This window comes from Patiria miniata, unplaced genomic scaffold (assembly GCF_015706575.1).
Source record: "Patiria miniata isolate m_02_andy unplaced genomic scaffold, ASM1570657v1 HiC_scaffold_3, whole genome shotgun sequence".
Classification (NCBI taxonomy): Eukaryota; Metazoa; Echinodermata; class Asteroidea; order Valvatida; family Asterinidae; genus Patiria; species Patiria miniata.
This window is the reverse complement of record NW_024037069.1, coordinates 12,655,195-12,795,627: the sequence shown is the minus strand read 5'-3', so window position 1 is coordinate 12,795,627 and position 140,433 is coordinate 12,655,195. Positions and strand designations below refer to the sequence as shown.

The window sequence follows — 140,433 nt, the reverse complement described above, 5'->3', positions numbered from 1 at the left end:
CCCTCATGTGTGGTGTCACTGTGAACCCTGGCTATGCCGCTGAGCATTCACACAGTGTTATGCTTGATGATCTCGATGGCTTCTCTGATGCGTCAGGGGTACCAGCGGTCGATGCTAGTGAGTAGTTCTGCTTGGCTCCATTTGATCTGGTTGTCCTCGGTGTGGGAGTGTTTGACGAAGGAAGATTTGTTCATTGAGTCTGGTGGGGAGGTCCCTGCCAGTCTCGCCGATATACACTTTGCTACAATGACATGGAATCTTTCATCCAAGACCTCAGCCTCCAGCCGGACGACATCGTGTCACTGTGAACCCTGGCTATGCCGCTGAGCATTCACACAGTGTTATGCTTGATGATCTCGATGGCTTCTCTGATGCGTCGGGGGTACCAGCGGTCGATGCTAGTGAGTAGTTCTGCTTGGCTCAAGTTGATCTGGTGGTCCTCGGTGTGGGAGTGTTTGACGATGAAAGATTTCTCGAAGTCTTCCTTCCTGCCATGGCTTTGTGTTCATTGAGTCTGGTGGGGAGGTCCCTGCCAGTCTCGCCGGTATACACTTTGCCACATTGACTTGGAATCTTGTACACCCCTGTCTGCATTCTGGATCACACCGATCTTTGTGTGAAGTCAGCAGGTCCTGCATCTTCAGAGGGGCTGTGTGGAAGACTCCAATGCCATGCTTTTTGAGGATCAGATGCGTTGGATGTGATGAGAAGTGGTGCCTAAGTAGTGCAGGGTGATGGAACTATATAGGGGCCGTAAATAGTTGGCTTTGGGTATAGGAGACCCTATGGCCGGAAATGGTTCTTGGGTCTTGTGTCTTGACTTGGCTGGGCTGGTATCCGTTGCACTGCAGTGCTGTGGTGATGTGATGGAGTTCTTGAGGTAGGTGTTTATCGTCGCAGATGTTGTACGCTCTGCGGACGAGGGCTCGGTTAACGGAGGACTTGAAGGGTGGTGGAAAGAGTTGCTGAGCAGGTAACTGTCCGTGTGGGTGGGCTTGCAGTAGACACTGCGAGCAAGACTTCCATCTGGCTTTCTGGACACCTCAACGTCAAGAAATGAGATGTTGCCATCTCTTTCTTGTTCCATGTTGAACTGGATGCTGCCGTGAAACTTGTTGAGGTGTTCCAAGAAGAGCTGGAGGTTGTCTTGCCCGTGTTGCCAGACGACAAAGGTGTCATCCACGTACCGGAGCCAAACCTTGCGTTGGTCTGTTCAAATTCTTCCATGAACAAGTCCGCCGGAACCGGGGATATAGGAGATCCCATGGAGGTTCCAGCCAACTGTTCGAAGAATTTGTCCCGCCATCTGAAGCTGGATGAGTTGGCACATGTGAGGAGCAGTTCTCGAAGCTGGTCAGGGTGAGGTCGGTGCGGTCTTGGAGAGTAGTGTCAGCTTGAAGTCTGTCCTTGGCGATGGTGCAGGCGTCTGAGGTGGGAATGCTGGTGAAGAGGGAGACGACATCAAAGCTGACCATGACGTCGTCCGGCTGGAGGTTGAGGTCTTGGATGAAAGATTCCATGTCAATGTGGCAAAGTGTAGGGGTCTATATCGGCGAGACTGGCAGGGACCTCCCCACCAGACTCATGAACAAAAAGCCCATGGCAGGAAGGGAGACATCGAGAAATCTTCCATCGTCAAACACTCCCACACCGAGGACCACCAGATCAACTTGAGCCAAGCAGAACTACTCACTAGCATCGACTACTGGTACCCCCGGCGCATCAGAGAAGCCATCGAGATCATCAAGCATAAAACTGTTCCCCAAGACATCGGTTTCTACATCAGCATGAGCGACATCTGGCACCCCATCCTCAGGTCCAAGTCCGATGGGTCTCCTACACCCTAGGACAACTTAGGTTCAGTTCTCGCCTATGGTCACCTATACCCTTAGCCCCTTCCCCTTTGCCACCTTACTGTGGACTGACACGCTCCAGTGATCATCCAGCATCCCTCAGTCAACTTTCATCCTTCTCAGCTTCACCGTTTTCGAGCTTCACCATTTTGCATCCTTCTCACGCCTCACCGCACCCATCCTTATTACATCGCATCATCGTTAGAATCCCTCATTCTCCTGACAACGCGACGGGCAGAGCATACTGTTCAAAACATTGAGTCCCTCCGGTTCATTTCAGAACCACACACACTCATAAAAGAGATTTATTCACATGGTGCTACCGCAAACTAGTGTCTTAACATCAAAAAAAGGAAATGATCTAATTATCACGAAATACCTTACTGGATTGTTTGGGAATAGCAATCTCAAGCATCCTGTAAAATCATGGGCCCTGGTGTGCTGACATTCATTTTCAAGTGAAATTGTATTTTTTCTAACGCTGGTCGGCCGACCAGCGTTGGAGAAATCTGGCATTTTCAAATCCTGCTTGTATTTTTTCATATTTAGTTATTCCGCACTTTCTTTGCAATTGATTACACACCTGTGTAGGGGTACAAGCCTGCTAGACTGATTCTCTGACCTTACAATCCTCAAAGTCTTTAAATTGCTCCGTTTCATTTTACGTGGGGTCAGGGAACCGGACTATACAAGAACACGATTGGTTTTGTTGGTTTCTCCAGCATCTACAAACCCAAAACAAGTCAGTATAACAATATTTTCTACAACATACTCATCCTCCAAATCCATTTAATTCTGAAAATTGAAGCAACAGCAAATGTTGTTCATTCCCTTTTAACGTGAATATCGTGTACCGTGAAATCGGAGTGCTGCCCCGATATTTTGTATTACACAACTATCTGGGGTACCTGTGCGCTTTCCTATGGGGCATTTTGTTGATTTTTGTAGATTGTATACGCCGCTCTACAATCCTATTACCTTGATTCAAGTCGCCTGAAAAATGGGTACCCTGTACTATTGTGTAAATAAAATATTCCCAGGCGCCCACTGCCGTAAAAATACAAAAATACGCTTATACGGCTTTTGCCGTTGGGGACCAATTGCTCGCCAAGGGCCCCCTCCCCCCTTGACGACGGGAAATCCCCCCCCCCCACACACACACACACCCACACACACTTGCGCACCCAATATGAGTCGGTTACAATCGAGTGTTTATAGTTGGTAAAACTAACTGCCTACAAGAAACCAATACCCGAAAACAAAGAACACTTACCAGCCATAAACAGAAAAGACGACACAAATAAAACCAACCGCCAGGCACCAATTTAGCCACGGAACACTAGTGACTTTGTAACGCTTTGTTCAACGCGAGAACGAAATCTGTGAACCAACTTTACGTCCTTGGCGATACATCCTTGTTGCACTTTCACTTGCATCGTTCAACATTGTGAAATTAAAACTCGCTTTTTATATTATTTCGAAAGCGTGAACAACTCAATCACGCGACCACTACTCCCATATACAAGGATACACTTGTTGTACGAAACATCATTGTGAAGGACTCTGCTTGTATTGTTATCGTTCAGATGAACGAAACCAGGAAATGATTGGTACAATAATGAAGAACACAGATTTATGGTGGCTTTAAAGGGACATCGCACATATATATTGACGCCAATATTGACGCCAATATTCACGACATGGTCTCCATGTCGCAAATATTGACGCCAATATTGACGCCAATATTCACGACATGGAGCCAAGTCGCAAATATTGACGCCAATATTGACGCCAATATTCACGACATGGACCCAAGTCGCAAATATTGACGCCAATATTGACGCCAATATTCACGACATGGACCCAAGTCGCAAATTTTGACGCCAATATTGACGCCAATATTCACGACATGAACCAAAGTCGCAAATATTGACGCCAATATTGACGCCAATATTCACGACATGGTCTCCGAGGCGCAAATATTGACGCCAATATTGACGCCAATATTCACGACATGGTCTCCGAGGCGCAAATATTGACGCCAATATTGACGCCAATATTCACGACATGAACCAAAGTCGCAAATATTGACGCCAATATTGACGCCAATATTCACGACATGGTCTCCAAGTCGCAAATATTGACGCCAATATTGGCGTCAATATATATGTGCGATTTCCCTTTAAAGCCACCATACTGATTCTATCATGGGCATTCATAGGTAGCAGACCAGTAAATAAACTTCCATAGACCCCAATGGTAAATGCTCCCACTTCAAAAATTCGGGAAAAATACTCACAACTCTCCAAGGTGTTCGAGACACACACCAAATCAAAGCTTATTTCATCATCTTTCATTTTCTTTTCATTTTCGGGGGTCAACTGATGACTTTTAGGAGAAATTTCCATCTGAAGATGATCACCCCTGAAAATGGTCCTGAAGCCCATCGCCATTTTGAAAAACGATGCCTACACTCCATTGCAAAATAGAGCGCATTTAGGGTCCAAATTACATCGAAATTACACAGAACTGCAAGCTCCCAGTCCTGTGTACGGCTTCCACCCATAGTTTCTACAAACCCTCAAGTTCATGGCCCACAGCATGCTCAAATACCGAAGATTTTGAGGGCATGCAAATCGTGATTTGGCCGGCGCAGGCAATTTCGGACCGATTTACTGGTCTGCACCCTTTAATGCAACAATGCAAAAAAAGTAGTTGCGTTGACGTATCACAGGGGCGGATCTATAGCTTTCGGGAAACGATATGAGGTGGTGAGTGCTAGGTGGTCCGGGGCACCCCCGCCCCCGAAAAAAATGAAATATTCGATTCTTGCTCCTGCACTCTAAGGCAATTTGACATTCCCCCCCCCTCCCCCGTTCAGCCGTGAATTTATATCACACATGATGCGACACGAGGTATACATGTCCTTTTTGGGGAGTGGGGGTGATGTTTCCCTCTAAATGAAAAACAACATAGTCGGGGAGTTTACTTCAAAAGACCAAGAATTCGTTGATGACGTGTCGAGTTTAAATATTGTTCACAGAAGTGCAATCAATCGTGTATAAGCTGACGATAGTACTAGCAAAGTAATGAATATTAGTATAAAACGCAAGCTATCCCGCTTGCGTTCTTCCAGGGAAAAAAGCATGGAAAAGACCATTCGGTTTTGAACCTTACAACTTTTCACCACCCTCAAGACTGTCTTTTTATTCTCCGATTGTGTTGGCCATTATAAGGACATGTAAGGTAATTATTTTAATGCAGTCTAGATAATGCACCTTTGTGTCCCATCTAACCTTATGTGTGCCCTTTTGTTTATGTTCATGAGAATTTTCACATTCATGAGAATAACTGTGATGTCATTCTGGGCAGAAACCTCAATGTTACAGCTATTTTGTCTTTTCTTTGACGATTCGTCGTTGTGTAAGTACATGGCAGGAAGCTAATGAGCAAACCTTTCTCACAAAAGCTTTCAATGAGCAAATTTGGGTTCCCAATTTGAACAGAAAACCCTTGAACTGAACAGTGTCTGCACTTGAAATGACATAACGGCAACAACGCCCTCAGTGTTGTCCGGAAAACTATGGAAGATTTTAAATGTTCAAAATGCTCAATGTTTTTAAATTTGGATTTTTTCCCAAATTGTTTTTTACTCAACCACCCACCCCTATTTTCGATTTTTAAAAATGATTTGTCATTAAAGATTAAATACACATGCACATGAAGGCCTAGCATTGCAGGTAAATAAAGCCTATTTATACTCGGAAATACCCGGTCGCTATCCAAGATTGTCGACGAAATGAATTCGGCAAACTTCGGAAATTTTCGGAAAAAGGAGGCATTCCTCCCATTTTAGTTAGGTGACTTTTGTGTTCCTGTGGATGTTATGATGTTGGCTTATTTTTACTTCCTCCCTCCGGATCGCTTCAAATCCGCATTACCTCGGAAACATAGTTTTGCACTACATTCCCTCAAATCATGTTATATTTGCATACTTAAATTGCTTCTAGGAAAGTCTATACTAGTTAGTGGCTGTGTTATGTCAAAATTATGTTCTTGTTGCAGGTTTGGGTTAACTGCGGTATCCTGAAGGGCTGATTTAAGTTGTTGCCAGCATCTTGCTGCATCCTCCGTGTTCCACTCCAAGCATGTGATCTTGTCTAGGAGGACCCTCAGTGTGGTCGGCAAGGCGTCCACAGGTAGAGCGTCGAGCAGCACGAGTAGAAGACCAGTCGTGCCTCCAGGAAGGAGGTGGTGGGACTCGGCACTAGCGACTGGAACTCCGCCTAATGAGCCTTCCTCTAGCGTCCGTGTACACGTCATGTTTAACTCCAACATGCAGTGGCCACAGGTGATAAAGTCAGCGTCAAGGAGCACGATGACGACCCGGCTCGCATCAATGGCGGTAGCCACGTTGTCGAGCTGGTCCGCTCCGACCAGGAAATCTCTGAAGGACAGACACAGGCGGAAACCATCTTGCTCCCCTTCCATCTCCGGTATCATCTCATTGACGACAAACTCAGTCGCACTTTCGTGGTGGCAGACGTACGCGTCGTATCTGTATTCGGTCTCTTGGTGAGTGGCATGACGGGAAAGATTTCTGGAATCAAAACGTCTAAACAAACCCACCCATCTCCTCTTTAGTTTCTTATACATTATCCAGGTGCTTATCACACCAACTATGCTCAACACGACCGACACGGTGACAACGGGTACGACGATACGATATGGCGAAAAGGCATCCACGATATCGCCTCCCCCGTTTTTCTTGGTTGTATTGACGAGCGGCAATTCAGTAGGGATAGTTGTCGTATCTCCACTACAGTTTGACTCCAGGTAGGAGACAAGATCTGGTGACAACAGTTCAGCTCCTAAGAGATGTGGTGGGTTTTTACACGAATAGGTAGCGAAGTTGCTCCTGCTGCCGATGACTATCGACGATTGGTGCAGCCAGCGAACGAAGGGTAGCAGCTGGCACGTGCATAAGAAGGGGCTATCACTTCCAAGACTAAACACCTCAAGGGATGGCATGTTTCTCAGGGCCTCCACCCCCGCTGAATCAACCATCTCGATTCGATTACCTTGCAGATTCAGCTCAGTTAACCCTTGAAGGTCTCTCAGAACCCTGGCATCCAAAGTCTTAATTTCGTTGTGAGAGAGGTCCAAGTGTTTCAGACTCGGAAGATCAGTCAGTGCGGCGGGTATCTCTGTGAAACCGTTGTGGCTGAGTTGTAAATTTTCCAGGCGGGGAACGTCGTGGAGGACCAATCGAGGGAAGTCTTCGTCTTCCAGAAGCGCATGGGAGATTTGTAAGTGAACAAGAGCAGTCAAGTGGGAGAAGGAACAGTTCGGGAGGTGCTTAAGTGGTGTGTTGGTGATAGTGATTGTCTGGAGTGCCTCAAAAGAGTGAAAACGAGGAGGCAAAATAGCACCCCCCTTATTAGTCAATACATCAAAGATGTCTATTTTGATCAGTGACGTGCTTTGCTCACGTATCGCCTCAACGGGAAAACTTTCCAGACCCAATCCAGCAAAGTTTACACGCTGTAGTCGAAGTCCTCGAAATACGTCATTTGAAATCGGTGCCAGATTGTAAAATCTGTACAGTCCAAGGCAGCAGGGGGTCGAATTTGAGAAAGACGCGAATGTGCCTTCTGGTATGGAGACCAGCTGGTTGACAGGCACGTTGCTCCCTAGTTCCAGCTCGTAGTCCTCGGAAGGAAATTCTGTCACATTGGGGAAGTACGAGAAGAAGACGGGGCTGCTTATCTCGCAAGACGCAGAGAGGTAAGGTGGACCTAAGAAGTTGTGCACACATTTACAAACATGACACAGGTGAGTGGTTTGAGTACTCTGGATCACAAGACACTAGGTGGCGATTATAACCAAAGCTCGCAGAGGGAGAACACGGGTAAGGAGGAAGCATGCCATCTTTACGACTGAAACTTCTTGGAGTCTATCCTGTCTCAGGCTCTTGGCAAAGCGGTGGCATTTACGACGGAGTCAGCACTGAATTAAAGGTGCAATATACTCCACAGGTATGCAGACGATGAATGCCAGCGTTGAAAGCTTACTATCAATGGAATCCGTTTTCTCCTTGAAATCCAAGTGAAGTCACCAGATGAAATGTCTACAAATTGCTTACTATACTAATGAAGCCATGGCGAAACTTGCCGCGGATAAAATATGTCCAGTCACTTGTTTATCTCATGCAGCAACCTACCCACACAATCATGTGCTCATCACCTCAAAAATCTATATCGTTTAAGAACAGGCAAAATCAAAGCACACGATAAAGTGATGTTCATAATGAATCCTACACTGTTTTGTTTTGTTTTCTGTTGTAAAATGACGGTTACTAGCTGTGCACTTGCATATGGTAATACATATGTACTTTCATTTTGTATTTAGTTGTTAACTAACCGGAAGTGTGGTTGGTTATAGTGACTTGTGTTAACCATCCCGGTTATATAAATACATTACACCGGATTTTCCGGTTGGCTAGTCATTCTGACAATGTTATGCCAGTATACCACGCAGGAAATTGAAAGTTAGGTAAAAGTCCATTCAGACAGGTGCGGAAAAACATTTAAGTCATCATCATTTTGCAACTAGGTTTTCCCAACCACATTTTTAAAAAACCAAGGATTTGTTCTAAGCTCATAAATTTGCTGTAATTGTATTTATGTTTTGAGATAAATATCGTGGCATATCTTATCAGACACAATTATCACACACCTCACATGTTCTGTGTGCATTTAGAGTTCAATAATTCGCTTTTAAACAGTGGCGCCCCCAGGATTATTTTTAAGAAGTTTGAATTTTTTCACCAAAAATATTACCTCAAATTGTTCGCAGCAGATTTTTTTTTTTTTTGAGGGGGGGATGGGAGGGGAGACGGACTATTTTGGTGGCGCCTCGACTCGAAATTAGGCCACATATCACCACAGTCAAATCGCCAGGACTGAAAAATTGCCCCCCCAAAAAAAAAGCCCCCCGGGCGCCCCCCCCCCCCCGCCCACCCTAGGTGCGCCGCTGCTTTTTTTTTCTAAGAGGCGGAATAAGTGGAGTTGAAATTAAACACCTTTTCGCGGAATGTCCGTCTCATGAGCCAATGAATTAAAAAAGGAACCATGACAGCAGCGCGTGGCGGCGAAATGGTTTTCAAACTGGGGGGAGGGGAGGGGGCATCACCAAAAATGAGACACTTGTTTAGTAAAAGGCATCTTCCGTCGGTGCATAGGGGTATATTCAGCATTTTTTTGGGGGGGGGGGGGGGAGGGAGGGTGCACATCCGCGCTGAACTGTCGACGCGTTTTTTGTTTCTTTCACCGGACACTTTGCCGCAGTAAAATGAAAAAGGGGAGGGGGTTGGGGTGGCTGCGGGCTGGTACCATATTCCAAAATAGGGGGCGCTCTTCAAACCGGTCATTATGCAAACTACGCATTATGTGCCCATCATTAGGCGAATTGAACTGTAAGCGTTGGTTTTCACTTCCTCGTTCATATCAGACCTTGAGTTACTGAAAACAAATTATCCGAAATTTTGGGGCCAGTTTTGTTTTCTTCGCAAGGGGCCACATAATGCTTGAGGTGCTCCGCAAGGGGAGCACTTGGGTTAATGGGAGGGCCGAGGCAATGCCTCCCTGCCCCCCCCCCCCCCCGCCCACTCACCCCCCCCCCCCCCCCGGTTCTGCCCCTGCATGACAGTTCACCGTCCATAATAGTCCCCCACGCCCCCCCCCCCCCCCACGTTCTTCCCGGCGGGGAATTATGAGATATTTGATGAAATCCCGTCCTTCCCGATTGATAATAGTTTCTGCGACAATTTGAGCAAGTTTTGAGGGAGCACTAACGAAGTTTTATAATTAATAGAAAAGGCACTTTTGACCCTCCGTAGATTAAGCGACCCATCCCTTGTCTGGCATCCTGTGCCCCATTTGACGATACTGCTATTCACTTTATAAAAACATAAAACATATTGTAGAGGGGCCAGTCTAATTTTCACCGCGTCAAAAAGGCACTGGGCAGTCCGTGCAGACGACATTTGAAGGTAAAAGATATCCTTGCTTGATTGCCATGGATCCCGTTCAGCCTAACCCCGACCCCACAGGCCAAAGTCAGGTAAGGTAATACGTGTAGCCGTCTGCAAGCTGGGTGACAAGCCCTATAATTTAAACACTTTTGATAATGCATGTTGCTGTTGGTCTACGGTCGAGTTCTTCTTGGCAACTGATTTTATTTGAAGTGGCTATTGTTACGGCCCCTGCTTTCAATCTCAAAACCGAAACCGAATCGATCCGTATGGAAGTGTAGATAGGACATGGTTAAAATAAAACTAATTCGTACGTACGAATTACTAACCGTACGTACGAAATACTAATTCGTACGTACGAATTACTAAATCGTACGTACGAATTACTAAAACCGTACGTACGATCGCACGTACGAATTACTCAGTAGCATAGCCACGGGAGGGGGGCATGGGGGCAGTGGCGTAGCCAGGAATTTTTCAGTGGGGGGGGGGGGGGGGGGGGGGCGCTAGGGCGCTGGAACATTAATGGGGGTGTCATGTAGATCAATGATATTTTTTTTTAGAAACTCAAAATCTCAGTGGGGGGCGACTGGGGGGCGACAAGGTTTCATGGCCCCCCCCCCCCCCCCGGCTACGCCACTGCGACAGGTCCCCCATGAAACCTTGTCGCCCCCCCCAAGTCGCCCCCCCCCCCCTGAGATTTTGAGTTTCTAAAAAAATTATTGATTTACATGACGCCCCGACCCACCTGAAATGTTCCACCCCCCCCCCCCCACCCCCCCCCCCCCCCCCCCCCCCCCCCCCCCCCCACCCCCCCCCCCCCGGCAGCCCCCCCCCCCCCCCCCCCCCCCCCCCCCCCCCCTCCCCCCCCCCCCCCCCCCCCCCCCCCCCCCCCCCCCCCCCCCCCCCCCCCCCCCAACTGAAAAACTCCTGGCTACGCCACTGGAATTATTAAACCGTACGTACGAATTACTAAATCGTATGTACGAATTACTAAACCGTACGTACGAATTACTAAATCGTACGTACGAATTACTAAATCGTACGTACGAAGTACTAAATCGTACGTACGAATTAATAAATCGTACGTACGAATTACTAATTATTTCGTACGTACAGTTTTTAATTCGTGCGTACGGTTTATTAATTCGTACATACGGTTTAGTAGTTCGTACGTACGGCTTAGTAATTCGTACGTACGGTTTAGTAATTCGTACGCATGAATTAGTCATTTGTACGTACGGTTTGGTAATTCGTACGTACGAATTAGATTTATTTTTACCATGTCCTATCTACACTTCCATAGATCCGACTGAAGTGATAGAAAACTGACTGACCCGTAGTCGGTTTCAGGTCGGGTTGATTTCGGTTTTGGGTCGGTTTGCAAAGCATTAGTGGGGTTGCTAATCACTGGTCTGCAAGCTCTTCGGACTGCCAAGTAAAACCATACGCATGCGAAATGCAACGGCAGCAGAATATTCATAAAAAGGCATGTATCACTTCAAGTACAAGCGGTAAGACCTTCAAATAAATACATGAAAACGGAAAATACATTCACAGAAAAGACAGATCAAGATTTGTCAGGGCAAAAAAATACTAAATCTCAAAAAATGTCCACTGCGCATGTTCAGAGCAGTGCTGCTAATTCCAACAAGAGTGAAAACAATCGGGAGGGAACCGGTGCACAGTCAAATATACACTGCCTATCCAACATGTTGCTTCATGCTTTGTCACAGGAAATTATAGATCACAGAAATCTGGAACATATTACAAAAATGTAGCAAACCTAAACTCATGTCATACAGTTTTGTGTATTCTCGCACGATCACTGCATTAATTATGTTTTGTTTTCAAAACAATCGTGTTTGTAATTCCAACTTGTTGGCCTACTCTCTTTCAGAACAAGACGGAGGATCCATTCCGGTTTAGAGTGCTGTTGGAACCCAAAGGATTCCTCAGGATTATTGAATTTGTGAGTGGATGACAAACCCCTTCAGTGATTTACCAAGAACCTTCCTCACTCTTGCAAAATCCAACACCATATGGATAACTCAATGCCCATACTGTTGGACTCTGATTCCAGTGGTACGCCTGACCCCATGTGAAGTATAATCAGTTTACTAGTGCAGTACTCACTCCAACAGATTCCAACGAAACGGGCAAATGGATTTTGTATGGTTGGGGTGTGGTTAAGCTTATATTTAGACTGTAGTCAGTTATGCCAAACCGAATTGTTCCTAAGATTTTGAATTAAGTTTGACGGTTAAAACAGAATCACCTCCTAATGCAAAAGTTGTCAAAAGTTCCACAAATACAGTTTTTTGGAACACAGGCAAGTTATTAAACCAATTGTTGCCTGTTGTGATGGGTCCGTGGTGTTTAGTACACCCGAGGGGGAAAATGTTCGCCTCAGGTGCCATTTATTTGCCTTTGAGGGCGTACAAAACCCATGGATCCCAATCATAGCAGGCAACAATTGTTTTGTTACACCACGGTAATAGATTCCAAGCGTCTGAAATTGTGGGTTTCCTCCAGTTGCTGCGCAGTAATCATGGAAGTATCCGAATATTCACACATAATGTTTTTTCAATGCACGGGAACATAAGTCACTTTACCTCGTCCCAGAATAGACCAATCTATTAATCCTTGCTTGCAAACTGACAACATTTTTTTTTCTTTGTTTGTTTACAGGTGTTAGCTGTGCTTACATTTGCTACCACAGCAGGTTACCAGAGCAGCGTTATATACAAAATCACCTGCTCGGGCAATTACGTCTTTGATTTGAAATACAACTTTAGTTACCCATTCAAGTAAGTTGTCCAATAGGACTGAAGATTATTCTAGAAGACAAAAAGGCTATTTTTTGTAAAAAAAAAATATTGTTGCTAAAAAACAATTAGAAAATCATCAGAAACATTTGTCAATATATATTTTGTCTTACCTTATGGTGACATCAGTCAGACATATTTTGTTCCTCTCATGAAGGGCAACGGTACAAGGTGAGGATCAATGTCAGCATCGACGACCCGGAGCTGGTTTAGGCATACTTGTTTAAAACCAGCCAAGCTAATATTATTTCCTTTTTAAAAACATACATATATTCTTCAGTTATATGTATATCCGTCCCACTGGGATATAATTCAACAGAAAAGTTGTGAGCAAGGGCGTTAGGAGGGGGGGGGGGGGAGAGGAGTAAAGGGGTGCTTCCCCTCCCCCCCCCCCCCCCCCCCCCCCCCCCCCCGAAAACAAAGCAAAACAAACAAAGAGTTTCGGCAATTGCCAAAACAGCCATAAAAACAAGCGCACAGTGTTTATTTCAGGGTTGGGGGTGGGCAAATGTCCCTACCCATCCTCGAAAAAATTGTAAATCAAGAAAATGCCGGAAAAGTACAGGGATATTTGGGGAAAATGTGCTTTGCCCCCCTCTAGAAAAAAATCCTGGCAACGCCCATGGTTGTAAGTCTTACTAAGCCATCCAGTTTGCGTCGATGAATGTATACACACAAAGGTTTTGCAGTATTCAGAAAGAATGACGGATAAACAAGCAATGAGCCAGGCCGAAAAAAACAAATCAGTCTGCGACCCGCTCGCAGGGAGCAAGGCCGGAAATATCAGGGTGTGCTCTCCACAGATGACGGCCTGAACCCGTCTGGCGTTGAGGTGCATGAAAAACAATCCTGTGCCTTTGTCTGATCAATGTCACAATAATCCCGGCGGGAACTGGTTGAAGAGAAGGAACAAATGTGTAAACATATTTGAGAATTGAAAGAAATTCTGTATTAAAACAATTAAGGTTGTTTCCAATGACGAGAGAATACACGACTTGAAATGCAGTTTCCTTTACCATTTTGTTCCACTTGTTTGTTGACAGTTTGCTCAAGTTTGGAGACGCGTGCGCGCCGGTCAATTCAACGGTCGATGCCTACCCGGGTGGGAAAGCATCGTTCTTCGTAGCCATTGGTGTCCTGGCCATGCTGTACTGCATCGTGACCCTGATCTGGTACGTCTTCTTGGAGGTTAAGTTCATCAAGTTGGACCTCGTCCCCGCCGCGGTAAGTATAAGTTTGACTTCTTGCCAATCTGGTCCCAATGTCATGTTGCTGGTAAACAGACAATATGGCTTAACAAGTTTACGCGCTAAGCATGATTCAGGTGGGGGCCAGTCACAAGGGAAATGCATTTCATGAATGTTTGGCTGGTGACCTTTTTTTTTGCTAAGCCAGTATGCCAGTTTTCTGGCCATTGCCGGAATCCGGACTTTTCATGTTTTGGGAAAGAAAATTCTGGCATTCAATCCCTTCGCAGGCCATAAAATAAATGTTTGTGTTGTGTGCACGGAGGGGAAAAAAAATGTCGTCATCTAGCCAATAGAAAAACTTGTTTTGCGTTGTTTGATAGTTGTCATGAGCCAATTAGAAAATTGGTTACACGCTACGTGTTGTCAATGTGCTGGACTTGAACCAGGTACGAGTGCGCTCGATCAAGCATAAGTTTTCAGCATAGACTCAATGCACTCACATTGTGTGGTGAACGACAGTTTAAAAGCCAAGTGTACTCACTTGCGAATCTTGGATCAATGCGCCTGCGTGCACTGCTTCACAATTGTCGCCATGTACACTACTAGAGTAACGCACGAATATGTATTGTAGGTCCATTGTCGACATTCATAACATGTGTGTGGTACTGGTATTGCGGAGATTGTGTTGTTACAGGCCCTGTTTCTCTAAGAGAACAAAAATCCATTTGTAGGTTATTGGACTTAATCCAAAAGGGATGCCGTAGATAGAGGACAGGGCTTTGAATTTCTGAGGGAAAGTTTGCGGTTAAATGATGAGGAAGATGACAAAACGCAACACGAAAATAAAGATGGAGAGCACCGCGATGCACCCTGAATGCAATCGATTCGTATGGCACCAGCCGTTAACCACGTTAGAAAATTGCTGTTCAAAAGTACAAGAAACTATGTCATTAAAATTAAGAGAAGTCTGAGGTTGGTTGAAGAGGAGGTTGAAAAAGAAGGTTGAAAAAATTTACTCTTATTTGAGCAGAACTAAAGAGAGGACGTTACTACACAATCGAGTATTGCGACGTATGAATGGTGGATTGCGATCGTGGCAAGTTTTTCCGGCCTTGGAGCAAAAACCCACTGGCATCCCTGTGCTAAGCAAACATTGTCTGTGCTAAGCACAGTTGTGTGCCAAACAGCTCCATGTCTTTGGTCCTATGGCATTCCAGCAATGCACTGTCACTGGCTACCCTCTTGCTTTGGTATTGGATGATCTGCAAATATACAGGGTGGCCCTAAAAAAAAACAGACCGGGGGGTACTTCCACTACCCTGAGGCTCACAATTGTTTTTTCAAATGATTTCAGAAGTTCGAATGTTTTTACAAAATGTTGCCAACATTTTTGGCTGCGGAATTATTTTTTTTTGGGGGGGGGGACTATTTTGACATTGGTTGCACCATTTACATCCCTATTATACTACTCGAAAATAGGCCACATACAAATTATCATGGTCAAATCATGGGACTAAAAAAAATTTGAGCCCCCCCCCCAAAAAAAAAATTGACAACCTCTTCGGGGCCCTCCGAGCCCAGCCCCCCCCCCCCCCTCCCCTTGGGTACGTCACTGCCCTGAGACTCAAACAAACTATACCATTGGGGAATTCTGTTAAAAGGAAAGTGATTCAAAGATCGCACGATTCGGTCCAGTAGTTTTTGTTCTAGAGCCTATTTTGTGAAACAAAGTCAGGAGTCACTTTGTCCCGATGAATTACTAAACTGCGCCCACGAATTTGACTTAATTGGGTAGAGGGGTTAACTGTTATGTATTAATACCCACATAAAGGATCTGTGCTTCACAAAATAGGCTCTGCAGCAGAAACTACTGAACAAAATCGGGAGATCTTGGTGTCATATTCTTCTAAAAGATTCTCTATCCGTTGGTACAGGTGGTTTGAGTCTAAAGGTAGTGGAAGTATGCTGTTCCGTTTTTATTTGGCCACCCTGTATACATGTACCTAACTCTGATATTCTACCTAGGGAACAACAGAAGTTCACAAAGGCATGTTTTTGCAAAGTAAAGATTTGGGAAAGGCACAAGTGAACTTGGTTTCCTTTCTCAGTGGAAGCACCTTGTGTTTCATTTTTTTAATTTTAACACAGTTTGATTATGTTGGGTGTTTTTTTCTTCTACCAACGTAGGACTTGGTCCTGACTGCAGCCTTTGCGTTGTTTTTCTTCCTGGCATCTTGTGCCTGGGCCTCTGGCGTCGATACCGTCAAGTACTGGACGACCTACGAGAACTTCATTGAAAAGTTCTACAAAAGTATCTGCAACAATCCTATGAACAAATGCGTTGGAGTGACTCCCGCCAACTATGCTTCCTTAAACGCCTCCATTGTAAGTAACCAACATGTGTTATTTCCTCTGTGGTTCTCTGTTCGACTTCTAACATCTTCAAATAAACCACACTAGCATGGTTCACATTTAATCAGTTTTAGCATGAATAATGAAAAACCTGATCAAAGCAAGATTGATAACCTGTTAAACCTGTTTTGTTCCTGCATCATCATCAAAAAGCAGCTAATGTGATAGCTGCATTGCAAGAGCCTGAAATTTGACACAAAAATTCCTTGGATAAAATTGAGCCATCACATAAAAGAGTGACAAGTTCTTCTACCTAAATTGAATGCACTTATAGTACAAATTTTAACTGAACACATCTGATAGCTGGTTATTTTGGACAGTTATCGTGAATAATTTGGGCTGAATTTTATAGTTCTGCTATTCTGTGCTTTCGGCTCTACACAGATATTCTTTTAACTCTGTAAGCACAGAATTTTTTTGTAAGAGGATGTACACGTTTATAACATAGAATTTGCGTTGGGGTGACAAAAAATCAATGTTGGGTTTTGCCCTTCACTAACATAGTTTATTAACACTGTTTACTCATTGTTGTCTTGAGTGATTGTGAGAAAAAAATTACCTGGATGGGACTCGAACCCACAACCTCCTGCTAAATAGTGCATATGTCTTACCACATGTTCACAAGTGGACAAGCCAAATTCCTTACTAAATTGTGAAATATACAAACTATTCATGTAACATTTTCTGTGGTCAGGTGGTAGCAGGTTTTTTTTGCTAGCCTTTCGCCAAGGCCATCGTGGCTTAGAGCGGCGGAGCTACGAAGACCCGAAGCGACTGGAGCAAAGATTAAATCAGCACGCACGAGTGGCAAAGCCACGAGGCCTTTTCCAACTTGATTTTGTTGAATTATTCGTAGTTTTTATGCAAATAAGAAGAGTGCTGAAGGTTAACCAATCATAACACGGGTTGTGCCTAGTCGCTTCCATTTTTAAAAGAAGGGTGAGTAAGGAAAACATAAGAGCAAATAGCTGTAAGTTCAGATAAAAAATAGTTAATACACTCGCATAATTTCTTGAAATACTTTTATAAGTACAATTAAGATAAGTTAATATAAGAACAATTACGCGGTCACAGTCTCGTGGAAAAGTAGACTTGCATTTTTTGTTTTTAAATTTTGTGCAAGCATCTGGGCGCGTTGACGCGTCTGGGTAGTAGCCACGTGCGCACTTAAAGGCTGATGATTGGCTGGAATTTGCTACCCTATTGGGGTAGCGAAAATCAAGATTATAAAAAAAACATAAGAATTTCTTGACAAGTTGGAAAAGGCCCTCGTGGCTTCGCTTGTGTGGTCTCCCGCTCCAGTCACTTTGCGCCTTTGCCGCTTTGTATAATGCGGGCAAGTTAAGCCACAATGGCCTTGGTGAAAGGCTAGTTTTTTGCTTACTGCAGAGCTATGTAAATCGGCCGGTAAAACAGTATGTCTGACCATAATTACACCCTGTGTGTTTATCATAGGCAATATCTTATTTTGAAAACTGTATTTATGTTGATTTACACGTTGAACTTTTGACAAATGCAATTCAAGAAGGCGTTAAATCCTTATTTATTGAGGGATGGTTCCTCCAAATGTTTATCCCCTGACAGATCTTTGGCTTCTTGAACTTCTTGGTCTGGTTGGGCAACTGCTGGTTTGTCTTAAAGGAGACGGTCTGGTTCAAGAACAGGCAGGAGCAACAACAGCAGGAAAGTCCCGAGAAGGTTCCTGCCAACGATGTCTAGATCTCTGAGGACTGCCCCCTTGCAGTTGCAGTTTTGTAGTCAAGTCCATCACGTGTCCATCACAAGTCCATCAAAACTCCATTACAAGTCCTTCACAAATCTTCACAGGTCCATCACAAGTCCATCACAAGTCCATCACAAGTCCATCACAAGTCCTCACAAGTCCTCACAAGTCCTCACAAGTCCTCACAAGTCCTCACAAGTCCTCACAAGTCCATCACAAGTCCATCACAAGTCCGGCACAATTCCTCACAAGTCCACACAAGTCCAACAAAACGCTGTTGTTGTTTTTTTTAGTCAAGTCCATCACAAATCAAGTCATTTCACAAGTAAATAAGTCAAGTCACAAGTCTGGTCAAAATTAACAATAAGTGAACATCAACAAAGGAATGCCCTTGTCACAGTTCATGTGACTTGAAACTTGACTTGAGACTGGATGACTGGTGATGGGTTTGTGATGAGGACTTGAGGTGGACTGAATTACACAACATGGCCTCCCGCTTCCTTTGCATACCTGATGTGTACAATATTTTGCAAAGAGGGTGTACATTAAAGCTGTGTTTCTCGTGTCCAACAAAGTATATTGTTTTATCTTAATAAATTTTCAACTTGTATTATTCCAACCCTAAAACTTCTCCCCCCCCCCCCCTTCCCGTTTTGGACGTCTGCAATCCTCTGAATGAAAGGTTTTGTTTTGGACACAAACAGATCTGCTTTGCGGATAGACTGGCTCCCAGACCATACATTATCAATACTGAATGTGAGGCAGGAACCAGTCTACCCCGCAAGGGCAGAACTATTGTCTGGCACCAATTATTCAAAGTTCGATTCCATTTGTGAAGTAACAATTCAATAACTAAACATGGGCCAAATTTTTCAGTCCATGTCTCATTCAGAAGTGAATAACTTTTGTATTGCTAGAAAAATGGCAATTCAGAAAAGGAATCCATTTCTCGGGACGACACTCAGAAAATAGCATGGAGAATGCAACTTTGAAACTTAATTGCTTGCAAGTATGCAAAGCATGTAAACATGTTGGTAGCAATCGCAATGCTCCTTGTGATTATATCAGTTGTGTGGAACATAAAATTCCTGGTTGTGTTGAGCTTGAGCGTTGTAATTTTACAAGGCAATGGGTTGGGGAGGTCTTCCCTGCCTAGATGTTGCGTATCAAATTCAATGCTAAAAGCTTGTAGTTGAAGTCATGCTAGATTCCGCAGTAATATTTCTTCTGGTATTTTGGTATATATTATGATATATTACGATGTATTGATATACATGTTTGTGTATTATTATATATTGAACATTTTGCTGTATGTTATGATTTGGTATATACGTATATTGAATATTAAAGCTTTCTAATACTCGAGTACTGAGCAATATGAAACAAACAAGGTTTTGTATTTTTGTTGTATTTTAGATACCTAATATGACATTAATTTTACATTATTTTGTAAGATGCTTCATAGATAGGAGGTGAATTCAAGGAAAATATGCATGTTTTTCCCAAAGAAATCATATTTGTTTTGGTTAGATTTTTATTAAAGATAAGTGTAGCCAGATTTAAGATTCTATATTACTGACCAAAGCTGACATATTACGCGTTTGTGTGTAGTGTTAACAAGTTGGTATGTTTGTATTTTGTGGGTGCTCCACCCTGAAAAACTCTCAAATCAATACTGTAAACTGTTGAATGGGGTGGTGCCAGACTATTTATGCGTTCCAAGCCTCACTTTAATTTTTTTCCCCCCAAATTGGCTTAAAACATTAGGGTATGTTTACTCACAATTTATAAATTATTCATCAGAGCAGACTTGTATCAATTTATCATTAACTTTATTTCATGGCTTGCATTTTTATTCAAAAATGAACAGTTTACCTCGCTTTCAATTTAATATGGCCGACTCATGAATAAAGCCTACTGCCGTATATACGATGTCCAAAAAGATTATTACCTTGGCCAACATTTGTAATACTTGTCTGGAAAGGTGTTAAGTATCTTGTAGATTCAGATGTGTTTTTAAACATTGCATTTGTGTCAATTTGGTAGATGTACACTTATGATAATGGAAATGTAGACAGTGTGTTTATGGTTTTGCAGTGTGCTTCTTTTTGGTGAGCGCCACTTCAATGTATATTTCATTGCTTTCTTATATATGCTTTGCAGGTCTAGTTTTACATTGAATTTGACTGAAAACATGTGCATGTGTAGAGTTTAGGTTTCACTGTTGGTGTTACCATTTTTGATACGGCGATTCTTGATTTGAACTCCTTTTTGTTTGTGCTGGTCCCAGAGAGCGGAAAGAATTCCATACTGGGCCACCACTCAGACCTCCTGCACTAAGTCTATGAGCTATGACAGAAAAATTAAAGTATTTTAAGAATTTGTGCACTCCTTAAATAAATTTCTTCATCAGATTTACAACTTTTGGTACTTTTCAGGTCATATTATGGAATATGAGTGGCGGCCCAGTATGGAACTCTTTCCCAGAGGGCCAGTGTGGCCTTTGTCTGGCTGACAGGCTATCACCTGTGAGTCTGGCAGTGCTGTTGTATAGGATTACCCAATAATGCCCATGAATGGGCTAAATCCGGCCCATTGTATATACAGCTGCATGAAAAGACTTCCAGGGGATAGCCATTCTAAACCAGTAAGCCATTTACAAATAACCCTTTGCGAGTTAAATTTGAATAACATCTGGTACACAGACTTGCTCATAATGCTTGGCACGTTTTAACTTTCAATTCTCCAGACCAAAGACACTGTTGCTAATCACATGATTCGGGCAAGCTCTTGCATAGTTATGTAACAGACGCTAGCATCAAAACATCGCTCACAATGGATGAAAATCGCACAAAGACACCAGACCATGCCAGAGCTGGGGGTTGCTAGCCGCGGTTTGCCCCGAATCATGTGATATAGCAACAGTCTCTTTGGTCTGGAGAATTCAAAGTTAAAATAAGCCAAGCATGCGATGAAGTCAGGGTACCAGATGATGTTACTTCGCAAATGGCTTATTGAATTTTGTGCACTCTGGGACCAAATTCACTAGGCTTGCCTTTGTTTTTTAATTATTTTTAATTTCAGCTTAATAGGAAAACATTGTACTTCCATGACTATGATTTAAAGAATTCTTTTGTGGATTTTGTAAAATACTTGTGTGAGTGTGTTAGCTTCAATGTGCGTGCTGTAAAACTTGTGACTTTATGGCCCTTTTTCATGAGGGATACTGTGCCAAAAAAAGAATTGTCAAAAGAACAGCAAATTAAAAGCTTAATTAACATGAAGATGTGAAACTTTGCATGGTGGTAGTGTAGGCTAGTGAGGGTTTGCAGTTACACCATGTGGAAGGATCTCTTTTGAGAAGATGTGTGTTTCTGAAAAGAACCGGTCGGTTGAGGAACTTGACGATCTGATCAATATGCTCTGATCGTTGTAATTAACATGTGTCAGTGTTGCCAGTCAAATGTGCACATTGTATTCAATTTCTACTTCCAACCAAGGTACAGAAAATGTTGTACATATACACATCAGCTCCATTGTATGTGCCATTGTATATGGTACTCATTTATGAAATACGCAAAACTATAAATGAAAACAATAATCTCTCTATATGTTATGCTTGCCACACTGATAATTCGGAGAATTCTCTCAAAAACATGTGATATTGTAAAATGCTTTGCATTCTTCATTAATAATTATAACCTTTTTTTATATATTCAATGTCATGTAGCGTCTAATGTGTTTTAAGGTACAGTTTTTATTTGACAGTTGTCGACACTAAAGATTTTGCAATAACCTTGTGAAAGAAGACCTGTGAAATAAGACCTGTGAAAGAAAGTAATGGTACATCCAAGTACACTTATTATTCACTTGAACAAAAAACAACTTTGATCATCTTGCTAGACTCAGTAGTTGTTTTGATTTGAGGTCATGAAGCCACCTTTTGACCATTATTCTTCCTCAGTACGCATTAACAGTATGCCTATATCCTGACTTTGTTGCTGTACATTTTTGTGCGTGGTTGTTCAAATTTGCTGAGTTTAGGAACATGGAGTTCAGGAGAAAAATTTCGAGAAATTGGACACTGCAATGCGGGTCTAATTATATTTATCATAAGAATAAATAATCAGAAGAAGAAGAATTGGCAAATAAGCAAGTATTGAAAATGCTACTGCGTTGTGCTTCTGAACATTAAGATGTGACTCATTAGAAATTATATTGAAGTGACTGATGGTTTACAGAAATAAAAGGCTTAGCATTCATTGTTGCAAAAGAGGATTGCAGAGTCATAAGTTTTCATTCTTTATAGAGTCCGAGTAAATTTGTTGTTTATTGATGATGTACATAACCAATTAAAGAAGTTAAAGATGCAATGATATACAGGAGAGTTTGGTATCCTTTTGATATTAAAGGGGATGAATTTGTTTTCATAATATCTGTGTCATGAGATGGGATGAGTATCAATGATCTTTTAGAAACGTTACAACAAGGTCCACTGTAGGCCATCGTACATTTCCCAAACACTAGTGGTCTTGCACCCTTTTCGAGGTGTGCATTTTATGAGCCACAAAATGACAGGGCAACTGACTAGTTGCCAACATCCCAACATGGCCGCCTCCATTTCGCGAGTTTTACAAAGAATTTCGCCGGGATTTGTGACCCTGCCACTCCTCCAGAAACAGGTAGTTCTTGAATATGCTTAACCATTTGATTACTAATTTTCCCTTTTAGGAGTTTGTGTGCTTTCAAAATGCTAGGGGTATTTTCATGCCAATACTTACTCAATTTTGTTTAGGGCCTATGTGATTAAAACTGGTGGTAAAAAAAAAAAAGGCATTGGATATTTTGCCGGAGACGGCAAACCTTTAGTAAACGTTAGCTTGCCGGATATGCACTGAACATGTGCAGTTACTATTTTTTTGTATTTTAGTCTGGCTCCATGCTAGACCCGTGAACGTGGCTATAGTCATAGCCACGCTTCAATCTATAGTAAAAACACTCTATTGTGATCCACGGTCACTGTGATCGAGTGACCGTTCTAGCCTACATTTGACAGAATATTTGCATACAAAAATGAGTTGTACAGAAAATCAAGCAGAATATTTTTTTTGGCAGAATTATGTAGATGAAGGACAATGAAAAAGATCAGAGAAATATGGGCACATTTGGTTTGAAAAGCCTTCGTTTTTTTAAAGATCCCTGAAACAAACCCTACACAATGGAACAGCAATATTTAACTTCAAAGAAATAGACTAACATCTTGAAAGTCTCCCCCCACAAAAAAATTGACCCCGCCCCATCCCCCTACCCCATCCCCCACCCCATCCCCCCACCCCATCCCACCCCATTCACCCATCCCAAATGTTAAATGTTAATTATTAATTACTACCCCCCCCCCCACCCCCACCCCAAGATCAGTGTTTATGTCTGTAATTTCAATTTGACTGTGTAATATGTAATACATGTATATGCATTATGGACTGTACATTTATCCCAGTGCTTGTATTGTCAAACCTTTTTACAGTCAGCAGCTGCCTCTGTAGTGCCGGCAAGATGGCTAAATCTTCAGGAGTATCAGAGCAAGAAATTGATGTTGGATTATGACGTCACTGTCCAGAGGTTTCAGATGGCTGACAATCCTCCGGATGCCGTCAAAGCGGCCAAAGCTCTCAGTAAGTCATAATGATTGCAAATGTTAAACAAAAAGGGTTGGGGAAATTACTGCTACAGCCACATATCTTGAAGTTTTTGATGGATTTTACAAATGTGCACAAGCTACCGTAATTTTCGGAATATAAGCCGCGGCTTATACGTTGAATTTGCCCATGAAAATGTTTACTGCGGCTTATACACAGGGCGGCTTATACGCCGAGACTTGAAGAATAAAAATGACATTTACATGTGTATTTAATGTACTGGTACAAGAAGAGATGTGTTGCTGAAATAATTATCAATTAAGAAAGTCATTAACAAACCGAAAGCACGTCCCACAAAAAAATACCGAGCGGTAAAAAGTACGGCTAGTGAAAGCCGTCCCTTTGGACATCGACAACCGGCCGTACGTGATGCTGCCCATGCTGCATGCATGCTGCAGGGATTCCCCATGGACCACACCATTTGTGGTAATAAAGGGGTGCACTTTCTTGGGAACAATAATTACCAATATTTCCCCAGTTTAAAAAAAGGAAAAAGACAACTAATACTTTTTATGGAGTTTGAAACATATCTTTATTTGATAATCAGTTGTTCAACGTCACAATATAATTTTTTTTCTGGAAATGTATTCAAGAAACGATGTAAAACTCAAAACAGGGGTGAAACCACCCCTACGAAATTAATGGATTCGTCCATAAAAATCTCGGCATCATGTTGACTGTTTTCGAAGAAAGTTACGATCCAAACTTGAAGTTTTGACGTTACTACTCGTTAGTAATCACAACAATTTGATAAGTTTTGCTGTAAAAACGGACTTGTTTATCCTTTAGGACAAAACAACTCAGCGTCTGTTGCCACAAAGCAGGATTTGTAGCGCTCCAGTCAGACAACACATGGTGGGTTGCATACTCTCTCAAGTGCTGGGGGAAAATAATGTCATTCGCCGGCACAGGCTCACTGACGAGCCAGCCGGCAGCAATTCCCGTTTTTTATTTCTCATCATCAATTTCCATATTTGTTTGTAAGAGTAATCGACTGCAAATGATTTGACATAACATTTGTTGCCCTTTTATAGCTTTCGTAGTGCAAATGGAACTGGTTCAGAGCATTTTGACTAGAATTTAGAGGCGTTACAAAATTGAACCGCTGCGGTTGGTGCGGCTTATACGCCGATGCGGCTTATACGCCGACTTCAAATCTTAATTTGCAGATTTTTGCGTGCTGCGGCTTATACGCCGCGCGGCTTATATTCCGAAAATTACGGTAATAGCATCTTCACATATGGTGCCATTAACCCTTACTCTCTGAGGGTAGTTTACTGCATGTCAGTTGGTTATGCCAATGCCCTCCAGCTGCAGTTTATTGGAGGATACTTTGATGTAGCAGTGAAGGCTCCAATTGGCAGGAGTTGGAGGCCCTGGAGGGTGCCTGATACTGACCAGCTGGGGGCACTCACTTTGTTATCAGAGGACTCTCATTGTTCTCTGTGGCATGTATTGGAGTGCCTGTCCAGTTACCCTTGAAATGACATGGCAGATATTGGAGGGCCATGCAAAAAACATAGGAGATTTTCTTGAGGCACAATTGGCATGCGTTGGAGGGTCAAGTAGGGTAAGGGTTAATAGGGGTGAGATGGCCTAGCGGTTAAGAACACGGGACTCATGCTCTTGTGTTTCAGAGGCAACAGTGGCGTGGGTTCAAGCCCAGGCCCAGACACTTGTGCCCTTGAGCAAGGTACTTGACCATTATTGCTTTGTCCTTCGGTGTGTTGTATAAATGCACGTAAAAGAACCCAGCAAACACTTATCGCTAAGAGAAGGGGTTCGCCCTGGTGTTTCTGGCAGTTAACCTCATGCACACACCATGAGGCTGTACGCGATAGCCACACCAGGCGTTTGTACAGAAGCTAAGGCCAAACAAAAAATACACGGTCTCTGGTCAGCACGCGCGTCGATTTTAATCAATTTTTTCAAATTAACACTTAAGCTACAACAGCGCCCTCTATTGCCGCGCCTCCTCAAATTTTTGTACCAAGGAGCACCAAGGAATGGGGAAATTGCACCAAGGCATATCATAAAGGGCACCAAGGCAAATTATGGAGGACACCAATGTATATGAGGACACAAAAAAGCAAAATAGTACCCACCTTGTCTGTACAATACAAGCTTGAAAAAAAAAAGCCACCAAAAAAAAAAAAAAAACACACGTGCCGCATCAATTCCGAAACTTCGGTCTGACCAGAGACCAACTTATTTTTTTTTTTTTGGCCTAACAGATACAGATATCCACCAGTGGTGGTGTATATGTATGACTTAACGATAGAGAACAGACACACAAAGGGAGAACATTCAGAACAAAAGATCTTTTCAGTCCTCGAGCGTTGGGTCTTTTGTTGAAAACGGTCCTCGATCAAACGGTTACGTGCTTAGTCTATGGGAGAGTGTTATATTACAGGGATAAAGGGAAACACAAAGCATTGTCCTTTGGCGTACAGAAATTCAGGACTGTATGTTCAGGTATAAATGTCATATCTCTCTTTGTCAACAAAGCCCATTGGCTGATAATGTCTGAGCTACCATCCGTCCTTAATGACAAGAATCACCGGCAGTTAACAATTTCTCCATTTTCTCCTCTCTTTGAATATTTGATGCAGATGCTAAGGAGATTGTTTTAAAAGCTCAGATCCTAGCAGGAGGGCGGGGCAAAGGTGTATTCTCCAGCGGCTTAAAGGGAGGAGTTCATTTGACCAAAAAGTAAGGTGTACAAAGAAAAGAAAGTACTCAAACTTTGGTCCCTAAATCTTGATACTGAACCCCAGTTGGAAATCCTACCAAGAAGGCTTGTAATACTCAACCCTCATGATTGAAATCATATGGAAGTGGCACTTTTAGATCATTCAAAGATGACATGACTATCTTTATTACTTTTTAACACAAAGGGAAGCTGAAACCAACTGAAAGTCTGAAACTTACTCACAAATTTAATCTATTCACTAACCCTTACTCCCAAGGCATTTTTGCTAGGATGCAACCTCAATCCTGCAAACTCCAACTGCCTCCATGTAAAAATAGCATACAGCTTCAATCCTCCAAAATCCTCTGATATTTCTTGAATGTGGTCCTTGGAGGGGTGACCACTGCCTCAATTTTGCAAAATCTTCCGGCAACCACTGTCAATATCTTGAGTAAGAGCCAGTGACGTCCTGGAGCAGTGTGGAGGATTTCAAGGTTAATCTAGGCCCAAATTGATGGACGGCTGAGCAAGCAACACAAAGTCTGCCCTAAGACATTGACACAGAGCATCCTCCAAAATCAGCCACACACTTTTGCTATATAGCTTCATTTCTGCGAAATCCTCCATTTTGCAAAGATGCTTTGGGAGGATTTGGGAATGTAGGGGCTAATGGAGATTTACATCTTCAAGCCTTTGTTATTCTGTGCCCTAAATTTTCTAATTGAAGTCTTAATCACTGAAGTCATTATCATTTAAGTCTTTATAATTAAAGTCTTGATCATATTTCAGCCCTGATGATCTTTTACCCCTGGTAGCTCAGATGATTGGCTACAATCTTGTCACCAAACAGACGACCAAAGATGGAGTCAAGGTCAAAAAGGTATGCTCCAAGCCAGTAGACTCTTAGCACAGAGCGCCCTCATTGGGTCTTTGTGTCCCTGTGATGTGAATGAGTTAACACTCTCATTGTCATTTAATTGGAGTGATAAAACCTGTCCTAAAAGGGGGCATTTTGTACAAGGCGTCTAATTGTTTATATTTATATTTGTCAAGATATTGCCTCTTATATCAGAGATTTTGACATGAAATCAGTACTTTTTTAACCCTAAATGCATTTTTGCTAGGATGCACCTTCAATCCTCCGAAATCCTCATTGTCACTTAATTTAAATAATAATACCTGTCCTAAAAGAGGGTGCTTTGTACGAGGAGTCTGACATATTGATATCAGTTATGATATTGTCTCTGATATCAGAGATGCTGACAATGAAATCAGTATTCTTTTAATATGTCATCATCATTGACCCTACCTGTGTAACTTTCATAGTGGTGTAAGTTTTAACATATGAATTGAAATTGGACAACTTTATTTTAATACTAATCATGATTGTCATAAAGTCCATTATTGCCCAAATTGCACTCAGCTCTGTTTCTATGGGTAACGAAATTGTGTTTAAAATCCTGTCTGAAGTTACATACCATTTTGTGAAATGAGTCACAGAGGATTCAGAACACAGGTTGAGCCCCTTTGGTTAAAGCTATAGTCCATTATTTGTAATTAGTGCATTTTGTTCGTTTGAAGCAACAAAAGTGTTCAAAATCTAATGAAGGATACTGAACAACTTACTTGATGAAGTTTCAGCTCAGCTTCAGCTTTATATTCCGTTAAAAACAGCATTCTAGGATCTCAATTTAAAATCAAAAGTTGCTAAATCATGTTTCGAATTGTTTTGAATTGCAGCTTTACGTGATGTCACGCACTGATCCGACGAATTATAGCACCCGCACGCGCCTGTGCGTCGTTCCAATGCTTGTGCGCGCCGCGCCGAACAACAAAACGAACAACTAATTTAAATTTTCCTACGATGCTTCTTAAGAAGCACCGTTGGAAATGCCTTCTTTCGTTGATTTCTTCAAAATGAGAGCTTGCCAGAAAGGATAATTTCACAGGGAGTTTAGTCCCCTTACTATCTTTCAACCAGTATGTTTTTCAACAATAATTACGCCAGTTACTTTTTGGATAGCTGCAAATGATGGACTCGGGCTTTAACAGAATTTTGGACATCTGTCTTAGTATGGTTTCTTCTTTGTAGGTCATGGTGGCTGAAGCATTGGACATTGCCCGTGAGACCTACGTGGCTATCTTGATGGATCGTGACATGAACGGACCGGTCATGGTGGGCAGTCCGGAAGGAGGGATGGACATTGAGGAGGTGGCGGAGAAATCACCTGAGCTTATCTTCAAGGTGTGTACCTACTACATCTCATGTCTAGAAAATGGCCGAAAAAATCTTGATTGAAGAAAAATTACAATCATTTGAGGTAAACTAACAAGATCAGGCTTGCCTGGTCGACCTGGATCTGAAGGGACATTATTTATACTTAGTGACTCAGTCAGTGACTCAGTCAGTTTGTCAGATAACAGACCATTATCATGTTGCGGCCATCTTGATTTTTGTCCCATTCAAATCAACGTAACCAAAGCGAGGCTGGAAGGAAAAATAGTCTGGTTCCTTTTTGCACAAAAACATTATCATTCAGTACTTTCTTTGGATACAGGGAACATGACCGAAATGGTGGCAGCATGATAATTGGTTTTTAGTCAGTGACTCAAATCAGTCAGTGAGATAGTCAGTGACTCTGTCCTTCAGAGGGCAATAGGCTCACCTTCCTAGTCCAGCAAAATCAAGATGCTTTAGTGGACTTCTTTCTTTGTGTAACCTGCATTTGTATTTTATATTTTCTTTTATGCCAGGAACCGATTGATATTTTCACCGGGTTTACGGACGAGCAAGCCATGAGGATGGCAGGCAATCTCAACTTCAAAGGGGACCTTCAGAAACAGGCCGCTGAGCAGCTGAAGAACCTTTACAAACTCTTCCTAGGCGTGGATGCCACGCAGGTTGAGATCAACCCATTTGGTGAGACACCAGATGGCCAAGGTGAGCAAATGAAGAAACAAACAAACATGTAAACAAACAAACTAAGATGAAAAGTCTTGGATATAACCATCCACAATGTCACAAAATAAGAATAGGTACCAACTATAAACTAGTTGTATTGGAACTCTTTTACATTGCTGATACATTTTCAAGCGTATTGGGGTAAACTCTCTTGCTCAGGGACAGTCCCAATCCACTCCCAAGTAACAAGTTATTCAAATGAAAATTAACAAAGGAATGTCTTTGTCATTTTCTGTTTCTTGTGATAAAATTACTTGTGATTTCACTTTCAATTGACTGGTTATTTGACTTGTGATTGACTTGTGTTCATCTTGTGATCGGCTTGTGATCAGCTTGTGATTGACTTGTGATTGACTTGTGATTGACTTATAACAACTCTGCGTGTTCTTTATTTAAAAATACTCTCAGCATCCTGTGATGTCCCAAATCCTACACTCCAGCGCATTTCTGACCAATGCCTTTCATGTTTCTCGTTTTTCATAGTGGTATGCTTCGATGCCAAGGTCAACTTTGACGACAATGCGGAGTATCGGCAAAAGGAAATCTTCGCCATGGATGACAAATCGGAGGGCGATCCGCGGGAGGTTGAAGCATCCAAACACAACCTGAACTACATCGGCATGGATGGAAACATTGGCTGCTTAGGTACGGAGTGAGGAATTGCTCTAAGAATTTTTAATAAATCCAAGTCCTTCAAAAGTCAAATCAGTGCAGCTTTGACTATTTTCAAAAGTAACAGGGTCTGAACAGTGACAAAAGAATGCTTTTTGCAAAGTTTGTTTGGAAAGCTTATAATGTTGGACTGGATAACTTGTGATTGACCTGTGAGGTCTTGTGGGGACTTGACTAACACACTATTTGTTGCTTGTTAAGAAAGCAGTTTGAAGATTTAAACATTTTTTACATGCTTCAAAACATTTGTTTCGTTTGGATAACTGTTTGAATTTTTCCATTCAAACCAACTGATACTGATAAGGTTTTTATTTAGAAAGGGGAATCTTGCAATAGTGTATTCCTTCTGTGTGTCCGTGTCTATGTGTGGGTAGGCCTACACTGTGTTATGGGGAAATTCTTTAGCTAAATAAGGACCGAGGTTATGGGGACTTTGTGCTGTCCCCACAGCTTTTTCGGTCCCTACAAATACCGGTACCTCGGACAGACGAGTGTATGTCCCCACCACTATGGAACAAGCACGTGTGTATGTGTGTTCGTGTATTCCATTTTGGTTAGGTTAACTGTTTTGTGCTGTCATATGAAAAGTAAGACCTCAATCTCAACCAAACTTGGTGACAATATCTTTAGGCAGGGGGACTTAAGATGATTTGAGACATTTTAGGGCAAAGGTCATCTAGGGGTCAAACGAGGTCATTGTTGATTTTGGTTAGGTACACTGAAAAGTGTGCTTACTAACTTACTGTATAAATACTACCAGCATGCCAGGGGGATCGCGCAAGTTTGACTTGCAGTATTTTTGATTGGATGTGGTGTTGCTGTATAAATTGTGTGTTTTACCCATTTACCATGTTGTAATAGTTTTGTATGTGTACTGCTGCAAGCAAGGACATGGCTTTGTGGGAAACACCAATGAGATTCTAATTTATGCCATGTGATCTTTTGCTCTCTTTGTCTCAGTTAATGGCGCAGGTCTCGCCATGGCAACCATGGACATCATCAAGTTCCACGGTGGGGAACCGGCCAACTTTCTGGATCTCGGCGGAGGGGTCCAAGAAAAACAAGTCTTTGAGGCATTCAAGCTCTTGAATTCTGAAGAAAAAGTAAGCAACAAGTGAAAGAAACCGTTGTCATAGGAATGATAGTGTTGTGATCCAATCTTGTAACTGACCGAACCAAGGTCCATTTTCTGGAGGGTGCACTAAATGCGTTTATAACACTCAAGAGCTCATTTTGCTGATTTCTTTTTACTTCCAGGTCAAAGCCATCTTAGTCAACATTTTTGGAGGCATCGTAGACTGTTCCATTATAGCAAAGGGGATCACCTCGGCATGTAAAGGAATGGACCTCAGAATTCCCGTAGTTGTACGCTTAGCTGGTGAGAATAAGTTTTCAAAAATTATATTAAAATCGGCATTAATTCTCAAGATTCTATCAAATAATTAATTAGGATAAAATGGAAAATTTAGTAGAAACATGCCAACTGACCCTTCCTGTTTCCACAGCTGATTAGATCAACCCAATTTCTGGTTTGAAGAATGCCAGGGCTGAGTCGTGCAAGGGCGCCCTCTATTGAGAGTATGAGCCAATGACGCAATTCATGAACAAAAATAGGAGCCATTTTTTAGGTGGCACCACGTTCGCACACATGCCGCACGCATTGTTAAAAGACGAGGCATGCGCGCATTTTGGTAAACCTATTGGTCAAAGGACCCCAGAGTGCGTGCATACTACCTGAGCGCGACTGTGCAAACCTGATGCCACCTCAGCAAAATGGGCGAAGTTGGGGCAAGGACCATTAGTCGACCAGTGGTTGATTTGTGACGTACCTTACGCCTGCGCACTGGTAGCAACGTGCGAATGTCTCTAGTCAAACGCTGGTCAAAATGTCGTCGCAAAACTTCTGGATCCTGGCTCTCTGCTTGCGTTATGAATGCGCGCGGCTATTGGTTACCAGCGAAGCAACCAACCCCAGTAGGCTGGTTCCAAATAGTCGACTAGCGTAGTCAACCACCGTCGACTAGACAGAGTTCGGGCAAACGTTAGTTAACCATTGGTCAACTGTAGTCCTTGCGCGAACTTGGCCATGGTTGTCGCTGAATTAGTCAAGTTGCAGAAGTACCCCCTCAACGGTTACAAAGAGAGAGTTTGGGGAGACTATTGGGAGGGTCTGTTGAACACATTGCCGCCGTATGCGTGACACGCATGTAATGGGAACCAGTGCACAAAGTACCATCTACTATTCTGCAGAGGATATTGGTTTGACATTATTAGACATTGATTAAATTCCATCTAGATTAAAACAATTGATTCTGTTTTTGAAAGGTTAATGTGTTCAATTTCTTATTGGTCAGGTTACAACGTGGTACAAGCTTTGAAGATCATCTCAGACAGCGGTCTGCCCATCCAGACGGCCACGGACTTTGAAGACGCTGCCGTCAAAGTCGTTGGTAGTCTACAGTCATAACTCTAGCGACAGTCTTGCCACTCGTTATGCAAGCGAACACCCATCAAACAGATCAGTGTATTCTTGGTTGTAGCGGCAAAAAGTGGCCAGAACTGGATACTCATTGGCCACATTTTAACCCTTTGTTCTCAGCAACGGATGAAAATTGAAAACTGTGATCATACAGATCACAAGTTAATTCACAGGTAATAGGAATATGAATGATAGCAAAAAAAAACAAGAAATAAGGCCTTTTGGCTTGATGTGAGATTGGAGACTTTAAAGGACTTTACTCAACTCTGGCTAATATTAAATTATGGAGTCAAATCTATTTTTACTACATATATTACCAGTCAGATAAACCCATTTCCAGTTTTAAGGGAAGAGTAGATCATTTGCAGCTATCCAAAAAGTAACCGACCAAATTATTGTGATAAAAGCTTACATGGTTTAAAGATGCATGTAGTAATGACACTAAACTCCCTGTGAAATTATTCCTTCTGGCATGCTATCGTTTTGAAGAAAACAAAGAAGGTAATTTCCAAAGATGAGTCAAGCGACGTAGTTTTTTTCCGTTAGTAGTTGGTTTGTAATTGGGCGGTTGCTATTGTTCGTCAGCTCAGTACGTGAGATCGCGTAGCTGCAATCAGCTGAATGAGAGAGTGATCCGGATGCTGATTTAGGGCGCAATTCAAAACATGACCCAGCAACTTTTGAATTGAAATCGAGAGATCCTAGAACATTGTTTTCTCGGAATATACAGCATTCACAGGGCTAATTAAAACTTCAAGTTAGTTGTTCAGCACCCGTCTTTTGAGCATTTTTGTTGCTTCAAACGAAACAAATGGACAAATGACAAATGATCTACTCTACTTTTAAGGGTGTAATGTGATGTATTTTTGTGTTAATATTAGCTGTTGGGAAAGTTTACTTTGAAGAGTGAAAAATCTCTCTTGGAAGTATTTTGAAATTTTCAATTATGTGGTGTATGTGTGATTACGTTTTACCCTGGTTTAGTTTGGTTGTCATTATTTTTTTCCTTTTAGAAAATGTATTTTGATAGTTGCGTGATTATTAATTCCTGTTGACAAGATTTGAAATTGTTAATATAATAGATAAGGCAAAATATTACAACTGATAAATAAAATGAATTGATCAATATTTTAAAATGATTTCTTTTCTTATTTAGTTTTTGTCCATATTGCGTAACTTTACTGTACTTGCCCTTGACAAGCAGTGAAAATCGATATTAATATTGGTAAAATATACCCAAAAAATAAGCTTTTGCATCCATAAATTTAGAGTTAACATTTGCTGCTCCTTTTTACTGGCCGATTTGTAGACCACATGAAGATTACATGTATTGGGATATTTTCGCTATTATTAAAACTTCTCTCTGTGGCAAGTAGTCATTTCCCGGCACATTTTGTAACAATCTCCCCCCCCCCCCCCTTCAATTAATGTTAGATAAACTTTCTTATAGACTTGTTTTCATCGCAGGAAAGCCCTTTCACCATTGCTACCGAAGTCAAAATGTATTTTACTTCCTAGACTCCATATTTTGTTGTTCAAATTGTTAATTAATCACAATTAATCCCAAACACCTGTGATTCTCACAATGATTGTCTTAGTTCTTTTTGTCGCCCGAAAAGAGACTAATCTTTATTAAGAGCTAGCTGTGGCTGCATCCGAATCAGCTGTCTAGAGCTAGGTCTAGGTCTGCGCCCATTGAAAATACGCGGGGACGCGCTGACAATAGACGTAGCCGTAGCTCTGGAAGCCCGTTTCGGACACGGCCTGTCACTGTCTTGCCAATAGAGGGCGCCCGCGGCCCGGCAAAAATCGAGTAGACCATCCAACCAAGCAAGCGAGGTCGGCAAACAACAACAATGGCGAAAAGTGGGAAGTTAAGTCCTCAAAACGTGCCTTACTCAGATTTAGAGCATTTTGTGAATGCAGATGGGCAGTGCATTTACTGTAAATACTGGGAACCACCCGCTGGCACCCCAGTCAGGTTAGTATAACCCTCCTAATTCAGTAATCGCAAACATGTTTCTGTGCAAAGTTGTCCTTTCACTTTTCTTTCCAGTCAAAATCAGTCAAGTGACTGTTGTTAACGGTTGAGTGCTCCCCGCTTACATAAAGCAGGATTGACTGGCTGTGACTGTTTATGTAACTTGACACAGCTATGCTTTGACTGTAGGCATGGTAGGTGTTTGATAAGGATAGTGGATATATTGCCGGCAGTAATCCCGGCAAGCTAACGTTTAGTAAAGGTTTGCCGGCGGAAAAATCAAACACTTTCGATCTCAGGCTGTGCTCCGTGGTCATATATGGGTCGATGTGGCCGGCAGCCGTAGGCGCCTTTACGTGCCAGCGGCCCGACCACGTTGTAGCCGCGTCCTTCGCAATTCAGCATCCCAGCTGCGAGTAAGGATGATTAGCCTCCCAAATTATTATTATTATTATTATCATCCCTATCAACAGAGGGCGCTGTACTCTCTAAGATAGGGCTGAATTATAAAATATATTAAATTACCACCAACGGTTGTGTAGCACCTGTGGCAATGAGCGGGAAGACCCGGGTTTGATCCCTGCTGGTGACATTTCTGAGGGTTTTCCCCCGGCCCCCATCCCCCCAAAATAAGAATGTTCTTTTATTATTTTAACATGTCTTTTATTGCAGAGTATTACATTTTCTTTTTCAGATTTGTGGCTCTGGAGGATTTTTTTTAAAGGGAAATAAAGTCCGAAGTTGTAAAATGGTCTGATTCCCATCTTGTGAATACGAAGTTATAACGATAATGCTGGCATGGAGCCAGACTAAAATTTGTCACCGGAAAATGTCTAAGTACAAAAAAACAGTAACTGTGCATGTTGAGTGCATATCCGGCAAGCTAACGTTTACTAAAGGTTTGCCGTCTCTGGCTAAATATCCACTGCCTTTGATAAGCCATCAGCTATGCCTACCACTTGTATGATGTCTGTGCTACCTATACCAGTATAGGTAGCACAGATTTCACCGATTTGCAACCCAAAAAATAAGCGTGAGTATCATTGAAGCCCCATTACGACTTGTCTTTGACATGTGGAGAAACCAGTAGGTGCTTTCAAAGGGATTTTTGTCGAGTATTTTGCGTGATTTTTGGCAACTTTTGTGGTGAACACTGAAAATTCTAAAATTGAGATTGCATTCGTCGTGGGGTGATAGTACGACAGACCAAATCTCAAATGTCAGAAAAGGAGTTCTAGCGCCCCAGTTAGTGGGTCTAGCATAGCCCTATAAATGTGGCCAATTTACTGGACTACCTCCGTAAATAAAGGCCACACTTGGAGTTGTAACATGCACCCAAAAATGTAGAACTGTCAAATTTAGATTTTCAGATTTGGACTATATTTGTAGTTTATTTATGCTTTAGAAGCATACTCGCCCTCTGTATAGAGATTAAAAAAAAAGGAGTCCTGCATTTTTTTTCAGACGTAGTATTTTTCGTGTTGGAATTTAGACCCGCAAATGTGTGCCAACGAAACCTGGATATTACATGAAAATAGACGTCCAAAAAATGCAGGACTACTTTTCTATCGCTATAAAGAGGGTGAGTGTAGCTTCTAAAGTGTAAATAAACTACAAATATGGTCCAAATGTGAAAATCAAAATTTGACACATTCAAAAGTTCCACATTTTCAAGTACATGTCCCAAGTGTGGCCATTATTTACGGAGGTAGTCCAGTAAATTGGCCACATTTAGGGGGCTAACAGTCACAGTGCTAGACCCAGGGCATGCAGGGGGCGATATAGCTTGAGAAAGAAGAAATGTTGCAACCTGACGCCACATTTTCTTCATATTACATGTATCTCAATGAAGGTCAGTCATCACAAAAATGATGATAAAGACATGAATCTGGGACTGAGAAACATTTCCAATTTTGTTAGGAAATACTTAGAAAATTGTCTTGACTCTCCATAGACTTTGTACACAACCGCTGAAGTGGCGTCAGGTTGCAACAATTTTTCCCTTGAGAAATCCAGCTCCAGTGATCGTTTAAGCAAAAGATCAACTTAAAACAGAACAAAAGTGGGAAAGATTCCCATATCTGGCCATCGCTAATTTTTCCCTTCAGTGACCTATGAGCCATCAGAAAGTGATAATATGTCCTAAACAGTCAAATTTAGCTGGGAAAATATGGAAGTACATGCATTTACTGAGAAAAGACTTAGACATTTTCAGACCAGTCTCATAGGGTTTGTGCACAGGGTGACAAGTGATGGCCAGATATGGGAATCTTTCCGAAAACGGAATAAAATATGAAAAAAAATGAAGATTTTGGTGGCTGTGTCGAAGTCAAATTTCATGGCCTCTGCCATTTTTAGACCGCTGGCTACAAAGTAGATTGACCTCCAGCTCTACATGTCAAACTCCTTTTTTTCTTATTTTTACTTTGGTCGGTTGTGCTAGTACCCAGTTGCTAGGTCTATCACAGTGCTTGTTGAATATGATCTTGAAATGAGTCATGTGCCATTTTCCTGGTGATGTTACATTTGTTGGAGTGAAAAGGGCTGTGTTTTTTGGCGAGTGGGAGCACAGGGATTTTTTTATTCTGTCTTGACTTTGTACTTTGAGTCACGATAAATTGATGTGATTAGAGCTAGCCTGGCTGTGACCAGCCATGGCAGTGCTATAAAATAAAAATACAAGTCATGACAAGTGTTTTTCGTTGATTTGCTTTTCAATCTACAGGGCATTGCTTCATGTTATCCATGGTATGGGTGAACATTGTGAACGCTACAACAAAATAGCTGAGCATTATAACAAACATGGCATCCTGGTATTTGCACATGATCACAGTAAGTTCCTGTATAATGTTCTTTATGATAATGTAAGGTTTAAAAAAAATGCAATGTTAAATGACAAGATTGTTGCCAATAGGAAGCCTCCTTTATTGATGTAAACATTGCAAACTGCATTATTCTTCCCTGAAAAGATGTTTTAGAGAACGCCATGGCTATCGTTACAGCAGTCGACCGTCTGGTTTCCTGACAATATTCGTCATCACGATCTTTTGGTCTCAGAACCAGACTAAAACTTGAATGGTTGCAATGCCATAACGATAGCTGTTGAAAATTGGGTAACAGTTACCATAATAATAGCCACTACGTTTGAGAAATATCAAGACATTTCTGACAGTGTTCATATGAAAGGTATTATCTGAGAAACAAGGTAAGATGACATTTTATATTTGTAAAGTGGTGACCCAGGGCCCCAGGGAGAACACTTCTTTGATAACTGATGAGGCTAACTGGGCAAAATCAGTCCTGGTAAAATCAACCTTGGGAAAATCAACCCTGGTAAGATCAACCCCGGTAAATTCCACTGCAGTAAAATCAACCCTGGTAAAATCAACCCTGGTAAAATCAACACTGGTAAAATCAACCCTGGTAAAATCAACACTGGTAAAATCAACCCTGGTAAAATCAACACTGGTAAAATCAACCCTGGTAAAATCAAACATTAAATAAAAATAAACATACTTAATTCTTTCCTAGTATTTAATTGGAATTCTTTGAAGTCAGTTCCAGTAAAACAATCTTGAGATACGACTGTCTTGTTGATTTGTCAGTTGGTCACGGCAAGAGTGAAGGGCCAAGGGCGGACGTCAAACATTTCCAGTTCTTCGTCCGTGACTGCCACCAGCACATTGGCTTGATGAGATCCAAATATAAGGACTTACCCATTTTCCTGTTTGGGCATTCTATGGTAAGTTAGAGCAACCCACAAAGCTGTACAAAAGTTCCAGTATAATGCCCAAAAAAAAAAATACTCGGTCTCTGGTCAGCACGCGTGTCGATTTTAACCATGCACGTCAATCTTTCTTTCTTTTTTTCAAATTTTCCGTGGTGGCTACAACAGCGATCTCTATAGGTGCACCACCTCAAATTTTTGTACCAAGGAGCACCAAGAAATGGGGAAATTGCACAAAGGCAAATGATGGAGGGCACCAAGGCAAATGATGGAGGACACCAATGTATACGAGGACACAAAAAAGCAAAATAGTACCCACCTTGTCTGTACAATCCAAGCTTGAAAAAAAACAAAAGCAACAAAAAAAACAACAACATCAATTCTGGAACTTTAGTCTGACCAGAGACTGACTATTTTGTTTTGGCCTAAAGCTGCATTTTCAGTCCTTTTATTATGCCTCGCCGGCGAAGCCGAAGGGGCATACTGTTTCTGCATTGTCCCTCCGTGTGCGTGTGTGATCTGATACACCGTGCCCTCTGGAGACGTGCACACAATAGGGAACAAAAGATTGTATACGTCTCCACAGGACAATTTCTATAGATGAATACGTCTCCACAAGATTTTCACGAAATAGATATATGGATTTTACTCAAAAACTAGGAATTTCCAAGGTGGGTTGATCTGTCGCAAATGAAAGAGTTTTAGAAAAGGGATATTAAATCCAAATTTTAGCCAAGGAAATTAATTCTGGTTAAAATAAGAGCATTTTGAAACTTCACTTTCAAACTCGAAAACTTTACTACACGAGAACAAAGAAATGTCTCCACAAGAATACAAATTTCAGTATGCGTGTGTGTGTGAAAACAATAACGATGTCAATGAACGTTCCGTGTGACCCAGGTGAGTTGATATTAATAGAGTAGTGTTATGTGATGGAAATAGGCATGGTTGCGGGGCATTTGTGTTTTTTAACACTGCTTTTCTTGTTTACATATGTATTTGTTCATTGCATTTTGGTTCATTATTTACTCAAACACACATTACGCACCCCAAACATTTGATACATTGTCTTAGAAGTGGTTGTTTGTTTTTATTGTATAGGGAGGAACTATCGCAGTACTTGTGGGGTATGAAAGGCCGTCACTGTTCGCCAACTCAGGAGTCATACTGTGTGCTCCTGCCATCAAAGCAAATCCTGACATCGTGACTCCGTTTAAGGTAGGTCAAGTTAAACTTTCGAAAGTTTGCTTAAGTTTCTTGGCATACATCTATAGTGTTTTTAAAACTAAAAACAGACTTTGAGTTGTCTACTTACGGTAGTTGAAAAAATCCTAAAAATACCACTTTGTATGCCCTTATCCTCAATCATATTTTGGTTAATATTGAGATGTTTGATTTTGTATCTTTTTAACCAAATTATGAAATTGTAGGTTCTAATCCTGGGTTCTAATGAGTAAGCACACTGACAATTGACCGGCTATCGCGTTAGAATCGCGTCAACGCAGCTTGTGAAATATTATCCAATTACATGATGTACAACTGGACGAGGAACGCGCAAAATCTGAGACAAACAAAACTTAGTGTACAAAAATTCCACAGGGTTGTCTAAGGGGTGTGGCTAACTCGCAAACGGCGATAGGTCAATTATTGACGATGTCTATAATGGGGTCTTGAAATTGGAAGCTTTGCTACCTTTTTTCCAATCCACGTTTCATATTCCACTGGCCATGTTGCATGTTTGTGTGCAATAACACAATTTAGTGCCGACTGATTACATACATGTACGATAACGATTTGTGAAAAAAAGGGAAAATAAACATAAATATACTGTGAACAACATTGCTTTGCTTTAGAAAATAATAACTGATATTAATTTTCCTTTTGGGGGGCTTATGTTTCTTGTATATTTCAGCTGTTTCTTGGTAGGATGCTTGCCAACGTTCTTCCCCACACTCCGATGGGCAAGCTGGAACCTTCAGATATGAGTAGGGACCCCGAGGTGGTAGGTGCTACCAAGTCAGAAATCAAATCAACAAAAAATAAATTAATAAAATTGTCACAGAATGTGATGTTCTTAAACTGTTACTACTTGTACTGTCCCAAACTGCCCAGCACTGTATGGTTTTATGGATTCGTCAGGGAATAATTACAATGTAGTACAATGTAGTACAATGTAGTACAATGTAATACAATGTATACAGGGGCTAATGATTTAAGGTCTATACTCTAATGACTAGTCATTAACCCTAACTCCCTAGCATGATTTACTAGGACCCATACCCATCCTGGCAAATTCCTACACCAAATGGGAAACTGCACACACACACATATTTCTGACTTTGATTCTGGAGTTGTGCCAACCCAATGTAAAAGACTGTCAGTTTAGGGGTACTGTACCCATCCTGACGGATTCCAACAAAACATGCCGTTGGGGTTTGATGGGTTGAGTTCTGTTAGGGTTGAGTACCGGTATGTTGATGCACCCCATCCCCTGGTCACAAGTCAGTTACAAGTAAATTCATTAAATTCATGAGTAACAGCGGATGAACAAAAACAAGGAAATACCTTTGTCACCGTTCATTTGAATAGCTTGTGACTTGACTAAGGACCTTGGAACTGGAGGACTTGTGATGGACTTGTGAGGACTTGTGATGGACTTGTGAGGACTTGTGATGGACTTCTGATGGACTTGTGATGGACTTGTGAGAACTTGTGATGGACTTGTGATGGACTTGTGATGGACTTGTGAGGACTTGTGATTTACTTGTGAGGACTTGTGATGGACTTGTGATGGACTTGTGATGGACTTGTGAGGACTTGTGATGGACTTGTGATGGACTTGTGAGGACTTGTGAGGACTTGTGATGGATTTGTGATGGACTTGTGAGGACTTGTGATGGACTTGTGAGGACTTGTGAGGACTTGTGATGACTTGTAATGGACTTGTGATGACTTGTGATGACTTGTAATGGACTTGTGGTGACTTGTGATGGACTTGTGATGACTTGTGATGGACTTGTGAGGACTTGTGAGGACTTGTAATGGACTTGTGATGACTTGAAATGGACTTGTGATGACTTGTAATGGACTTGTGATTGACTTGTGATGGACTTGTGAAGGTCTTGTGATGACTTGTGAAGGTCTTATGAAGACTTGTGATCCATCACACAGATTGTATTTGAGTCAGTCACCAGTCTTCACAAGTCCTCATGAGTCATCAAGTCTCAACTCCATTCATAAGCTATTCAAATTACTTAACAGGCCTTCCTTTGTAATTGTTCATCCCCTCTTACTTGTAATCTGATTTGCTATCGACTTGTGAATAAGTTGTGACTGGCTCAATTAAAACTCTGCCATCACTAGTACTTCGACAATGCTGGTCTGATTATTGTAATTGTGTTTTGACAGGTCAAAGATTACGAGAACGACCCTTTAGTCTACCACGGTAAAGTCATGGCGCGTTTAGCGATCCAGACCCTTCAAGCAATGGATAGGATTGAGGTTGGTCTGCCTGACGTACGGTGGCCGTTCCTTCTCCAGCACGGAGACCAGGACAAGCTAGCTGAGATCTCAGGCTCCAGACTTATGTATGAGAAGGCGCCTAGTGAGGACAAGACATTCACTGTGAGTATGGAACAGGGTCGGGGTGGGGGTGGAACTGGGGGGGGGACCAAGCTGTGTGGGGCCGTGGTTCTTACTGTGAGTGATTGCAAATTTAATATTAAATTCTTGACAAATGATGAATGATTATCATTTGTAGTACCCATCCATTTCTATTCTTTACATGTACAATATATGCTTATGGTGCAGTCCAAAAAAAAAAGGTCAAAAACTTCTCACAAATAAGTGCTCTGAATTCCAACCGGTTTACTGCTCACTGATTTAAATTTGATGCATTAGTAAAATATTGTCGTGGATATCTGAAAGCTAGAACACTGCTGGACTCTCAGATCACGCAGTGTACTGTTTTAATTGTGAGCGCATAATTATTGCTGACTGTGGAAAGAGGATATTTCTGTTTCTAAGCGTGCTGAAGTTAATATTTAATTCAGTTATAATACTGATATCTGTGTGACTAATAGAGACACATCAATTTTGATATCTGTGTGAATAATAGAGACACATCAATTTACCCATGGGAAGACACATGTGTCTTGATTAAAGAGATCCTTACTAATTGAAATTGATATATTTTTATTTGTAACATAGGCGAATTTCTCCCCTTAATACGAACAATAGGAAAAGATATCATTATTTCCAATTGATAGGTAATTTTAAACCCTTGTTAGAGATAGATTTCCGGGTCTAGTGTTGAATTTGAATGCTGTAGTTCATAAAACTGCAAAATGCTAATGTTCATGAAATTGAAGTTAAACAAAATTCATAGAGTTGTATTCACAGAAATGTTTCTGATTATTTTCCTCGTTAAAACAATAGCCTGGCTCATATTCATAAAACATGGTCATCATCACCTACAGCACACCCCTTACACCCATTGTAGACTTACATTTCAGAGGCAAACTGAACAGGATTATTCCGAAGATTATAATTAAGTTTAACGTTTGAAACAGTTAGGACTTACTAAATGTGCAAGATCGACTGTAACAGTCTTTTAAAATGACTTCAGAGTCCAGTAAATAGAAAATTAGTGCTCAACGTTTTTGCCTGTCTGAAACCAGTCTATTTGGATCGACTTGAGTTGTGTTGGTTCGGTGCGACTCTAGCATGCCGGTCTGAAATGGTCATAAGTTCTTATCTGTGATTGTTTCTTGATGGAATTGTAGGTGTACGAGGGCTGCTTTCATGAACTGGATAAGGAACCAGGGGAGGACGGAGAGAGAGCCACCAAAGAAGTTGTAGACTGGGTCCTGCAACGACTGCCTAGCCAATGAGACAAGTCTCAATTTACCTGAAGGCTTTTTCACACTAGAGCCTCTCAACCCGGGTTGAACTCAACCCTGGGCAAACCCGTGCCGCCCTGGGTTGAGTTTGTGAATTTTCAACCCTGCGTTCAACCCTACATCGTTTCATACTTGACTTGTTTTGTGCAAACCGAGCTTATTTCGCTCAGTTACTACTGTTTTGAACCCTTGCCAGAGTTTCAACCCGGGTTGAAAATCTCAACCCTGGTCTGGAGCAGGGTTGAGTTCAACCCTAAGCGAAATGAATCTCAGGGTTGACGCGGGGTTGAAATTTGTTTCTGTAGGATGTACTGCTCTGGAAGCATGTCAAACTCGGACCACTCCGAATGTTCTGTTGGAAACATGTGCTGTTTTCATTAAGAATAGCCAAGTAATCCTAATGGCAAATGTGAATTTTATGACGTACAGGGAAATATTCTTGCTACAAAGCACAAAAGTTGAGCATATTTCAACTCTAGCGAACTTTGCCTTAAATGTCAAATTTGCTTCATATTTACTCTCACGTGAAGTATGGATGATAAAATTTTTAAAAAGTAGCTTTTTGTGACCAACTAAAGTATTACTATGAAGATGTAATCCAAACTTTAGTCTTTTTGTCAAGGTTCAATGTATCTGTGTGTGCAGTCAAAATGTACTTTTTCCATGTGCCTTGCGACACTAAATGCAATCTGAATGCACAATTTAGACATCTTTTATCCATTTTTTTTTCTTTTGCAAATTGCAATACCATGTCACTACACAAATGTTAACACCTGGTGTATGAAAGACTTTTCAAAGATGCATACCTTGTGCTTTCTTTTTTCTCCTAAAAACTTTTAAATTTGTATGTTTTGTTTTAATGAAAAAACTGTCTTTATTCCTACTTTGGGCGTCTGCAACACTCAGAAAAAGGGCTTTTATTTTGTACACAAATGAACCCGCCCTGCAAGAGCTGAATAAATTCAATAACTAAACGGCGGTGGACTTTTTCTTTCCATGTCTTATTCAAAAGTGAACAACTTTTATATTGCTAGGAAAATAGCAGTTAAAAAAGAACACTTCTATTTTTCGAGATGAAACTTGAAAATAGCACGGGGACGCATCTTTAAACAAATATTCATGTGTAAATATATTACTTTTTCTTAAACAAATTTTCATGTATACTGCAAAAGTATATAATAGAAATAGTGGTTTACATGTATGATATAGTTCAGCAATACTTATGTAACTATTAAACTGGATTTTATTCCTTTTGAGTATTAATATTCTTTTTGAATATGACTTTTTCCTTTTTAGTATTCCTTTTGGGTATTTCTATTCCTTTTGAGTATTACTATTTCCTTTTGAGTATTACTGAAGTATTTTGAGATGTAATATTTTGAAACCGATAATATTTATTATTTAGAACAGGTAGGATATTTAGAACATTAGCTATAACAAGAATTGTATTATCTTGCCCCATTTTACTTTTCAAAGATTCCTCATATTCAAATGGCTTTTAAGTTTTCTTTAAACTATATATTTACCCTCATTGACGATAACTTGTGTCTTAAAGAACAGAGGTTTTATTACTTAAATATATAGATTATATTTTTGGTTATCATGTGTAACTTTATGGTTTCAGAACACAAAATAAAAAACATATATATATTCACAAGATCCCTTCTTTTTTAATAGTGAATTCACAAAGTTCTGAATAATGTCAAGTAGTTGGTGTTGGGTGATTTGATGTTTTCAAATATTTTAAGTCTATGAGAAATCTGGCACTTTTAAATAGTTTAGTTCAGGTAACTTTTTGTTAAAACCCTAATAATCACTAATTCTCAGGGAATTTGGGCTGCTGTAGATGACACTAACGAACAATATTGGTTGTGTCATCACAGTTCCCTTCGCAAGCCTGCACAATAAAAACTTTCAACTTTGTCAAATAATTATTTTTCGTTGTACTTCTCAACGACACATTCACTTGGAGAACTATTCCATGTGCAAATACTATTTCTGTCATTTATTGCATTATGTAAAGTGTACTGTTACACTCTGTATAGACCATGTCACATTTGTTTACAAAATTGATGTTTTGGTGCCAACTTTCGGTCAACCATGCTCTCTTGCACTGCATTTTTCTATATTGAAATATGAATGAAATATAATGCATATGAAATATTATGCGCAGACAAACTGTTCAATGTGGGAAAATAGCATGAAAGATGCTAAAATGTTTGGTATGACACCACATGTGACATGGTCTATGAAATTTAATGCTTGTAGCATTATACATTTTAACTGTCACTTTTATAATTTTGTTAAGAAATTGTATTAGTAAATAAAGTGCAAAAGATTACATTCACGTCAGACTGTAAAACTTAAATGTTTCTGTGTAACTAATGCAGATAATTGGATTCAAATATTCACAGTTAATACGTAAGAAAACACACGATGGGTTAACTTAAGTAAGCTCCTTTAAAAAAAATTATCAGTATAAAAAAATACTCTACATTGTAAAAAGGAAAAAGAATGATCGAAATTATTTTGTAGCAGGAAATAAATGTTTTTCATTCTGAAAACTTTCCCAATAACTTGACAGAGAAATGTGAATAAAGTGAGTTTAAACTAGAATGCATTTTTTAAAATTAGAATGGATTGTTAATAAAGTGAGTTTTACCTAGAATGGATTTTTTCCTTCCAATGTTTTACCAGCAGTAATATTCAGCTGCTACAAACATTATGTTGTGTATGTTTTCCAAACCTATCCCGACAGCCATAGTTGTGACGGGTAGTAGGGCTGTTCCGAATATCTGAATATTCGAATATCTTTTTGCCGGTTTCAGTATTTGAAAAGAAAACAAACATGCACTTGCACAAACGACTGTAATGTCATTTAAGGGTCAAGTTCTGTTTTTTTATTGTCGGATTGCATTTTTTTGTTGACGCCTGTTCATTGGTCCTATTCTTTTATGGTCCTATTCTTTTATGTCCCTTGACAGTTACACAGTATTTACTATAAAACACTCCACTAGTGGCCCATAATATCGGTCGCCGCATGCAACTTTTAACTGGCGCACTCTGAATGCAACTTCTGACCAGCGAGAAAGGCAGCTGCAGCTGGGGTGTGTAAAACTTAATTAACTTAAAAAAAGAAAAAGATTTATTCACATGGTGCTACCACAAACTTATCTTGTCTTTATCTTTCCACCATGCAAACCTTCAACTCTCCTGACGCCGGGCAGAGCATACTGTTCGAAACGTTGAGTCCTTCCGGTTCTTTTCAGAACCACACATACTCACAAAAGAGATTTATTCACATACTTAAGAAGATTTTAAGCCAATAATTGCATAAAGCGATACAAATATATAGAAAGTGTGAATTTAACCATAAATAGTAAATAGATTACAATTTTTCATTAGTTCCCTTTCCATATATATCTAAAATATTCTCAAACAATACATTGCGTTTAATATTCCTCAATTGAATTCCCAGTGAACTGCAAATATTAGTATAAATATTATTCCACTGATACTATTTACAACAGTAAAAACTGCAAAATGTTCTTTAGAATCATTATTTACAAGATAGAAATTTCTCAAAATCTGGCAAAAATGTTCAGTCCTGAACGGTGCATGCATAGGAACAAGTCAAACGATATTGTCATTAATTTTCATCCCATTATGTTGATTCGTTTGATCTATATATGGATTGCATTTAGCAGCCACATTGGAGGTCAACTCATGTGTGTCCCTGTTGAACAAAAGCACTGACCTCAAAGATGGCTGCAGTGCAAACAATCTATTATTAGTAGTTTCCTTCCATCCTTCCTTCCTTGAAAATGCAGCATCATATGTATGAGGATAAACGCACTGCCAGAAACACCGGGGCAAACCCCTGCTCTTAGCGACAAGTGTTACTGGGTTCTTTAACGCGCATTATACAACGCAAGGGACCTACGGCTTTACATCCCATTCAAAGGACGAAGCAATAATGGTTAAGTGTTTTGTTTAAAGACACAAGTGTCAAGACTGGGACTCGAACCCACACTCTGCTGATCAGAAACACCAGAGCTTGAGTCCGGTGCTCTTAACCGCTCGGCCGTGACACTCTCTGCTTTGGAGCCCCATGGTGTAATGTTTATGTCATCCAACTTGTGCAGTGGTACATGGTTAACACCCTGATAAGGGATCATGGTGTTCGTGTTCTTGGGCATGACACTTTACTACAATTGCCTCTCTCCACCCAGGAGTGTATAAATGGGTACATGTGAGGACACAGACCAGATTGCATTCATCTTGAGCTGCTGCAGAAAATGGCCTGATGAACAGGGGTAATAATAAGCCAGTTCGGTACTGAAGTTACATCTCCAATGCGAAATCATATATGATGAACATTCAAAGCTAATATAGCCAAAAAAATTACACGGAAGGGACAGGGTTGCTGCAGACAAATGAGTAATTTGGAGAAAGGCCTAACAGTCTAACCCTAACCTTAAGAGCAGCACATCCAGCATGTGCAGTGAACACTGTGCCTCCTCCATCTCGCTAAACGTCTCAACGAGTCTTGAGATGTGATGGCGGATGTCGTCCACGACGACGATGGAATCTGTCTCTTCTCTGTCGTTGATCTCTGCCGCGTCTTCAATGATAAGCTTCTCAAATTCTTCCGACTCTATGAACTGTGACCCAAAAAAAGAAACTTTTGTTCACCAAATCTGGTACCCAGAAAATGGGATAATTAAAACATGCAACAACTTAAATAGAAGTTCTAACCTACTGATATCTATATACTGTCTGGACGGCACATACACCCATATCCATGCATGAATAAGTGAAGCACAAATGAGTTGTTTTTCTGAGGTCCCCAATATGGCTGCCGCCACTTAGGCTATACCTGGGACTGCAGTAGTCAACGTGGCATACAGATACATTTTAGCCCCCGAAGATGGCCCCTAGAGTGACTTCAGCCAAAGCTGGACCATTTTCTCTCAAACAAATCTCTTTTTGATACCACATAATTTAGCAACTGTCAATGCAATGCCATGGCCAACAAGATATGCAAAATAAAGCAAACATTTCAAAATAAACTTTTGTACTTTACTTTCTACAAAAATGGCACAGAATGTATATGAAGAACTCATCTGCCAAGTTGACACATTTATTATATTATAAACTGTCAACAAGAACTTGGACTACAAGAGCTATGAAGAAAAAAAGTTTTCAAAGAAGTCAATGAAACCAAACCAACCTGTCTAAAAGATGCATACGAGTGTATTTTAACCTTTTAACAATTGAGAATTTAATATGACCCTCAAGTTTTAACACACTTGCATGATTGTAGTTTAAAAGGGGGAGGGGGGGGGGGGTCGGGAAAGAGTCTTACCTTATCCAAATATTTGGCCATGTACTCTGTGCACTGGTCTTCCAGCTTGGTCAGACTAAACATTCTGGACACACGCAGCACAGAGATGACATTGTCTGTACTCAGATGCCTAGAGATGACGTTAGCACAGATACGCTTCAGCCCTGGCAGTAGGTAGAGATCGGCAAAGCATAGAACGTCGTAACTGGTATCTTCTGTAAGCTACAAGTTAAAGGTAGAGTTGATAATTTGTCATTTGTTTCATTTGAAGCAACAAAAGTGCTCAAAATCTAAATATGAGTACTTAACGACTAACCCGATGAAGTTTTAGCTCTGTGAATGCTGTATATTCCGAAAAAACAATGTTCTAGGATTTCAATTTCAATTCAAATTTGCCGAGTCATGTTTTGAATTGCGCCCGAAAAAAGACTCTGGGACACGTTCTCATTGAGCTGATTGCAACAATTGCCTCTCTCCACCCAGGAGTATAAATGGGTACCTATGAGGGTCAAGGACCGATTGAGCGTTGATATCGGCTGCCGCGAGGTCCCATGGCCTGATGAATGGGGTAATAATTGTAAAGTGCTTTGAGATCGTTGATACGATGGAAAGTGCTATATAATAACAAGTATACCCTTTGGGAGACACTTTAGCGTCATAAGTTATACCTTTGGGAGACACGTCGAATAAGGGAGACATTTCAGTGTCTCCCTAATTCCACATTCCCTACTTAGAGGCAAAATGTTATTGTCGCAAATGGGCTAGATAGATTGCTCGTGATCCAATTAGTAAAAATACCGAAATTCGTGGGGGTAGGATAAGGTGAAATTGGAGATGGCTTTGTGCATATTCAGAATAGAATAAGTCGTGCATACTTCGCGCTATATGCACGCGAGCCAGTACAACACGTGGTGTGTACAAGTCCTGTTCACGTGGTGTGTCCTGTCAACGTCGTGTATCCCATCCATGGGGCTCTCGAAATTAGTAAAAAAGCGCCCTCTCTGGTTTGCGCACAAAGCACATAGAGGTGCTCTAATGGACCCTGTGCATGCACTTAGATGGCGCTTTGTCATTGAAAGCCCCAGTGGGAGAGACACTCTGCGCACATTGTGGAAAGTCAAAACAAATTATATTTTGAATGTGCGCGACTGGCAATGCCTTCGCAAGTCTTCCAGTGGACTCCCCAAACTCTCCCATTGTAATCGTTGAGGGGGTACTTGTGCACAGAATGCACCGTGGTGCACTACGGTCCCATACCTCTACTCTCTCAGTGTAGATGTAGTAGACAATCTTGGCAAAGATCTGTGGCGTGAGGTCGTGTAGCGTCACCACCGGCAGGGAGTAGTAAGGATCCTGGACGTTCTCTGAGAAGTGGTCGGATAGTAAGGCCCTGAAATACTCGCTGCGACAGCAGAAGAAAACCTGGGGAAAAAGGCCAAAAATGACAACTACTTCAAGACAACATCTAGATGTCTTTAAACTGACTGGGCAGTGCTATCCTACAGGATTACCTTGTAACACCAATGAATGGGCTTAATCTGGCCCATTGTGTAGACCAGATTCAGGCAAAGACTTCCAGTCAATAGCCATTCTGAATCGGTTGAACAGAATTCTGTGCACTCTGGGAAAAGCTTTACTAGGGTAGTCTTGTCTAGTCATATTTCATTTCTGTGTGAAGAGTAACGACCCTTTACAATGATTTGCCAAAGAATTTGAGACTCTAAACCTTCAAACCTTTCAGTGGTTTTACCTTGTGACAGTAGAAGTACTGGCCTTCCACGTTAAAACAGACATCAGCGAACGGCGACTGCTCTGGTACCTCACCACAAAACGGAAGGATGCCTGGCCCGTAAAACTACAAACAAGGCAAACAGGACAAGAACTAAGGAATAGCTTGGATACCAGAGATAAAAAAGTTAGGATAGGTTAGGGCCATCCACTTTTGCCCCGTACCCAGCCTGTTGTAGTAAAAAAGTATCGCTCTAAGGGCCTCGGAGTGTTGCAAAATATGAAGTTACGGTGAGAAATATCATACAAGTATTGCACAAGTGACTCTCAAGAGTCAGTATTTGTGGTCTTTGACTTAATTTTAATATTTGGCCGATATACATGAATCTTGTCTTTTTTCAAAAATAGTGTTTTTTGACCAACAATAATCCCGGTGGCAAGTGGTTAAGAAGAGGCACCCTGCCTTTTGTGATTCAAGAACATACCTGGCAGAAGACTGACGGTACAGCAATGTCGGCAAGGAACTGCAGCTCATCTTGTAGGAGTGTCGAGTCCTGCGGTGGCTCGATGGTTACTATGGAAACATGCGTGCCAGGTTTTTGAGGGACTAAACGATACAGAGAGGCAAAAAATGATTAAGAAGAAATAAATACAAGAATTTAGTTTAAAAATGTACTTTAGAGAAAGTTTTTAAACAAGGGGGCTTGGAATATATTGGAGGGACCAGTTCTTGTTTTGCATTAATGCTTAACCCACACTCTGATAAGCATTGTAGTCAAGTTCATTACAAGCCAGGTGAAGTAATAGATGATAGAGAAAACTGACAAAGGAATTTGTCACAGTTTATTTTAAAAGCTTGTGAAGTGACTTAAACTGGATGACTTGTGATTGACTTGGGAAATTTTGTGAGGATTCCATAACAGTTTTGTTCTTAGGAATGGGCTCCATGCACAAGTACTCCTTCAACGTTCAGAAAAGGAGAGATGGGGGAGACCTAGACTGGTTCCCGGTCCATCCACTGCGTATTTCAAATGATCCAAAGTTATTGGGGGCGGGGATTAGTCTGGCAGACCATCGCAAGTTAAATTCGAATGTATTCGAGCTGATACCGCCCGGCGCTCATGCATAGACGCTGTGACTAATAGCTTTGGCATATTCAGGATAGGAGACGTGCGTATTTTGCGCACGAACCACTAAAGTACAGTACGTACACGCTGGGTGTCCGGTCCACAGGGCTCTCAAAAATGTTTAAAAAGCGCCCTCTTTTGTTCGTGCACGGAGCCCACACATAGAAACCTAGGTGCAAATGAATAACATGCAGGTCTGGAACCTCCCTACAAAACATCAAGTTTTCGCAGACTCATAAAGTTGGATACACTGTGAGAACACTCGGTTTAGAAAAACAACCAACAGCAAGACTTTTTTTTGCGTTGGAAGGTTTTTCAAACCTCGGTTTTGTCTGCAGCTGCAGAATCATTTGGAAGTCTCCACTGTTCAAACCAATTAGAGATACAATGTACTCTAAAGTATGGACACATATTATAGGATTCAATGTTTCTGAAGCAGACAACGGTCCATTAGTGAGCCAGAGTTCCCCCAAGTCAGGGAAATTTTAAAATTAGAGTCTGACTTAGCCGAAGCTGGGGACAAAGCCAGGATTTCGTGAACCCTTGTCACCCACTCACTTGGTGACTTTAAACTCATCAGGAAATTTCTGCCAAACGATGGACTCTATTTGAAGTAAATGTGATTAAACCGAGTGGTTGTCATGTACCGAATTCCAAGATGGCCTGTAGTTTGCTCTCCAGTTGACCCAGTAACTCAGGCATCTGACACTGTTTGGCAAAACGTCGGCAGTCTTCGTAGCAATCTAGATGAACCTCCAGGTAACCTGAGTGAGGAAAGAAAGTAAAACAAGGTAACTTTAAGATATCAACCCTTGAGAGTGAACTGATGGGTTTCTCCCAGACCTTGTTGCAATTTATTCATCGTTACAAAATACTCACAAATGTAAACATACCTGTGTAGATATACTGTAAAATGGCCTTGAACGCCTGAGGCCGAACCTGTCAAATCAACAAAATAAACAAAGAAGTAATTTAACAAAAATTTAATTTATTTGCAATACAAATAAAGAGGGCGAACTCTAAAGTGGGGGTATTTTTCGTTGGTGTCTATGGCAGGCTTTGAAGTCTTCCTACTTTTCCTTCTATTTCCTAGTTTTTCTTTACTTTGCTTCTACTTTCTACTTTTTTCTTGAAATTGCTACTTTTTCCTACCAATGAAATCTCATTGAATATTTTTAATAACAATGTTACACACTGTCATATGTAAATCACACAATGAAGGGCTTGGGCGCAGGAGTACTGCAACTGTACTTCTAAGAGCTTAGTTGAGGATGGAGCACAAGTGTTGTGAGTACAGAACATGCCAAATGAGGCTTATGATGGTGTGGTCATGGGCGAGTATCAACGAAAACTACTCCTGAAAGCCTGCAAAAGTCCTACTTTTATCCTGATTTTGTCCTTGAAAGACCATTTTTTAAAAATTTTGATCCTACTGTTCTCATACTTTTTCACTTGGATCTGCTTGAAAGCCTGCTGTGACAATTATTTTAAACTGGTCTACATCATGCAATGCATTTGTAACACTGCCATATTTGATCATCTGTACATTACTCCATGCAGCATTTTGATGTCTATTCGTTCTGGAACCAAATTTTCGGACACCCTATGTCACTCTCAAGGCTTGACGTCCCTACCACTGCACTCTTGATGTTGATGGTGCTCTTGTGTCGCCATTTTGTCTCCAACATCTCGGCAAAGTATGGGCTCCTGGCATGCAGGATGCAGCGGTGGGCTGGGAACGTCTCGTCATGGACAACAAAGACGATGTCTTCATAACAGTTGCCTTCTAGTAACCTAAGATGTGGGGTCAAAACAAGGGGCCAAATTCACGGATCTACTAAGCACTGAAAATGTTTGCTTAGTCAAAATGGGTTACCAGCCAAAATGCAATGCAATGTGTATTACCTGGAACTGGTTCCCCGTTGATTTTTGCTTGCTGCACAAAATTGTTAAGCATAGCTTTTCTTCTACTAAAAAAAATCTCAGTCTCAAACTCCAACATAAAGATATTATTTTCTGACCAAATTTTCAAAATGATAAAATCTTCCTTTGGAAGCGTGTAAAATAAAAAAGTGCACTCAAACGTGTGCAAAAAACGTGAGCTGTTTTGAAACGAACACATGTTATTATTTGTTATTGTGGCCTGAAATTATCTACAACATAAATGAATGTACTACCATGACTGGGGGCAAAGTAGTAATTGGGCGAAGTACTTTGGGGCATACTGGAAATTGGGCGGTGACTGACAGCCCTTGTGTACGGAGTCCATGAGCCTCTTAGAGATATGGCGGACACAATACAGGGCACTTTTTGGAGCGGGCAAATTTGAGTAAATATAAAAGAGTTTACCAACTCCAAATAGCAGCCTCTCAGTGTGTCCCAAAAATATCATATCACAAAAAGGTTAATTGTCTGAGATATGCCGTAGATATTCAAGTTTAATGTAAGTAAGCCTGAAAATGCTTGTGTTCAATGATCACTGTGTGAGACTCGGCCGGTCTACCTTCGTAAGAATTCCTGGTAGCTGTCCCGGCACGCCTTTCCTGTGGTCACGGCCTTCCTGGATTTCAACATGTCTCTGATCTCGTCTGTGAGGGCGCCATACAGGCAGCGCTCACCATCAAACGTTCTGGCTTCGCACTGGGCACCTGTGGATGAAATTATGGTTTCGAAAATAGCATCAAATGGTCAACAATCCTAAGTTGGTTCAGTCTAAATGTCACTTCACTGAACCAACTGTTGGAAATGTTTCGACTGTTGGAATGGTATACCTGTTTATTACTGAAAATGTCTTAAATCGTCAGAATGATGAATGAGTTATATTAAAGCCCTCATAAGTTCATCACAAGCCAATCATAACAGACAATCACAAGTCCATCACAAAGCCCTCATAAGTTCATCACAAGCTAATCACAAGTCAATCAGAAAAGACAATCGCAAGTCCATCACAAGTCCATCACAATCCAAGCACAAGTCAATCACAAGTCAATCACAAGTCCAACACAAGTCCATCACAAGTCAATCACAAGTACATCACAACTCAATCATAAGTACATCACAACTCAATCATAAGTCCATCACAACTCAATCATAAGTCCATCACAACTCAATCACAAGTCCATCACAAGGTAATCACAAGTCAATCACAAGTCAACTGACAAGACATCCCTGTCATTACTCATCCCCTGTTACATGTGACTAGACTTTTGACATGACTCGTGATGGACTCACCAACACTGCATGGAGGGGATTCAAAAAGGGGAGGAGCAAAATTCATAACTTTCAAAACGTCAGGAGGGGGGGGGGGGGACTGGGAGGGGGATGTTAAAAAAAGGAGAAATTCATCATTACCATTATCCAGTAGGTAGCTCACTACTTCCTTGTGGCCACAAAGGCAAGCGTAGTATCTAATAAGACAAAGAAAAAATCAATGAAATTAATTACTTTAATCAGACTGAATAAAAGCCATGACGTTCAAGTCCACTTATATTAGCGGCGATGCGTTTGTTTTTTTTGTTTTTTTTTTACTTTGTTTTTCTTCAAATGTCGGCTGATGACTGCAAATGATGCCCGACTAAATTTAGTGCAAAATATATGGCAGTCCAGAGAAGCCACATAAAGTTTATACTCCATCATAATCCCATCTAAAAACACGTTAAAATTGTGCAGCAGCAGGATTCCAGTCAAACCAGTGAGTTTGGCAGTTTTGAGACATCATCTGGCACTGATTTTTTTTTTTTAGCATTTTGACGACGCCCATGGCTACGGCGACGCGTGCGCAGACTAGAAACCGGAGACTTTTTTTTGGGGGGGGGGCCTTAGCCCGTTATACACAAACAGTTAAAAGGCTTTCCTACGTGTTAGGTACTGCCTTTCTGAACCTAAAGCTGCAAATATATCCAAATAACAAATGCAAAACAAATCTTGAAAGTTGAAAAAAAACAGTAATAACTCACAACAGAGTACTGTCCCATTCATCCCTTATGTTTACTTCAACTTCTTTTGTCTCCACCAGATACCTGAAAAGCAACATGGATAGAACAGAAAAGTGTAATGAAGTTTCATATTTTTTTATGAATCTGCTAACTTTTAAACATGTAGAGAAATGTGGGTTGTTTTAAGGCAAAAAAGGCAATTTGTTCTGGGTCTAAACTTAATACTCTGACAAAGTCTGTCCTGCAGTATAAGTGTACATAAACATGTAATTCGGACGATGCTATAGTTAGCAAAACACTGACATAACACTGCCCAATCCGCAAACAATGATGTATATCCAGATGCCACTTCTTTGGTTGTGTACAAAGTCTTTTGAGAGATGAGTGCATTTTTTTGAGTATTGTTTCTCAGTCCCACATTCATGTTTTTTCAACAATTTTGCAATGTCTGACCTTCATTAAGATAATGAATGATGAAAAAATGGCGTTAGAATGCAACATTCTTTCCCCCAATCCTATACCCAATGTCCATACGGATGCCAAATACTTACTGTAGTTTTGCCAAGTCACCGGTTTTGCAGCACAGAAAGGCTTCACTCTTCTCGCTACGTCGACGGTAAGCTGCCATGGTGATGATGATGATGATGATTTATACATTTAAGCACCAGAAGGCAACTGAGAAAGTCAAATATTTCAAGTTGAGGCGGTTAAAGTAATTTTGTGTGCAAATGTTTCAGATGTTGTGCACGCTATCTTTTTAACAAACATAGTCGCTATCGTTACAGCAGCCGTTATGCTGTTTTCAACTGCTATTGTTACGGCATTGCAAAAAAAAACCACTGCGAATCTATATCACATTATAACTGCCCACTGGTTAAATGTTGGACTACCATGTCAAAGGTCACGGCATCGAATCAGCAATGCCAGAATTTTTTTTTTTCCTTTTAATAGTTTTCCTTATTTTGAAGGAGCATTACGGCTTGAAATTCTGGAAAGATTTCACATTTTGGATTGTTTACTTATTACTATTTCAAAGGTCTGGTTGAAAGGAAACAAACCTAGTGTCTTAGGCCAAAAAAATAGTTCTGCTTCCGATAACATGGCATTTGAAATTAGGGTAGGTAGGTTGGACATTTTTTTTTTTTGCAATTTTTTGTGTGTACTATCATATGGAGGTGTCTGCGCGTAGTCAAGGGTAAAAGGTAGTAATTGATGATTTTCTGTTTTTTCCCTCATTTTTTCCCCCAAACAAATTAGGGTAGGGGCTGTCAAAATAGGGTGGGTAGGGTAACCGGAAGCAGTGCTATTTTTTTTGGGGGGGGGGCCATACCGTTCCCGAGAAAAGATGACATTACATCGGATACGACGAACATACGTTTTTCAAGTCTGTCTATTCAATGCACCATACACGTTGTGTGTGTAATACACACATTTCAAATACACACATGGTGGAAAGATTTCCATATACGAAGTTCACTAATTTTCCTCTGTACTGACTAACAAGCCCCCAGATAGCAATTTCATGTCATCAAAGTCAATTTGAGCAGTGAGAAAATACAAGCATTTTCTTAGAAAACACTTAGAATTTTTCAGTCCAATCTCCTAGGGTTTGTACACAGGGTGTTGAGTGAACTTTGTATATGGAAATCTTTCCCAAATGTTGTTTCTTACACGTCCACAAAATGCGAACCACTATGCAGCTGGATCACAACTAGTCCGAGTAACTTGGACCCAACTTATCGCCTTTTTTAACATTTTGGACATGGTCTGGCGATAGTGGGGTCCAAGCTAATAACGCGACCTGGACAACACAGTCCCAAAAACCAACATTTTCCAACAAAAAACATCAGATTTCACCTTCAAAACGGCCTCCAAATTACTAGATATGCCACCTGAAGTACAAGTAGACATCGATGATTAAGATGGTTGTACTTAAGTTTACTTACGATCCGGAAGAAAAGTGAAATTTTCCGTTCAATTCTGAAGACCCCCTCTGCCTAGGTTGTCGTCGTTGTGCTCACGTTCAAAACTGCATGATACGCTGTGTGTACGCGTTCCCAATTGGGTAATGGTGTCTGACCTCGACCTCATGCAAAGGTCGTGACGGCGCGCTTGCGCACAATGCACTGCATGCACGGCAGATTCCCCTGCGCCGAGCCGACGACTGTTTCCTGATGAAGAGTGCTGTGTAAGTTCGCGGTACGCCTAGGAGTCGCGCTGGCTAGCCAGGCGCATGGCTGGCGCTGAGTTGGTTTATAGCTCCATGGTTTTGAGGACGGTCATGTGCTGGAATTATTTCAAAGAACCGCGAACTTACACAGCACTCTTAATCAGGAAACAGTCGTCGGCGCGGCGCAGGGGAATCTGCCGTGCATGCAGTGCATTGTGCGCAAGCGCGCCGTCACGACCTTTGCATGAGGTCGAGGTCAGACACCATTACCCAATTGGGAACGCGTACACACAGCGTATCATGCAGTTTTGAACGTGAGCACAACAACGACAACCTAGGCAGAGGGGGTCTTCAGAATTGAACGGAAAATTTCACTTTTCTTCCGGATCGTAAGTAAACTTAAGTACAACCATCTTAATCATCGATGTCTACTTGTACTTCAGGTGGCATATCTAGTAATTTGGAGGCCGTTTTGAAGGTGAAATCTGATGTTTTTTGTTGGAAAATGTTGGTTTTTGGGACTGTCATTGACTGTGTTGTCCAGGTCGCGGTATTAGCTTGGACCCCACTTTCGCCAGACCATGTCCAAAATGTTAAAAAAGGCGATAAGTTGGGTCCAAGTTACTCAGACTAGATCACAACTAGCACTGAACAGCTCAATTTTTCGGGGACAAAATTGTGACCTGGTGACCCGCGTTTGTGTGAAGGTACGTCACAGGTTAGCAAAATCTATCCAATGAGAGCTTAAAGACATCAGCCCTTCCCAGCGTCTTGTTTGCAGGGCGGGGTACGAGCAAACAAGAGCCAAGATTCTGAAGTTGAATAATCAAGGAACCAGAGGAAATCTGTCCACACTATTGAGGGCGCTCTGTACAACTTCTGGACAGACGATCTGTATCTGTATCTGTATCTGTATGCTACTGCACAAACGCCTATGGTGGGGCTATCACGTGCAGGTAACGCTGTCATGGTGCTGGTTGATGACTAAATTTTGAAGTGCGCATGGGTGGAGAGTTGGCCGATGTTTATCTTGTCTAGTTGGGTTTTGAAGGCGTTCAGTGTGGGTTGGTTTTTAGTAGCGTCAGGTAGGAGGTTCCATTCTGGGATTGTCCATGGGTATAATGAGTGGAGATAGTTGTTTTTGTTTGACTGGATGCGTTGGAGATTTAAAGTGCTATTGGATTGTCTGGTAGTACGTCTGGTGGTTTGCTGGTCACTGGGTAGATGAATTTGCAGGTGGGAGATATTACTTGGAATTATACCGTGAATTTCTTTGTAGATGGTGCATAGTCGGGCTCTGTTGCGTCTATCTTCCAAGGGGTCCCAGCCTAGTTCTTTGAGCATTGCAGTGACGCTCGATGAGTAACTGTAGTCCCTCAGGACGAACCTGGCTGCACGTCTCTGAACTTTTTCAAGCACGCTGATGGTATTCGATTGGTGGGGGTCCCATATGACTTGACAATATTCCAGAAGTGGTCGAACAAGTGCCTTATATGCTATTTCTTTGGTGTGTTTATCACAGCTGGATAATGTTCTTTTGAGTAGACCAAGGGTTCTGTTTGCTTTGACTGCAATTTGGTTTATGTGTCGATTCCAAGTCATATCAGAAGTAAGTTCAACTCCCAAGTATGTGTGATGATCGACTTCGCTAAGTATATCATCACCCATCGTGTACTGGTTGGAGGTTGGTTTCCGTTTATGTGTCACTCGCATGGAGAAGCATTTGGACCGATTAAAACCCATCTGCCAGATAGATTCCCAAGTACATAGGTGGTCAATGTCCTTTTGCAGGATTTGAGAGTCCTCAGGAGACTTTATTTCCCGATACAAAATGCAGTCATCAGCAAAAAGTCTGACGCATGACGATAGTTCATTCGGCAGGTCGTTGATGTAGACTAAGAATAACAAGGGCCCCAGCACTGTTCCCTGTGGGACCCCCGACACAACTGGTGATGGTTGTGAAGATTCGCCATCAACGACCACCTTCTGGTGTCGTTTGGTGAGGAAGCAGTCAATCCAAGTATGAATGTTGTTCCGGATTCCTAAATGATTAAGTTTGGCCAGGAGTCTGTGATGAGGAACAGTATCAAAGGCTTTGCTGAAATCCATGATGATGAGATCCATTTGACTGCGTTTATCTAAGGTTACTTGTAGATCGTTGACCAAAGCTGACAGTTGTGTTTCACAGGACCTGCCTTTTCTAAAACCATGTTGTTGGTCGGCTAGAATCCCATGCTGTTCAAAGTGACCCATGATATGTCCATGAATAATGTGTTCAAGGATCTTGCAGATAATCGATGTTAAAGAAACTGGGCGATAATTTGCAGGATCAGACCGGTCATTCTTTTTGTGGATGGGTGTGATGTTTGCAGTCAACCAGTCGAAAGGCAAAGTTCCTGTGGAGATGGATTTATGGAAAAGTTTCCGGAGTATTGGTCCTATGCTTGTTGCACAGGCTTTCAGCACTCGAGCTGTTATACCGTCTGGGCCTGGTGCCTTGTGAGGTTTTAGGTCAGCCAGTAGTTTCTGGATTCCTTCAGTGGTGAAGACCAGGTCGGAGATGTCAGGAAAACGGCTTTCATCTAGGTTTGGGATGTTGGTTCGATCCTCACGTGTAAATACTGAGCAGAATTGGTGGTTTAGAGCATCAGCTTTATCTTTTGCACTTGAGATGATACGGTTTGCAATGTGAAGTGGTGAGACACCAGATATTTCCTGCTTCTTAGACTTGACATAGTTCCAAAATGGTTTGGTGTTTTCTGATTTAAGACTGGCCCCGATGACGTCTTTGATGTAGGATTTGTGGGCTCTCCTGATCTTTCTGTCAACTTGTCTACGGAATTTTTTGAACTTTGACCAGTGGGAGGTAGTACCATGCTTTCTTGCTCGGTTGTAGAGTCGCTTTTTGATGTTTATGTCCCGTTTGATGGAATTGTTGACCCAGGGGTAGGTAAACCGGGAGGAGCTCATTTTAGATGGAATATGTTTATCAATAGAGTTCCTCAGGGATTCCTTGAATGAGGCGAACAGTTCGTCAATGCTGTGAGAGTTCAATATGTTATCTGTTAGTCCTTTGTTGAATTTTGACATGTCTTCATCTACACCAGCAAAATTTGCCTTGCTGTAGAAGAACACTTTACGCTTGGGTGGTCTGGAGATCTTGGGGTTGATTTTCATTCCCATGATGACCATATCGTGGTCACTAATTCCGCACTGTACCCGAACGTAGTCTACAGATGATGGGCTGTTGGTAAGGCACAAGTCGAGGATGTTTTGATCCCTCGTCGGCTTTTTCACTAGCTGATGAAGATTGTGATCATCAAGTATGTCAATCATTAACTTGCTGACAGCTGGGTACTGGCCACAAGGTCGAAAAGCAACTGTGTCCCAGTCGATATCTGGCAAGTTAAAGTCTCCCAGGAGCCAGGTTGAAGCGTTGGGTGGAATACGAGAGAGGGATAAGTCCAGCTCCTTGACAACTTCACAATCTGCAGACTGCGGTCGATAAAAGGCACCTATGTACACTGGTGACAATCCCTTAACATGGATGCTTATCCATAAAAGTTCACAATTAGTTTGTAGATTTGTTTCAACTGAAGCTATGAATGTATTTTTCACAGCGATAAAAACTCCTCCTCCTCTGATGTTTTCACGATCACGGCGAAATACATTGTAGTGAGGGGGGAAAACTTCTCCGGATGCAACAGAATTATTGAGCCAAGATTCCGTGCCAACCACGATGTCAGGCTTTTCTGTGGCAAGAAGAGCTTCGAAGTTTGGATGTTTGGCACGAATGCTTTGACAGTTGATGTTGATGATCTTGAGGTCAGAAACTTGCTGTTTAGTAGTGGTAGACTTGCGTTTTGGAAGTGTTCTAGTTTTGACATTTGAGACCGGATGAGTATTTTGTGTCCTTGTGGGGCTAGAAGAGTGGATTGGTTCTCCAGGGACAAAATCTCCGATGGAGGCAATTGACGCATCGCCATCGTGACTATTGTCAAGTGAACTAAAACTATTGGAGAAATCAAATCCCGTCAAGTTTCCTAGGAATGTAGTAGAAAAGTTTGGCATACCGCAATTACAGCAGGTCCAAGTATATGATGGGTGGTCCACGAGGGCGTTGTATATTTCGTCAGTCATATGAAGGCAGGATACGTGAAACCATTCACAACATTGATCACACTCGATAGCTTTCTGGCCCCACTTTGCTGCCTTATGACAAATCTGACAAGGATACTTCAAGCGCCGTGGGCCAGGATTTACTTCCAAGTCCCCAGCTAACAATGCGAGGAGGCATGCGTGGATGCTTAGTTTATTGTCAAGGATAAGTTGGTTCGAATGTTGAGGCCTATGCCTATGCCGGTTTAGGTGGAAAGAACAATGGAACGAACTCACCGGGTTTGTGAATGCGTCATTATCCATTGACAGTGGAGCAGCCCAATGGTCGAGCATGAATGCCGGGAGCGGTGCGGAGCTCTCCATGTCCATGGCGTGTATGGAGAAAGTCCTGGTGCAGCTCATGAATAAGATGAGGGGTAGAAATGCCCAACATGAACCCAGAGCCATGATGCAGCATAAAACACACGAACATCCAATGTACAAGATAAAAATACAAGCTTACAAGTCACGGAGACACAAGACTGTCACTGACTGTTAAAAAGGCGATGATCCAAGATGGCCGATGAACATCGAGTTGATTACACAAGACAAAACTTTCATTGTAGAAAATCACTAAAAATACGCGATAAAAGTGCCAAATTGCACAGGCTACAAAGCTTGAAGATGTTAAAAAGACGAAAAAACACAAATAAAGATGTAGATGGTGAATCCAAAGTTCAATAAAAATAGATTAAAAACGCGATCGCGCGGAGCTAAAAAAGAATCACAACCAGCATCATGAACAGCGCCCTCATCATCGATATGCTAGTGAGGAAGTTTTTGGCCTAAAATCCCGCCGACATCACACAAAAGTAATTTAGGATGAATCTATAACACATTATGACATTAACAAATGATTCAACGCAAGTGTTACCTGTATTTATGACTTAGATAACCAGACTTAAACTGTCGACGGGCAGATAGTCCGCAAGGCGTCAACGGAAGCGGCCCCAGATATGTTTGTATGGCGCGCCAATGGTGTTCTGAATCGGCAAACAATATTCCAGAACTTTTTTCTTAAACTGTTGGTGCAAAATAATTTCATGAAAACAAGTTATCGTTAAAATCTATCTTAGTTGAACATCAAAACATTAATATTCCATTTTGTTGAAAAATATCCCAAAAAATATTTTGAGATTGCCTGATTATTTTTTTGGTACAGACTTGGCACCCCATACAAGTGAACTGATTTCAATATGGACTGGTGCTATGTTATTGTCGTATTACGCTGCGAAAATGCATTCGGAGTCTGGAGTTCAGAGGGTTGGTAGGAGTCGTCAAATTTAGGAACAGAACTTAGAAGTTGAGGAAGTTTTTAAAATGTGGTTAATTTTGCTCCTAATATGCTTTCTTGTTATTTTTGCCACTCTGTGGTATTTAAGGGTTGTGAGTAAGACTTCGTCCAAGGAAAGGATCGTGATATTGTGTAAATTTCCAAGGCCAGGCGGAGTGAAAACTCGACTTATTCCGGGACTCGGAGAAGCAGGTGCAGCACGCGCACAGCTGTACATGGTCAGTAACACTGTCTGGTGCCTTTTGGTGGGATTGGAAAATGAGTGCAACTGCAAGGGAAAAATAGAATTGTTTTTGCAAATTAAAGCTGTAGAGAATAATTTGACGTGTTAAACACAGTATCCTGACGCTACATAGCCAGCCACTGTGCAGATATATTGGAATGGGATAAGCATAAATTTGTGACTAAGAAATATTTCCAATTCTGTAAGACTGTGAGAAAATACTTTTTGAAATGTTAACTTCCCAAAGGCTTTGTACACAGCCACCAACATGTCCAGAAACTACTTCGGAAAAAATATTGCAACTTTTTTCTTTATATATCATTTCAATGAAGGTCAGTCATTGCAAAAATGATAAGACATGAATCTGGAACTGAGAAACATTTCCAATTTTGTTAGGAAATACTTTGAAAATTTTCTTGACTCTCCATAAACTTTGTACACAACTGCTGAAGTGGCGTCAGGTTGCAACATTTTTTTCCACTTCACCCTTTCCCTGGCCCTGTGGACAATCTCATGGTTGTAGATTATACAGTTGTATATAAATTTGGAAATTTTGTTTGTCTGTTGGGGTGTCGGGTTGTTGTACTATGTTTATTATGGATTGAAACCCGACTGTGACCCCTCACGGCTTACACACTTGCATTCCTGAGTATGTGCATGCATAAATACTTACTGGTAATACTCAAAAAGAAGAAAAATCAGTATGGCGATGCTCAGAGCTCGTTTTCTTATTTGTTTTTTTTTGGTACAGTCAGACCACATGCTCGATGTCCTATCAGAGTTTCAACGGCAACGAGTTGGCATAACAGTTGAAGTGAAGGCATTCGGAGGTTCAGCAGATCAATTCAAGTACTGGCTAGGGAGGAAACTGTTTCCTAGGCAATGCTTCAGTTGGTCCTTTCAATGCGATGGCCACTTGGGGATCAAGATGGCCGATGCTCTCAATAGTGCCTTCAATGAAGGGAGCGAATTTGCCGTTCTTGTAAGTATGAGGTGTCACAGTCCATAAATTTAGGATACTTAATGTAGCCTATTGAGAGTTCCAAATATGGAAAGAGTGAAAAAACACAAGAAAATAGACTGGTGCATTAAAACAACCAGTCTAACACTTCTTCAGTAGTGCATGAGTCAGGTATATCAAAAGCCGAATCTGAAATCTACATGTATTCTCTATAGACATTATGCGTTCAATGAATGGGACAGATTTAGCCCGAAATGGGCCAGAATTAGCCCATTCATTCATGTTATGGGGTAATCCTGTAAGAAAGCACTGCCCAGCTCAAAGTGACAGTCAGTCAGTCAGTGAGATAGGTACAAGAGGGACCAGCAGATTTACTTGCCTAGAACTCAAGACCCTAATAAGGGAAATTTCTTGCCTAGTAAGACATAATTTTGGCAGTTATTTATGCTATTTTCCCATTCAGATTGGTAGTGACACACCTGCCGTCAATGCTGACATCTTGGAGACTGCCTTGTCCAAACTACGCAGCCCTGACTGTGAGATGATCCTTGGCCGAGCCCAAGATGGCGGCTACTACTTGGTGGGCTTCAGGAGACAGGTCAAGGAGAGATTAGGTCTGACTATGAGGTCAAATCTATTTTGACAAATCTGAACAAATCATAAAATATGTATTTAAATTTTTAGGAGCGTTGAAAGAATGTGACTTCTCAATTTCTTTTCACAAGTAAAATAAAATGTTTTTAAAAGTTGAACAAAGAAATTGACTGGAGCGGGGTTTGAACCTCCGGATAACTTCTTGATCTTTGTCAAATACAAAAATAAATTGCAGATTTCTTTGTCATTTTCCGTTCATCATTAGAGTTGGTCTTTTAAGCACAGTTTTTGTACTCTTTGGTCTTTGAACATTGATTTGTGTTTCTTTGCAGGGGTCCTAAATGACATCTTTGAAGGCATTGAATGGAGTACATCCACTGTGTGTCACCGGCAGGCTGAGATAGCTACCGGGCTGGGGGTCAAAGTGCAGCTCATGCCACAGATTCTGCAAGATGTGGTGCGATTCTGACAGGAAAAAAATGCCTTATTATTTTGTATTTAGAAAAAAAATCAGGTTTAAAGGGAAAATACAACATTTGCAAACATCAAAAAATAAAACTACCAAATCATTTTGAAATACCTTGCTGGACTGTTAGTGAATGACAGTGTAAAGCATCCTGTAAAATCATGGCACCTGGTATACTGTCATTTTCAAGAAAAGTGGTATTTTTGTATCAATTTCCAACGCTGATCGGCCGATCAGCGTTGAAAAAAAACTGGCTTTTTTTTCAAATACTGGCCCCAATAGACCATCGCACTTGTTTGCAATCGATTACAAACCTATGAACGGGTACGAGCCAGCTAAACTGGTTCCCTGATCTTACAATTCCCCTATGTATGTAAACTGCTCTGTTTCTTCTTATATGGAGTCAGGGAACCAGACTACAGGAAAATGATTGTTTTTCTTGGTTTTTATAGCATTTTCGAACCCAAAACCTCAAAAAAAGTCAGTGTAACTATATTTGCTATATATTTCCAACCCCCCAATTCCATCCATTTCTGAATAATTACAGCAAAAGCATATGATGTATATTCCCTTTAAGGCACAGTGGCAGTTGTAGTCAAGGCTATCAGTGGTAAATCACAAGCGTTCTACTAGTCAATCACCAGTCTATCACAAGTCCATCATAAGTTCATCATAAGTTCATCATAAGTCCATCACAAGTCCATCACACGTCCATCACAAGTCCATCACAAGTCCATCATAAGTTCATCATAAGTTCATCACAAGTCCATCATAAGTTCATCATAAGTTCATCATAAGTTCATCACAAGTTCATCACAAGTCCATCACAAGTCCATCACAAGTCCATCACAAGTCCATCACAAGTCCATCACAAGTCCATCACAAGTCCATCACAAATCCATCACAAATCCAAGTTACAGGTCACATCACAAGTAAATTACAAGAAGAAAAAAAGAAGAAGCAGTTTCATTTTAATTGCCTGTGACTTGACTTGAGACAGAAGGGCGTTTGATGGACTTGTGAGAACTTGGCAAGACTTGACAACTCTTGGCTCTAGTCAAGGTTTTTAGGAATTCACACTCAGTTTATTTTGGGCAGTGGGAGAATTTTAGGTCCAACGTTCAAATTGTGGTATTGGTGTAATTTGAAAGAAACAAGTGCATTTCAAATAGTTCAGTATCATGAAAAGCAAAACAAAAACAAAACAAAAAAATGCCTTGAGCAAATGTTGAACCTTCAACTTCTGAACCAGCAGTTGCAGGTTGTCAGTGTTGTCGTTCAAACTGACATTTGTTACAAAAGTGACCTTATTCCCTTTCCTGGTATAGTTGTCTCACAATTAAATGTGTTTTTTTCTTCTTATAAAATAAGGATACCCCAGATGACCTGCCAGAGTTCGAGAAATCGGTGGGAGTAAGTGTAACAGCTTTGAAGGCTCCTGTACTTTCCATAGTGATACCAACGCTGAATGAAGAGGAAAACATAGAGCGCGCTTTACGGTCCATCAAAGAGGTTTGTATTGTAGCCTACGTTTTATAATTTGGCGTTTTGGGCTATGGCTATTTGATAGTCATATATTGTCAGTGACACAAAGCCGAAGACATTGCAAAAATGTTTGGCTTGGGCTCAGCTTAGCTGTATCTGGTTTTTTTTTAAATGTTGCCACAAATGAGAGTATAAAATTCTCAAAATGATCAACTTTTGAGAATATCATCTTGCCGGTGCAGTGCTCCTTCCCTCGCCTTCCAGCTCTATGGTCCAGGTTTTATTCCTACCCTGGTCCACATGTGGATTGGGTTTCAGTCCCTACCTGATTCTCTGGTTTCTGCTCAGAATATTTGCCTGGGATTTTCCTACCACCTCTATAACTGAAAATGTCTTCGTCATCTTGTCTCTACAGTTTTTTTCCAGGCTTGCAAGCTACACTGCCACGGGGTTTATATAGATATCCTTGGTTTCATTACCAGAATATAACATCATATAAATTACAGAGTAGGAGGTCATGATCAAAGCACAATGTGATCCATTTCTAAACCTTTGACTTAACTGATCCAATTCTAAATCCTTCATAATATCACCTCATTTGTATATTTTTGTAGAATAGTTCCTGGATTGATTACATAGAAGTTATCATCTCGGATGGCGGGAGTACCGATAGCACTCTGGGAAAAGTGGACGAGTTTGCTCAGAACAATCCAGAATTACGAATCAAAACAGTGCGGGGAGGTCGAGGTAAGATTGTGTCATTTAGCTTCCATAGATTTATTTAATTCTTAACCCATTACCACTTGTATTGCATTGTGTTTATTCACTGGTGAACCCATAAAAATCAAAGAGTTCTCAGGCAGCTTCCCTACCTGTTATTCCCTGTGGTGCTCGAAACTACCCCAGCACTGTATGGTTTTATGAATTCAAAAGTCAATTAATCCACTGTAATACAATGTCATACAAGCACTGATGGGACAATTTGAATATCTTTGACGACATTGAAAGTTTTCCGCTTAACACTTGTGTCACTTTCATAAATTACCTTTTGGGGGTATTTTTTTAGGTAGAGGCAAGCAGTTAAACGCAGGCGCTAGCGAAGCTACCGGAGTCAATCTCTTGTTTCTCCATGCTGACGGCAGCCTTCCTCTGGCGTTTGATCGACACATCTTACTGACTCTGGCCGAACCGGGGAACATCGCTGGGGCTTTCAATTTAGGCTGGGATGTTTTACAAGGAGACAAAAGGTACACATTTTGTTTTCATGGATCCTTCTCTTTTAGCTGTGTGATTAAATAATTTGACGATAGTACTTATGTGTGTGTATTTTCATTGATAGTAATGTGCCTGTATTTTCACTGAGTTTGGCAACAGAAATTTTGGGGAATAACTAACTTAGTCTTGGAGTGCTTTGACACAAGCTGAAGTTGGTTGTTGCTTGAGTTTTAAGTTATTTGCAAAAAGATGGCGTTCTTTTTTATTCCCAGAAATGATTGTAGCCGGTTGATCAGTGCACAGCTTCAATTGGGTCAACTCTTGCACTTAGCTTGCTATAAATTCACAGGTAAGGAAAATCAAATCAGAAAATCTGGATTTATGTCGGTTCAGCAAGCCATACTGAAGTATTATTTTAACCCATCAGCACTTGTAGTACATTGTGTTACATTGTAGTACATTGTGTTTATTCATTGACAAACCTATAAAACCATAGTTTGCTCAGATGGTTTTAGTTGATACAGGTAGTAATTTGGGGCGGTATAGGGACTAGTGGCTTAAACCTGTTCACTGAGATTACTAGAAATTATATTTTGTGGAAGTCAAGTTTTTTAGCAGGGCTACAAAAATTGATTTGTCAAACTTCAATAATAGTTTTCCAGATTTTGCACGTCTGAAATGCTGCTTCAGTTTCATTGTCTTTGTTCAAATTTCTGTTAATATAATCTGTTTCTGTTTATAAATTGTATTTTTTATTTATTTATTTTTGGCTGACAGAGACTGCATACGGAGACCAAGGGATGTTCATGTCCAGGAAAATCTTTGAGAAAGTTGGCCACTTCCCTCCATACCGACTCATGGAAGACTACGAAATGGTTGGATTTTGTTTCCTTCTGCTCAGATTTTGAGAATCCTCTTCAGAATGTGAATTTTCTAATGTGGGAAACCGTTGGGGCTTGGAGAGCTCACTTAATGAATTTCCATCGTCTTTCATGGGACTAACCCCAGCAAGCTCAGTAGTTAAATGGAAAATCTTTTGAGATTTTTTTTTCTTAGCACAGCACTGCAGACAAAAAAAGATTCAAATTTTCAATGATTTCGTAAAAGAAAATTGTTGCGATTCAGACCCTTCATTTAATTTGCATAAATAAACAGACTGCAGACTAAATGCTTTTACCATGTTGTAGAAAATGTGGACATAAGTATCCAACATGTGACACAAAATAAAACCGTGCTTCAAAAATTGTTCTATTTTTTACAAAGGCTTTGAAACTGCAGAGGTACGGGCATTTGAAGATACTTCAAGAAGTGTTTATCATAGCGTCAGCTCGGCGTCTCATCAAAAAAGGAGTGTGGAAGGTACATATACCCTATTGTATTGCTATCAGTGTTGAAGGGGAGGGGGGGGGCACATAACCCAACCCCACTTTTTGTTCGAAGTTTCTAAATTGTGACCTAGGCCTGTTCTGTCAAAAGCAGACGCTGGGCAGAGGTTGGAATTTAGATAGGGCCAAAAAATACTGTGGGGGTGATTTTTATCGATTTCAAATTTTTGCATATTTGTAATCCTGAACATGTCTAAAATATATTATAAAAGTTTCAAACCCTAATTTGAACTCTAAAAAATATACTGTTTTTGATGATTTTGATAAGGTATATCAGTTAAAGAAATAACTGTTTTGTGACGTTCGTGGCCATTTTCTCCGTTTTCTACTTTTCAACACAATGAACTTCAAAATAGCATAACTCTGCACAGGAATGACCGGTTTCAAAAATTAAACCAGCTATTAAAAGGAAAAAGAACATATGTTAACAATATGTAAAAATATCATTTTCGACCTTATGCCCAGAAAAGTCTGATTTTGACAGAACAGGTCACAATTAATCCTTTTGTAATTCGTTTTGTTTTGTTTTGCTTTATTTCAGGCAAGGTTTATTAATTGTCTCATGGTGATGGGTTACCACATGGGCATCCATCCGGATACTTTGGCGAACTTCTATTATGGTTGACCTCATAATGGATTATTGTTCTGATGATGTGATGCATCAGTGGTGGTGTGGAGTTTTTTATCATGATTTGGTGCGTTGAATTCAACAACTCTTTTGTTGGTGATTTTGTAGATTGTGGATTTGAGTCCAGCCTGTTGGGATGTGCTCACATGTAGTGCTTTATACCTAAGGTCTCAAAGCGCTTCACAATTATTACCCCTGTTCGTCAGGCCATGAGACCAGTTTTTGCAGCAGCTCGAGATCAGCGCATTCTGGTCTCTACCTTCACAGGTACCCATTTATGCTCCTGGGTGGAGAGAGGCAATTGTAGTGAAGTGTCTTGCCCAAGAACACAAGCACCATGTTCACCGTCAGTGTTTGAACCCATGTGCCGTACCACGGTACCTGAGTCGAATACTGTAACCATTTGACCTCAACGCTCCAAGTGCTTCTAAGCCTAGGACACCTGACCTCATAACGCACGTGTGTATGAGGACAGGCAACAGCCTCATGCTTCTGATATCTGATTGGTTGCCATGCACCTTGGCTGTACTGCCTTCCCTTTAGTTTGATTGGCCCACTTCCCCTGACACTCATGCGTCGTGCGTAATGCAGCACCCTATTAGTACAAGAGAAGATATTAAAATCAGGTTGACCCCTACATCATAGGTCGACCTGACAATTACCGCGCTGGCCGTTATGTGTGCACACCGGTAAAAAGGCCTAAACCCATCCGCCGAGCTCATGAATAAAGGTTATACCCTCAAATATGCTATATTAGAGAGTTCCGAGAGCCATAAAATTGGTGAATTGAAGAGATATGGCAATGAACCTCTGGCCCGGACGTAGGGCTTCCAATTCTGAGCATTTTGGATGCAATTTGGCACGAAAGTGGCGCTATTTTGCCATGTTGTGGAGTGATCGTTTTTCAAGATGTCTACTATTCGGTTTTGGGGAAAATAGGGGTCGTCTTCTTTGGGTGAAAATTTCTCGAAAAGTCAATGGTCAACCCACCAAAATATGAAAAGAAAATGAAAGATGACATGTTGATCATCATTTTTCTGTGCAGTATTTTTAAAAGAATTTAGAAGTATGGGCATTTAGCAATGGTGTCTATGGGAATTTTAATGCAGGGGTGCATCCTTATCAGACTTTTAATGGCCGTCCACAATAATCCGCCATTTTGAGTCTGTGTACAGACTAGTGGGTATGTGGTGCTTGTGTTCTTAGGCAAGCTACTTGTCACTGATAGCAGGACTGAAATTTGCATAGGAATATATTATGGGTCCAGTGAGAAAGGATATAAAAAGAAAACTTATCTTTGTAAAAAGAAATTATATAAATACCCATTACTATTTTTTTTCTTCCCTCAGTGAAGTTATTCAATTTTTACCTTTTCCAACTTAATTTTATAGAATTCCCAGCCTTTAAATGAAGCCAAGTATTCTGTCTTTCAATTGTTTGTCTTTATTTTTTTTAAAGTTTGCCAGTGAATGTTTTATTAATTTTTTTGATCTGACTAAATAATAAGGAAATATATGGGATATATGAAAAAGGGCAATTTTATGAAGTGACATCTGTATCTGTCTGTGAGGAGGATTCTAAATAAAGAACATTTTTGGAGTTCAAGAAGCTATTCAAGAAAACAATACAAGACAAAATGTTTCATTTTTGCATTTTTACTAAGCTCTTTGCCTTTCTTTACAGTATTTTACAACTTTTAACAGAAATTCCACTCTTTCCTTAGAATGAAAACATTACCATTTTAAGATGACGTGTACACCATGAAGAAATGCACACATGAACATGTAAAACATGCACAACTTGAAAATCAAGTTACAAATAATATTAATAATACATTTATATTGCGCAAAATCCATTTCAAATATGTTCAAAAGCGCAAAGATCATAGTGAAATTCAAGTTACACAAGTTTTTATTTTCAACCTGAAACGTACACAAGGTAATTCGTTAGAAGCACTGACTGACCATGGTAACATTTTTAATCGGTTCAACTGTTGATTAACACAAAGAAAAAGTGCCATCTGATTGGTTCAACTGCTGCATATAATTATTAAAATTGGACCAATCAGCAAGAAGTAATGTGAATGGATGTGAGGGGAAATATAAGGTGAGGTATAAGAGGCATTAAAGATGGAGTAATAAAAAATATTACCAATCACATTATGTCAAAAAAATCTTTATGAACTTGGACTGAGATATGGAATTGTTTTTGTAAGATCATCACAATTTGCAAATACTGTTCATCAAAGGCATTCTGCTTGCACTTACAATTACAAACTTTTTTCAAACGCATTTTCAGCAATGGGCAATTTAAAAGTTCAAAGGTTTGGAAATAGAATGTCATATTAACTCCCGTTTTATAATACTCCCAGTTTCATATAAATATATAATGTTTTCAAGATTTACAAAAACATCTCTTTGTATATTACCAAGGCCTGGGTTTGTATGAAATGGACATTAAGTTATAAATAGGAATATTAACAATCTTTGGCTCAAAAGACATTTCATAACGACAGGAGTAGATTATATATTTAGAGTCAATTTCAGAAGGTGAGAGAAAAAAAACAAAGATCAGAAATTGTGCACCTTGATGATCAGGGCAAGTTTGTTAGAGAGTGCCAGACAGAAAAGGGTATTTGTTTTAAGAATTTATGCAAAAAGCTACTATCTGCAACGATTGACAGAAAAGTTGTCAAGCCAACATTTTCAAATGTAAAACTCATCTTCAACTCACTGGCAAACTTATTTTCTGCGCTGTTTCGTTTTCTTAGAGCATGCACAGACTTATTTTTGAATGACACAAATCGGCAACTCGCTTTTCTTCTTTCACTCTGCGTAAGTGATACAGTTTAGAAAAGTTAGTTGTGTGTGGGAGATGGAGTGTGGGGGATGGGTGATGTGGCGATAGAGGTGGGGGAAGGTTGGTAGGCGGTGGGGTGAGGCTGGGGGAAAGTTGGGTGGGGTGAGGGTAGGGATGGGTATGGGGGTAGGGATGGGTATGGGGTGGGGTGGGAGTATGGGTGGGAGGGTGGTATGGGGTGGGGTGGGAGTATGGGTGGGAGGGTGGTATGGGGTGGGGTGATGAGGTGGGGTATTGGGGTGGGGTGATGGGGCAAGGGATGGGAGTTGGGATTCCGATGGGGTATGGTGGGGTGGCGCAGGGGTGGGGAAGGGGGTAGGGCAGGGGATTGGGTTTGGAGGTGGGGTGGGGGTTGGGATGGGGTACAAGACAAGTAGATTGAGATGCAAGCCCAAAATCTTGTCTATTTTCCTTTCCCTTCACCTCTTATTTCTTCTTTAAGCAATATGTGACTGGGTCTGATTTGACAATGCCCAAGTTAACAAAAAAAACCTTTTAGATTAGGTTTTGAAATGTGATTACTGTAAATGACTACTGTTCTCACTTCCCCAGTATGCCTGATACAAAATTGGGTGGAAGTTTTGAACTTAGAGTTCACCGAAAAGCTTTGGTCATTTCAATGACCAACAAATGACCAAAAAACAAAGCCATACTGCAAACCCAGTCTGCTGTTCGTTCCAATATGGTGCAAAGAGCCAACGGCCTGCAATGCACACAATCAATCATCTTGTACCAAAATGTTTTTTCCCTTCAATTTGTGCCTTTTGTCAGACCAAGCCACATACAAAGTGATACAACCATGCCTGCTCATCATCACAAAAACACACACGGTCACAAAGCCATTACAAGACTGAATAACAGACTGCTGGATTGTTTAATTACATCATCTTCCATTCAACGAAAATTAATTTCGCAACATAAATCCTGAATTTCCATTTACTGTGGGGCAGAGGGCTGAGTAAGAACAGAAGATCTGGGAGAAAATATTACAAATCCAAGTAATGTTGGAATTTGCCTTTTTGAATCTTGAAAAAGTTTCCAAAAATAATTTAAAAAAATCTTGACCATAAGTTTCGTCTGATTTTAGCAACTTCTGGGATGAAAAAACATGTAGTTCACAACGACATGCACGAAGAGGACTCACAAAGTTGGCACCTCGAACATCGAGAACGAATACCCCCCCCCCCCTTGCCACACCCATAAAGTCGGTAACTGAAGACCATATAGCAATATCTAGTACCCACAGTGAAACATGGACATAAAAACCCAATATTCTGTGATATTTTCATTAACTTTGTTGTATCCATACTAGTATCACAGTGCATTATGTACAGCAGCCAGTCCATTTTATCTCATCCAGATGGACACAGTATTTTGAAAAAGACGGGCTGTAAAAAGTTTCATTCCAAATTTGTTTTCAATTGTGTTGGTATCAAAAGCTGTTTGGCACACATATTAAATGTACAGTTTCAGTGAATGTTTACATCAAGTAGAGAAAATGCTCTTTACAGCGCGAGGTTGCATGAAATTTGAACCATTTTGAACGAATCTCTCAAAAAATCCCAATATCTTCAAACACTTGAAGGATTCCTCTAGCAATTTGACAAAATTATTTGGGAACACGTAGGGAATAAAGATGCACATAAAGAAAAAGTGGGAAATGTTCAGATTTTCTAATTCGCAACTCAAAATATGGAAATATTTGAGCACGATTGTTTCGGCACTCAGCAGAAACGCTTAGGACAATATCGTAGAGTTAACATAGGATGGAATTTGTCAATGTCTATTTATCAAACAAATAGTCCATTAAGCATAATTACACCAGCGATTGAGGTATTGAGGTGAATTCAGGATGTCCTCAAAAATAAACTTTTGTATTTTTAGCTTTAAAAAAAACTGGAACTTGATACAAAGTTTCAGTTCGCAGGATAACTTGAAATTGTTTCAAAGGTTTGGAAAAACAATTGCCTAAATCTTGGTTTCTCAAACGGAGGTCTAATTTTTGCTTATTTGGACAATTAAATTAAGGTCATCAAAATGCAATCCAAGTTATGGCGTGCAAAAGGGACAAAAGTTACCTTTAGAATATTCAAGGTTCTTCAAATATGTACTTTCTGTAACTTTCTTTGGGAAGTTTTATCTGAAAAGTGCCATCAATGGAAAACAATACTTGAAACACTGTATATGTTTATGGAAAGGATACTTTTATTTTTGAGGACATCTCGTTTACAAAAATTCATTATTCAGTAATCTATCTATAAAATCACAAATTCATCTATTTCAAACTTAAAAAGAAAAAATATAAATTAAAAAAACAAAACCAAAACACGATTTTACAAATCATGACAAAACGTTTAGTACATTTAGAGGAACATCGATTTATATTTATATATAATAAACATGTGAAGGGTGGGTTGAAACAAACATGCCTTTTCTTTTAAAAGTAATAATATATTATTTACAATCTTTCTGTACATACAAAGAAAAAAAATTCAATTAATATTTGACTTCGTTGGGCAGCAGGCTACACATCAAATTCGTGAGGCAGAATATTACATTAGCATTACAAAGACTCAAAACACAGAAATAAACTCATCTTTTTGGGGGCCATTCCAGAAGTTTAGATACTGAAGAATGATACATTTAACCCTTTACTCCCCAAGTTTTCGTCATTTTGTGAATCCTCTGTAATCCTCCACTGTGCAGGAACCCAATGGCACACTCTTTGTACCTACCAAGTTTCAAGTCATGAAGCCCTATGTGAAGTAATAGTGGCTGGGCTCTACCTTCCTCAATCCTACAAAATCCTCCAAAACCTCCAGTTAAGTAGATTTTGATGGAACCTCCAGTTAAGTAGATTTTGAAGGATCTGGGACGGTTTAGGGTATAAAATGGTAAAAGCCCCATTGCTTCCACCCTCCTATGGAAATTCAGCCCGAGGCTGGCAGTGGATTGTATTTTTTTAAGGATTTGGCCCACCTAAAAAGATGAGTTTTTGAGGTGTTCAAATGGGGAGGTGGCACAACGCAAGCCCCAGGCTCGAGTTGTGTCACCTCGGTCAATAATAAATAAGCTCACCTCGAATTCCCATGCGAGTCTATAACATGCTCGTTAACACCAAGATCAGTCCCACAATGCACCACTCTTTACAAGCACCAAATAAGACGAGTTAATGGACAAAATATGATACACAGAATTCCAATTTAATAATCAATACTGTTCGGAATAGTTTTCACGCATGTCCATGTCCAAAATCAAAAAGAGAACTGGACAACTGTCCTCCCTTCAAAACCAAAATGTCTGCAGAATAAATTTCCTCAATTTCACATATGACCTCTGGATGATGTAACCTCCAAATGATGTGATGCATTCTGGGACTGCTGAAGCAATGTTTGATCGAAAGTTGCATTAAAAAAACAGGAAAATAAAATAAGTTTCTGCCACAATTTTGTTATACTTATAATACACAGCTTGTCAATAGTAAACTTAATAATATTAATATAACCATATCTACACATTGCTTGGCGGTGCTTTCCTGTTTTGGGGCCGCCGAACCTTCAGCGAGGGCGCTTTGTGATACGATGACGATGACGTCGGTTTCGTCTTGTGGGTGGGGGAGAGGTGGGTTGGGGTGGGGTTGGACGGTGTGTCGCGACAGTTGGACTTCTTGCCTGTGGCGTTATTGCGACAGTGGGGGTGGGGAGGGGGGACGCGGGTAGTCTCTGTGGTGGGGTTCTCATAGAGGTTGATGGGAACCGGCTGCTGCGGGGCACCGGTCCCCGTGTGATTACTCCTTGGTATCGTGTGAGGGTGCAGATGCCTCCCGCAGCTTGGTTGATCTGAAGGAAACAAAACGTAAATAATATTACATTATAATTTTTAATAGAACTTTCATTTTTTTTAATTAAAAGTTTGTCTTTTCATTGTATTGAACCTACATGACATTCGTGACAAAACATGGAAAAAATTACACTTTCCTGGCAAATTAATTATTTGACTTCATCCATTCCTAAGAGCTAAAGAACAACCTCGATTAAAAAATCATATAAGGATCCAAGACAAATCTGTCAACATTTTGAAATTGTCACTGGGTTCTTTAAAAAGTTGTTTTCTTCACTACATTGCAATTTTACTGATGGTAGGAAAAAGCCCAGTTTTTGTAGAGACAATGTTGTTAAATTTTGCAGGAAATCAATCAGTTCAAATTTTCCCTCAAGAAGTATGGGGAAAAACTACAGACAGATTTTTTTACACTGAGGTTTACGGAACACTTGATCACTTCCAAAACCCAACCAAGCCGCATAACTGATATCCTTCTCACCTTCCGGACACTGCGTGTATCCACGCGTGTGCCGTCCCAGCGAAGCACTCCTAGGACTTCTTTGTCCCCTACAAACACTGCCTTGCTCAGGGGACCCCGGTGGAACCGATGGGTGGAAGAGCCTCGATAACGTCCCATCGATGACGTCTGGGGACGAAACCCTCTCTACACTGCCTCTGTTTGTTGTTTGCTCCGAGTGCCTGCAGTAAGGGTGGTGAGGGGCATGGTCTGTGGGGTGGTGGTACGGGGTGGGGTCCGTGGGCTCGTGGTGTTGGCAGCAGTCTGCCGGGCATTCGCTGTGCTCGGTGCAGCTCTCTGGGTCCGTGTCCAGATCCCTGTCATAGTGTAGATGCTGCGGGGTGTCTAGTACGCTATCACCTAGGTAATAGTAGAAGAGATTATGAATAAAATTAATTGCCGTGGCCTAGTTGTCTAGTGAGTTGAACTGTCTAAATGCTTGAAAACATTTCATCACCAGCAACCTTCAACCTGTATATTTCTTGACGTCAAAATTGCTTCACGGTCCCATAAATTGTGATGTAAAACAAGGTTTTTAACTTGTACTGGTGCTCAAATCAGTAGTCTAATACTTGTGCTTCTCAACAGTGTGTGAAAACAATAACCCATTAGCATTTTCATGACTTTAATACATTGCATTTACTCCCTGATAAAACCATAAAACTGACAGAGCTACTGTGGTCACCTGACCAAAAGTCATGCTCTGATTGGTCAAAGTGCACTGCTTGATTGACAGACAGGATCCATTTCTTTACCTTTATCATCTTCGACGTCTCCGCCTGCCACAGCTATATCCATTGGGTCGCTGGACTCCCCAGCAAACATGGATCCTTGCAACCGATGGCTGTACTTGAGGCTTGGGTGGATCATCAGACCGCCGTCCAGCGAGTCGCAATCGCTGGGGTTGTCTGGCGGGAACTTGTCGGTAGCCGCGCTGGAGATGCCGCTACTGGTCTCTTGGTGGATGGTGCCGTCAGAGGAACCGTTGAAGGCGGAGCTGGGGATCTCTGGGGGGAGGGCCGGGTCATCTGTGAAAAAAAGTGCCAACACAACGTAACAAATTAGTATTCAAATATGATGATAACATTATCTCAAGGATGGCTGTGGCAAGTCAGAAGCTCGACCATAAGTGAATCACGAGTCAATACGCACGTCTGATCAAAAGTAACGGGACGAACAAGACCACTACCCCTGTCACAGTTCAATTGAATAGCTTGAGATTGACATGGATCTCAAGGTATCAAGCACTGCGTCCATTGTCAGGGCTCTGCTAACCACAGAGTTCTGTGCTCATGATCTCCGTTCTGTGCTTACAGCGCTAGCACAGACGTTTTGAATAATAAATTACCTCGGTATTAAAACAGTAATCCTCAAATTTTCAGTCTAACAGTTGGGTAAAGCCGACTATAATGTGGATGCTGGTTGTAGAGAGACACGTTTTAGTGTACACAAAGGAAACAGACAATTACAAAAAACAACAAATCAATTCTGAAAGTACCTGCATGGGTTGTGTTGTAGTGCCTTCGCTGTTTCCTTGTGTGATAAATGATGAGCACCCAGACCAGCGACGTACCGACCACGCAGCACACAACAAGGATAATGATGATACCGGTGGTAGTGCTGTAATACTTGGTTTCTGCAGACGTAAAAAAAGGTACATTTGAGAACACGAAAGATTTGTGACATTTTCTGATTCACCTCATTGTATGGTAACCACTTTGTACAATATTTGTTTACATTTCCCAAGCACCACTGAAGTTGGCCTATCAGTATAACCACAACCCTTCCAGTTGCAACACACTGCAACATGTGAAGAGTATGTGGGACCTTGCTGCATTGAGCCATCAACACCAGTGCATAAATAGCCAATGCTGAAACAATGAGAGCTAGTCCCATTGAACAATGCTACAGTTGCATCCTGCTGCAGTTGGCGACCACAGACTCTGAGGCAGTTTGACCTGATGGATCTAGACTTGGCAGGTTTCGCATTTTGGCAACTGTTGCAACTTGTTGCATGTGGCAGGGTTTCTAGACAAACCCTGAAGGGTTAGAGTTAAAAGCATGGTACTCACTGGGTAGGACAGTGAGTGCGGCCGATCCCCTATCCACACCGACTTTGTTGACCACCTCACACGTGTACGTTCCATCGTCCTCCATCCTGACGTTCTTGATGATCAACAGCCCGTCGTTGCTAGTCAAGATGTGATCATCGTCGACGTGAAATTCCCGTCCGTCTTTAGTCCAGGTGATTCGGGGTGGAGGGGAACCCGAGACTTTGCATTCGATGACGGCCGCCTCGCCGGCGCGTACCTCCATGTTCTTGGGTCGCTCTCTGAAGCTCGGTGCTTGGAGGACGGTTAGGGTCGCGTTGGCGCTGATCATGCCGGCCGCGTTGGTGGCCGTGCAGCTGTACATACCCATGTCCGACACCTTGACAAAACCAAGGAAAACAGTGGGTTAGTTGGACGTTTATGCCCTAAACTTTCCAGGTACTTTAGATTCAACTGAGGTTTTGAAGGATTCTGTACAGTTGAGGAATGTACAGCTAGTCAGTCACAAGTCACAAGCTAGTCACAAGAACTGTGACAAAATCATTTCTTTGTTATTGTTCATCCCCTGTTACTTGTGACTGGACTTGTCCAATGTTTTGATTGACCTGTCCTGTGATGATGGACTAGAATACAATACTGGTACAAAGAATACCTTGACATTGGAGATGTAGAAGGTCTCTGATTCCTCATCTATGACCTGAAAGCGTCGTTCTCTAGCGGCAGGGAAGTCGTCGCCGCCATCCTTCTGCCAGGCGATGACAGGTTTGGGGTCGCCCGTCGCTGAGCACTCTAGACGGGCCGTGCCTCCAACTCGGACCTCGCTCTCCTTGGGTGTCAGCTCGAAGGATGGGAACACTGAAAAATCCAAGATGGAATCTTCTGTCAATTAATGATTGAAGTCTTCATTAAATATTAACACCCTGTGTCAGACTGGCTTTCAAGAGACATGCTTAACCAAGGCATTCGTAAGATTTAAAGATAAGTACATTTGAATCTAAGAACTCGTGCATCATGGGCACGAGTGTGGTTACATCTCAAGATAGCTTCTGATTTTGCTTGCTGAGGAGTTCAAAGTCCAGTAACTGACCATGCACGGTGATGCGTGCCGTCTTGGACATGGTGGATCCCAGCTCGTTGGTGATGACACACTGGAACTTTCCCTGGTCCGTGTCTTGGATGTTGGGTAGGTTCAGCACGCTGCGGTATTGAATCAAGTTGCCTTCCCCCTGGCTGGCAAAGACCTGTGTGTTGGGATTGGCTAACACCTGGCCGAAGATTGACGGAAAAAAAATAACACTTGCAATGAGTTCTCTATTGATCACAGTGGTCACAGTAGAACTTCACTAAAATGAACTTCATTAAAATGAACAAGAACTTCACTCTAATGAACAAAATGGGGACAACGAAAGATCATTTTTGGTGTAATGGTCCGTTGTTACAGCAATTTTTGGCAGCACATTATCTGACTAGTTGTTTATAACTTTTTAGGTACAAATAATCTGTAAAAGTTCAGTGTTTGCTAGTGTCTTTCTACTGTAGTTTTCTTTACTTTTTCTACCTCAATACATACATATTATAATATTTGACTAGTCAAAATTGATAGCTGGAAGGTTTTTGAGCCGGTAACTGGCTTAGAAACAAGTACAATATATATGGCAGAAGCAACAGGTATTTCGATTAGAAAAAGCAAATTTCTGGGAGTTTCTGAAACCTCGGCTATGTGTCCAGCTATGGCTCAATGAAATTTTAGGCCCTTCCCTTGGGGACCAACAAATCCTGTAATATGCAGCCAAGGGATGAATCCGAAGCTGAAGACAAAAGCTGGATTTCAAAAACACCATTGTGTAAACTCAGCGAGAGTAGTCTCCCCCTAGGTCTGGTACCCTACCTCATCATCTTTCTTCCATGTGAATCGCATGGTGGATTCACTGCTGCTGGAGGCTTCACAGAGTAAAGCCACATTGTCTCCTCTCAGGGCGGCAGTGGTCTTGGGGTTGCGTACGATCACGGGCTTGGAGTTATCATCTGGATTTCAGGCAAACAAAAAGTGGACAGTGTCATTATCGTAGCCAGGCTTTGTTTTTATATAATCTGGGCCACATTTCGCAGGGGTGCAAAGCACACAATTTAAGTGCTCCATTGTTTTATGGATTCATCAGGGAATAAATACAATGTAATACAATGTAATACAATGTAGTACAGTAGGGAATAAATACAATGTAATACAATGTAATACAATGTAGTACAGTGCTAATGGGGTTAAATTAGTATCTTCACAATAGAAATCTCCGTGTGCACAACAACTAGCACACCCAAGCCGTGAATTATTATTAACATCTGGTTCACATTTGGGGCCTAATCCAATGCAAATGTGAATTTGTCATGTCATAGCAAGTTTTTGCACCACAAATTTGAAAAAGTTGAACAATTTCTTAGAGAATGTTTGATGAAGTCAAATTCGTCTCCTTTTTCATTTTCACACGAAGTATGAACCGGCATTAAGGTTAAGAAAAGAGTTCTGCTGTAGTTAGTGCAACTATTCTGCTTAAACTGTTAAGCAGCGAAACGAAATTGGCCCGTGAATCACGTGGCCTATTTCCAAAGATAAATTCCTATCTCTGACCCCTAGCATTATGTACTGAATGTCAAACAGCCTTTGTGAACTATTCTTAAACTTTTTAATGATATCTTGTTTTAATCTTAATGTTTGATCGGATTCTGGGAAGTGAGTCACAAGTCAATGGCAATGCAAAGGTTCATTTGAAGTGGGGGACTTTCCAGATTATTATCTTGAAAAACTTAATGTCACATGAAGCTTGGCAACAAAGTTTGGACAAACTGTAGAACAAAATCTTTTTTCTTTTGGGGGGTGGGGTGGGGGTAGGGGTAGGGGTGGAGGTGGGGGTGGGGGTGGGGGTGGGGGTGGGGGTGGGGTGGAGGTGGGGGATAATATCAACCGGAAAAAAATTCACTCATCTCCTAATGTGGGAACATGCTGACAATAGTCATAGCCATAACCCTGGAAGCCCACTTTGGGCACAGCCATACAGCAGAGTGACTTTTGAGAAGCAGATGGAACTGGTTTAGGAATGTTTTCGGTCCTTACCACAGGTGAATGAAGAGGGGGCAACATTGAAGACGTTGGTGCCCTTCAGGGGTGGAGGGTGGGAACACGTCCCATCGATGGTGCCTCTGTAACCGGCGGCGTCCACCCAGCTGGGGAACCAGGAGAGTTGGCAGTCACAGAAGAGGGTACTGGAGTTGATCAACCTGAAACAATCCATTAAATAAAGAAAAGAGAAAAGAAACTGTAATCACGGAGCTGCTTAACACAGAAATTTGTTCAGCACAGAAATTTGCTAAGCACAACAAATATTTGCTTAGCAAAAACAGCTTACCAGCCAAAATGTCATAGAAGCGTGTTATTTTGACTGGTTCCAAACTGTTTTTGCTTAGCACAGAAATTTACCAAGCACAAATAAATCTTTGCTGAGCAAAAACAGGTTACCAGTCAAATGTATTAAATTTGTACTGCTTTTGACTGGTTCTCTGCTGATTTTTGCTTAGCAAAAAAATTCGCTTAGCACTATTTTCTGATTAAAAGCAAAACCAAAACGGAAACTGGGCTGTTATGCAAATACAGTCAGATTGTTGTAACAGCCACTTTGCCATTATGTTGGAAGAAAGTTTGAGAACATGAAGTAAAATGCAGAATGATTGGTTAAAATGCACACTTGTACAGTGTAGAAACACGCTGCAATAAAGTAAGGACAAGAATTTGCTCAAAAAGACAAGCAATTAAGGATGACAAGCAGTGATATTTGCCTTAATATATAACCACAGAGCCAAGATGCACAGAAAGTACTTTGACATAGTTTCCTTAAATATTTCTGACAATGTCTTTTTTCAAATTGGTCACGGAAATGGGGATCTGATTCTATAAAGTATCACAAACGCAATAACCTTGGACAAATAAAAAAAAAAAAACAAAGATCAACATCAGTCCAAATTTCCATCATCCAAGATAACAGAATGGGAGTACAAAAATGAATAAACTTTGTTTGCTAATAAAATTATGTTTCCGATAAAGTCATTTTCAAATTGGTTACGGAAGTAGATGTCAGATTTTTACAAGTTTTACGGCCTTGGATTTCAGAATAATGACGAGAAATTTAGTCCTCATATCCGTCATCCAAGGTAATGGAGCGGACAAAAGGAAATTGGAACTAGGCGTAGACATTGATTAATTGTGACCGTCACAAATGTTCTGTCAAAATTTATTGTCTGTGACCGCTTGTCAGCACCAGTCTGTTCAACTAATAAATATTTCATCGTCCCAAGGTGGATCACATCACTGGCATGACAGCTGGTGTCAACAGTAATCAACAAAATATCTCCTTTTTTTCCCCTGTGTTATTGTTATTTTTATTAAATTTGCAGCAGTGATATAATTCATCTAATTGGGATTTCTCCCAATTTCTATTTCTGCCCTTGAACTGGGGAGTGTACCACGTTTTGGTAAATTTATGGTGACATCTAACCGGAAAAAAATGGCAAGTCACCAGACGGATTTTTTTTTCAGACAAGGCACGCAAGCCTAGTAAAACTGCTTCCAGAGCACACAAAACTATTATTCATTTGATTCTGAATGGCTATTCACTGAAGTCTTTTCATGCATCTGGTCTGCACAATGGGCCGGATTTAGTCCATTCATTGGCGTAACAAGGTTATCCTATTCAACAGCACTGCCCGGCTCACAAGTTATAGTCAGTCAGTCAGGGATTTAGGCACAATAGATGATCCTAGGGTGGCCCTCTAGGCAAGCAAAAAGACCGCTGTGACAAGACTGAGGATGGGGAATGTACAAAGGGAAGACTTACAGCTGGCTGAGATGCTCCATGTTGTTGAAGGCGTTGACTTGAATGGACGTGATGTTGTTGTCTCTCAGGTCCCTGTTCATATCAATGAAATCAATCAAAAAGGTCAGCCAATAATCAATCTTCTGACAAATTAAAAGATTGTGTCAAATTAAAATTGCCAACTGAACAATCTCCTTATTTGTAACTCAGTCAATCAAACCACAACGGAAACGGTAAATATGCAATTTGCTTTGTTCCTAAAGCAGAAGTTTTCTCCGTGCATTTTGGCTTTGTAAATTATAAGTTGATTCCAACTCCAGGATGTTATCCGAATTAACTCAAGTTGCTGGAGTTTCAAAAAACTACCACATAATGACACAATCCAAAAAAAAGTTGTGTAGACTAGTTCAACCATTGTTGACTTCTACATGTATGTGTTGTGGAAGTCGTCCAAATGACTTTGCTAGAGTTGGTGGTTAGTGCTTCAGCTGCTTCCATAGGCCAATGTCTTATTTCCATCTGTAGCCAAGTAATTTAGATGCACTCATGATCATAGTATTGTTGACAATAGTTTTGATCAAACTCAAGTTCTTGAGTTTGGCACACTTACAGTTCTCTGATGCCCTCGATGCCATCAAAGGCTCGCTTGGGGATGGAGCGGATCTTGTTGTTAGCCAGGTTGAGATGTCTCAGTGAGACGAGACCCTCGAAGGCTCCCGGGATGTCTTCAAGGCTCCAGGAGATGCGGTTGTTGCTCAGCTCACTAAAGATGCAAGGAAGCAACAAAGCAAGAAGGTTAACCACTAATCCTCCTAAAGCCTTCATAATCCCTAAGGATAGTTTGAACTCAAGCGCACAAAATGAAAGGTACATTTGCGCATATGACAAGTTTGGTGCAAGTTGGGACAATCAAGGTTTTCTTTTTTTTTCAATGCTAGTGGGGGCTGATACATATGAACATACTAGGCTGAATGAAAGTGAACCTCTGGTTCTTAGCAGAAGCATTTTTTTATTTAACTTATCTAAAATTGTAATCACTACCAAACACGGTATAGTCAAAGGTTTTGGGGGAATTGTGTACTTATTTCAAACAAAATATATTTTGTAATAACCCTATATAGTACAATTTCAATATAGAGATTGTTCAGTATAGTGGGCGTTCAACTGCCACTCTCAAGTGCTAATGCTTGGTATTCTTGTGGTTAAAAATTCAGAAGTCAAAGGTAAATGTTCGGTATAGCAGTGTTCCTTATAGCGGGGTTCTAGTTTACAATTTTACATGCATATCGCAAAATGTTTATCCCGAAAAGGAAAATGGTCAATTCTTGATGTGCACAGATTTAGTTTGAATACCAAACTGTCTAATATACTTACAGGGCTTTCAGAGCATGCAAGCCAATGAAGGCCCCGTCAGCCACAGTAGACACCGTATTCTGGTTAATGAAGAGATCCAGCAAGGCAGGAAGGCCCTCAAACCCGCTGCGCTCTAGCGACTGGATGCGATTGAAGCTCAGGTCCAATCCCTCCAGCGACTGGCAGAACTCCCAGCCGCCGGGATCCGTGGCGTTGATCAGATTCCGGCTGAGCAGCAGCTGGCGGATGTCGTCCAGGCCGTACAGCCAGCCCTTACTGACGCTGCCGATGCGGTTGCCATCCAGTTGCAGCTCTCGCAGCTTGGTCAGACCGTAGAAGGCTCCGTCTGAGAGGGTGGAGATGCGATTACGACGGAGGTTGAGGACGGTGAGTTCTGAGAGACCTGTGAAGGCGAGGCTTCTGATGCTGGTCAGCTTGTTACGACTCAGATTCCTGGAAACAATAAAAATTTGTAACAATTTATAGTAATGCAGACCTGTCAAGAACAAATATGGGAAGGATCCATACCCATATTAACCGTCCCAAACGACCCTGCCTGTTACTCCCTGTTCCTTCAAATACAGCTTGAGCAGTCTGTGGTATAATGGTTCCATCACTGAATGAATACAATGTAATACAATGTAGTACAGGTGCCATCAGGTTATATTTACATCTCCAAATGCAAAACTCCAACATTTGTCACTGAATGCAATTACCCCCTGCTATAAAGAACATGTACATGACAACAGTTGACTGATACAGTGATAGAGCAATATGTTGAACAGTACACAAATGTACTATTTAATCTCTGTGTGCATGTACAATGTCTCACTGAAAGTAATGTACATGTACACAAGGGCATGTTCAGGCATTCAAACCGTGGACGAAAAATGCCGGAGAACAAAAGAGAACAATATCGTCCGCGATTCCCAGCATACGTCCGTGATTGGGTCGTGTACAAAACATGTAAGAGTCTTCCTAAAAAGTTAGAGTACAAACAAAAGATACACAATAGGACGTCCAGGATTGACGGTGTGAATACGACTGCATGGTCGTGATCTGGGATCTGCTGACAAATTTCTCTACTTGAAGAAGAAAATTGTGCGTCACTATTGGGGTAGGACACAGACACTATTGCGAATCTTGACATGTTCTTCCGCATTTAAATTATGGGTTGGCGAAACCCAACAACAAAGAAATAATTCTTCCACTCCTGATCTAAGATCCAGCCTTGTATATTGCCCTTGGCTGTGCTGCCAAAATCAAGCCAAGTTTCCCTCCCCCCCTAAAGCATCTGGCTTCGCCATTTATGGGGTCCATGAGGGGTTCAGCAGAGGTCAAAAGTCAGGGGCTCCTATTTGTAAATGGACACAGCTTTGTTGACAGAGAACAGGCTACGTGCCTGCCCCTACATATGTCCTACTACACATTTCAGCTGCGGAATTGTGATGCATTCTGCGCCTGTTCCCAACAGAGCAGTATAACTGTAAACTGTTCCGGGGTGACAGGGAGTCTAGTCTGGTAACCTTTCTGAAGCCTGAAGTACTGTATGACAATGACCTGCATGTATCAGTACCTGTACTACATTGTATTACATTGTGTTTATTCACTCATAAAATCCATAAAACTGTAGAGTGCTTGGGTGGTTTGGTGTGGCATATGAACTCATAATAATTCATCCACCAGTATTGGATCTCAAGGCACTACATCATTATTATCCAATGGGTTAAGCATGATTTCAAAATTGTCTGAATGTTCACAAATGAGTTTCTTTCACCAATTCAGATTTCAAAATGACGCAAATGTTGCAAGCACTTTTACAAAATTAATTTTGTGTCATTCTTCTATGGAGTTGGCCACATTCGGTCACAAAAATCCAGTGTTGTAGTCTGTGTACTTGCGATGGATCCTAAGTGCATCACAAGTCGAATCACAAGTAAATCACAAGTCCAGTCACAAGTAACAGGGGATGAATAATAACAAAGGCATGTCCTAGCTTGTGTGTTGAGTTTGGACTGGCTGACTTGGGAAGGACCTGTGGTGACTTGTGATCACTCACAAGTAACGGTACCGTACCTCAACAACAAAAACTGAAACACAAATTAAGAAACATTGATAGCACCAAATTTTGGACGAGAAACTAGACTCTCTTTGGAATCAGTAGAGGTCAAATGCAATTTAACTACTGTAAGGGCACCGACAGGCTGGCTGCTCTACCATACAAACCCTCTTGGGTCATATCTTCACACTTGCCCATTTACCAAGTTTCAGAACTCTCTGGGTCTGGTTGTCATTAGCTTGGGAACGGCAGAAAACTCGGTCACTGTTGCCATGACAGTGAGACGTGAGCAAGGAGAATGTGAAGTGACCCATTGTCTGTATTTCACCTCTAAACTAATACTTTCACAACCATTCCAATTGAGTGAGAGGGGAAATTGAAATCAGGTGTACATCCATCTCAAACTTAACACTTTCCGATTCCAGACTATTTTTGGAGATTGCAAATGTGGTTATCGATTTCACAAGTGCAGATCTCACATGCATGGTATTTTGCAAAAAAAATATGTGGAATTGCACTGCACTGTGTTCTGTGCAGAGCAAACGCTAAGGCAAATAGACAGAGCTTATATGTCCTTGGGCAAGACAATTTACTACAATAGTTTCCTTCATCAAACTAGGTTTTGCCCTTCACCGACGTGTAAACACTGTATACTCAGTGTGTTACCTCCCGAGTGAAAGTTGGAAAAAAATCACTCGTGTGGGACGCGAACCCACGACCTCCTGCTTTCTAGTGCAGAGTTTACTACAATAGTTTTCTTCATCAAACTAGGTTTTGCCCTTCACCGACGTGTAAACACTATACTCAGTGTGTTACCTCCCGAGGGACGCGAACCCACGACTTCGTGCTTTCTAGTGCAGATGTCTTACCACTCGACCACTGAGCTAACGGGATCGGTTGGCTGGTTCGAACCTGATGTACATAGCTGAAATAGTTTTCTTTTCAACCTGGAGCAAACAGGCATCTGAGAGGCTGCAGCTTCTGTGCGCCTGAATAAGTTTACTTCCAACTTATTTAAATACAGTTTCCTTGGATTTGAGAATTCTACATTGAAAGATGGCGTGCCAAACAGGGGTAATAATGCAATGCATTTGGACTCTCGGCAGAAAATACCGACCAATAGTAGTTCGGTTATCGTGTCTATAAGCTGGCCCCAGCTCATGCTAATTACACACTTTTTAATGCTCATCTCTAAAAGTAGAGTATTTTCCAAACCTCGGTTTTGTGTCCAGCTTCACCTTGACTCTACAGCTAGAGATGAAGTGGGAGCTGGATGCATAACCTTGGTTTCAAAAACCTTTTGACATAAAAAGGCTTGCTATGATGGTTTTTCTAAACCCATGTGTACTCACAGTGTGTTTAACTTGATGAGCCTGAGGAACAATTCGATGGGGATGGAACTGATGCGATTCTTCTCCAAGTTGAGCGTCTGTAACGACGTCAGGTTGTCCAGGCAGCCTGCGGCCAGCAGAGAGAGCTGGTTGTTGTTTAGGAATCTGAAAGAGATCATGAGGCATCACAAGAAATTACAAACCATGACGCTCATCAAATAAAAGTGTTGAATACATTTTGTCTTGAAGTTACATGTACATCCCATTCACTGCTGTAATCAAGTCCATCACAAATTTATCACAAGTTCATCACAAGTCCTTCACATCTCAATCACAAGTCCATCACAAGTCCATTACATCTCAATCACAAGTCCATCACAAGTCCATCACATCTCAATCACAAGTCAATCACAAGTCAATCACAAGTCCATCACTAGTCCATCACAACTCAATCACAAGTCCATCACAAGCGCACCACATCTCAATCACAAGTCCATCACAAGTACATGGCAACTCAATCACAAGTCCATCACAAGTCAATCACAAGTCCATCACAAGTCCATCACATCTCAATCACAAGTCAATCACAAGTCAATCACAAGTCCATCACTAGTCCATCGCAACTCAATCACAAGTCCATCACAAGCGCATCACATCTCAATCACAAGTCCATCACAAGTACATCGCAACTCAATCACAAGTCCATCACAAGTCTATCGCAAGTCATCCAGTCCCAACTAAAGTCAAACACTATTCAAATGAACTGTGATGACGGCACTTTTTTTAGTACTTGTTCATCCCCTGTTTCTTGTGAATTGACTTGTGATTTTCTTGTGACCACACTAGCGATAGGTTCTACAAAAACACTGGAAATGATCAAAATGCCAAATATATTTTTTTCAGAAGTAACATCCTGATGCTTTTATTCACAAGGCGAATTAGCCCTTTGGTGACTATACTTTTCCCTGTGCATACATGTAATGCATGTATAAAGCCTTGGGCATTTTCATGATTCAAATGACGTGAATTTGTTTTCAATCAGACAAAAAGCAACATACATAAAAAAAAAATTTAATCAAAAGCTCTAAACCAGAACTGTACTGAAATTTAAGAAAAACACTTCGATTACGCATACATGTATTCCAATACAGGATGCAACTTTAATTTTATGACCACTGCCTGTAGCTACACATACATGAACATTTAGGTTGAGTTGCAGCTGCTTTTGCAAAATTTGCAGTATTGCAAAACAAAATTACATGGGAGGACCGTCTTTTCCTCAAAGTTGTAAAACATTCTTTGCACACTCGGTCATGATCAGACATAGAAAAGACAATTCAAGCACCGTTCCGTTGCATGAATAACTTTTCTTCATCCAGAACAGAGTTATGATTGTCTTTTTTCCCCCCAACAATGAATGAACTTGGTACTGGATAGCACCTCATGCGTGTAATTGCAAAATGCATTTTTGCCGAAAATTCTATTTAACGCCTGCGTGATTTTCTTTGACGCATTTTTTGGCGTAACAAGATTCCGTCACGCTTGTGGTTCTTGCTTACAATGTACCGAACATGTTCCCCAGAAGGATTTCGAATAATACGTGTACATTGTACACGTACCCGGTACATGGAACAGACAGAAAATTCAATACGTGAAAGTGAAAGGAATATTTTTTAAAGTCAAGGTTCTTGTAAACAAAACTTAGTGTTTGACAAAAATAAAAATTTATCCTTTCAATCATACAATTGTACTTTTCAAAATTGTGAAGAGTTATTTTCTTTTTTCTATTTTACTTATTTTTTAAACCATACCGTGCATAAACTGTTAGTGTTACTACTGTAGTTACTTTGGAATATCAGTGAAGCTCTACATAAAAATACATACGAATATGCTAGAACTTGGCAGAGAGGAAATCAATCACAAGCCAATCACAAGTCAATCACAAGTCAATCACAAGTCAATCACAAGTCAATCACAAGCCAATCACAAGCCAATCACAAGCCAATCACAACACAGTCACAACTCAATCACAAATAACCAGGACGAACAGCGACAAAGAGATGCCTTCGTTACAGTTCGGAATAGCTTGTGACCCGACTTGTGATTGTTTGTGACAACTTCTGAAGCTTTGCTGTCACTTATGATTTGATTACGACTGCTTATGACCTGACTCATGATCGACTTGTGATTGCTTGAGAAAACTTGTGATGACTTGCTGTCACTTATGATTTAATAACAACTCTGCTTGTGACCTGACTTGTGATCGACTTGTGATTGCTTGTGAAAACTTGTGATGATTTGCTGTCACTTATGATTTGATTACGACTGCTTATGACCTGACCTGTGATCGACTTGTGATTGCTTGCAACAACTTGGGATGATTTGCTGTCACTTATGATTTGATTACAACTCTGACCGCAGATAGAGAAAAATGACTTACACATGATGGAGATTTGTCTGTGATGGGAAGGTATTGGTGGTGATGTTCATGATGTTGTTATAGCTGAGGTCCAGCTTACGTAGGCTGACGAAACCTTCCAAGGAGCCTGGTGGGATGTGCTCAATCTCATTGTGGTCTCTGTATAAAGAAAGAAAGAACGAATGAAGACATTATGAGAAATGGATTTTTTTGCAAAGTGCGAGTAAGCCGCATCTTGGCTAAAGCTGGCACAAACACACGCCTCTACGGGGAGGGGCTTCAGATACTTCCACGTGCATGAGTAATTGCAAGCCGAAACAAAGTATCGGTAATTCAGACAATGTTCAGGAAAGGAAAAAACACGAAAACTGGAGACCTTTCCAACTAGATTATTCATTCTCCCAACATGCAAACATAATTTGTATGCTTCAATGAAACAAAAGAACCTTTATTTTTACACTGTACACATAGTTAGGAAAAACACCCCAAAAAAATAGAAGTAGGCCTATAGATAAATCCTTGTCAATGTTTCATGAAAATGAAGTACTTTGTAAAAATTCTAAAAGGGTGTACCCAGATGTAAGATTCATTGAAATATCATAAATTAAAGGTTATTATCAAACAAAATTGACCAATTGTTTGCCATCCCAGTCATCCAAATCTGAAACTAGATCCACCATCCTCTACAAAACCTTGAAAAGTCCAGTGAAATTTTGGGTTTTTTGGAGGACGAGTCTTGGCAAACACTGCCAAAAGTAGAAGGACCTATGCAGCAACAATAGCACTCCGTTCCTTATCAACGGTCACGGATTGTCACCAATGGTCACCACTGGTTTAAACACTGGTCACCAACGGTCACCCGGACAGACCAGAAAACAATGTAGCCTTGGACCATGTTGACCAAAGCTTTTGTTTGGTTTTAAGTGGGGGTCTTTGTGGCAAGGAGTTGGTCACCTGGCTAAACACAATTTGGGAAAGAACAAGGGGAATTTGGAGGGGTTGAGAAAAAACATTTGAAGACCACTCTTTTTTTTTGGAGGGGGAGGGGAGAGGGCTGATGGAAGGGGACAAAATTACAAGCTGTTGCATTTGTGCACATCTTTTAACTGTAAGAAGCAACGTTAATCATATGGACACGTATGGGCATGAACATGTTATATGCAGATACGTATTTGTCACAATTTAATAAATTCTTCGAATTAAAAACCATAAAACTAGAAAGCACTCAGAGAGCGCAAACCTCCGCCAAGGCTAAACAATTCCCTGCCATGTTGTCTGTGTACCCAAAAGACCCAGATCCGGATCACTTCCAAAATCTCATCAGTTTGTACTTGTACCACAGACAAACCAACGAACTAACCAACAAACAAAACCTGATGAAAACATAACCGCCTTGGCGGAGGTAATAACACAATGTTACTGAGACATGTACATGAATTAATCTTATTCTGGTATAAAATGAACACTAAATTCGAAACGAACATTGGACATCTCAATTTGGGGTTTTTTTGCAAAGTTTTAATGTTTCATTTCAGGGATGCTGGTAAATTTTCTTTGGGGGTAAAAAAAATCACAGAAATAACAAGAAATCTGATCTCGATATAATCACCGTGGAAACTTCTAGCTTTTCAGACTGAATAGGTAGCTCATAAAGCGCAACAGTCGATCAGAACTGCCAAAGAAACGTCCATTCACAAGAACAATCTATAACCTAATTTCGTCCTCTTTTTCCTTTTTCACTTTACGGCACAATGACGCCCCAGTTGTGGACACTGCGTGCTGGGAACCACACGACCCAGCTTTACACCGCACAAAGACAGGATCAAACGGGGCGGTGAAAAAATTTCGCAGGACAAAAAGGTTTTGGGAACCTTCAAACATGACCCGTGTTCCTTTCAAAAGGGTTGGACGTGGCAGACCCGTTTATCTGCAAATGTTCCCATTCCGAAGAGAAATCTTTCCCACCATTTTGAAAAAAAAGTGGAACTGTGCAATGGTTTCTTCCCTAATTTCAGATGGAATGTATTAAAAGAGGGGGAAAAATGGAGGTGTTATCAGCATCCAATCAGCACCTGCACTCTCGACTGAGTTTATGCGGCTCTCTCAGGCACATTGTTCCTCCAAATAACCCGCCCTGGTATACGAGCTTCCCCGAGGCCTTCCGAGGGTTAATTTGAAAACTAGCACCGAAATCTGACCTGAATCGATCCCCGCGTGCTCTGCCTTGGCACACACCAAGATTTTTTTTTTTTTGTGGTGAAATCAGCGCTACTTCTTTCTTTCTTTCTTTTTAGTTGAGGGCAGGACTGGGTTTCCATGGCTTTGTTAGCCACTGCTAAATTTGTTCCTCCTCCTTCGTGCGTTCCTCCGGGTTATGGAACAGTACAAGTATCAATCAATGTTGGTTAGGAAATTCAGATTTGCTGAGTAAGGGGAGTGTGGCGCTCCGAGCGTCGCTTTTAATACCTAGGACCGTGGAATATTCGGACCGAGTAGAGAGTTTATGTGTATGTTGATACGCAGTGCTTGGAGGAAGACTGAATTCCATCATGGGCTAGGTGTGGACTGGGTGGAATCACTGACTTTACAAATTATGATGTATTTATTTTGGAATTACGAACATACATTGTGCATGTACAAAAATGTACATGTGCACATGTACACATACCGGTATGTGAAGAAGGTGGCTTTTACAGTTGTGTAATGTGTGCAACATGCAATGTACACAAATGTGTAGTTTTCATGTACACATGTACTACATGTACACTACACATTTTTACACATGTATACCAGTGTGTACATTGTACATGTAGAATATAGTTGGTCAATGTTTCTACAGCTCTAGCGAGCAAACCAAAATTATTCAAATGCATTCTGCATGTTAATGCCAGTTCTTAAAGACATTTCTTTGTAGTATCCAACCCAATTGGCCAGCTCACAAAGTGCACATGGAGTGCACATAAATTTACTTTGTGCATTTTAAGTAGTCATTTTAACCCAAGGCACACTTCAATATATGGGGCGCTCCAGACTATGCTCCGTTCCCCCCCTCTCCCCCCCCCCCCCAACTCATCAAATATATGGAGCAAATAGGGCCCCAAACCCTGTAACACAATCTGTCCCATTGATCCGCTTAGCACAGGAATAAAAAAACCATGCTGGAATATTATAACTCTGTGGCGAGCGAGGATCGGCTCTGTAGCGTGACGGACGGGAGCTTACCGTCTGCGCGGCTGAACCGTGGAACAATGCAAAACAGCCGCATCAATTAATGTATATTGGGGCCCGGGAAAACCACATTCCTTGGGGGAGTGGAGGCTTGCATGCGCGGCAGCAGACACGTCGCATTGACCTAATTTCGGTCTCTTTCTCCCCTCCCTTCTTCAGCTCTGCCGCGTGACGAGGGTAAAATGCGGTAACGGCGGCACGTTAATCAAAATGCCGCTTAAGCTTTGGCACACCGAATCTCCTGATGTTGAATATGTCATCCTAAACACCAATCTCCCCTTGCGACATTAGACCATCTTTGTGTCCGCGGCTGGACAATAGAGACTCTGCCAACCTATCCATCATGACGACCCTAGATGCATACTTAAGTACCGCTGAGCGTTTGCCGCGGTGTCACGTCCCAGGCTCGGTTAACACAGGATCACGACCGCACACTCCGTTGATTCCATTTTCTCCCCGGAATTAATCAGAAACAAGATATACTTTTTCACGCTCCAAGAAGTTATCCAAAATTGGACTCAAAATTGCTGTTGCATACTGATGACCAAGTTTCAGCTATGAATGTGTGCTATGATATCTTGAGGGCACCTCATTGATATAATGGTCAATGCACTGTTGCAAAATGCAAGGCACTATTTTTGACACTTCAAAAATTAGTAACTTCATGTAATATTCATGTAAAAATAGTAACTCCATGCACTGACAAGTGTGACCTCCGTGTAACCTCAACGGTTACAAAGGACGAGTTGGCGGAGACCACTGGGACGCATTGCAGATGGTGCTTTGCACTCACATACAGATGATACGTGTTCGTGCACACTTTGAGTAAACTTACTTGAGCTACATCGCACCATAAGCGCATACCGGTGCACGCACGCAAGTTCACCTCTCCCACTGGACCTCTCCAATGAGGTCACAAAGCGCCCTCTAGTGTTCATCCACGGAGTCAATAGATAGCCTTCAACGGGCCACTAATAAAGTTTTAGCTCCAAAAAAAAATATAAACTTTGAGGAAAAGTTCCTGGATAGAGAAATATTCCCTTTCCTTGGTATCCGTTGCCTTGCTCATTTTGAACTCAATGATTGATTGGCTGAGCATCGGTGACACGCATGTAATTACAACATACGCAAATGCCCCTCTGAGATTTGAGTGATATTTATTCGATCAATCACGAAAAATTTCTGCAGCATCATCCAGAGGGGATAAGTGAGGAGAAGACTGGTGCATTTCGTCATGTACAAATCTCCCAATAAGATCTGCAAAACAGGAATCGCGCTGACAGGCAGGAACACATTTCAGCTAACGACTGACGGGCCAAATAACCTTATCTGGCAGCAGCGTTGGGACACTATAATAACCCCCCATTGCGAGGATTAAGATATTTCCTATTTTTCCCTAAAAATATAAAATAATAAAGAAACTGGTATTGGGGTATCTTTCAATCAAGTTCTGTGCACTTCGGAGTTCAAGTCTATTTTGGGACAACATAAATCAAACGTCAATCTGGAAAACCCTTCAAGCGCAATTTTCACTTTGGTGGAATTTAAGCCCCAAATCTTCAAAATTCTAAATGGAAATCAGGCCTCCCAAAAATAAAAATAAACCTGAGCATTACTTTACAAGCAGAGGAGGGCAAGAAAATATTTTAAGTGACAGATCCACATCCAAATTTGTGGTGGTTTTTTCACCTAACAAATTCCAATTCCCTGTTGGTATGCAAAAATGAGCCGAAAGTGCTGCTCTAATTACAGGCTGAACTACCTGACATCTGTCTGTCATATTGTGGCCCAGGCAAAAAAATTCCACCAGCTCCGTGTTTTTTTTTTTTTTGCAGTCCCAGACCCAATGCCCTTGACTACTATAGAGCAACGAGAAAGGTCTCATGACCACAAGAGAGAAATGTCTTTGGTGTTCCGTGGGCGGGTGGGGGGGGGGGGCAGCGCTACTTACAAGCCACTAGGGGACTCACACCCGCTATTGCTTGGCACATGACATCCAGATTTTCTGTGCTTCCATTTCTGTGAAACAGCACAATACCTTAGTATGTGCTGACAAGTTGAAAGGGGTAAGATCCCGCAGGTAATCCCACTGGTTATGAAACTTCCAGACTTTGAAGATTTTTGTTCTTTTGAAAAGTACAAGTGGCTCCATGTATGACAAAATTACCACACATAAAATACCACAATGATGTACGATTGATATGACTGATACGCACATTTTTAACATGAAGCTTCAGGATCACTTTTTTCATTCATTACAAAAAAAATTCTGAGGAAATCACAAGAGCATGAAAACCTACTCCCATAAGTTCCATTGTTGAATGGGACAAACTTTGGGAGAAATCTAGTGCAAAACAGTTGTCGGGGATGATTGGTAGACAGCACAGTGTAAGCTCAGTTGTTTATGCAGGGATCCCTAGGTACCAGACTTTAATTAGTGTTTGCATTGGACAAGTCGTTGTCCTCAGTTCCAGACCGCGACCTTGTCACTCACAGTATGGACACTGGCTCCCTGCCTGACCACTGGCCAATAAAAGAACTGACCAACTACTAGTCTTATTTGATGAACACTAAAAAATTCTCCTGTCAAGGAATCGAGTTACGACCTCAAGGAGGACAGGAACCTGTGGGGCCACAACATAAATATGAAATGTTTTCTATGGTGCATAGGAAGGCATTGATCTTAAAGGAGCAGTTTTGAGAGAAAGCTCTCTTTTTTGGTTCACAAATGCATTCACCACGAAATGTTAATCGCTGGAAGATTGTTAAATAGCAGAATACAATTCACATTTAAAAACTATACTTTGGGAATTTGCTTTTTTCTTGTTATCATTGCACAAAGGAATGTCTTGATACAACATTTTGGTCCTCAAAAATTGAACGGTGGGAACAGTAGTCGTCATTCCGGTCAAACATTGTCCTTTTCAAAATGTTCTTCAAACGGGTGTGCGCTAGGATTTCCACATGTGTAATTCTGAAGCTAGCGTGGGACCTAATATTTCACTATGAATTGTCACATATAAATTTAATGCATGCAGTACCCGTCTTTTTTTTTACTGTTTTGATACTTGAAATATTGTATAGGTCTAGACAAGTGCAAAAAACTCCTGCCGCATCCGATCTAAACAAGCAGGGTTTCCCAACATTTTCTCAGTGAATTTAGACAAATGTTAATTGACTGGAAACTGACTGTAATTCAGCTGTTTGGCTGCAAAAGTCTTTTAAAGGGAATATACATCATTTGCTTTTGCTGTAATTTTCAGAAAAGGATGGAATTTGGGGGTTGGAAATATATAGCAGATATAGTTACACTGACTTTTTTGAGGTTTTGGGTTCGAAAATGCTATAAAAACCAAGGAAAACGATCATTTTCCTGTAGTCTGATTCCCTGACTCCATATAAGAAGAAACAGAGCAGTTTACATACATTGGGGAATTGTAAGGTCAGGGAACCAGTCTAGCTGGCTCGTACCCGTTCATAGGTTTGTAGTCGATTGCAAACAAGTGCGATGGTCAATTGGGGCCAGTATTTGAGAAAAAAGCCAGTTGTTTCCAACGCTGATCGGCCGATCAGCGTTGGAAATTGATACAAAAATACCACTTTTCTTGAAAATGACAGTATACCAGGTGCCATGATTTTACAGGATGCTTTACACTGTCATTCACTAACAGTCCAGCAAGGTATTTCAAAATGATTTGGTAGTTTTATTTTTTGATGTTTGCAAATGTTGTATTTTCCCTTTAATAAACCATTAATTAATAGTAATAATAATATAATAAGGCTAAAAAAAAAAAAAAATCTGCTTCCGGTTACCCTACATGTACCTAACCTATTTTGACACCCCCTACCCAAATTTTTGTATTTTTTATTATCCTTGACTACAAATAGACACCTCCATATGATTACACAAAAACAACTGCCCACCCCCCCCCTACCTACCTACCCTGTTTTCAAATGTAATCGGAAGCAGAACAATTTTTTTTTTTTGGCCTAATTAAATGTGGATTTCCTTTGTCCCAGATTGTTGAAATATGGCTAGTAAACAAAATTTTGGTGATCTCCGGACAAAAGTCTACCTTTAAGCAACCCAAAAAAGAGAAGGAGTCGGAGAGAAAGGAGAGCCCATGTTTCCCCTCTGGCCCGGCTTTAATGGAAGGTCACTGTTATCTACCCTGTGCCCCGCTGTGTAGGCTTGACCCTAGCAGTCTATTCTTACACATTGCCTGGGGCTTGCTCTGCTTGATGTGGACAACTATGTACAGTGTTGCCATGAAAAGGGACAGTCTCCTGCTTGATAATACAAATAGGAGCAAATATGCAAGGTCTATAATGAAGGACTTGGGCAATATTAACATTTATAGGCTATACATGTACATAGTTATATAGGCTATACCAGTATGCATGTTTTAATCTTTCATAATCATCTACATACATGTACATGTACATGTACCGGTAAGCTTGGGTGTTAAAAAAAAATGGAACACAGATCCTGAAGGAACACTGAGCTTGCAAAGTCAAAGGTTTGCCGAATGTCAAATGTCTGCCTAGTACCGGGCAAACTGTGTATGTTCACTGTGCGATATCCTCTCGGGTACCAGCCAGATCCCATTTCGGGATCAACTAAAAACCCACCAAAGTTGATTCTTCACCCTGCTCAAATTTACAGACTGAAGAGCTACAAAACAACAAAATTTGTCAAAGAATTTCTACAGGTTTTTTTTCTAGTTTTAATGGCATACAAAAAAAAATATCACAAAAGACAAAAAGGAGACAAAAATTTACAAGCCAGAATTTAACAGAAATGTCTTGGGGATCCCTTATGTCCAACTCCCATTGAAGTTCAACTCCATTTTGTCAAGTCCAAAATACATGCTCTATTTTTGCGCCCACAAAGACTCACACTACGGGCCTCAGTAATTGCTACACCCCTAATGCTAGGGGATTAAGGCTCAGGGAGTGAGGAGGAACGGTGCAGGAGCGGGATACCATCTGTGCAGTCATGATTGATGAGGGGTTCGGAGTAAGTCCGAAAGCCCCCTAGCCCTCCCAGGTAATACCTTCTGCACGCACCCAGTACTTCGCTCTCCTTTCACTCGTATTGTCCCAGATGTAGACAATATACTCTTTAAAAAAAAAACGCTGAGCTACAAGATACGAAGTGGACATTATAGTGCTCACAAAAATACATAGCAAAGCTATGAGACACGTTTCCAAGTTCAAATTACACAGGCAAGTACATATACATATAGAACATAGGCACAGCAAGATACACGACATAATTGCCCCCCCCCCCTCCCCCACTTTGAAAAACACATCATGCAAAATGGATTCTTTTACTAAAGAAACTATATTTTAAAAATGATAGAAATAAATCCCTCCAAGACAACATGCAAACTACATGTAATATTTTAAGTGAAGGGAAAGTACATTGACAAACGTGTGGACTCTGATAAATTTTCTATTCAAACTTTGAAACCCTATTTTTTTCTATGGGGATTTGAACCGGAGTATACTGGAATAATATTCCAGTTCACAACCAACAGGCGTTGTTCTCCCAATTTCCCAAATGAACAAGCGACAACACTCTAGTTTTTCTATTTTGATGTGAATCGCAGACAAGGCACAATCCAGTCAATCATATCTCGGAATGTTCCTTGTACCGGTGCCCTGAACCAGAATAACTGGTTTACGCATCCAACGCACTGACTGAATGGCCTGTGCATCCATGTGGAAATACACAAAGACCTCCCTTCCCCTCCATGGCCGATTGACACTCCGCCCCCATATGGTGCAAAGTGTATGGAGTAAAAGTGCATTGATCCTCGTCCAAACCCGGCCTGTTCAATGAATTAATGCGTGTTAGTGAAGGAGGTCCGGGATATGAAAATTAAGAAATAATAATAAATTTGTTTTTAAAAAAGGAAAAAGAAACGAAGAAAAAAATCATAAAACCACATCATTATGTGATCTGTCAAAAATATGGGCAAATTGGAAAGAAAAATTACTGTTGCCAATCGATACTTGATGGGAGTCTATTGTTGGGACGTCAACAAAACAAACGCGTCCCGTTGACTAATGTTGTTCTGTTGGTACAGGACTCGTGGTGTTAGAGTGCACTATCCGAATAGGGGCCGTAATGGTGTGTTAACTTAGACACCCTCCCTGAATGCATTAAGCAAGATTAATTGTGCAGCTCGTTATGAATGGAGGGGCCAATACAATCCACATTCAGGGGCCCTATACAATCCACATTCGGGGGCCATGAGGCTTGTACTATACAAGTGGGGAGGAAGAGAGATCGGTTTTTGTCGACGAGATTTCTCAACACTTGGCGTTAAACTGTTGAGTTTACGTGAATGAATGGATACGATACATACAGATGAATAGGTGCATCAATTTTCTTGTGGAAATTACAGGCACAATGTAATATAATGTGTGAATGTGTGAAAATGGAAATGTGTGTAATTTTAATACTGAAACGTGTTCTATTTTTTAAATGTAGGCCATACAGATGGGTGCGAAAGAATTGAGACTCACGCGATAACACGCATACCAAGCTACATGTACATGTACATGTATGCTGTTGATTATATGCTTTGATTTGATATGATTTATTTCCAAACATCCTAATTATAATAATGAACAATTAAAATTAACAGAATATAGGCCTACCGGTACAGCAATCACATGATGAATGGTGAACATAGTATAGGAATGTGCATTGTTTGAGAAGAGGTTGTTTTTTTTTTAATAAAACTTTGACTTTGTAGTTTACAATATTGAATTTTAATTTGTAGGGCTCTGCATCGGAACCAGGTACCCAAGTACCCGATCATTAATGCCAGGAACCGGTTCCAGATTATGGATTCAGGTACCCGCAACCAACTTTACAAATTACTTAGTAGCTTCTCAGACAATGAAAAAGAAAGGCTCTGAATGTCATTTGTGGAGGATTTTGAAAATGAAAACCAGGCTACATGGGAAAACAAAACATATTTCACATATTTTGTGAAAGTTGCAATTTACAAATGTACACCGTAAACTGTAAAGCTCACTGTACACACTTGTATCTTGCTGTATTAGCACAACGATGTGGCAGTATTATCGTGCGGACCTCATGAACAATCTCAACAGCAACTTCCGAGATTTGAATTTCGGGTTGGGTTTCTTTCATGGGTACCCAGGTACCCGTGTTTTTTTCTATCGGGTACCTGATTCCCGTACTACCTGTAAATGCACACCCCTATCAATTTGATTATCAAATAAATGTTCATACAATTGTGACATCTCTGCAACATCACATTACAAGGGAGACTGTCCCATCTCGACCTTGGAAATTTGTTGGAATCATGAAAAAATCCTCAACATTCATGTACCCATTGATGTATTTATTTGAATAATGGACGGACATTGCTGTGAATCATCAAGGATTTTCAATTGCTTGGTGGGGGGGGGGGGGGAGAGAAGATGGATGAACGTATAAAACATTAATACGGTATCGATCTAGAATTCCCATGCAATGGAATGCCAACTTTAAATCCATTCCGTACAAGTGGCTTTTAGTGTGGAAAACCAATGCATTTTTTTTGTTTTTCCGCCATGCCTGCACAAACTTCTCCCATATTCCCTCTAGCCTTTTAGCGCCGGTGACTCTGCCACTCTGTACCCCCACCCTCAAGCCACAAGCCACTCCTGAGTACTGGACAGACACAGCTCGCTAGTGCCACATTCAGATGACATTTCATTCATATCGCCAGAAGTACCAATCCTCAGAAAATGTCAAATCAACAATAAAAAAAAACCTCATCTGAGGAGTCCACGTTACAATTTCTCAAGCACTTGGGAGAACAGCGCAAAAGGCCGCAGGAAAGTAAATGCATTACGAGGGAAAAAAGAGAGAAAAAAAAAGAAAAGAAAAAAAGATGATTGCTGGGTTTTACTTAAGAAACAGTGAAGTACTTCTTACAGGTGTGCGGATGAGTCAGCATTGTAAGATATGGCCGTGCTGGCAAATATGCACAGGCACTTCAGAAATGTTTTAAACAAAACCTTTTGGCAGGGTGCTAATAGCGAGCCGACACTAACCGCGCACTTGACGCTGACCCTCCAGGTACGGCTGAGACAATCTCTCCCGCACGCTGATGCACCTTGTACTGAATTTCAAAAATATGGCCTCTCTCGAAAAGTAAGAATGAAAGAGGGGATAAAAAGGACCTACTGATGACATTCAATGAAGAATGCATGAGGTTGCTTGTGGGCGAAGGCTTGCAACCATCATCATACATGGGGGAGCTTCGAGGGGTAGCTTGCCTGTTTGCGAAAGGAGACGTGGCAAACACGTTTTATTATCAGGATGACATACAAGAGGCCAGGTTAAAGAAATACAGCCTGACGGCATTATTCTCAATGTTTCAAATGAATGTGTTACTTTCGCCAGGGTGTGGCTCATGAATTTTCAGTTACTCAAAATCTTTTTCAGGAAGATGACTGTGAAGGATATTATGATGCTGAAGCTGGAGTGCAGCCTAGGTTTCGCAAATGACTTACATGTACGACTGAGTCTACAAAGGTTGTGAAACATTTTGAGACGCCTTTATTCTGAAAGTTCCACATGAATTCGCTTCTTTTGTCCGGGTGTGGTTCATAAATTTACTTTGGGAAGTAAGTTGATTGTAAAGGATATTATGAGCCAATGCTGTAGACAAAGACATAGTTTCTCAAAAGGCCTTGTGACTGGATAAAAGCAAGTCTACATGTAGGTCATGAATCATTTCAGGATTGGCCTTTTGCACAGATCCAAGGTAGCTTTTGTAACACCTACTGGCCAACATGCTGAGGGTTGACAGACATATCCGGGGAAATGGAAGGAGGCTGTGACTGTGAGTGGTACAGAAACTTTGACAAAGTTCCTTTCAAGTGACTTACAATGATGCGGTTTTCCTCCAAGGTTAAGGTGAGACATCGTAACATAACCTAAACTTAACTCAAGGTTGAAATGTGCAAGTACATACTTGCACCTAATCTTCAAACAATGAACATGTGAAATACAGTAATCTAGAAACTACTGTAAGAAGATTTGTAAGTTTATCAAAACAGAATGACAAATTATGAATGATGCAAGAAATGATACAGGTTTTCTGACCAAAATTGCTGTGGCGAAGGGGATATATATTTAATTAAAATTGGATACATGGAGGAGGCAAACAATATTTCTATACTCTTAACTTAAAGGCATTTTTGCTAAGATGCAACCTCAAATCCTCCAACTGCCTCCATGTAAAATTGAATACAGCCTCAATCGTCCAAAATTCTACCGTTATGTCTTGAATGTGGTCCCTGGAGGGGTGACCACTGCCTCAATCCTGCAAAATCCTCCGGCAAGCACTGTCAATATGTTGAGGCAGAGCCAGTGACATCCTGGAGCAGTGCAGAGGATTTCAAGTATAATCTAGGCCTAAATTTATGCACGGCTGAGCATTAACTACATGTACACAAGGTCCAGCCCAATACATTGACACAGTGCATACTCCAAAATCAGCCACACACTTTTGCCATACGTGTACATACCGGCACAAGTAGCCTCAATCCTGCAAATTCCTCCATTTTCCAAAGAAAATTTTGGAGGAAATGGTTAGGTTAAGGTTTTTATAAACTTTATTCTAAATTGCAAGATATGTACAACTTAAGCAAAATTAACATATCAAAATAAATGTACCCAAATTGCTAGAAATATGTAACATGAATTTAGCAATATCATCATCTGCGCACACCCTGAGCAGGGCAGGGCCCGAGGAACGTTCATTTGCTTGAGGGCATGAACCGGTCTTAGCTTCCTCAAAACGGAAACTTGGCCAATTAGTTGTACAAACATTTGCTTAATATACGCCGGCTCCAGCTCATCAGGGACGGCTGAGGAGTCTGAGACGAGAATGACAAGCAAAATTTGTTTTTTTACTTTTTTCTTAATGAAACTTTCCCACAGCTCGTGTTCTCCTAATTAACAATTTGTGTGATATCATAATTCGATTGCGGAATAAGGAAACTGTCAATTTTCTTGGTTTGCTCGAGCTCAGACGAAATGGGTAGGTGATGTTGATGGTACTGCAAAAGTGCAAATGACAAGGGAAAAAAGGATTAGTGAGGGATCCTGAAGTTGGGGTAACTTGTAACGAAGAGGACAGCTGTACATCTGTGTAGCTTTTGTTAACATTTGGGATTTTTCAATAATTTGAATAGAAAGGAATTGTTGAGGAGGCAATGCCATTTTTTCCCAAGGTTGAATAAAAGAGTTCAAAATTATCTTTCTTGGGAGGAATGAAAGGGGTCGATTCAAATATCCCCCCCCCCCCCCTCCAACCAATAAAAAGACATGCAGTTAAATCAAAATTTGATCTAGATAAAACAGTTACAAAATAAGATCCTTCACGTACACTGGACACCGGCAGGTAACTGAGAGAACACTTGAGATACAGTATTTCATCCAAGCGACAACGACATGAACACATTCTACAGAGGAAGTCTGGCGCTCCTTTGCGGCGTCTCCTGAAAACCAATGAAGTCACCGCTGAGACGAGAATTGAAGATGCGAGTTGTGAAGCGACACCACGCGTGCGCACGCGTGCGCACACGTGCACATTGCCCAGGTGTCGGCTGTCCGAGACGTCCGTCCAATTCATTGTAACATTAGAAGCTGGATTTCAGCCCGAGTCAAGTCATGAAATCTAGGAGAGGCCTGATGACTTCTCGGGCCACTGGCCGGTCACTCCGCAGTATTATCATGATGTCAATCATACTGCTCGGATTTAATTTACCTTCTTCGTGACCTGTTGGGAGCAGGATTTCTCACTTCTTTTTTTTTCTTTCCACTCATAACCTTTAGGGTTTGCACAAGAAGCAGCGAGTGCGTCCATTTATGCGCATATAGATGTATGAACTGGATGCGTATACCATTGGCTATGGGCAGACACAAGTAAATATTTTCATAATGACATTTCTCATAATGGACAAGTTTCAGTAAAGATAACCACTGCACACTCAAAGAGTTTACCTTTTTCTGTTGATACTCTGAGCCCCTACAGTGTACATATTTCCATATGATATGATTAATGCAGGGCCCTGAACCGTAAATGTCACATTTCATTGCAGTCTGACACCTCTGTCTATAACACCGGTTGCAAATTGGCGATGATCTTTTGAAAAAGACGTGTCACGTCAATAAATTACAGTCATAACAGTTCACAAACTCATGGCATGTGGTGCACATGTAGCGTCGAGTTGGACTCATAATTAAATAGGCATTCTTGACAAATAGGAACGTACAGTTTCAGCAATGAAGCAATTTACACTTATTTCTTCACATTCATTTCTGAACAGACGAGAATTCCACAGAATCCCATTTGAAAACTCTGAATATCAGGCCAGAGTATCTGATGATGTCCCTGTAATCCCAAATTATTCTGTCACCCTCTTCAAGAGTCTTGGGCGCAAACAATTTTTTTTTTTCAAAAGGGGCGATAGCACATTTATGACCCCCCTAATTGTCCCAGGATCAAAGGAGCACTCTTCAGTTATGCGTAAAAATGCAAAACCCAGGTCTTATTGATACAGGGTGATGACAAGAAAATACTTGAACTGGTTCCCCATGTTATTTGCGAGTTTCACATCGAAAAATAGATTTGTTTTTTTTTAACTGCTTTTTTCCTAGAAATATAGAAGTTATTCACTTTTGAATAATCCACCAACCTTTAGTTATTGAATTATTTCTTCAAAATTTAAATTTTTGGCTGCGAGGGAATAATTCAGCTCTCGCAGGCTGGGTTCATTTGTGCACAAAATAAAAGCCCTTTTTCAGAGGGTTGCAGATGCCCAAAATTTAAAAAAAGGAGTGTTTTCCGTTACAACAAAGCATACAAATTGAAAATCTTGAGGAGAAAAAGGTCTACATGTATTTCTTGAAGATCACAAGGTATGCAAATTTAAGTTGTGCTTACTACAGAAGTGAAAAAAACAATTTGAGAGAATATGCAGTGGATATTTTTAATGCATTAATTCTGTGTAATGTGTGGGTTGTTGAGCAAAAAAAAAACTCAATACTTTTACAGAAACAGTACATAGGAGGCTCTAGCCACACTGCCGGGAAATCATGCAGCTCACATCATTTCCTGACGGCAGAGTTTTTCTAAGGGGATTACGTTGATTAGGTTGAAGGGGTGGATGGGGTGAGGGTGGAGGGGGGGGGGGTGGCCAGTTAATGATATTCATGGAAGAGTGTGCGTTGACGTGTAGGGGTCTACATGTATGTGGGTCAGGGTAGTCCCAACAGAGGAGCATTTGGTCTGCTAGCTCCATGATCAAATTAGGGATGGGAGTATACACCAAAGGTTGGCTGATGGGTCGAGACAAAAGGATCATGTACTTTTCTTTTAATCTCATCTACAATGAAATAAATTCTTTTGAATAACATGTCAGTTTTTAAACAATGAATATTTACATTTTTAATGTGCATGTAAACATAGCAAAGTCCTAAAAAAAAAAATCAACCTAGTTTGTCACAGTTGAATTTGGCTCTAAGTGGAAGTTCACATGTATTTCATGTCTGTTTTAGAAGCAAGAATCCCAATGTGCAAGAATCACAATGTGCAACAAACAACCAAGATTGAAAGACAACCAAGACTCATGCAATCCTTCACAAAACACAGGTATTACACAGTTATTTTGTCTCGTGCTGTACACAAGTAAGTACATGATGTACATTAACACATTAGTAGTGTACAATGTAATTCGCCAAACAAAATTAGAAGCCATATTTGCCGTGGTGCCACGTGCCACGCCCGCGTGCATGCAGCACGCGATCTTAAAGACGAGGCGTGTGCACATTTTGGTAGCCCTATTGGTTGAAGGAGCCCGGAGTGTGTGTGTATTACCCGAGAGTGACTCGCACAAGGCTGGCGCCACCGCAGAAAATGGATGTTGCCGAATTAGTCTATACCACCCCAAACCGCCTTGACTGTTACAAAAACACCCCAGCACTCTATGGTTTTACTAATTCATCTAGGAGTAAATACGGTGTAGTACAATGTAACACAAGTGCTATAAATGGGTTTACATGTAAGTACATGTAAGTAAGCTACAGCACACTTGCTCAAACTATGGCCACAAGATATCCAAACTGTGCAGCCCAAAAGTGTAACCTAAAAAAAATATTAATATTCCCAACTGTACAATGCAAGATCTAAAAACAGAATTCTGACATTTGTGTGGCCAGCTGAGGTAACTTCTCAGGGGCGCGCTGTTGAAAGACTCGACCCCCGTACATTTGATTTCTATCACAATGTCTTCAAGCAACAGAGGAAGGGTGTCAACGAGCAACCCACGAGCCCGAGACGTGGAGGTAGAGAAAATGGGACTGCACTTTTCTCTCTGCCCGAAAAATCTGTCAATCAGTGCCAGGTAAGGGCAGGTATAAACTTGGGAAGGGACTTGGGAGGAGGAGGGGGGGGGGGTGATGCAAGAGAACCTAGATGAGTCACTTGGCCAAGTTAGACCGCAAGTACCTGTTAGCACATCCACTGACTCCCCAGGCTGGACTGGATTAAAGCCGTTTGCTCACTCGCGTGCTCGGGAAAAGTCCAAGCAGCCTATTTGGAACCTTCACACCTCTGTAAAGCTGGGACTGACCACTACGGAAATGCACGGCTAATTCTGGTGATGAAATGCTGTCTTGGGATGATTGTGCCCATCCCCATTCAAAATATCAGGCGCAACGATGCCGCAACACTTAAACAGCAGAGATCAGTGGGGCTTTAAGCTACAATGATGGTGCCAGGGTACCTGGGGCGGAAGGGAGGAACACCCTGGAGGGTCCTGAGGGTTAATAGTTGACCTCTCAGATGTGATCTTGATAACACCCATATCACTGCTGTTTAACACACTCAATTTGCAATCTGTACTCATGGAAAGACCTACAATAGTCTGGGTTAAATACCGGTAAACACGTGTCAAGACACACATCTGCAGAGGAAGTGGCTGGGATATATTAATAAAAATTAATAATAGTTCAGCTTGTGTCATCTTCTTCTAAGGATATCTACCGAACTTTTACTACTGAGAACATTTGGTAGGTCAGTGACAAAGTCTGGTTTGTAGAGATACCGATAAATGTACATGATAATGAGTTATTTTTAAAGCAATAACTAGTACATTACTGCAAGCCGGTACACTCTTTCTCGGCACACTATTGACCAATCGCAAACTAGCACTGGCACGCCTGAAAATCATTATTGCACCTTCAAGAATCAAGCTAAAGCAATAAAGTCTTTCTAGCTGCAAAGGGCCTTTTTGGCACTCTGTGACCCAGATACATGATGATTGCCACTCCCTGAAGCCCATCCACCAATGGGAACGCTGGGCTGCCATCACGTGACCAATCACGGACTATGCCCATTGGCCCATCGGCCGTGTTCCACATTCGACGGATTATCCCCTCCAAATACCAAATCAGGTTTCACCTAAAACCTGTAACCTAACCCTTGCCGTCTGGTAATACCTGCACTCCTTGTAACCCAGTCTTCCTTCGCAATTTCTTACCAAAGGGGGGAAAAGGAAACCAAAAGAAGGAAAAAAACTGACAGAATTGCCCCAAAAAGGACGAAACCGGGTTTTTTTCTCTTTTCTTTGCTCAAACTGAAGACTCTGATCTAAAAAATCACCACGTAGGATTGTAACCGTATCCGCAGCAAAGTAACGCTGTATCGACCCGCGCTGAATTCTGTTTTTTACCGGCCGGGTTCGCTTTCTCCTGTGTCAATGAGTGAGTCATCAAGGTATGTGAGCACGCATCATAAATATATGATGAATTAGTCCATGGGAAAGTCGCCACGAAAAACCAATGATGTGCCATTCCATGCAGGTACATGTACTTTTTGATGTCTTGCAATAACACTGCGCTCCAATTTGTTTGTCCATTACCCCGTTGTGATAACAATGTTAATACAGGTACCCCCATTCACTACAACAGCAAAAACAATTCAGAACTGGTGTTTTGTACAAGTGTTCCCTTTTTAGAATTCAGTGCAATTACCTTTATACTGGCAGTTCAGGCACTTTGAATATTTTTTTTTTAGGGAGCGAGCACTTATTTCTAACCCAGCAGATTTCTGACTTTGTGTACAATTCAATTGTAACAATTAACCGAATCAATCATTGAGCTGAACGAACCGTAGAAAGAAATGAAGGGAAATTATTTTTGGAAATTTACAGGCACTTGCAGCATACTCAGTTTTCTTGAAACACACTGCCCCAAAGCGCCAAAGCTGTCAATCACTTTTGATAACCTATCAAGTATCAACAACCACACACAAAAATCTAGACTAATCAGCAACCTTTGGGACTTGTCGATACCCAGTGCCCGTCAATCGATATTCACAGGCTTAACACCCAGCGCCCTGCTCAATGATATGGATGTAGGTCAACGAGGGCGCTTAATACTATTTCCAGTGACATGTCAGTCACCAGGGCTTTAGCGGTACATGTGCATGTATTGTGCCGGCCTGATGACATTGCTTACATATTTGATCATGTGTAGGGAGAGAGTATCTGTGTATGTGTAGCGGGTATCCTCACTGTACTTGTAATTGATACCCCGAGTTGTCACTGATGTGAGGCTCATCAATATGTATTTGGGTCAGTATGGTTAACTTGGAACATCCCTTCCTCCACTTTCCTCCACCCCCCCCCCCCCCCCCCACCCCCAGGGGATTCAGGATCCATCTCCTTTCTCTCCCCGTCCCCATCAGCTATTCTCCCCCTCATCATTGCCGACCCAGCTTGGAGGTACTTGATCACCGGCTTGTCACGGACGGTGACAAGGACGGGCGTTTGATGGTGACACGATGGAGGAGGATCCCTGATGGCAACATGAGTTTTTCTGGAGCACCTTTTTTCATGTGTACAATTTTTTTCCTTCTTCTTCTTCTTTGTTTATTTTTGTCTTGGAAGCATGGGTAATGCAGTGAATACTTGATAAGATCACGGAATCTTGGCCGGCGTGATGTAGGGATGGGTGAAATAGGATCGCTGAAGGGGGAGGGTGGTTCTCTTGCATTTGTAATAGAGTTCTGATTTCTCTAGACTTGAGTGGGTATGATGTTATCACTTGGAATGCACATGTACCCCGGTATGTGCCATACTATTTATAGTTTCCTTGTTTCTTTTCATGTATTGCCTGTGGATCTCTTTACTCTGTTTATAATCATCACACGGTCAATTCACATTCTCCACTCACAAGTAACAGGATGAATCTGTAGTGAGATTGGGGGTAGGCCTTAGGGGTGGGGTTGGAGGGGGGGGGGGCATTTTGCACATGTAGTCCATTACTGTTCATTAGTTTGCAGCTGAATAAAACTCTGAGATTACAAATTTCTGCCAAGTGTCTGCCCTCTCCCTTGGTGGTGTCAGTTTGTGACTCAGAGATAAAAAATTGAAATTCACTGGAAGAATTTCACTTTTGTCGTTTTCCCCAAAACGCCTACCCTGACCAAACCGACCCCCACCCCCACAACACCTTTTTCTGACTACGCAACCACCCGCAATCAGGCCTGCCCAGAGCTGATAAGACGTAACTCTGACTGGTCGAGGTAAAATTACGGTCAACCACACTCACATCAGATTTGGGTTCAAATACAGAAATAAAACCGCTTTACGTAGGGAGGGTAGATGAAGTATACGGAGGGCGGAAACTAACAAAATATCGCGTGTATAGCAAATTACCTGCGGTTTGGCAGATTGGAGTCTCCCGGACATTAGCATTTTGGCAATAAGTCCTAAGCATTTTTTTTCTGCTAGCATTACAAATCACTTTTCTGTATGCCCTTAGATCTTTGTTAACAGCCTTTGATGTGAAAGAAATTCGGCAAATAAGAATATCCCTTGTTTTGAAAGCCACTTAAAAATAACATGGTCATTCAGACTATAGAAACTACGCAAATTCACACTGTACGAAGACATGCTCAGGAATCAAATCACCAACGCTACATCTCATTGTAGCTTTTCACCAACACGAACACTGTAAACTTTTACAAGTGACTCCAGATTTCAAGACTAAATAAAGAAGTTCCACATACATGCTTTTACAAAGTATCAAGCTAGAATTAGACACCACATATCTTCTGGAAGCATGCACAACAAGCTAGTGTTGGGGGATTATAGGTCAGAACACCAGATGGAGCGTTGAGAGAGGGGCGTGGTGATGACAACTCTTACCCCTCATGGATGCCCCTCTTCCCTGATAGTGGAAACAACTCCTCAGGTGCGACTGAGGGTTTAAGCCCCCTCACACCCCTAGCTATCACAGGAGGGGGGGGGGGGACTGCAAACCCTCCAAATGTCGAAGGTGCCAAGTTCTTCCAAAACCTTCCTGTTTCAAGAAGTAGTTGGATATCTGAGACCCAATGCGTGCCAAGCTTTTTTGTTATCTTCACTGGAAAAAAGGGACTTGGGGGTTTTCTTGTGGGACATGTCTGGTGTGCATGATTGACATGCTTCCGTGCCTTTCTTTCTTTCCTTCTTTTTTTTTTTTTTTTTTTGGCGATTCATTTTATGGCAACTGCTTAGTCAGGGTGAGACAGAGTAATTTGGTTTCATTTTCTTTCCCCCTGATTCCATGTTTTCCACAGGGTAAAATTACAAGGATTATGGTACACTGGCAGTCTCGCAATGGAAATCACATGGGCTATGGACTCAACAAGTTCATGCTCAAAGACTCATTCTGAGCTGTCCAGTAAGCATTTGTCTCTCACACACACACATGTCTAAATGACTCAATCAACTTAGGGTGGCTGACATTGTGGAAAGACATCACTTAGAAAGACAGTACGGACAACAGGCTGGTCCACAGCTGCACCTGGCAAATTGGAGGAGTCAATTTGACGATACTTTTGAAATGACAATAATCAGACATTTTGTAGAGAGTGATGTCATTACAATACTGCACAGCAAGATTGCTGGTGCTCATATTTGGCGATAGCATTCTCCTTGGAGTAAGTGCTCTGGGTAATCATCGTCTAATGTTATTTTTGATTGACAACGTTTATCAAGAGGTTTCTGCTGTTTCTTGCCTTTTTTCATTTTTACTAATGCTTTTGGAATCATTACCAAATTGAGGGACAGGTTAAATGCCCATTTGGTAATGTTCCACAGCCTGTCAAGGCATATTGAGCTGAAACGTCTGTAGTTTATTTTATAGTTAAGCGCATCTGTGCTCCAATCTCATTAAGAAGTACTTTGAAGAAGACCAATCTACATGTAAAGTGGCTTTTGAGGGATGGATCAAAGAGTTCCTTTCGAATTTCTCAAGACACTGCGCTTGAATTTAGGTTCAGTCTGGAAGTTGGTTAATTCACCAGCCATGTTCTCTTAATCACTCAGAGACAGCCTTCGTCCATGTTAAACCCCAAAATGAACGCAGACACTATTTTGTAAAGAATTCTCAAGTCTAAAGTTTGCCCTGGAAGTGACACCCTGTCTTAAAACATTTAAACCCAGAGGAACGATCTGGCAGACTCCTAGACTGATTTACGAGTGGAGTCACCCCGAAAATCCAGAGAGGAAAGATTGAAAACGAAAGAAAATTTCAAAACTCTGCAGGCTTTGATCGTAATTCCACCCCAAGTAAAAACCAGTCACAGGAAAGAGACAGAGAACGGTGAAAGGCTTAGAAGTCCCGTCTTCACGCCGCTAAGTTGGCCTTATCATGCAGACACTGTACGCGTTTATAATTACACTTCCCTTCCTCTAAATACGGAGCACTGCGTGCATTGGCTGATTTAATCCATGCTCTTGCCCTTTGTGTTCTCAGCCAAATTAATCAATTCTTAATGATAAGTGTTATTTTGGGAAAAGACTTTTTTTAAAGACTGGGTTATACATGTAAACAACGGTACTTGGCCAGTAAATGGTTCAATTCCTGTGGGTAAAAGGATGATCGTTTTTCACTTTTAAACTTGACTACCTGTCCCTTTAGATTATGAGTCATATGTAAAGAGCTAGTGTATGGGAATCGCTTGAACATGTACATGTATTTCTTTAGTGAGTAATTTCCAATTATTTGAACTACTCTCACTGGGTACATTTGAAGAGATCTCTGATGCACTCTTGTGTACATGCAAGGAGGCCAGATGCTAGATTTTCAATTTTCCAGTGGAATTCATCAGCATTTTCATGGTTTTCTGGTACCCGAAGAATGCACAATCGGCCCAAGAAGGATGAACATTTACAAGTTCACATGATTTTTGAATCTGAACATGTAGGCATAAATTTTGAAACTAAAAAAACCCATTACCATACTAATTTGGTTAAAGAATGTTTATCAAAGGGTTTTAAATTCATAAAAAAAATATTTAACAAATATTTCAACTAGAGAGTAACCGGTAGATACCGTACATTTATTTCAATGCTGCCATATCTATTTTAAAAAGGCCTGAAAAAAAAAACTCATTTGAAGGAAATCGCTCGGATCTCTTTCATTAAATTCAGCATAGCTGCTGGTCCATGAGAATGCCCCTTTAACGGTTACGGTGCCCAGTAGCAGTGCCCCTTTAACGAAGCCCAGTAGCAGCATGGCTGTATTGACCTCCATCCCTCATTAGTACTGTGTTATAACACCCTCCCTAAAAGATTAATCATTGATACTGATTGGGCTTATCAATTATTATCTGCAGCATCCCTAGCTGATCCCAAGGTTTGGGTTGTTATCATCGGACTCTGGCTGGATTGATAAGAATCAACTCTTATTTGTTGCCACCTTTGTTGTTGACTCTGTGATTGCATTCTGATTACCTGTTGAGGGAGAACTGTGACCAAAGGTTCATGCAGTCAGGGTGTTGCTGAAATGAAAGTCAGCCATATTGCATACACATGTACATGGATACATGCATGTATGCTTATACAGCGCTATCCATCGTATCGACAATCTCAAAGCACTTTACAATTATTCCCCCGTTCATCAGGCCATGAGGCCACGCGGCAGCCGATATCAGCGCACATTCAGTCCTCTACCCTCACAGCATAGGTACCAATTTATACTCCTGGGTGGAGAGAGGCAAATGTAGCTACATGTGCATGTACATGTAAGTGTCCTGCCCAAGAGCACAACACGTTTCTGACAGGGTTCGAATCCACACACCATCGTACAGGAGTCAAGCACCGTAACCACTGGACCATGGCATTGTTCATGTTGACATGTGCATAGGAAAACGGCATCCAAATATTGTGCATGATGATAAAAATGAAACTGTCCAAGATCGCCATACATGTAGGCAGAAATGCAACACTGACTATGTGTATCGGTACATGTAGGACAGTCAGTCGCACATAATCCAAGTATTTTGTTCATGTGCATGTGCACTTTGCATTGGAACAAAGACTAAAAAATATACACCATTCAATAAACACTGCACATGTACATGTATGCAAACTTGTACAGGTCAGTGTCAATGTAATTCATTTTAAAATCAATTTCACTGATTATTCAGACTGTACCATAATTATCTGGTATGCATTTGTATTATTGCCATCAGAAAGGGGGAAAAAACAGATATACATGTATGACAACATTAAGATAAACCATGGGCCCGTGCAAGGGTCAGGGATAGTTGGAAACTCTTGTCCAGGTTTTTATTTAAAATAAAAAAAATAATAATGTAGCTATTTGGTGTCATTTCACATTCATTTTTTTTTTGTAAAGGAATAGCAAACTGCCATTTTTCACCCAATTTCCAAATTCCTTGCAGATCCTTAATCACAGTCAGTATTACGTGTACGTGTACATTTATAATCTCGGGCTTTACTTGTGTTGAACGGAATTTTTTTTTAATTTAAATTAGAGGCTCATAGAGCTGTCCCCTAAAGTGCAGGGTCATAAACAATGGCTCAAGAGAGGCAGAGGTAGGGTACTATACATACATACCCGACCTCCCCTCCCCCCCAACACCACTTAATGCCCCAAGCGTAACATTATGATAATCTCCGCCTATGATTAAAAAACAGGGGGAAAAAGGTTCATCCTGAGTCCCTCGTGGTCCCCCTGGGCACAATGCAGCAAGCGAACAGCTCTTACGATGCTAAGGGAGGCCAGGCTGGTTTTAATTAACCTGAATGGTTTTAATAAACGAAGAAAAAAGATGAGGCAAAAAAAACCAGGAAAGTGCAGGTTGAGCTGTGTAGTCACTCAGAGGCATTTGTGGTAGATCCGAGAGCTTTGTTATAATCCAGGCTCGTCCCTTAGGACCAGCGTGATTGAATTCTTAGGCACGAAAATTGAAATTTTGAGAAGGCGGAAAAGAGATTTGGAATCAAAGATAGAAAAATTGGATTTCTGGTTAGGATCAGATGAACTTTATCGGTCAAGATAGTTTGAGATAATTAATGAATACAAATTTTAAAATAAATACTTCAAGAATACATAAATTAGTAATCTTTACAAAAAGAAAAAGAGGCATGGGCTTTTAAGTACTGCACAAAATGGTTTATTTTTGAAGATTCGGGAAATTTCAATACAAGAGTGAAAGAAGAGATAGTAAATTTTACAATAACAGTGAACAGTGAGCTGGCGAATGGGCGCTTATTCTATCACATGTTCATTTAATAGGTGAAGGTCATGGCAGCGGGAATTCCAAGATTGGTAAAAAAAATTAACAAAAAACTTGCCAAACTGCATCACGCACGCGTACCAACCATCTTCAAAAACCCCAAAACAGGGAACTATTGAATAATCCCACAGTCAGCGCTTTGTTTTTTTGGGGGGGGGGGGGGATTGTCAACCCTATTTTCCTTGCTGCTATCGTCACGAAAAAGTTAACACTTGTATCCCGTACAGTCCTTCCTCTAGTCACTCAGGCATTTCAGGTATCAACTTCAAACAAATTGAAGATCAAATTTATGAAATTCCACCAATGGCCATGATGACAAACAAGCTACAGTGCCAAAACTGCATACATGTACAGATTCCAAGAGGTGACGATACATGTACGTATGTATTAGTCAATGCTAGCCCAGATGTCTGCAGACGTATTGTCGGCAAGCCAGGGTGTCGATTTCTCATAAAAATAAACACCAATGTGGTGATAATAGGCATACCGCTAAACAAGAAGGTGTTGGGCCGTAAACAATAAATATGGGAGATGCAACAAGGCAAATAAATAGCATTTCACTGACAGTACGGGCAAGGTGTAGATGGGATGGCTGGGGACAATTGCCAGGTCTTGATTTCATTGAACTGCAAAGCAGATAATACTGTTTCGTAATCTTCACGCTAAGCAGGGCCCACTGTTATGGAGCTGCTAAAACTAACCTCTAAATCAAAATCCATCCCCCATTTTGATTCTGCAGGCCTGGTTTGACTACATATTGATGGAGTACGATGGACTATTTGAGCAGTGTGATTGATGGATTTTGGCGGGCTTGGTCCAGTACTTAATAAAAATACAGTAGGGAGTTAGGAGTTAGGGTTAATGTTGTGCAAATCCGTCCCGAACCGAAACCGACCTGACCCAAAACCGCCTTCAGTTCAAACCGGGTCGGTTTTTCCATAATTTGAGTCTGGTCGGGTTAGTGTCAGTTTTGCATTTGCGGTTGGTTAAGCCACCTTGTGAAAAACCCGAAATAAACGGGGGAAAAAAAAAACAGTTTGGAATTCTGAGTCACTGTGCCCGGTACTGCGTGCATTACTACCACGTCAACCCACCGCGTGATTGCTGATGCTGTCACAAAGCAGCATAAACACTATGTGAGGTTTAGGCTTGGTAAGCTGTTCTTTCTGGTACTCAAGGGAGACTTCTATGTACTTGGTCAAATGGGTAATACTAACTACAAGACTTGACCAAAACAAAAGAAAGGTGCATTTGGTGAAAAGGGTGAAAATTGTGATAGTACTTACAAGAGTAGCCTTGTCAGGTTGCGTGTGCTGGGCCAGTGGTTGGGTAGTGTCTGAATGCGATTCTTACTGACGTCCCTGTAGTCAGAAAAATGACGAACACAAAGTGGAAAATCAATTTTATTATACAACAACATATTGACTGCTGGTTTTTATGAACAAGTTGGCAATATAAGAGTTTTGACAAGCAAATTGACAGAAACATACAATGGAATTATTGCCTTATTCAAATCTGGAACAAAAATCACTGTAGTTGAATTTGTACACAAACTTGCTGCAGTCAAAATAAATACAAAAAACATCAATGTAGTTTTAAATCAAATTTTTAACTCATTTTTAATGATATCAATGTTAAAATTTAACAACATCGTTACACAGTACCGGTACGTGCATTTTGTGAAAACTCAAAACTAAACAAAGTTGACTTGTAACTTTCCTTTTCTTGTTCAACACAAGCTACTGGTAAGCACAAATTTTGCAACAAGGAGTAGGGGCCTATAACACTAAAGATGTCACTGTCACTTTCTTTCAAAAGACCCGATTCAAGTCAACATAATATCTTTCACCTGATTCAAACTTTCAAAGTCTTTCTCCCAAACATCACATTCACAGCAAACACTTTTTTATTAGAAGGATGCACGCAAAATGTAACGGCCACCGTGGAACATCTGTTTCCAATAATATTCAGATGGAGGATTCAGGCTGCGTCCCTTCGCACCTCATCACATGACATCGGTAACCTTGACGACCAGATCTGTGCCAGATTAAGCTCAACGGAGAACCAAAAGGAGGGACGAAGAGTCGGCCCTAAAAAGCAGCTGCGGGAACAATTCGGCAACAAAATCTCAACCGTAAAGAAAACCGAGGGGGGACCAGAGATTGATCACATGTGCTGTGCGGTTATTGAAACCGGTGGTGTCACGCTTTGTCAGAGTGGCTAGGCAGTGTGTTTGATGGCCAATTGATTCTGACATCTGGGCCATAAAGGAAAAGCAGGGACATGTAATTGCTCATGTTCAACATAAATTGATTTTACATGTGTACAACACTCGCACTCCAGATCTTCTTGGGATCACATTTTGTCTTCTAAGTGATTGAACAGATGTGTGCCCAGAGTATGGCTTTTCACATGACTTTCCACCTCAGAACTTCCCTCATGAACATGTGCTTTACGCATACATGCACATACATGTACATACATGTACATTACATGTACATCTCATGTACATTATTTTGTACATCCACATGTACACATACAATACATGATTGTAAGCCATTTGCGAATAAATACCCTTTGCGAGTTGAATTTGAATAACATCTGGTACACTAACTTGCTCATAATCAGATAATGTGTTTTAACTTAAATTCTCCAGACCAAAGACACTGTTGCTATAGGCCTATCACATGATTCGGGGCAAATTCTTGCAAAGTTGCATTTTATGTAAGAGATGCTCAGCATTAATACATTGTTCACAACTGGTGAGAATGGTACAAAGACACCAAGACATTCTGGAGCTGGGGGTTGCTAGTGTAAGGCTTGCCCCGAATCACGTGATATAGCAACAGTCTCTTTGGTCTGGAGAATTCAAAGTTAAAATGAGCCAAGCATTCGAGCAAGTCAGGGTTCCAGAAGTTACTGGAATTTAATTCGCAATATGGCTTACTACCAACCATATGACTGAATTTGAGCATAAATGAATGGTATGTAGTTGCACACTGAACATGTACACGTACTAAGGCCATACTGCTCTTAACGAATTACCAATTCCCAAAGGTTTATTTTATTATTTTATATAAATAATATACATGAACAGGATCTACAGTGATACAGTAATAAAATGTAACCGCTATTACCGTATACCGGTAGATGCATGAGCATACATGTAAATTACATGCAGCTTTTACTGTTACTACCAAACTGTACCACCTGTAATACACAGAGAGTTCCACAGACAGATAAATACCGTAGTGTAATCTGTACCACTAAACCCTATGTAATTATGTAAGATATTATTACCCTGTTTTTGGTCACACCATTATCGTGCGTAAGATGCTTCTTACAACAAGTTACTGGCATAGAACTTGGAGTTTTCTGTATGGTTGAAGCATGGCGGGTCGTGCAGTATGCGAAAGTCACTGATACTTTTCTCTACATTTGTGGGATACTGTGGTGCCAAGAATGTAATCATGATTTTGTCTCCGTGCACCATGTTGTTTTTGTCTGCGATCAAATGAACACTATCCTGTCAATACACGTGCAGAGGATCAGAGTTTGGAGATTTTGTTTGGTCAGGTGTCCAACTCTGTCTTCAGAATATTTGCATATCCCTAGCATTGCTTGAAATCCCCCCCCCCCTCTCTACCTCCCTCCCCCCCCCCCTCCTTACAACACAATAAAAGAATCAATCAGAATCTATACAGTCAATAACCAGTGATAAAAGATGGGTGTGAAACATCCTGTGTGCTCGCTGAATAGGATTAACACTAAATCCCTTTGCTGTGGCATACATGTACAATCAACTAGGCTGGAGATTGATCTCTGGTCAATAATTCAATGGAAGGCCCTGGTTAATTAGGTGGTAGGCCACTGTTATTTTATTAGGCAGCTACATGATTGAGATATAATGGGGGGGGATCAGATACAGTAGTGTTTGCAGTAGGGCTTCTACAGAGCTGAGATGGCTCATTTTGAATCTCTCTGCGAAATGAGCTGTTAACACCTGTGCTTTTTCCCCTAGGTAGGCTCCGGTTTGGATCAAGATATTATCACTGAATTAATCAAGTTTTTATGATTTGTCAAAACAGCATTAGCTTCCGTTCATTGACCCATTCAGCCCTGTGCCAACCCCAAAGCACTCTGCATGTTACTCCTTATCCTGCTCATAATCATGGTTTATTAATTCATCAAGGAGTAATGTCAGTGCAGTACAATGTAATACAAGTGCTAATGGATTAACCCTAACCCTTCTCGCTCCTCCAAAATCCTCCTGTTGGTTTTGGATGATTTTAGAGGATTGAGGATGAATGGCACAGATGTATCACTTTTTTTGTGGAGGACGCACTATGTCAAGCCAGTAGGCCATATCCTGCATTGGTTATGTTCAGCCATGCACAAATCAGCCCTGTGTTTTTCTCCTATTCCATCCGCACTGCTTCTAAACGCCATTCCCACTGCCTCAAACCATAGCATTAATTGGCAGAGGATTTTGAGGATTGAGGCAGTGGTCACCCTCCACACACTAAATTCAAGAAAATAACGGATGATTTTGGAGGATTGAGGCAGAATCCAATTTTTTTTTGGTGGAAATTGGAGGATTTTGCAGGATTGAGGTTGCATCCTAGCCAGAGGGCCTAGGGGGTTAGGGTTAATATGTTAGTTAAAAATAGTTATTGTAATTATTGATCCTACCGGTAGATTTGTCAAGTGTAATTACAGTGTACATTGTACATGTAGAGGGAATGATGCGCAGAGACCAAAGACGTTTTACATAACAGACAGTAAACATTTGAAGCTAAAATGCAGAGAAGTCAAAATGTTTCTGAAATTTAGTGAAATATTTGCATGTGTCACATTTATGTGAGCATCTACTTCAGGTTGAAGTTGAAAATCTTGGTTCCTACAAATAAATGAGAATTATTTTCAATAGGGTCTAACCAAGGTTCTCTAGTATGATTTAAGGCCTTTAAACTTTTGAAAATAGAACTAAGTCAGGAATTACATGTATGTAATTTGTCTTAGAATTGATTATCAGTTTCAATATTAGGATGAACGAGTTCTCATTTCAACACGGAAATGGAAAGAATTTGTTTTAGGAAAGTTTGATTTCATGGACACCTAGGACATTTCTAATTGGACTAGGTCTTGCGACATTTACACAAAGAAAATATTCTGGGTTACTGCACAATACATGCTCTATATCATTATACTGTCTGAAGTACAGTGTTCTAAATATATTCTCCCAGTGTATCTAGTGTCACGGTAGTGTGTCAACCTCAGAGGGGTAACATTAATATTTTATTAAATAAAAATGCCAAAACACTCTCCGAAACACCAGCAGGCGTGCGGCCGAAAATATTTGCAACATCGCCAAAATACGGAGACGAAAAAAAAAAAAATATGCCGACGACAAACACACAACCTAGAAACATGCATAATCCGATTTAGCAGGGAGGTTTATTTCTATTTTTGATTTGATCACAAGGAAAAGAAGGGCCGACTTAAGTTGGCGGCCCTTCTGTTGTTTTGTTCCTGCAGAGACTTTTCACACCTGCCATCCTGCTAATAGGTTCCCCCACAATACCTGAGATTGAAGGCAGAAGGGGGGGGGGAGAGAAGTGGTGTGCAGCATAACTGTCAATTACATGTACAACACCTGTGAATAGTTCGACTGACCCCCTGATGGGCAGACTATGATTGATACAGGCAGGTATATCACTGCATTTTTATGTTGTCTAATTTGATTTGTGTTCCAGAGAAATTGAATTTCATTTATTTTTGTTGGACATTAGAGTTCCGAGGGAAAGGGGGGAAAAAGTGCTCGTCAACTCGGAAACTGCACACGTAGGCATGCGTAAGCACTAAGTTATGCAGTCTGGCGGGACTCAATGTTTTCTTTTGTTCATTAGCAGCCCAGCCTTTGTACGGTGATCTTTTTTTTTTTTTAACAGGAGCAAGTTCCCAAGTTCCAGCATCTATTTATTATTTTTTCCTCCTACGGATTGACCGAGTTTCAATGCCAAAGCCCATGGCAATTTGTACAGTAGTTGCATGCATTTTTGTGATAGCGGATACTGGTTCAGTGGGGTCAAACGAACTTTCCTCAACAATCGAAAATGTCTGCAAGGTCCAAAACTGTCTCTGGGAAAAGAAAAAGATGGATCCCGAGGCTGTATTTTTACACAAATTTACGCTCGTGTATACCACCATGCAGTTTCATACACATCAACAATTTTTTTTTCTGGAAAACTGACAACCTGATTTATGCTTGGGAAACGAATTACACGTTTACTTTTTTGGTCTCGTTTCAATGGTGTTTCAAACACTGACAAAAAACGAGCTAGTGCATTCCGAAGCGGACCATTCAAAATCACCGGACCGATTCAGGAGCAATAGAACACTCCAGAGGCTCCATTCACCAACAAGAATTTCAAGAGAAGTGAGTTGTTGAAGGGACAACAAAAATAACCGCTTGAGTCGGCCTTCATGAGGGGTGTACAAAATACACCCTCCAGCAACTTGGGGGCCAGAGCTGGGACAAAAGAGGGACTTGCTGCAGGGCGCGAAAAGCGATCAAGGCGGACAATGGAGCTCCCCTACTAGCTTCACAATTAATCTTTTGGCTTGATTGTGTGGCACACACTATGGTGGCTGGTCCGCAGCAATGGGCAGGACAATTGCTCCCAATTCTGGGGGCAATCCAAGGAGAGAAGTCGCCCAGGTGCTCACATGTAGAAACTGTACGGGCACCACACTATGAATTGGGGTTAGGGTTGTTGGAATACAAACTGTACATGTACATGATACTATGGGTTGAATTCTGTAAACCGTTTTGCAGGTAATAAAAAGTACATTACAGTATTTCAAACAGATACATTGCACTGGCTCTATAAAGTGGGTTTAACTTCAGAACAGAGAGTGAAATGCAGAGCAAATGCATAGTTTCACTGGAGTGGAGGGAAAAAAAACCTTCCTCAATCAAGGAAGCTCACCAAATGGTCCCTTTTCCTGCACATGTACATGTACCTGGGCAGTGTGTGACACATGTGTAGTCATGAACACTAAACGCCTAGTCATGGCCTATGTACACTTAAGTTTAGTTTTTCATTATTCGAAGTGAGAAGCCAGTGAGACATGCCCAAATTTCGCCTGTTGTCTACAAATAAAACAAGAAGACTTTAAAATTGTCTTCTCATCAAGCCTCCAGTTATACTCCCACAAGGTTTTTTTTTAGGTACATGTATATTCAACGAGGTACAAAGTACAAGAAAGTAAAATTGAGAAATTCTGCAAAATGTCCAACAGTACAATGTCGCCAGTTTAAGACACAATTTTTTCAATTTTTTTTTTGGGGGGGGGGGAAACCCATTTTATTGTGCTCAACCCTGTTAACAGCAATTTCCACTTGTCACAGAACATCTCAACAGTTTTTTTTCTCTCGGTGTTATGTCCTTTTTATTTTCATTTAATCTGAGGGCCAAGCAGCGTTATCGCGATAATGGGACCAAAACGACTGGCGTGTTTTCACTCACAACACCCGTCGTATCAGAGAACTGTAATATTCCTTGCAATGGAAACCAAATGTATTCTGCATTCAGATCGTGTTCTGTTGACGTTTCATCAAAGCTGGTGTTCCTACCAGCAATGTACCTGATCAAATGAACTTGGGATCACTCTTGCTTAAATCCAAGGTAAGAGTTTGTATACATTTCTTATGAAGTTTGAATACCAGTGTTGGGTCAAAGATACCCTACTTTGGGATGCCAGTTACCAGTACAAGTCCTGTGATTTACAGTATACAATGTAATACAAATGTATTTCATTGTATACATTTCATTCAATTCATTTTCTGCCACTTCATTTTGCCAGTGCAAAATATGTATACATGCTGGCAAACTGTCCTTACATAGTCAAATTAATGGGGAAATGAATCAAAACTATGTTATACCTGTAATGTTTGGATCCTGAAAAAAAATGAGTTTTCAATTATTCTTTTCAGTGTTGTTCAGCTTTTCCTACCTACAAGTATTATCATTTTTTGTTTAACAATGTGAACATTGTGAAGCGTTGCATTGTGGTAAAGTACATGTACTTGTTTCTACTATGTACTACATAAAGAGCTAGCAACTTTTAATGTTTCATTTCTCAAAAGTACTCCTGGTTTTTCTTTTTTGGGGGAGTTTAAAAAGGCTGATTTCATTGAGATCAAAGACATTACATGTACGGACTATGGATAGGCAGGATAGGCACACCATTTCTGTGTTAATCAATACAGCCATCCACTACAGCAATATGCAAGCACACACAGTACCACACAGCAATATGCAATAAACTGCATCTCGCAGGCTAAATCTAAAATTCTCAGGCAAATACCCGAGCATTATGCATGCCATTCCGCAGCCCCCTGTCATACTTAGCCAACCTCTAATAAATGATTTATGTACATGTGCACGTATGTGCACAGGTGTGCCACTTTGAATTTGTCGAAGGGCTCTCCCAGTCCGTGGGCCCGCATTCATTTGCTTGCGAAAGCCCTCTTGTTTGCTCCAACACAAGAAGATGAAAGTTTGCCTTCTTTTTATTCTTTTGGCACCAAACATGACCTAACAAAGACAGGGGGTGACAACAGTAGATGCACATATGCAATGTGTTTGTGTGTGAGTTGGACACCGGAGTGGATTGTCAATAAGAATATAATAGGAAGGCTTGGTATACAGATTTACACATGCACCATGAATAACTAATGAATCTATGGGTAAGTGCTGGGCAATACCCCCCCCCCCCCTCTTTTTTTTTTGCTTGAAATGTACATGTACATGTTCCTTGGAAGTATTCCTCAAAGCAGATAACTAGGCCATGTGAAATAAAAAAAAAAGTTTAAAGTCACCGTATGAAAATGTTTATATCCTTTAATAATCTTGCAATAATCAATGCTGCACAAATCAACTTTGTGGCAATTGTATTTGCCATATGTACTTTGTTCATTTAGTTCAAAATTATGGGAAAAAAGCATCCTCGAAGGGGCCTGGTGCAGACTGTAAAAAAACAAGTCAATATTTTTTTCAATTTACAAAAAGAAATGTAAGAACTGGGTTGTCAGGGTAGGTGAACTCATTTAATCAGGAACAGTTTCATGCCGAGTCACGATTCAGAGTCCACATGCAATCACAATCACATCAAATACTGAGATGCAAGAATCGATGCCCAATTCAAACATCTTGACAGCCTGTGCAGACTGTGTGACAATGACTCCAATGCATGAAAACACGCCCCTCCCCCCCCCCCCCAACAACTGTTACCCCCTTAGATTCCAAGTGTCGTCAGAGGGACCCATGACAAAATGAGGGAACTTGTCTGCAATGCAAGGCACCCTAGGCCTTCTCAACACAAAAGAATTTAAAATAGTTTTGACATTTTTTCAGACTGCTCTACTCAATTCTAAAAACCAAAGCAGAGTTAATACCTCTGGTTCTTTTCAGAACCATTCTCTTAGTTGAGAAACTATTCGCACATGGTGTTTCCGCAAACCTTTCATTATTTAAAAACCAAAGCAATTGCACAACATTTCCAAAACAGCCTTTTTCATAATCATCACTTTTTACATGCATGTCATAAAAGAAAGTGATCAGTAGTGGTACCCACTGCTATCAGATTTGAATCACCCTGCCGACCCCTGTAAGCTTGATGGTCCAGTACATGTAGTAAAACATCTGCACTAGTAAGCAGGGGGACATGTGTTCGAGTCCCACCTGAGTAACTTGTGGAATTTTTCTCTCACAACCCTCAACACCGAGTATACAATGTTTATGAAATAATGTCGATGGGGCAAAGCCCAAAATTTAGCTTTTTCACACTGCTTAATTGTGTGACACATATTAATCCTTTTTTTAATTCAAACTTTTTGTTGTATTTTTTGTCATGTCAGCCTCATGGGCACAAGTCACATGATCTTTAAGGGGCAGGTGGAAATAGATACAGACTTTAGCAGTTCATAAATCTTATGTTAACTTTACTGTTAAGCTGATCCTACACATCGTAAATCAACACCTTCTGTGCACCTGCAAATTTCCCTTCTTTCTAAATAAAACAAATATGAGACATAACTATTTACCACCAAGATCTTAAATTAACTAGAAATCTTTCATCATTCTTTCGTAATTGTTTTCATAAATTCTCAAATGCTTGGGGGGGAAGGGAATGGATGTAGAAACATGAATACAATTCTGTGCTGGCTGCTTCCTGTTATTATTTTTTCTGTTCTGGCCGCATGATAAATGGGGCTTAATTTCTGTCATCCATCATGCCGTACATCTCACCTGAACTTTTGTAAAAGAAAAAAAAACAAGATATGGCCCGTTGGCCACACATCATTGCATACCAATCAAATATTTACAACCCAATACAATTCCATGGGAATTTGAAGTACGCTGAGCGTGGGTCACTGTTTGAGGACAAAGTTTTTCACACAAGAGTGTTTCTCTTTAATTAAAATGCACTATTTGTTTCAGCACCCTTTATTTCTGATTTCTATTTTACGTAAATATAAATATTAACCTCTCAAATGTTTATGAATGTACTTAATAAAGCTGTTAAAGGAAGGGCCTTTTTTGCAAAAGTTACATTTCTCAATAAAGCCAAATTTTTTTCAGGTAATTGATCGCAACTTGACAGAACTTACAAACGAATACAAAGTTCACGCGTAAAATCACAAGCAACCCCAAAAAAACAGGACGGTGTCAAAATGCACTCAATATGTAAACACGTGCATGCATTTTCATGTGGTTTCGTTTTCTATTTGGCATCCCACATTGTGCAATGTGGGGACCATGTGTCCAAGATTTTTCGCATTATTCAGGAGTTGAGACCTGAGCTGGGGCAACAGAACTGAGGAAAGTTGAGCCTAGAAGATAGAGGGGGGAATAGTGGAAACGAAACGCGATCCGAACGATGAGGGAATTGGAATCCCTGCTCTGAGAGCGCCGCAAAAGGTGACGAGTTACGCAGTATTTTCACAGCTGCTATTGCCTCGTCAAGGGGGAAGAAAAGTATATATGAAAAAAGCCGAAGAAGAAAAAAAACAGTTATTTGGCACAAATTGAAGGAACCACAGATCTGAAAGTATTTTTCATTTGAAGTTGAAATTAAAGGGAAGGAATATACAACATTTGTTTTGGCTGTTATTTTCAGAAATGGTGAATTTGGGGGGGGGGGTTAGTATTTTATGGCAAATATTGTTACATTGAATTGTTTGAAGGTTTGGGTTCGTAGATGCTGGAAAAACCAAGAAAAACAATCATGTTCTTGTAGCCTGGTTTTCTGACCCCACTTCAGATTAAACGGAGCAATTTATAGACGTTGAGGAATTGTAAGGTCAGGGAATCTGTCTAGCTGGCTTGTACACCCGTTCATACCGGTGGGTGTGTAATTGATTGCAAACAAAATACGTACTAACTAAATATGACAAATTGGGAGCAGTATTTGAAAAAAAGCCAGGTTTTTTTTCCATCGCTGGTCGGCCAACCAGTGTTGGAAATTGATACAAAAACAGTTTTCTTACAAATGTCAGCACACCAGGTGCCATGATTTTACAGGATGCTTTAGACTGTCATTCACTGACAGTACAGTAAGGTATTTCGTGATAATTTGGTAGTTTTGGTTTTTGATGTTTGCAAATGTTGTATATTCCCTTAAGTCTGGACGATTCTTGGCTAAAAGAAGCTGCCATAATGTGCTTTGTGTTCATCGGCTTGCCACTTAAACATCAGGTTTTTAATACAACCAATACGTGATCAGGGTTGATTTTCAAACTTTCAAGCTAAGGACGTAGTGAAAAGTATGGTACTCACAAAATGTTTTTGTTCAACCAAGGTTGAACTGTAAAGGTTTTGCATATTAAAAGCTTTGATTGCGTAATTGTTTAGTGGCACTACATGTATAATGTGTGGTGTTGATCAAAAACTTCACCTTAAATACACTGCATGATCATATCAGCTTTGAAGTCAATTTTATGGCACCGAAAAAAAAAGTTATCTTCATTATTATACAGATTACATGGTTTTTAGCTCCACATTCAACAAATTTGTGATGGATACATATTCCAATATTTACAGTTTTCGTGCAAAATTAACACCCTGTGGAAAGACATGTAAAGAGGTTCCAGACACCTACATGTACATGTATGTAGTCTACACAATCATGTTTTTAATTTGCACGATGTACCGCAAATTTTGATTGTCTATTCAAAAGACAACGTTTGCGTGGCGTGATGATGTTGGCCAAATCCTCCACGATCTGTTTTCCAAAGCTTCCAATCCTAACCCCACACGTCTCCCTGCTTGAGCACTGGCTCAGTCAGTGCACATTAGCAATCCTGGCCCCGCTATGGTCCAACATATCATATTAATACTCTGCATGAATTCACACAGATCTACCTGACCTGAGCAGGGTGGCAGGAAGGGCCGCCAGGCAACACAGGCTTTCACCGGGCCGACTGACGCGCGCAGCCAGAAATTGGACCGTACAGGAACTGGCTAACAAGCCGTGCTAGTTGGTACCTTCAATCATTTACTATGCAAGCAGTACATGTGCACAGTGTACCGTAGTGTGCCGGGAAAACTGTAGTGTTCAGGTAACACGATTGACCTTGGAATTGCTTAGCTCATTTTTAAGCGGCTTCCTGCCCAGTAAAGATATTCATCTTAATACTTAGGTGTTTAAAAGTGGCAGGCTTTTACGAATGCTCTACATCTGCATGGTGATTTGATGTTGACATGTACATTCCTCATGGTACTTTCAATATTGGGTTTTGCCTGTCACCTACATGTCTACATGTACATGTATTTTATAAACACGGTTATAGTGTTGTCCAAGTGCTCATACGAGAAAAAAATCAGAAATACTCGGGTGGGACTCGAACCTATGACATCCTGCTTACTAGTAGTTGGTGAATTGTTTTTCACATGCATTCAGAAAACACTGAAAATACATTGTTGTAAAATTCGTCGGGGACAAGCAAAACCTAATATAGAAATTACATCACCTCGATGCAAATTTCATCTTGTACATATGTACACGTACTTGTACTTATCATAGGGGTATTTATAAGGTGGATCCTATTTTAAATTTTGATAGCTTGGGATTCCAGTTGATTTACGACTGTCTTTTTTGTGTGCTGAGCGCCAATTTTGAATCTGGACTGATTCAACAATTAGGGTATAGGAAATACAAAGCTGAAACGCTTTAAAGTTTTTCATCTGTCTACAAATGAATCATTATACAAAGTAATTTACATCAAAGAATTGATAACATTTTAATATCGCTAAAGACTTCTTCCCCAACTGATTTTCAAAATTATGCTGTTGCTTGATTTCGTTAGACTTTATACATGAAGTTTGGATACTTCTCACATTGCAATGCATTTAGTGTGGATCCAGCAGCACATTAACATTGGTGAGAAATTATGTTACATTCTTTTTAATACATACATGTACGCATTTTGCATGACTGCACTTGTTGGATACCAAAGTGCAAAGATTAAAGTCAGAGACTCCCTGACAAACCCAGAGTGAAACAAACAATGTCCTTCAGTGGGATTTTGATGTCAGGCAATGGGGTTCTTTTTTTTGTAGCCCCCTGAATTGCCTCATTCAGTCACAAGGTGTGAAAAGGCCAAGGTACATTAAAAATGCAGGCCCAAATGTGCACGCCGAGGCTGTGTGATTAAACTGGTCATACCAATTATTAGAATTCATCGGAAGTTGTGGTTAGCACTGGATTGTTAAAATCAAATTTTAGAATGAAATTAGGAATCACTCTAATGTAAACTTAAAAACTCTATTCTAACAAAGAATCACTACAAGTGGAATCCTCAAGTGATAACTTCATGTACATAATGAATTCATTGAATGCGTTTCTCTCACTCTAAATTTGTCTTGTCCCTAGGTTCAGTCAGATCATGGAGTAAATTACCTCTAATACCAATCAAGTAAATTTTCACTCAAATAGGGGTACAATTGCACTCAAATGGGGTACAAGTTCACTCAAACGGGGTACAATTTCACTCAACTGAGGTACATTTTCAATCTTTTAGTGTGAATTTGAACTCTTCCGAAATAAGACTGAACAAACTTACTTTCATGTAAAATAAACTCCAATTTGAATTATATTGGAATTGATATTACAGTTAGTACGTCTAACATATTGAGTGAAGTGTATGACGATGCATTATATACATGATAGATTTAGAAATAAATCCCAATCAAGTTTACCCAAAATCTCAAAAACATCCCAAACATGTAACAATACTATTAATTAAAGGCAGGCAACTGGGAAGTCACCCAAAGAAGAATTTTCTAGCTTCACAAGGCTAGCTGCAGTGTTTTTCAATTTTTAATGGCATACAAGAAAAGTTGAAAAATGAGGTTATCAGCTGATCTGAGGGAAAGCTTGCATGCCTGAATACTGGCAACATACGGTACATGTACAACATCACATTAAATTGTAGGAGAGAAGCGGGGGAAAAAACTACATGTACGCAGCCTGAATGTCTGATCAAAATGCAGATCTGCAATATAAATCAATACCGTTTGGCATTGCGGGTGTGAGCCAAGCTACACTTGAAACTCTGCACCGAATGGTTTATCAGAGAAACGGAGACTTGAGAGAAGGAGGAGGGAAGTACATGTACAGTCGCTACGGCAATAAAAGCAAGGTGTGCGCCGCATGAATCTGACAAAATGTATACGGGTTGGGTGAATTATGGCACCATTAACCGTCGGCCCATGGTTTATTCAGGTGAAGTTAGAGGGTACCCCAACATGATTTAATGGCTCATGTTTATGCGCATCTACTCCAAAACGAAAAGTAAAAGGGAAAATGAAAAACTCTCGGTGAACTTCAGAGATGTGAAACTGTGGCACTGCCGACACTTGTAAATGTAACCTACTTACATACCGATACATGTATAATGTTTGAAATCCATTACATGCGATCTTAGGCCAATTTTATGTTAAGCACAGAAATGTGCTAAGCGCAGAAATTATTTGCTTAGCAGAAACGGGTTACCAGCGGAAGGGTCATATAATACATATTGCTGATGACTGGTTCCCAGTTATTTTGCTTAGTGCACATTTGCTAAGCACAAATTTTCTGCTTAAGCAGCTCCTTGGAATTGGACTATGAGTGGAATAGATATCTGAAGGTAATTACATTAATTTAATTCCCTTTTTGGTCAGTGCATCATGAGAAGACAAAAACCAGTGTCATGTCTGTGATTGCAGTTTCTGAGATCACTCAGCTGTGTCGGAGTGTCAGTTCCAGTAAGCGTTTTTTAGTCAGGAGACATAGACAATGGTTAATTCGACCTGACACCCGCACGCAATTTATGGTAACTCGTATAAAGTTGTAAGCTGTAGTACAGAACTGGACACTACACCTCAAATAGAGCATACATGCTGATTACATGGAAACAACCTTTAGAAAAATTGGACTTTCGTGTATGCTTTTTTTGTGAATTAATCAGATTCATTTTTACGATGAACTCTTCAAAGTGGAGACTAATTTTGTGATACACAAAAATTACCAGACACAGGTTTTCAAAAATCATGAAAATAATTTTTTATAAGATGGGTCTATATGTAACTCTCAAGTCTGTTGACCCGAGGGCTTCAAATTTAATGACTTGTTTTATTACAACTTGTTTATCATCAACAGAAGCATTAAATTTGGTGTATTTATGCCCTTAAAACTTCAACATAGGAATTTATGATGATACCACAATGCTACTTTTTTTATGACTTTGGCAGTAAAATAGTTCAATTGCATTTTAACTTCATAAACATACAAGCACAGAGGTCAACCATTTTTTTTCTCAGAACTGTGCATATAAAGAATATAGAGGAAAACTTGACCCAATTCAAGCTTTCTTGAGGGTTTTTGTTTTGTTTTTCATGTTAAACCAGATTTTTTTTTTGAAACTTCTTTCTTTCTTTTTGAGTGGCTTTTTATGCGTAAACGTGCAGTAACTTTAAGGTACATGTAAATGCTTGACCAAAATGTGTTTCACATAAAAACTTTTATTACTGATAATAGGTATGGTCATTATGGCGCATTTTTACTAACCCAATAGCACTAGTGTCTGGATGCAAACAGCATTAGCAAATTACTTCACACAATCTGTGCAAAAAAATACTGCCAAATTTATGCCGCGAAGGTGTTAAATCTTGCTGAAATCTAGATCTCCAAATATGTCAAGAACTCCATTGTGGGGTGAAAGTCCAACTTCTGGTATTCAACAATGAAAAAAAGGAATCAAAGCAGCGGCCTGTTTAAACTATTTCTGCAGGGCAGTGTGGAATTTAGGGCAGCGAGCATAAAAGCGGCGCTTCGTAAACCAGCGGTTGTGTGCCTACACACTCAAGTGGGGTTGTATAGCTTGCTGTAATTGCAGCCCAAGTACATGATTCACACAAATGAAAAACCTTAGGGTTTTTTAGATTGCTGCCCCACCTCTACACAATGGAAGTGCAGCCTAGGAAATGAGGGTCACAGGGTCAGTCGCTATTGACCTATGGTGATGCTTGATTTTGGGGAGGGATTTAGTCAGGATCCTGGTCTACTGTTAGGCAAAGGAAGGAACATGGGCAATGCCTCGCTTGTATCATGTTTCGCCCGACATTCATTTGTAAGTCATCAACTAGTGTGGAATTCTTGTGGTATCATTTTCGTGAATGTACATCTACATGTATGTATGTAGTACATGTATTGTGTCAATTACTTCCAAACGTAACACATTGTCAGTTAAAACTTTCTGATATGAATAATCAGAACCACTGTGGACTATATGCAAGATATCAAGTATTAAAAACAATCAGAGTTTTCAATTACTAATTGTTTTTCTCAGGAAGTAACTGTGGTTATGAGCAAGTTTCAATGCTTTTAATTAAATCACAGCATTTGAATCTTGACAAGAAGCCCTTCTTAAATTTCTTCTTTTTGTTTAGTACCACCAATTAGCAACACAGATTATGAACTAAAACTTAAATTGTTCCAAGACACGAGTTGACTATTTCAAATAGAGTCCTATGGTTAAAAAAATTGATTTCTTTTTGAACAGGTTTTTTTTCTATTCATGTGTGGAACCTAATTATGTGTATCTTATAACCCCTCCTCTCTGATCAATGTTGATTAAACCTCGTTATCCATCGCTTATTAAGTTACTAGTCCAATTGGTTCAAGACCACAAATTCAACCAAAGGTATGACACAAAACTATTACAAACTAGATGTATGAGATTTAATACACAAGAGTTGTGTGCGTAGCTAGAAATTGCCTGATTAGAAAGAAATTCAGTAGAAATGTCTGCTAATATGACATTTCTGCTCATCTGCTGCTCCTACATGTAGAAATGTATCTCTACACATAATGACTTATTGTGTATTCAAGAAAGAAATGCTATGGCTGCCACATGTATGCTTCGTATACATTTTAGCATTTTAGTTCAGCAAATGTCGCACAATACACAGGTTCAGCTGTAGCTTAGACTTTGGTGTTTAGGGAACCAACGGAAGCCGATAACCTAAAATTTGACCTTCAACCGCCCATGGATCGAGGGCTTCCATGGATCAACCATTCCATTGGGCTGATTCAGAATTACATGTTACATGGTACAATTTTCTTGACTTAAAAAAAAAAGGTTTAATCAGGGACTATATTTCTGGCAAGTTCATACAGTATGACTCTTGTTCATAAAGAGGCTTGTCATGTGATCAACATTGCTGTTCTCAAGCAGACGGCAGCTGTATTAATTTCTGTTCCCACACCTTAACATATTCTGGACACATTTAGCAATCATAGTTGTGAGTTTGCAGTCTCAGTATGGAGTCTTGAAAAAATCTGAAAAGCTACAAATATCATAAATTTTGTTTTGATTTCAGTCCCTGTTGTTCTGTTTCAAGTCACTCTTTTGCTTTGTCCTAACCCCCTAGTATTTCCTCAAGACTACCCTGATAAATCCAACATTGTCTAATCAGAGTTTCCTGCTGAATCCACTGTGCCATATTTTCAGTTGTCTGCTGAATCCATCAGAGTCCAACTTTGCATTATAATGCAGTTCTGTTGCCTACTGAATCCAACATTTTGTATCAGGAATGTACACATAGACTACACAAGGGGTTTACTGCTCAATCCAACAGGCTCCATCACGTACATAGTTGGATCCTGTTGGATTCAGCAGGGTTAGGGTAAATGACTGCTGCATGATATTAGGTGAGTTTAATCTCAACTGGGTTTGGATAGGGAAAAAGGAACATTCTAGTTGAGGCCAAATGCTTGTATTTTCTCACTGCTCAAATTGACTTTGGTGACATGAAATTGCTATCTGGGGGCTTGTTAGTCAATACAGAGGAAAATTAGTGAACTTCGCATATGGTAATCTTGCCGAATTCCACACACGGACAAAATCACTAATTTGTCCCTGCAGTGACCTACATGACCTATCGGCCATCAGAAACCACTAACTATTGTCCTAAAAAGTCAACTTTGCCAGGGAAATTAGCATTTACTGAGAAAACACCTGGAATTTTCCAGACCAGTCTTATATTGTTTGTGAACATGGTGTCCAGTGAATCGTATTTAAATTGGAGGATTCAAGACTGTTAGGGATAGAGCTTTCAAAATGCAATTAAAGTGGTCTCCTAGCTTTATCATTGGGGAAGCAGTTCTAAAATAATTGCAATTTTGAAGTTTTTTTTTTTGGCCTTAAAATGATCCTCGATTTGGCTGAAATAAATGTGTCATTTGATTATTTATGTATACAAACGTATGGGAAATTCACACACAAATAACGGCATCGCTGTTTTGGAGAATCCACAACTGTGATATTCCATGTCAAACCTTTTCAAAAAAGACGGTCACAAAAAAAAGGTCATTTTGAGCATGAAAATAGCGCCACCAATATCTGTGGCGCCATTCACGTTACGGTATGAAAATAATGTTGCAACCTGACGCCACTTCTGCAATTGTGTACAAAGTCTACGGAGAGTCAAGGACATTTTTGTATTTCCTAACAAAATGGAAATGTTTCTCATTCCCAGATTCGTGTTTTATCATCATTTTTGCAATGAATGACCTTCATTGAGATGATATGAAGAAAAAAGTGGCGTCAGGATGCAACATTTTTTTTTCCTGAAACTCTTTCCCCTGTTCCCTGAATTCTCAATATAAATAAGCTTGAGTAACTCCAGCTCTAATGCTTTATCACACTGATAAAATAGAATTTAGAGCTGGAGTTATTCTAGCCAAATATGAATTAGGCACTATGATGAATTATATTTTACATGTTTTACAATGACTGGCCAATTGTCACTGTCACTGTCAAGACGGGTAGCTGGGAAGTAGGACCATATAAAACTTTTATATGGTCCTACTTCCCAGCTACCCGTCTTGACAGTGACACTGACACTGACACTGTGACAGTGACATGTAACTTGATGTGCATATGTGTATGTTACTACGTTTACCAATGACAACGTGTTTACTTACAGAATTTTAACCCAGTGCGGTATGTCCGGTGGAACAGTTGTTAACTGCCTTTTGCTGCAGTCTACCATGTCTCCCAGGCAAGCACACGGCTCAGGACATCTGACGAATTGTGAAGCTTGAATTTGACCAACGGCTCCGGCAGCAAAGATTACGAAAAGACCGCAAATCCAGCACCAAAACATGAGTAGTTGCTGCATTGTGGTAGCGGGCACGGACGCCATCTTGGCCCCCGTCGCTAACCCACGGGCGAGCTGCACACACGGGCACCACACAAGCAGCGGAGGTTGATCAACGACGAAAAAAATCCGACAAATTTGCCGCTTCTCACTCACCTACTGGAGTCCGTATCGAAGCTGAAAAATCCAAGATATACATCTTAGTGTTAGAGAATAATCCTTGGTTGTAAACACGGGGAAAATATCACAGAAAATTCCAAGAAAGCTGGCCTTTTAGAGGGTTTGTTGAGACACAACATGTATAAAATGCCAAGACTGCATAGACTGTGTGTACGTACATATGTACGTGCATCACGCGTACCGTACGTACGTACGTATAGAATTGTACCGTGTACTCAACACACACGTACACTTGAGTGGCCATGGCCTAATCTCCTCATGAATATTGATTTCATTATATGTTTTTTCGAGGCACCAATCAACGACGCTGTCTTACGAAAAGCTCACATTCCACAACACATGAGAAGGATGCCGATTGGATAGAAAGTGACCCAAAGATTAGCCTTAGGCTCGTTCGGCAATATGCAAAGTTTTATTTCATCGACGCCATGGAAAAATAAAAACTTGTTACCTACATTCGCGAATGATAATCGGTTCGCAGATAATAACGACAAGGATGATAAATTTACGTCAGTTCCCAATAAATGTCACTAATGGTTCAATAAAAGTGATCTTAAGATTATATTTTTAGTAACCTACGTTTAGCTAAATAAAGATAAAACTGAAAATTTATTTCAAACTATGACTGTAAGACGGTGCATGTTTGGCGAATTCAACGAAAATAGAAAATATGGGGCCCAACTCAAACAATGCGGTAGTTTTCTAAAAAAAATAAACCTTTCAAATTAACTCATATAATGATGGACTAAAAATCCGTCATAATTTGTTGATACATTTACAGCACATACTTTTTTAACACTTCGCTTTTAACCATCTTTTCCTTACACATGATTATTCCAGATTAATACAACTAAATAGCAGTTATCTCTGAATGAAATACAAAAATGTTCAAGCAATTTAATCGACGGTAAAGTTTCGAATCCTCGGCACTTTTGACGCTCAGGTGTTGATCAAATAAAAAAAAGTGACCACCGGGGTCTATTTAAGTCGCCTGACACCTTGGAATTTGGTAAACAAATGGAAATGCATGGGCAGCATAAAGGCGGCAAAGCCGCCTATTGTGTTCTTTTGAAGAGGGCTTTAAAAAGAGCAATTTGATCATGCAAATGTTAGGAACAATGGGCTGGGCCAAACCTTGCAGGTGTGCGAGAACCAGTGGGGGTCAGTGGCTCTGTCGCCGGGGTGAGAATGATTGGCGTTTATGGGATCAATAATTAGGAGAAAACCCGGCCATGGGATGACAAAATAAGTTGATGGCTACACCAAGGTGACACCACATGTTTTATGGGACACACGGCTATGCCTTCAAACAATCAAATTCGAGGGGTGGTGTTTTTGTTTCCAAAAATTGAAAACCACGGAGAGTTAATGTATAATTGCATGCTATTTGAAGGAAGATAACTGACCATGCAATAACACAGATACAGACTCGAAAGAAAAATAGTTTTGAAATAACAAATTCCCCTTTTTTTAGGAGGGGGTTATGACTTCAACTGGGGTAAAATTATTGTAAGCGCACATTTTATTCGCTGAATAATGCAAGGCGCATAGCGAGACCATTTTATACGTCAATTCGGTTCAGTAAACTACACCCTTTCCCATATAAAGCAGCGATATTTAGAGCGTGTCATGAAATATGAGAGTAGAATACTAATGAAGATGTTGACAAAGCATTCAGATAATCATGTGGGTGAATTTGCGATGAAGGGAAGTAATTTGAACGAGCACGCCGAATTGTCCATTGTTGCGACACGTCCACTTGCCGGGAACAAAGATGGTCGATTAGTGAGTTCGTGACTTGCAGGCCGATTCGGATTGCTGTTAGGTCTGAGTCACGGAGCCCGAGCAGAAAGATAATCAGAAACGAAGCTAAGCTGCACCTGTGACGGCCACAAAAGATGCAGGACCAGCGGCCATGACACAGATGATAATTCAGGATTATTGGCACGCAAAGTCGGCAACCCAACGGACGATGATGGACGAGCCCCCCACAATCATTTTCTCGACACGAGCCGACGCGCTGGGAAAGTACAGTTTAAATTTGGAATCGTAAATGATTGCTTTCCGCCTCCCATTGCCCCAGTTTCGCTGTAAAAAATCCCCAAGCTTTGTGATTTAAATCACCCTCTAGAATGACGGTCGCTTGCAGTAATAATTGGAGTAAACATTCACGTACCGGTTTACATTTACGATCTTTAAATTAAAGAGGCAATGTGATGAATGTTTCTTAGGAACACATTTTATGCAACAAGTTAAATGTATGAAAACTATTTGACATCCCTTTTTGGTTGATATTATTGAAAAGTGCACTTCTTTAAACATTTAAAATTGTCCATACTTTTCCGGACAACTGAGGGCGCTGTTGCTATGATGTCATTCCAGGAAGACACTGTTCAGGGGTTTTCTGTTCAAATTGCGAACCCACAATTTTCTCATTGAAAACATTTGTGAGAAAAGTTTGCTCATGGGCTTACTACCATGTTGACACAACAACGCATCACCAAAGAAAATACAATAAAGCAAAATATCCAAAATTCTAGCGACTTTTTGTGCTGAAATAGGCCTAATAGCTGAAATATTTAGGTTCCTGCCTGGAATGACATCACAGATTCGAATATGGAAATTTGCATTAGCATTAATACAAAAAGGCACCAAAAACCCTTGAAAATGGTAAAAATGAAAGTTGAAAATAAGGTTAAATGAGACACAAAGGTGTATGGTCAAGGATTGCATTTAAAAATTACATTATGGGCCCTTTTACATTGGTGTAGGCATACTGTGAAAGTTTAAACTCAAGACAGTGCTCAACTTCCCAAGAAAAATATTTGGAATTAGGCAGCCTCCGTATTATATTGAATGATTATTTCCAAATTTTCTAACTTTGGCAAACACAGAAGTTTATTTTAGCAGACTTGGCCCTGAAAATTAAAAGAAAAAGATCAATGGACTGAAATTTGACTTACAGTTACAGGGTCTTGTGTGCATGTCCAAGAGCATGCAAATGTTGTTAAGCAAAATTTGGCAATGCAAAAAATAATTATATAAAAATCAAAATTTCTTGTGATGTTGGCTACTTGCGACTTCTTCTCAAACAGCGGACTTTTGTTTCGCATATTTTTTTCAGGTATTGTGCTAATGATTTTCTGTTAAGCAACTGGAGTAAAATGGGCCCTTTTCGAGTATGGCATGCATTCTAAATAAATCAATCCAGATTTAGATCCATCACCCACTTTAACGACGACTGGTTGTAATTCATATACAATTTTAATTCAAGTGTTAAGGTTTCCTCGTTGTCTCGGCTGATATTGAATTGAGATGGTTTGCGATTTTAATGTGGTGCTAATGCATGTGCCGGTCAGCACATCAAAATTGAATTCCGTTCGGAGTGGATAATAAATCTTTGCATCGGACCGGGATACTTATAGCGGTCAAGTTACCGAGTGTCCGTGCTCGCGTTGCTCACAGACGACCGGACGCTCACAATGCTTGCCTGGTGCGCCGGCCCCGTTCCCGTGCTCAATTTAACCCCAAGTTAGAATTACTTTCAGGCAAATAATACGCACAGCCGCGCAGTTTTCAACCTCCTTTGAAACCCTGTCGCCTGGGCGTACTTCAGAATCCTCTCACATGCAGTTATGGGTGGGTGCGTATACTGCAAGAAATCCTTTAGGACGAGGTGGCCTCTCAGCCGGACTTCATTAACACGCATGCGCACTTCACCTGGAGGTAATCTTGGCATGCGACAACACGAGCAACGGTACTGGTCTTGAGATAAAAATCAAGGGTCCAAGCCAAGCGCATGAAATGGAATCCAATAAAAAGGAGCCGCGGCGGCGATGCTGACGCGCGGTATGACGCAAGGCCTGGAAATCAGAAATGCGCAAGGGCGCGAGAAAACGGGAGAACTGCAGATACATGTACTTGCCAAAGATAACATGAGATTTCGACGATCAATCGCCAGCCAAACATCGATTAGCGTCTGAATAAAAGACACATGATTATGTGATTATTCGAGCCTTTCACGGTTAATCTTAAGCGAAGGAATATAACTCATAATTCATGATCGTGCGTGGAAAAAAATGATTTGATCGGAACCTACCCAAAAATTATAGAAAGCGTGCATCAACCACATTTAGGGCATAGATAATTTCGAACCAATAAAGGTCCTATGTTGACCTGTTGTACCAAATACAATGCAGGCCAATAAAAATGTAACTAGACTTTGGGGAGTTAACAATTTTGACATGTGAGTTATGTACTTTTTGTAATAATGATGGAACATCAATATATTCCGTAGATAGCAATTAAACCTATTTTCTTTAAACATCATTTTTAAAATATTTAATCGGCAGAATGGAATCTCCAATCCCTTTGGTACTGAGTTTTGCCACAAATCAATTTCTGACCTTTTCCCATTTCCTTTCGCATTTTCATGGTTACTTCTCTTGTTTTTCTGGTTGAGTTTCCAGGGCAACCGCAGGGAGGATGATTACACTTGACCAAGCATGTCGTAAAGGCCAGGGTCTTCC

General features: G+C 40.8%; 7 protein-coding genes and 1 long non-coding RNA gene across 8 annotated transcripts; 4 read left to right on the top strand and 4 right to left on the bottom strand.

Annotated features, from left to right (window-relative positions):
• Positions 1-1,175: 1,175 nt before the first annotated feature.
• LOC119736479 (toll-like receptor 2 type-1) lies at positions 1,176-9,575 on the bottom strand. Its single transcript, XM_038210495.1, has 3 exons — positions 9,569-9,575; positions 5,876-7,651; positions 1,176-1,501 (listed from the first exon to the last, which is right to left on the bottom strand). The coding sequence occupies exons 1-3, from the start codon at positions 9,573-9,575 to the stop codon at positions 1,176-1,178; spliced, it is 2,109 nt and encodes a 702-aa protein (XP_038066423.1).
• A 250-nt stretch (positions 9,576-9,825) lies between these two features.
• On the top strand, positions 9,826-18,146 carry LOC119738715 (synaptophysin-like). Its single transcript, XM_038213652.1, has 6 exons — positions 9,826-9,977; positions 11,789-11,860; positions 12,580-12,698; positions 13,760-13,940; positions 16,094-16,291; positions 17,903-18,146. The coding sequence occupies exons 1-6, from the start codon at positions 9,933-9,935 to the stop codon at positions 18,035-18,037; spliced, it is 750 nt and encodes a 249-aa protein (XP_038069580.1). The 5' UTR covers positions 9,826-9,932; the 3' UTR covers positions 18,038-18,146.
• Positions 18,147-22,588: 4,442 nt separating this feature from the next.
• On the top strand, positions 22,589-33,681 carry LOC119737198 (succinate--CoA ligase [GDP-forming] subunit beta, mitochondrial-like). The gene is made up of 10 exons (XM_038211377.1): positions 22,589-22,723; positions 23,566-23,713; positions 26,350-26,449; positions 27,219-27,309; positions 28,522-28,674; positions 29,184-29,370; positions 29,875-30,036; positions 31,024-31,166; positions 31,321-31,441; positions 32,418-33,681. Exons 1-10 carry the CDS (start codon positions 22,601-22,603, stop codon positions 32,528-32,530), a joined length of 1,341 nt encoding a protein of 446 aa, XP_038067305.1. The 5' UTR covers positions 22,589-22,600; the 3' UTR covers positions 32,531-33,681.
• A 660-nt stretch (positions 33,682-34,341) lies between these two features.
• Positions 34,342-43,696, top strand: LOC119737199 (monoglyceride lipase-like). The gene is made up of 7 exons (XM_038211379.1): positions 34,342-34,523; positions 37,249-37,355; positions 38,129-38,265; positions 39,352-39,468; positions 40,163-40,252; positions 41,659-41,874; positions 43,035-43,696. Exons 1-7 carry the CDS (start codon positions 34,399-34,401, stop codon positions 43,140-43,142), a joined length of 900 nt encoding a protein of 299 aa, XP_038067307.1. The 5' UTR covers positions 34,342-34,398; the 3' UTR covers positions 43,143-43,696.
• A 1,101-nt stretch (positions 43,697-44,797) lies between these two features.
• On the bottom strand, positions 44,798-46,304 carry LOC119737200. Its single transcript, XR_005272350.1, has 2 exons — positions 45,814-46,304; positions 44,798-45,761 (listed from the first exon to the last, which is right to left on the bottom strand). It is a non-coding gene; the product is annotated as an uncharacterized LOC119737200 (long non-coding RNA).
• An 891-nt stretch (positions 46,305-47,195) lies between these two features.
• LOC119738113 (ankyrin repeat and BTB/POZ domain-containing protein 1-like) lies at positions 47,196-62,563 on the bottom strand. Its single transcript, XM_038212853.1, has 13 exons — positions 62,491-62,563; positions 55,840-55,963; positions 55,310-55,372; positions 54,705-54,760; positions 53,857-54,001; positions 52,988-53,147; positions 52,247-52,292; positions 52,001-52,117; positions 50,712-50,833; positions 50,249-50,353; positions 49,756-49,920; positions 48,520-48,720; positions 47,196-47,815 (listed from the first exon to the last, which is right to left on the bottom strand). Exons 2-13 carry the CDS (start codon positions 55,914-55,916, stop codon positions 47,609-47,611), a joined length of 1,464 nt encoding a protein of 487 aa, XP_038068781.1. The 5' UTR covers positions 55,917-55,963; positions 62,491-62,563; the 3' UTR covers positions 47,196-47,608.
• Positions 62,564-62,875: 312 nt separating this feature from the next.
• On the top strand, positions 62,876-70,615 carry LOC119738111. The gene is made up of 11 exons (XM_038212852.1): positions 62,876-63,128; positions 63,885-64,115; positions 64,558-64,708; positions 65,021-65,145; positions 66,526-66,666; positions 67,254-67,386; positions 67,706-67,886; positions 68,127-68,203; positions 68,632-68,729; positions 69,118-69,213; positions 69,781-70,615. Exons 1-11 carry the CDS (start codon positions 62,937-62,939, stop codon positions 69,862-69,864), a joined length of 1,509 nt encoding a protein of 502 aa, XP_038068780.1. The 5' UTR covers positions 62,876-62,936; the 3' UTR covers positions 69,865-70,615.
• A 2,953-nt stretch (positions 70,616-73,568) lies between these two features.
• LOC119738110 (leucine-rich repeats and immunoglobulin-like domains protein 3) lies at positions 73,569-136,079 on the bottom strand. Its single transcript, XM_038212850.1, has 16 exons — positions 135,549-136,079; positions 117,296-117,370; positions 91,159-91,296; positions 88,740-88,883; positions 85,350-85,781; positions 84,586-84,738; positions 83,997-84,068; positions 82,223-82,386; positions 81,005-81,141; positions 80,204-80,381; positions 79,769-79,971; positions 79,138-79,495; positions 78,564-78,701; positions 77,821-78,093; positions 77,048-77,425; positions 73,569-76,565 (listed from the first exon to the last, which is right to left on the bottom strand). The coding sequence occupies exons 1-16, from the start codon at positions 135,767-135,769 to the stop codon at positions 76,237-76,239; spliced, it is 3,393 nt and encodes a 1,130-aa protein (XP_038068778.1). The 5' UTR covers positions 135,770-136,079; the 3' UTR covers positions 73,569-76,236.
• Positions 136,080-140,433: the final 4,354 nt, after the last annotated feature.

What these genes read in the sequence shown, in the direction of transcription:
- LOC119736479 (XM_038210495.1), bottom strand. An exon ending in CATAACACAGCCACTAACTA is followed by an intron (nt 1,502 to 5,875) that starts GTATAGACTTTC and finishes CTTTCATCCAAG; the next exon opens with ACCTCAACCTCCAGCCGGAC.
- LOC119738715 (XM_038213652.1), top strand. Translation starts at nt 9,933, where the DNA reads ATGGATCCCGTTCAGCCTAACCCCGACCCCACAGGCCAAAGTCAG. An exon ending in ACCCCACAGGCCAAAGTCAG is followed by an intron (nt 9,978 to 11,788) that starts GTAAGGTAATAC and finishes ACTCTCTTTCAG; the next exon opens with AACAAGACGGAGGATCCATT. An exon ending in AACTTTAGTTACCCATTCAA is followed by an intron (nt 12,699 to 13,759) that starts GTAAGTTGTCCA and finishes GTTTGTTGACAG; the next exon opens with TTTGCTCAAGTTTGGAGACG.
- LOC119737198 (XM_038211377.1), top strand. Translation starts at nt 22,601, where the DNA reads ATGAGCCACAAAATGACAGGGCAACTGACTAGTTGCCAACATCCCAAC. An exon ending in GGAGTTCATTTGACCAAAAA is followed by an intron (nt 26,450 to 27,218) that starts GTAAGGTGTACA and finishes ATCATATTTCAG; the next exon opens with CCCTGATGATCTTTTACCCC. An exon ending in TGGAAACATTGGCTGCTTAG is followed by an intron (nt 30,037 to 31,023) that starts GTACGGAGTGAG and finishes TCTTTGTCTCAG; the next exon opens with TTAATGGCGCAGGTCTCGCC.
- LOC119737199 (XM_038211379.1), top strand. Translation starts at nt 34,399, where the DNA reads ATGGCGAAAAGTGGGAAGTTAAGTCCTCAAAACGTGCCTTACTCAGAT. An exon ending in GGTATTTGCACATGATCACA is followed by an intron (nt 37,356 to 38,128) that starts GTAAGTTCCTGT and finishes TTGATTTGTCAG; the next exon opens with TTGGTCACGGCAAGAGTGAA. An exon ending in ACATCGTGACTCCGTTTAAG is followed by an intron (nt 39,469 to 40,162) that starts GTAGGTCAAGTT and finishes TGTATATTTCAG; the next exon opens with CTGTTTCTTGGTAGGATGCT.
- LOC119738113 (XM_038212853.1), bottom strand. Translation starts at nt 55,916, where the DNA reads ATGGCAGCTTACCGTCGACGTAGCGAGAAGAGTGAAGCCTTTCTGTGC. An exon ending in TCAACATCAAGAGTGCAGTG is followed by an intron (nt 52,293 to 52,987) that starts GTAGGGACGTCA and finishes TTGATTTGACAG; the next exon opens with GTTCGGCCTCAGGCGTTCAA. An exon ending in TTTACAGTATATCTACACAG is followed by an intron (nt 52,118 to 52,246) that starts GTATGTTTACAT and finishes TTCCTCACTCAG; the next exon opens with GTTACCTGGAGGTTCATCTA.
- LOC119738111 (XM_038212852.1), top strand. Translation starts at nt 62,937, where the DNA reads ATGTGGTTAATTTTGCTCCTAATATGCTTTCTTGTTATTTTTGCCACT. An exon ending in CACGCGCACAGCTGTACATG is followed by an intron (nt 63,129 to 63,884) that starts GTCAGTAACACT and finishes TTTTTGGTACAG; the next exon opens with TCAGACCACATGCTCGATGT. An exon ending in TCAAAAAAGGAGTGTGGAAG is followed by an intron (nt 69,214 to 69,780) that starts GTACATATACCC and finishes GCTTTATTTCAG; the next exon opens with GCAAGGTTTATTAATTGTCT.
- LOC119738110 (XM_038212850.1), bottom strand. Translation starts at nt 135,769, where the DNA reads ATGGCGTCCGTGCCCGCTACCACAATGCAGCAACTACTCATGTTTTGG. An exon ending in CATGGAAGAAAGATGATGAG is followed by an intron (nt 80,382 to 81,004) that starts GTAGGGTACCAG and finishes ATCTTCGGCCAG; the next exon opens with GTGTTAGCCAATCCCAACAC. An exon ending in CTACAACACAACCCATGCAG is followed by an intron (nt 78,094 to 78,563) that starts GTACTTTCAGAA and finishes TTTTTTTCACAG; the next exon opens with ATGACCCGGCCCTCCCCCCA.